At 42.4% G+C, this 111,781-nt stretch overlaps 3 protein-coding genes across 5 annotated transcripts in view; all 3 read left to right on the top strand.

Moving 5' to 3' along the window:
- Positions 1–5,569, top strand: part of LOC139022772 (segment polarity protein dishevelled homolog DVL-3-like) — a 9,939-nt gene extending 4,370 nt beyond the window's left edge. The window contains exons 4-10 of the mRNA XM_070433952.1: positions 588–664; positions 1,434–1,501; positions 1,729–1,869; positions 2,419–2,550; positions 2,660–2,827; positions 3,053–3,268; positions 3,425–5,569. Coding sequence (XP_070290053.1) covers positions 588–664; positions 1,434–1,501; positions 1,729–1,869; positions 2,419–2,550; positions 2,660–2,827; positions 3,053–3,268; positions 3,425–3,840 — 1,218 coding nt within the window. The 3' untranslated portion in view covers positions 3,841–5,569. The remainder of the gene's footprint in view (positions 1–587; positions 665–1,433; positions 1,502–1,728; positions 1,870–2,418; positions 2,551–2,659; positions 2,828–3,052; positions 3,269–3,424) is intronic.
- Positions 5,570–15,643: 10,074 nt separating this feature from the next.
- Positions 15,644–57,038, top strand: ap2m1b (adaptor related protein complex 2 subunit mu 1b). Of its 3 annotated transcripts, none has more exons than XM_023966542.2 (13): positions 15,644–15,753; positions 25,458–25,570; positions 34,017–34,194; positions 34,277–34,364; positions 37,001–37,083; positions 40,288–40,423; positions 47,481–47,628; positions 49,089–49,103; positions 50,020–50,151; positions 50,278–50,413; positions 50,655–50,752; positions 54,882–54,993; positions 55,384–57,038. In XM_023966542.2, exons 2-13 carry the CDS (start codon positions 25,497–25,499, stop codon positions 55,516–55,518), a joined length of 1,335 nt encoding a protein of 444 aa, XP_023822310.1. In that variant the 5' UTR covers positions 15,644–15,753; positions 25,458–25,496; the 3' UTR covers positions 55,519–57,038. The 3 variants fall into 3 exon arrangements, with proteins under 3 accessions (XP_023822310.1, XP_023822312.1, XP_070290045.1); XM_070433944.1 differs by lacking the exon at positions 15,644–15,753 and adding an exon at positions 15,839–15,857; XM_023966544.2 differs by lacking the exon at positions 49,089–49,103.
- Positions 57,039–64,782: 7,744 nt separating this feature from the next.
- Positions 64,783–96,226, top strand: mmp23bb (matrix metallopeptidase 23bb). Its single transcript, XM_070433943.1, is given in 9 exon segments — positions 64,783–65,480; positions 69,962–70,098; positions 85,979–86,118; positions 86,214–86,381; positions 92,654–92,704; positions 92,707–92,817; positions 93,166–93,276; positions 93,894–94,020; positions 94,417–96,226. Coding segments are annotated over 9 exon segments (1,188 nt in total). The 5' UTR covers positions 64,783–65,330; the 3' UTR covers positions 94,610–96,226.
- The last annotated feature ends 15,555 nt before the right edge of the window (positions 96,227–111,781 follow it).

Below are 111,781 nucleotides of genomic sequence, written 5' to 3'. Positions count from 1 at the left end.
GGGTAACACTCCAACACTCAGACATAATTTACAGACTGCCAGGGGAACACTCCAACACTCAGACATAATTTACAAGTCAGCCAGGGGAACACTCCAACCTCAGACATCATTTACAGACAGCCAGGGGAACACTCCAACACTCAGACCATAATTTTACAGACAGCCAGGGGACACTCCAACACTCAGACATAATTTACAGACAGCCAGGGGTACGCTCCAACACTCAGACATCATTTACAGATAGCCAGGGGTACACTCCACACTCAGACATAAATTTACAGACAGCCAGGGGTACACGTCCAACACGGCCACTCAGACATAATTTACAGACAGCCAGGGGAACACTCCAACACTCAGACATAATTTACAGACAGCCAGGGGAACACTCCAGCACTCAGACATAATTTACAGACAGCCAGGGGAACACTCCAACACTCAGACATAATTTACAGACAGCCAGGGGTACACTCCAACACTCAGACATAATTTAGGTTTGAGGTCTTTAATTGGACTTGGTTGGTAGGATTGCCTGCTTTCTTTCTCTCCCTTTTCTACATCCCCCATCTCTCATTCCCTCTCTTCTCCAGGTGAATGACATTAACTTTGAGAACATGAGCAATGATGATGCAGTAAGAGTACTGAGGGAGATTGTGCATAAGCCAGGGTAGGAGCAGTCTCTCACACACTGAAACCTACACGCTGATACGTACTGACGATCACACAGTGATGATGCAGTAAGAGTACTGAGGGAGATTGTGCATAACCCAGGGTAAGGAGCAGTTTCTCACACACTGAAACCTACACGCTGATACGTACTGAGGATCACACAGTGATGATGCAGTAAGAGTACTGAGGGAGATTGTTCATAAGCCAGGGTAAGGCGCATTCTCTCACACACTGAAACCTACACGCTGATACGTACTGAGGATCACACCTTGTTGATGCAGTAAGAGTACTGAGGGAGATTGTTCATAAGCCAGGGTAAGGCGCAGTCTCTCACACACTGAAACCTACACGCTGATACGTACTGAGGATCACACAGTGATGATGCAGTAAGAGTACTGAGGGAGATTGTTCATAAGCCAGGGTAATGAGCAGTCTCTCACACACTGAAACCTACACGCTGATACATACTGAGGATCACACAGTGATGATGCAGTAAGAGTACTGAGGGAGATTGTTCATAGCCAGGGTAAGGCGCAGTCTCTCACACACTGAAACCTACACGCTGATACGTACTGAGGATCACACAGTGATGATGCAGTAAGAGTACTGAGGGAGATTGTTCATAAGCCAGGTAAGGAGCAAGTCTCTCACACACTGAAACCTACACGCTGATACGTACTGAGGATCACACATTGCTTCTGGTATGTTTGTGTGTGTGTTATAAACAGTGTGTTAACTGAGTGTCTGCTGTGTGTAATTGTTGACAGTCCTATTACTCTGACTGTGGCTAAGTGCTGGGATCCTAACCCTCGAGGATGCTTCACACTGCCGAGGAGTGAGTACTCACACACAGCATCATGTAATTAGATTTAATTACTTTTTAAACACTTCCTCAGATGGATATATTTTCCTCTTGGGAAGATCAAATGTCACCTCTAAGATTTGACATTCTTTCATTTGCTTTCATGGGGGGAAAATCGATGTAAATGTGTTTTAGCATTACTTACAGTCTTCAAGCTAGATCATGTTCCACAGAGACGATACACCCCTTTCTCTGTGTAGGTGAGCCGATCCGTCCCATAGACCCTGCTGCCTGGGTGTCCCACACTGCAGCAATGACAGGGGCGTACCCAGTGTACGGTATGAGTCCTTCTATGAGCACCATCAGCTCCTCCATCTCAAGCTCCATCCCTGAGACTGAGCGTAAGTCACCCCTCCCTTTCCCTCTCCACCCTCCCCAGCGGGCAAAAGTTGGCATGGGACAACCTAATCACAAAAGGTCGTGGTTGAAATGTGGTTGTGACGTCAGATAACCAGGTTACAACCAGGAAAAAATGTCATTTTCACAACGACATCGACCCCTGGTGGAAAAAAACTCAATTTTGGTCGTTTTTTGGTCGAAGCAACGTCAAGATTACAATCAGGCAAGATGTATTTTTCTGGTCTCTAAAAGGACATGTAGAAAAACGTGTCCTATTTCAGTCAGTATAACCTGACCGTGATGACATAACAAATCAAATAAATGCCTGCTGGGACGCTGCACGACCGCCATTTCTGCTTACCTCAGTTCCCGCTTGCTGCTGCTGCTGCTGAATGAATGAAAGGCTCCCTTTTTGTTTCCCAGTGGACAAAACTGGTTGAAATAATGTTGTTATGATGTCATTTCAACCAGTTTTGCTCAGTTTTGCCTGCTGGGTTGTTTCACTACTGCAGCTATCTGACTGTTGCTCTCTTTCCTTCTTTCCCTGCCAGGGTTTGATGACTTTCATCTATCCATTCACAGCGACATGGCAACAATTGCCAAAGCGATGGCCAATCTAGCGTCTGGCCTGGAAGTGCGAGACAGGATGTGGCTCAAGATCACAATCCCCTCCGCCTTCATAGGTATTCTTTCTCTCTTAACTCTGCTCTCTTCTGTCTGTATTGTCTCGCTTTCACAGGGACTCTTGTTAAGGTCTCTCTCACCCTCTCCATCTGTCTGTCTCCGTCCCAGGCTCGGATGTGGTGGACTGGCTCTACCATCACATGGAGGGCTTCACTGACCGCCGTGAGGCCAGGAWGTACGCCAGCAACCTGCTGAAGGCCGGCTACATCCGGCACACCGTCAACAAGATCACCTTCTCCGAGCAGTGTTACTACATCTTCGGAGACCTCTGTGGCAGTGAGTCTTACGATCTCTTTCTCTTCCACAAGATGTCTTTCTTTATGACTCTTCACCTCTCCTTTACTCTTTCTTCTTTAACAACATATTTTTATGTTGAAGTTAAGAGTAATGTTTATCCCTTTTTACTCCTTCCGCCGGTCCTACTATCTCTCCTCTCCCTCGTCTTCTCCTCCACTCTCTCCCTTCCCCTCCTCCCATTTTCTTTCCTTCCATCTCTCTCAGATATGGCTAGCCTCTCCCTGGGGGACCACGATGGGTCGAGTGGGGCGTCCGACCAGGACACCCTCGCTCCCCTGCCCCATCCTGGGGCTGCCCCCTGGCCCCTGGCCTTCCCCTACCAGTACCCAATCCCACACCCCTACAACCCACACCCTCTGCACGAGCCACCCCGAAGCCAACCTGGAGGGGGGGGCAGTGCAGGCAGCCAGCACAGCGAAGGTGAGATGCTCCGAGACACACGCGGAAACTAACAGAGAAACACGCGCAGAACTGAAAGCCAAACCAAATGTCTGGACTGACATAGACACATTAATACCCTGTGTAGTCTTTACACCTGTAACTCTCAACCTCTCTCCCTTTCTCTCCCCTTTACAGGGAGTCGTAGCAGCGGGTCCAACCGCAGTGGCAGTAAGAAGGAAGCGGCTGCTGAGGGGGCAGGCGGTGGGGAGTCCAAGTCGACAGGAAGCGGCAGCGAATCAGAGCTGAGGAGGGAGAAGCCCCCCGGCGAGCGCTCAGTGGCGGTGCTCCTTAGCGAGCACAGCATGCGCAGCACACACAGCCCGAACAGCTTGGCCCAAAGTGTCCACAGCACCCACTCCCACAGAGGTAGCCTGGTGTACGGACCCCCCGGACTGCCGGCTCAGCCCCCGCCCTCCCTACCCACCACGGCCCCCCCTGGGTCGCCCCCGGGCCGAGACCTAGCCTCTGTGCCCCCCGAACTCACCGCCTCGCGTCAATCGTTCCGCATGGCCATGGGCAACCCCAGCGAGTTCTTTGTCGATGTCATGTGATGTGTGCGCTAGGTGATCCAGAGGGTGGATCCTCACTGCAGGTGTTCAGAACTTCCTGGTACAGAGAGAAAGGAGGTGGAGGAGGAGGAAAGGATATAGCGGCTAAGAGAAAGACAGGTGGTGCTGAGTGGAATGTGGGTGTAACTGCATAGCTCTWCTTCAGTCTGTCGCCAGTCCTGTGGCACCTGTACTTTCGTCAGTGACGAAAATCGGAGTGGATGCAGCTCTCTCTCCTTTGTCCCCATTAAATAGACAATTTTGTTAATGTTCTTTTCCACATCAGTTTGTGTGTGTGTGTGTATATGAGTGAGTCAATATGTGGTTGGAATTGAATGTTTTCTTTTTGTCATTTTCTCCCGTCCCACTCAACTGTTATTGAATCTCTGTGGACCCTGTGCAACCCCTCTTTAAAAATCAACACAGTSCATTCTAGATGGGAGGAGGCTCAGAGAGAGAGCGAGAGACTGTGGACATCCTATTAAATTAATATTTTAAAATATGATCTATATATATTCTATACTGTGGACAGGGTCGTGTTCATTAGGGCATGCAACGGTTTTAAAACATTTAGCAACAGGAAACTAAAATGAGCATTTCTTTCAAGTAGTTCAAGTAGTCCCTCTGTCTATTTTATTCCGTTTGGTGCCTAATGAACATGACCCAGGTCCCAGGACTGTGTTAAGGATGTTGGTGTTTCTCTCTGTGAGTCTTCTCTGCGCTGCACAGTGGGGCGAAACGGAATGTTCACTCAAATGAACGTCGGGGGAAAAAACGGTTTTATAATCCATCTTTCCATATTGAGTTTCTCAGAAGCTATCAGTATACAAGGAGAGATATGGAGAAAAGTAGAGAGCATATATGAAAAGGAATTAAGAGGGATAGACATATTTCAACATTCATTTGGGAATTGATCACGTTTCTGTCCAAATTCCAATCAAAGCAAATATGTACTGCATATAGATATACATTTGTTAGGTCTATCATATCTAACAGATGTAATGGTACTTCTCATTGCTGTACACTAAGTAGCAGCCATGTTAATTGTGATCGTAATCTCAGATATCGCTCTAACTAATCAGTGCAATCAATATTGGAAGATGAAGAGTATACAAGCTGAACCTTGCGCCAATATATTACACGACACCAGGGTTGGGGTCAATTCCATTTCAATTCGGGAAGTAAACTGAAATGAAAGCTCATCTATGTGGAAAAAAGGGGAATTGGAATTTCAATTTACTTCCTGAATTGAGCATATTTCTGCAATAAGAAATGCTCATTTTAGTTTCCTGTTGCTAAACGTTTTAAAACCGTTGCATGCCCTAATGAACACGACCCTGTCCACAGTATAGAATATATATATATATAAWWWWWWWTTTAATAGTAAGTTAATAGGATCTCTACAGTCTTTTGCTCTCTCTCTGAGTCTCCTCCCATCGAGAATGGACTGTGTTGATTTTTAAAGAGGGGTTGCAATGGAGGGTCCACAGAGTTTCAATGACAGTCACCCCAACACTGCATGACACAGGGCCATTTTAGTAAAGGAAAGTCGAGAAGCGTTATGTTGCTTATGTTTCTCCATATCGCTCAATACATTGCAATTTGTTAGTCTTTTTCTTCATTAACATCAACATTCTGTATCATTTACTGTATTAACGTCTCCTACCTTGTAAACCTTACATTTAAATATGTGAAAAACAAACAACGTTTTTTTATTTATAAACATMGTTTTATTGCCTAAACATTAACATCTTGTGTGGTTTGTCATTTCTGGAGGTAATGTTACTACGCTGCTGGTGTTTTCACGTTTTGTGGTTAACATTCAGGGCGTCCCAAATGGCACCCTATTTGCCCTGGTCGAAAGTAGTGCACTACATAGGGAATAGGGTTCCATTTGGGACACATCTCCATTGTTTAAAGTGGGTCTCTTCTGAGAACTGGCACTTTTCATGCTCTACTGCTTATGACATACTGATTGAGTACTGGCACCTCTTCTACAATACTGGCTATAAAATAGGAAACCTGGCACGGTTAAATTATAGTGAGTAGTACCGGCACCTTTTTAATTCCACTGCAAGCACTGGTAACAATCCAGGTATTTGCCGCATGGAGAAGCATGATTGGTGACCAGTATTCTGAATTCCATTTGGAGCCCTATTCATATCCACTGTGCACACAACTTCATTTCAATGTGGATAATTGGGTAATACAAAACATTAGGAACACCTGCTCTTTCCATGACATAAGCCCTATTCGGACGGGATACGTTTTACTGGGGAGCTCAGGTAATGTAATTATGTGCACAAGCACATATCCCCACATCTGTGATTTTAGTCCTGTCCGAATCTGCCATGTCAGTCATTTTTATTTTATACCCTGACAGCTTGGCTGTTGAAACGTTGGTTATTAAATGATTGAATCCGAGCTGCTAGAGTTTGCAGCTCTCCTTTTTATTTTTCAAGGTTATTATCCCTGGTGAGTCACCCAGTTTGGGTAAGAACATGGGAACAAAGTCATGCCTAAAACAAAGCACGTAGCCTACAGATAGTTTTTCCACGTATCAACTTTCACATATCAACTTTMCTAGTGGACGATATTGTGCCAATGAATAGATAAATTGCCAAATACGTCAGTTAATTAAATGTCTGCATAGGTTACAGTTCATGGTTCTTAAGGATGTGCATGATTATTTTGACTTTTTCCGAACTGAAGGCCTTTCGGGCCAATATTAGGCCATCCCTAGACATTTGAGGCTTTCATCATAATGAGGGGGGAAAAAATTATTACAGGGTCAATTTGGTAAAACTATCCACTGGAAAAACTGACATGTTGGTGAAATAATTACGTAATCGATGTTCTAAAGTAATACTAGTCCCATGCGAATAGGCCTAGACTGACCAGGTAATTCCACTTATAGATGTCACTTTTTAAATCCATTGCCAATCAGAGTAGATGAAGGGGAGGAGACAGGTTAAAGAAGGATTTTTAAGCCTTGAGACAATTGAGACATGGATTTTGTATGTGTGCCATTGAGGATACGATTTAAGTCCCTTTGAACGGGGTATGGTAGTAGCTGCCGGTTTGAGTGTGTCAAGAACTGCAATGCTGCTGACTTTTTCATGCTCAACAGTTTCCTGTGAGTGTCAAGAATGGTCCACCACCCAACGGACATGCAGCCAACTTGACACAACTGTGGAAAGCATTGGAGTCAACATGGGCCAGCATCCCTGTGGAATGCTTTCGACACCTTGTAGAGTCCATGCCCCGACAAATTGAGGCTGTTCTGTGGGTAAAAGGGGGTGCAACTCAATATTAGGATGGTGTTCCTAGTATTTTGTACACTGTATATTCACCCCTCAAAAAGACTACCAAAAGTTAGTTGAATTTCCAATGTGTGATCACTATGCTTTCAACCATCTAAAAAGCACAATCAAATTCCAATGGAAAAACAATGACGTTAAGTTGTCACTCAATTGTCTATCACTGCACTTTCAACCATTTAAAAGTACAGAAAAGTTCCAATGGGAATACAATGTCAGATATTTTTGTTTATTTATACAACAGATTGTGTTATCACTGTGTTTCATCTAATAGCAGAACCAAGTGACCTGCATTGTAGTTGAGATTCCATTCAAAGTACATGGTGCAAGTGATCAATGCCGTTTGAGATTCTGTGCAGATTATTACAGCAATTGTGAAGATCTGCGACGACCTTTGCATATGCTATCTTGAACATGCACACTTTATACGATTACATAAGACATTTATAGTCACAGTAACCTCAATGTGGCCATGGATGTGTTACTAATTTTAAGGTTGAATGTTACATTAGTTTGTTATAAAACTAATTACTGTATTACAAACGTAATATTGAATTGTGTTTGGTTGACAACGCAACCAAATATCAATATTTAAAGGAGATGTATCTACTGCTTGGATATCTGTGCCACTGACTTAATCTGGCTTTAATTCAACTTTGTCTACAGATTAAAAATTGATAGGCTATGTTGGATTCACGACTCAATCTCAACCCCCCAAAATTTGAATGTACTTTTAATAAAGTTTGATTTAATTTAGTCCTATTCTTTAAGTTTGGTGTTTAGTTGATACGGAGACGTGAATCCAACATATGTAGACAAACTGGAATTAAAGCCAGACTAAGTCAGTGGCACAGATGGAACTATCCAATCAGAAGATACATCTCCTTCAAATGTTGATATTTGGTTGCGTTGACAACCAAACACAGTTAGGGCTCTAGCGGTCATAAAATTTTGTCAGCTGGTGATTGTCAAGCAAATAACTGCCGGTCTCATGGTAATTGACCGTTAATTAACATAAACACATTTAGAATCTCCTGGCTTCCACACATATTCTACCATCCACTGATACAGACCTTTGGAAAATCTACATTTTTACAAATCTAATAAATCCATGTAATATATCTTACACCTTCACAATAAATCCATTATTTATATTAGACAGGTCTAAAGAAACATGATATGAAGAAAATGTAGTCTATTTCAGAAGAACAGAATAGCATACTCTGAGTTGTCCTTATGTTAGTCCCTGATCTGGCTATGCCATATGGCTGTGGTCTACACTAGTTCATTTAGAAGTCAAGATTAGCTTAGAATTCTGTGGCATTATTTTATATTATTTTATAGTATGAGGAATACAATTGAACAAAACTGAATAAAATAGAAAGGATATTTTCTCCAAACGATTTGAGGGAGTGCGCACATGCAGCTATTCTGTGTTGAGCAGTTAATAAAGAAACTGGTACTCCTATATGCTTAATTTAGAGTTATTTACGTAACTGCAGTTGTGATACAAACATTGGGCTATATGTTTTGATGTATAATACATTCTAAGGCTGCATGATATGACTCTAATGATGGTTTGAAAAAAGTCACATGAAAGGCATGAGCTCTCCTTTGTTTTTTGTGCAGGCTGTACACTCTTCATCAGTCTCTCATTCACAATTTGACAAGCACTTGATAATGTATCGAATTTCCCGGCTGGCATCCCTATTGTGCGGCCGTAATGCCCCTAAAAAAATCCATACTTTTTGCGGCCAGTGACCGTTGTGCCCTTGGGCTGAATATAATAATTATAATTCCCTTCTCCCGGCTGCGTGCTCGAAGTACCTTCCACTCACATGGCTCTATGTCACGTGATCGGGTCTTTCTCACAGGCTACAAGTGAAGACAAACACATCGGGGACGCAACTGCGCGTGTCCTTATCCAATTCAGAGGCGCATATTGAAGATATAAGAACTGCCCACATTTACTTTTCGCCAGCCAACAAGATGAGTAGGCCTAACGAACAGCAAAAGCACTAGCCTAGGTCAATCTACTATCCCCCATAGTGCAAAAGATTACCTTTTCTATKCTGTGCGAGAAATTAAAATTCCAAACATAGTCTGGGACAGTTGTGGGAGGCGAAAGATCCCAAATTAAAACAACCAGTAGCATCCCCCAAACAATTTTAGTCAATGAGGCTGGGGCAACAGATCAGAACATTTAGCTTAAAAATGTTGAAAACTATTAGGCTATTTCTTCACATAAGCTCAGCAATGCGCACACAGCAGTATGCTATAAGCGCGAATGTTCCATTAGTGGGAAAATAGTATTCTCATAAGTGACCACAAATGCAATTATGCATGTAAAGCTTTAATTATAAAGGTGCATTTTTATGGTGAAAATGATCTTCCCCAAACTTGAAACTCACACGCTGCGTATACTACTGGTCAAAAGTTTTAGAACACCTACTCATTCAAGCGTTTTTCTTTATTTTTACTACTTTCTACATTGTAGAATAATAGCGAAGACATCAAACTATGAAATAACACATATGGAAACATGTAGTAACCAAAAAAGTGTTAAACAAATCAAAATTATATTTTATATTTGAGATTCTTCAAATAGCCACCCTTTGCCTTGATGACAGCTTTGCACACGCTTGGCATTCTCTCAACCAGCTTCACCTGGAATGCTTTTCCAACAGTCTTGAAGGAGGTCCCACAAATGCTGAGCACTTGCTGGCTGCTTTTCCTTCACTCTGCTGTCCGACTCATCCCAAATCATCTCAATTTGGTTGAGGTCAGGGAATTGTGGAGACCAGGTCATCTGATGCAGCACTCCATCACTCTCCTTCTTAAAATAGCCCTTACACAGCCTGGAGGTGTGTTGGGTTATTGTCCTGTTGAAAAAGAAATGATAGTCCCACTAAGCCCAAACCAGATGGGATGGCGTATCGCTGCAGAATGCTGTGATACAGGAGCCATGCTGGTTAAGTGTGCCTTGAACTCTAAATAAATCACAGACAGTGTCACCAGCAAAGCACCCCCACACCATAACACCTCCTCCTCCATGCTTTACAGTGGGAAATACACATGGAGATCATCCGTTCACCCACACCGCGTCTCACAAAGACACGGCAGTTGGAACCAAAAATCTCCAATTTGGACTCCAGACCAAAGGACAAATTTCCACCAGTCTAATGTCCATTTCTCATGTTTCTTGGCCCAAGCAAGTCTCTTTGTCACGGTTTTCTTCCTGGGATGAAGGAGAGGACCAAAATGCAGCGCGGCTAGTGTTCAACATGTTTAATTAGACGAATAAACGGTAACACTAATACAAGTAACAAAATAACAAATGTGAAAACCGAGACASCCCTATCTGGTGCAGACAAAACACAGWGACAGGAAACAATCACCCACAAAATCCCAACACAAAACAAGCCTCCTATATATGATTCTCAATCAGGGACAACGATTGACAGCTGCCTCTGATTGAGAACCATATTAGGCTGGACACAGAAACAGACAAACTAGACACACAACATAGAATTCCTACCCAGCTCACGTCCTGACCAACACTAAACAAGCAAAACACATAAGAACTCTGGTCAGGACGTTACACTCTTCTTATTATTGGTGTCCTTGAGTAGTGGTTTCTTTGCAGCAATTTGACCATGAAGGCCTGATTCACACAGTCTCCTCTGAATAGCTGATGTTGAGATGTGTCTGTTACTTGAACTCTGTGAAGCATTTATTTGGGTTGCAATTTCTAAGGCTGGTAACTCTAATGAACTTATCCTCTGCAGCAGAGATAACTCTGGGACTTTATTTCCTGTGGTCCACATGAGAGCCAGTTTTGTCATAGCACTTCATGGTTTTTGAGACTGCACTTGAAGAAACTTTGAAAGTTCTTGAAATTTTCCGTATTGACTGACTTTCATGTCTGAAAGTAATAATGGACTGTCATTTCTCTTTGCTTATTTGAGCTGTTCTTGCCATAATATGGACTTGAAACAATTCCGTATTTCAGTTTGGGGCATGTTTGTTTACTATTTGGRAAAAAACATCATGAACGAATTTCCAGGCAGTTTCCACATCAGGAATAAGCTCAATCTTGCTCCAATCAAAATAAAACAAATCATGAAAGAAAGCCTGCTCATTAAAACTCGTACAATTTCTCTTATGAATAAAGCGTGGGTTTGTCTTAGGAACCTTAGTATTTCTAACAGCAACAGCACGATGGTCACTTAAATCACTTCTAAAAACACCAACTGCAGAATATTTAAGTGAAACATTTGTCAATATCAAATCAATCAGGGTAGATTACTCTGGATATTTGAGATTTGGGCAGGTGGGTGAGTTAATCAACTGGGTAAGATTCATAGAATTACCAAACATTTAAAATCAGACACTGGCTTTAACCAACACCAGTTGAGATCACCAATCAAGATCATTTCACTGTAAAGAAGTTTAGACATAAGGTGCATCAGAGAAGAAAATGCATCACCGAGAGCAGAGGGGGTCTATAACAGCCAATCACAGTTATAGAGAGACCCTTTGAAACCTCAAGATTCAAAGCAAGAAATTCCAACTGTTTACATATAGTTTCAGACTTTGCCACATTTAAAAGGAATTTAGTCTTTACATATATAGCCACACTCCCCCTTTCTTAACTCGATCAGTGAGATACACATTGTAACCATTTTGTAACGGCAGATTTCCTCTTCGTCTGAAGAGGAGGTGTAGCAGGGATCGGACCAAAGCGCAGCGTGGTTAGTGTTTATCATGTTTTAATAATGACAAAAACGTGAACACTACAAACTACAAAACAATAAATGTGAAAAACCGAAAGAGTCCTATCTGGTGCATAGAACACAAAGACAGAAGACAACCACCCACAAAACCCCAACACAAAACAGGCTACCTAAATATGGTTCCCAATCAGAGACAATGACTAACACCTGCCTCTGATTGAGAACCATATCAGGCCAAACATAGAAACAGGAAAACTAGACACACAATATAGAATGCCCACTCAGCTCACGTCCTGACCAACACTAAAACGAAGAAAACACAAAAGAACTAGGGTCAGAACGTGACACATTTATACAAATATCCTTTTTAAGAACAGACTTGCTGAGCCAGGTTTCAGAAAACACAAATACATCAGCTTCAGTTGATTTAGCCCAAATCCTAACCCCATCAATTTTTGACAACATTTAAATAAAAAATACCAAAACCAGATCTAGATTTAAAATCATCAGAGGGGGTTTGGAGACATTGCATATCAGGGCCAGGGTTAGGTTGCACGTTACCGGATATCAACAAAAGAAGAATAACTAGGCACCTCTGTTTAATAACCTTGCACAGCTTCTCTTTTTTAAGAGACCTACTGCAAGCAAAAACGTAGTTACGTTCTAGCTGCGGGTTCTGACATTATGTGTAGGCCTACAGTATATGGTGACAGCGGACACCCTTGTTCAACTCCTCTTGACAATTCAAAACTCTCTGAGAAGTAGCCGTTATTTACTATTTTACACCTGGGGTTGCTATACATTATTSTTTTACCCATTTTATAAGAGAATTACCGAAAATGAAAAAATTCAGGCATTTATAAATAAAATCCAGGTTTTTATCAAATGCCTTTTCAAAATCCGCTATAAATACCAGGCCTGGCTTCTTAGATGTTTCATGATGTTCTATTATTTCTAGTAGTTGTCGTATATTATCTCCAATGTATCGTCCATGTAAAAAACCTGTCTGATCAGGATGAACAATACCTAGTAAAACCCTTTTAATTCTGAGTGCTATGCATTTTGCTAGTATTTTTGCATCACAGCATTGATGGGTTCCATGTAGAACCATTTCCACAGAGGGTTCTACATGGAACCCAAAAGGATTCTACCTGGAAACAAAAATTGTTCTATCTGAAACCAAAAAGGGTTCCCATATGGGGACAGCCGAAGAACCCTTTCGGACCCCTTTTTGTAAGAGTTTAGTGTAAGTAGATCCAATTGAAATAGCACCGTTTCTAATAATATGTTTGTAAAGCAAATAAAATCCTATTTTAATTCTCCTTTTTTCCCAGGTGCAAAACCCTTGTGTTCTGATTCAACAGACACCTCACTTGGTGATTCATGTAAAGTTTTCTCCCTCATGCTCAGTTGCAGAGAAGAAGAAGAGATTTTCCAATTACACCCATCGGTTGTTGCTTTTGAACAAGATAATATTTTGTTTCTTTATTGCCTCTTCACATATACACTACATGACCAGAAGTATGTGTACACTTTCTCGTTGAACATCTCATTCCAAAATCATGGGCATTAAAATGGGCACTCTTCTGGGAAGGCTTTCCACTATATGTTGTAACACTGCTGCGGGGACTTGCTTCCATTCAGCCACAAGAAAATTAGTGAGGTTGGGCGATTAGGCCTGGCTTGCGGTCGGTGTTCCAATTCATCCCAAAGGTGTTCCATGGGGTTGAGGTCAGGGCTCTGTGCAGGCCAGTTAAGTTCTTCCACACCGATCTTGACAAACCATTTCTGTATGGACCTCGCTTTGTGCACGTGGGCCTTCCCCAAACTGTTGACACAAGGTTGGAAGCACAGAATCCTCTAGAATGTCATTGTATGCTGAAGCGTTAAGATTTCCCTTCACTGGAACTAAGGGGCCTAGCCCGAACAATGAAAAACAGCCTCAGACAATTACTCCTCCTCCACCAACTTTACATTTGGCACTATGCATTCGGGCAGGTAACGTTCTCCTGGGTTCTCCAAACCCAAATTTGTCCGTCAGACTGCCAGATGGTGAAGCGTGATTCATCACTCCAGAGAATGTTTCCACTCCTCCAGAGTTCAATGGCATCGAGCTTTACACCACTCCAGCCGTGCGGCTGCTCGGTCATGGAAACCCATTTCAGGAACTTGGTAGTGAGTGTTGCAACTGAAGACAGACGATTTTTATGTGCTACGCGCTTCAGCACTCGGTGGTCCCATTCTGTAAGCTTGTGTGGCCTACCACTTTGCGGTTGAGCCGTTGTTGCTCTTAGATATTTCCACTTCGCAATAACAGCACTTGTAGTTGACCGGGGCAGCTTTAGCAAGGCAGAAATCTGACGGACTGACTTCTTGGAAAGGTGGCATCCTATGATGGTGCCACGTTGAAAGTCACTGAGCTCTTCAGTAAGGCCATTCTACAGACAATGTTTGTCCATGGAGATTGAATGGCTGTCTGCTCGATTTTATACGTCTGTCAGCAACGGGTGTGCCTGAAATAGCCAAATCCACAAATTTGAAGGTGTGTCCACATACTTTTGTATATATAGTGTACTTTAACTTTTGCATTTAAGACTGCCAAGCTGTCCTCAACTGGGGGAACCTCTGTCCGGGACAACGTCCTCAGGATTATGGAGCGGTGTGTTTATAAAAAGTTGTTTGAATATTACAACATGTATTAGGATAAAGCAAAACTTCCCCATTTAAAAATGGTCATTRTCCAAATACTGTCTAATTTTGATATCCTCTTTCTTTCAGATTGATTACCAATGAATTAATGTCCCACTTCAATATGAAGGGACAGAGAAGCAAACATGTCTTTGCTACCACTTTTAGTAGATTCTGACTGTTGAAGATATTTTACTGTGCGTTACTGTTCTGTCGTGTCCTGCATGCCCACATTATGCCAATCCTTAATTTAATTAGTTATCTTTTTATGCTTACAGTTACTGTCATGAAAAGTCCGAAAATTCAGGAGATTAATGTGTTGCAGGCCTTCTGGAAAGTCCTAAAATATTCCCCTGACTGGCATGGTGGAGATGGACGCAAAGGATGTATATGAGCAAGTTGAAAGCAAATCTAAGAAGCTGTAGATATGTTCTATGTGTGCTTTTTCTATGCTCCCCGTTCTTAAATTTCAGTTTTGTGTCTTTTACTTTCGGTTTTGCACACCAGTTTCAAAAAGCTGAAAATACAATATTTTTGGTTATGGAAAATTTCACAGCGGTTTAAATGGTACAAAGATTCTCTACACAATGACTGATTGTTTTGTCATATAAACTGAAATTAGGCTAACTATTAGAATTTGAACAACCAGGAAATGGCAGAGCAATTTCTGCACATTGCATCTTTAACTATGACCAGTAGGCTTCCTAATATAGCACATAATATAGTGGTCAAAATTATGACCATCTGGTCAGATAGAGGTCACAATTATGACCAACTGGTGGTATGGTGTTCAGGAAAAAAACGTAATATTCCGGTCAGTAAAAATAGGATAAAAAGAACATAAAAATACCTCATACATCTTTTCAAACAGGTTTTGCAAATTGGGCCGGATTAAAAATTGTACATAATACCCTTTTTAAATAGTGTGGTTTATTCCTCCAAACTAAATCTAAAAGTGTAATGTCTACTACTTTTATTGTTGCTTGGGGAACATCCAATGCCATTACAGTACATGCTAGTCTTGATAAAGCAATACGACCGTTGACATATATAAATCCAGCAGGGCTAGTAGTTGTGGGTGCTTTCACTGCCCTATAATCCGCTTCATTGTCAATTGACAGTGAGTCTCTTTGGAGCTAGGAGCGGTCGACATCTTGAATTGGAGTAAGAAAGTGAGTGAAATAAAAACCTTGATCTTAACCATCCTGTTTCAAAATTAGTGCTTTTAGGACACGTAGGTACGGCTTTTCGGGTAAATTGGCCTGTACAGCTTCAGGTGAGTGCGAGGGAGACCGGTGAGAACAGGAGCAATGCAGTAAAAATCGTGACAATGGTAGCTTGCTAGCTAATCAGCCACATTTCGCATGCTAGTGTAACCGGTGCTGTTACACTAGCAAGTTGATTTTAAAAGGCAATTTGGAACCAAGAACTGTGTTGTGTGATGTTGAAAAACGGTATACTTATGGGAATACACAATAGAACAGAATGTATAGCTAGTTCGTTATCGGTGATAGATAACGTTAGCTAGCTACAGTAGCTAGTTTTCCGGTCAGGCAGACATCTAGGAGTACAGTAGTACTAGTAGAGGTTAGCTAGATAGCTAATTTCAAAACCTCTTACGTTAGCTGACATTAGCGAGCTAGGTACCTTGGTTTGCTGCATTCCCATGCGAATCGATGTAATAACGACATTATAACTCGTATTTCATGTATCTGCCCCCTTGCTACTGATGATGTTCACAGGCCATTGCAATCTCAAGTTGTCAAAATAGACACACTACCAAATGCGTTCAGAGTTGTTATGAAGGTTAACTGGCTAATATTAGCTGCTAGACTATTCTAGAACGCTGAAGACATGTTGATGTATGGAATTAGTAATTCAATAGGATCTCAGTGTTGATCCCGCTGGTTCTCCAGTCTTTGAATGGATGGATCCTCAAATAAAATTGTATTTGTCACATGCGCGGAATACAACAGTATACTTACGAGGCCTTTGCCAACAATGCAGTTAAAAGGGAAGAAAATGTGCTAATTATACTGAAAAAATATATAAACGCAACCATTTCAAAGATTTCCCTGTTATAGTTCATATAAGGAAATCAGTCAATTAAAATGAATTCATAAGGCCGTAATGTATAGATTTCACATGACTGGTACCGGAGCTCCAAGTCTAGTAGGTCCAAGAGGCTTCTAAACAGCTTCTACCCCAAACCACAAGACTCCTGAACATCTAATCAAATGGCTACCCAGATTATTTGCAATTTCTACACCCCACCCCCCCCTTTTACGCTGCTGCTACTCTCTGTTATTATGTATGCATAGTCACTTTAATAACTCTACCTACATGTACATATTACTTCAATTACCTTGACCATTGACTCTGTACCGTCACCCACTGTATATAGCCTCGCTATTGTTATTTTACTGTAGCTATACTTTTATTTCTGTTTTTTTCTTCTTAAAACTGCATTGTTGGTTAAGGGCTTGTAAGTAAGCATTTCACTGTAAGGTTGTATTCGGCGCATGTGACAAATACAATTTGATTTGATTTGGGAATACAGATATGCATCTGTTGGTCACAGATACCTTAAAAAGGGTAGGGGCGGACCAAAAAAACAGTCGGTATCTAGTGTKACCAMCATTTGCCTCATGCAGTGCGACTATGGAGCGAGATAGCTGYCAAAAGGTTGAACGTACATATCATTAGGATCGTAAGAAAATCCATACGTAAATTGTTAGGATCGTAAGAAAAGCCATGCTCGAAACTTGAAACGTAAATGTTAAATTAGATCTGTAAACGTACAAACCCTATGTTACGACTATGAATTAACATTTACAAGTTCAATTCTTACTTTACATTTATTTTTATATATATATTTTTTCAATTATTCAACAACAGAACAATACAACACAGCAAGAGTAAATACTACGACAAAAAGTAAATCAATCCTCCCCATYCCCTAAAATAAAATAACTTAAAACAATGAAAAATGACAAAATACAAATAATAAATTAGTTAAATTAGAATAGTAATAATACAAATGACTAAATAAGACAAATGACAAGAGATACCAACATATACACAAAGCAATACAAACAGTACATTACAGAGAGACAATAGTTACATCGATCTACAAGCTCACCTCCACCAACCTCAATGGAAGTGTTTTCATATAGTCCAGGAATGGTTGCCATATTTTCACAAAGTGGTTGAATTTATTTCTTAAAGCATAGGTAATCTCCATAGGAACACACTTATTCATTTCAGAGAGCCATCTTGTAATTGGGAGATGGGAATCCGATTTCCATGTCAATGCAATGCATTTTCTTGCAGTGGCAAGGGCGATTTCTGTAAATTAGATTTTGAAGTTATTCTTCAAATTCACATTTGGGAAGTTACCCAGAAGGCATAATTCAGGGTCAAGTGGCAAGGGAACTCCATAATAAAGGGAGAAGGGAGGTCCCTTCTGGTCCCTTCTGGCATGATGTCACAAACATCATGCCAGAAGGCTTGTAATTTAGTACACTGCCAAGTAGAATGCAAAAATGTGGCTTCTGTTGTTCCACATCTAAAACACATTTCYGATATTTCTGGGTTATATCTATCGAACCTCTGAGCTGTCAGAGTTGGTGGAGGAAGTTGTAATGTATAAGTCTATATCTAGAGTAGAGGTCGACCGATTATGATTTTTCAACGCCGATACCGATTATTGGAGAACCAAAAAAGCCAATACCGATTAATCTGCCGATTTTTWTATATATATTTGTAATAATGACAATTACAACAATACTGAATGAACTCTTTTATTTTAACTTCATTTTATCCATAAATAAAATCAATTTAGTCTCAAATAAATAATGAAACATGTTCAATTTGGTTAAAATAATGCAAAAACACAGTGTTGGAGAAGAAAGTAAAAGTGCAATATATGCCATGTAAAAAAACTAACGTTTAAGTTCCTTGCTCAGAACATGAGAACATATGAAAGCTGGTGGTTCCTTTTAACATGAGTCTTCAATATTCCAAGTTAAGAAGTTTAGGTTGTATATCATATAAAAAACACACAGAAATACGTGCCTTAGGTCATTAATATGGTCATATCCGGAAACTATCATTTCGAAAACAAAACGTTTATTCTTTCAGTGAAATACGGAACCGTTCCGTATTTTATCGAACGGGTGGCAACTATTGCTGTAACATTGCACAACCTTCAATGTTATGTCATAATTATGTAAAATTCTGGCAAATGAATTACTGTCTTTGTTAGCAACAAATGTTCTTCACACAGTTTGCAACGAGCCAGGCGGCCCAAACTGCTGCTTAGACCCTGACACGAATGCGCTTTTGTTAAATCATCACCCGTTTGGTGAAGTAGGCTGTGATTCGATGATAAATTAAGGCACCCCATTGATTATATGAAACGCAGGACAAGCTAGTTAAACTAGTAACATAATCCCTACACATGGTTGAAGATATTAAGATTGATTGTTTTTTATATGATACGTTTAATGCTAGCTAGCAACTTACCTTGGCTCCTTGCTGCACTCGCGTAACAGGGGGTCAGCCTGCCACGCAGTCTCCTCGTGGATTGCAACGTAATCGGCCATAATCGGCATCCAAAAATGCCGATTACCGATTGTTATGAAAACGTGAAAATCAGCCCTAATTAATCGACCCGGCCATGGTCGACCTCTAATCTAGAGTTGATGGTCGCTGACACGCTATCTTGGCATAGGTCCGACCATAGACCCTCATCAATTGTAGTATTCAAATCGGATTCCCATCGTCCTCTCGACTTATTTACATCTGGTTTTGGGCATTGTTGCATTAGCAATGAGTACACTGGATATAAATCTATATGTGTCATTGTTATCATGGAGTAGTTGTTCAATACTTGATAGGTTTGGTCATATCTCCAAAAGTGCATCTGAGAAAGGTTTAACTGTAAATACCAAAATAAATGATAATTGGATAACTGGTATTTTTCTTTTAGTTGCTCAAATGACATAAGTACCCCATCTATATAACAACGTTCTAAATGCGGTATTCCCTTCTCATGCCACTGTTGAAAAATGTTGCTATCCAAGATCATTGGCAGGAGTCTGTTTTGCCACAGGGRTGTTTTGGGTGACAAGTCTTGTTTCAGACCAAATAACTTACGAATTTCATACCAAGATCTTACTAAATTGAYGGTACAGGTATTGCTTGTTTTTGTTGATATAGTCTTGGGGTTCCACTTGTAGATAATATTACTCCCAACCTCTTCATTAAGAGCAAAGATTTCCATCTGAGTCCAAGAAGGGGCTGGTTGAGTTTCAAATACGAATGAAATTAATATTATTTGCGCTGCCCAGTAATACATCTTGAAATTTGGTAGGCAGAGACCTCCTAGACTATAATCCCACGTTAATTTGTCCAGGCTCACCCTTGGCGTTTTACGGTTCCGTACAAATTGTCTTATGGTCTTGTTAAAGGWMTTAAAGAAACTCTCGGGTAGGGTTATTCGTAAAGATAAAAATAGGTATATCATCTTAGGCAGAACGTTCATCTTAATACAGCTAATTCTCCCAAATAATGTGAGAGGCAGATCTATCCATCTATTCAAGTCATTCACCACTTTCTGAACCAAGACAGAGTAGTTAAGTCATTATCAACTGTGATTCCTAGATATTTGAACCCCTGTGGCGACCATCTGAACGGACCCGTTCGTTCACAGCTGCTATAGTCAAAGCGAGTCAGTGGAAGTATTACACTTTTGTCCATGTTGACTTTGTAACCTGATATAGAGCTGTATGTACCCAAAAGCGTCTGTAGTTTTGAGAGAGATCCGGTCGGGTCAGAGAGGAACAAAATAATGTTGTCTGCGAACAATGAGATCTTATGCGTTATTTGGCCCACCAGAAAACCCTTTATGCCAGGATTTGTTCTTATGGCCTCCGCCAGGGGTTCTGTGGCTAGCACAAAAAGGAGTGGGGAAAGTGAACAGCCCTGTCTACTACCTCTAAAGAGTGGGAATGTGGCTGACATCATGCCATTAGTTGTGATCTTGGCTTGCGGTTTATAGTATAACGTTTTAACCCAGTTGACAAACRAAGGACCAAGGTTAAAGTTGAATAGGTATGGCCACTCCAGCCTATCAAAGGCCTTTTCAGCATCTAGAGATACTGCTATACTAGGATCTCTCCTCACACTGGCCATGTGAATTACGTTGAATAACCTGCGCAAATTATTGGTGKAGGATATTTTCTGTATAAAGCCTGTTCGATCGGTGTTAATCAGGTTTGGAAAATATTGTCCTAATCTATTAGCCATCACCTTAGAAATCAATTTATTGTCGGCATTGAGGAGCGAGATCGGCCTATAGGAAGAACATTGTAACTGTTATAATAGTGGAAAAGGAGTCCGGTAGACTCTGCGTCTCAGCAGCTAAATTTAGAACACCCATCAAGAGAGGAATAAGCAAATCCTTAAACTCCTTATAAAACTCTGGGGGAAAGCCATCGTCTCCTGGTGATTWGCTGGATTGTAGAGAGGAAATTGCCTTTTCGATTTCTGTTTTTGTAAAGGGGCGATCTAGTTCTTTTTGGTCTTCCTGTGTGAAGAGCGGTAGTTCAATAGTTGTCAGAAACGTGTCTATCATTGCTGGTTCTGTTCCACCAGAAGTGTATAACTTAGAATAGTATTGTTTAAATGAATCATTAATCTCTTCCGGGTTGTGAGACACTTGACCGTTCTGTGTTTCAATAGAGTTGATGGTTCTCGAATTCTCCACAGCTTTATCTGCCAGGCCAAGACTTTGTGTCTTTCCCAATTCATACTATCTTTGCCTAGTTCTAAGAATAGCCTTTTCAGTTTTGTAAGTAGTTAGGGTATTATATTTTAGTGTTTTATTCACCAACGAGCGGTATGTTTCTTTAGAGCCAGATTTTTTGTGTTCTTTTTGTAGTAATAGGATTTCATTCTCTAATTCATTCAACTCAGTAGTGCATTTTTAAGACCTTTGGTATAAGAAATTATTTGACCCCTAAGAAAGGCCTTTAATGTATCCCAGAGTACAAAACTATTGGGAGAGGACGGACAGTTTGTTTCACAGAAAAACGTAATTTGGTATCTGATAAATTGACAAAATTCTGTCTGTTTCAAAAGAGTTGGATTTAGGCACCATCTATAAGTCCCTTGAACTCCATCTGGCATCCAAACAGAAAGTGTGAGGGGAGAATTATCTGAGATAGTTCTGGATAAATACTCAGTTTCTAGAACTCTATGGGTTACCTGTGCTGATAGGAGAAAATAATCAATCTGGGTAAGAGAGTTATGCGGGCAGGAGTAGAATAAGCAATACCTATTTTATGGGTGGAGCTGTCTCCAAATGTCTTTCAAATGTAAGTCTTTCATAAATGATAGAGTGCATTTGGCTGACTTAGTCATTGCGGTTGCTTTAGTTGAGGATCTATCCAGAATTGTATCCAGACAAAAATTAAATTCGCCCCCAACTAAATGTGTTCCCTGAAATACTGCTACCTTGAGGAATATATACATTTATTTAAATTGACTGATTTCMTTATAAACTGTAACTCAGAAGTCGTTCATGTTTTTGATCAGTATACATTAAACTTGTTGGTGTTTCCTTATTTACAATATTTTAGTTAACTCACTTTATGTGMGGGATTGGTGGATCTCGGCCTAAAGTATCCCCACTTGTGCTGATGAATAGCTAGTTTTTCGGTGGCACAGCTGGGTTAGAAGCTTCAGGAGGGCAGTCACGTGTGTTTGCGAGGCAGAGGTCCTGGGTTCGAACCCTGGTATGAGCTGAATTGAGTGGAAGTGATACTCTAAGCAAGCAGTGTGACATACTGTACATAATGTCATACCAGTCACATGCATACATAGAGTTGATGTTGGAAGTTTACATACACCTTAGCCAAATACATTTTAACTCAGTTATTTACAATTCCTGACATTTAATCCAAGTAAAAATTCCCTGTCTTTGGTCAGTTAGGATCACCACTTTATTTTAAGAATGTGAAATGTCAGAATAATTGTAGAGAGAATTATTTATTTCAGCGTTTATTTATTTCATCACATTCCCAGTGGGTCAGAAGTTTACATACACTCAATTWGTATTTGGTAGCATTGCCTTTAAATTGTTTAACTTGGGTCAAACGTTTCGGGTAGCCTTCCACAAGCTTCACACAATAAGTTGGGGGAATTTTGGCCCATTCCTCCTGACAGAGCTGGTGTAACTGAGTCAGGTTTGTAGGCCTACTTGCTCGCACACACTTTATCAGTTCTGCCCACAAAATTTCTATAGGATTGAGGTCAGGGCTTTGTGATGGCCCACTCCAATACCTTGACTTTGTTGTCCTTAAGCCATTTTGCCAACACTTTGGAAGTATGCTTGGGGTTATTGTCCATTTGGAAGACCCATTTGCGACCAAGCTTTAACTTCCTGACTGATGTCTTGAGATGTTGCTTCAATATATACACATAATTTTCCTACTTCATGATGCCATCTATTTGTTGAAGTGCACCAGTCCCTCCTGCGGCAAAGCACCCCACAACATGATGCTGCCACACCCGTGCTTCACGGTTGGGATGGTGTTCCTCGGCTTGCAAGCTTCCCTTTTTCCTCCAAACATAAAGATGGTCATTATGGCCAAACAGTTATATTTTGTTTCATCAGACCAGAGGACATTTCTCCAAAAAGTACGATCTTTGTCCCCATGTGCAGTTGCAAACCGTAGTCTGGTTTTTTTATGGCGATTTTGGAGCATTGGCTTCTTCCTTGCTGAGCGCCTTTCAGGTTATGTCGATATAGACTCGTTTACTGTGGATATAGATACTTTGTATCTGTTTCCTCCAGCATCTTCACAAGGTCCTTTGCTGTTGTTCTGGGATTGATTTGCACTTTTCGCACCAAAGTACGTTCATCTCCAGGAGACGGAACGCGTCTCCTTCCTGAGCGGTATGATGGCTGCGTGGTCCCATGGTGTTCTTACTGCGTACTATTGTTTGTACAGATGAACGTAGTACCTTCAGGCGTTAGAAATTGCTCCCAAGGATGATCCAGACTTGTGGAGATGTGCAATTTTTTTTTGAAGTATTGGCTGATTTCTTTTGATTTTTCCATGGTGTCAAGCAAAGAGCCACTGAGTTTGAAGGTAGGCCTTGAAATACATCCACAGGTACACCTCCAATTGACTCAAATGATGTAATTTAGCCTACAGAAGCTTCTAAAGCCATGACATATTTTCTGGAATTTTCCAAGCTGTTTAAAGGCACAGTAACTTAGTGTATGTAAACTTCTGACCCACTGGAATTGTGATACAGTGAATTATAAGTGAAATAATCTGTCTGTAAACAATTGTTGGAAAAATTACTTGTGTCAAGCACAAAGTAGATGTCCTAACCAACTTGCCAAAACTATAGTTTGTTTACAAGACATTTGTGGAGTGGTTGAAAAACAAGTTTTAATGACTCCAAACTAAGTGTATGTAAACTTCCGATTTCAACTGTGTGTACCAGCTCTTTACGCAAACKTATCTGTTTGACTGTGCTTGTCTGGCTGGCCACATGCCAACTGTTTCACAATTATTGTTGCCCTTCTCTAGGGAGCAGAAGCGGACGGCCCACCCTGGTTGTCATCCTAAGGTCTTTGCAGACTGTATGTCAGATTCAGGCTTTTATGATTATYACATCACACGCGATGTTACCAAGTATGCATCTTAGAAATAGTTTTCACATATAAACAAACGTTATGCCTGAACTCAGAATCAGATAGGCTTCCCCCTAATAACATGGTCRAATGTTTAGAAAAAAATTATACTCCCATCAGGTAGCCTGATTTCAGGTGTGTCGTGTAAACAACATTATCAGGGACATCGTTCTTCTTGCACAGCATGTAGGCTAAGTGTTTAAATCAAACTTTTATATTCATCTGACTATTCACAATGAACATATTAGTGTGTGCATACTCTGTGCCGGCCATGTTCCTATTGGTTAGTCACCGGGATCTGACACTGCTAGAACTTTGTCATAGCCTACGACCACACGTAGCGGTACTTAATCGGCAGACATTGAACCGGTCACACTGACCTTGGAGTGAGAGAGACATAAGGTCAGATCTTGTGGAACACACACACATTCACACACACTAGGCTATTGCGCTGACTTGCTTATGTCACCTCTATCATTSTGGCTCCATGATGTTTGAATAGATATAAGGGTCAAATTAGTTCTCTGTAAGCGTTTGGATGTGTCCTTCTGGATAGACTGAGAGGTAGAGAGGTGAAGGGAGTGGGGTGGGTCCTTCAATCTGAGCCGAATTTAGTTCAATCATGGCATGAATTGGAAATGTGCTTCCTATGGCACCTGAAAGTCGAATGAAAGGGTAGACATGTTTTTCATCCATTAACAAATTTGCCTAGATGACATCGCTCCTCTAGGGTCGTGTTCATTAGGGCGCGTATTTTCTTATTGGGGGTTTAGGTAGGACCCACCCTGCTTTCTTCATTTTGGGGCCTAATGAACACCTTGATTCCCCTCCTGTTTTCTGTGTGTTAGCTATAGGAGCAGTAATCTGGTCTAGGCCTATTTTATTTGTCTTCCTGAGGAGTGGGAAGGAAGAGGATTAGTTAATCCAGGGCTTTTCTTGTTGTGGATCATGTACTTTTGTTAAACTACTCCTTTCCTGCCTAGTAGTATCTAGAGATGGATGTAGTAGTCTCTCTCTGCCTCTTCAGGCAGATATATGATTTCTTTCTGAATTCCTCCTGACCCAAGAAGACGTTTCTTCAAGAAGCCTTTTTCCCCCTCTGATTTTTTATTGTTGTGCTGACTGCTGATCACTTCCCTACTCTCTCTCTCCCCCATGCAGTCACTCCTCGTGGCCTGTTATGACTGAGAGGCTGCCATCATGATTGGAGGATTGTTCATCTACAACCACAAGGGGGAGGTGCTGATCTCCCGCGTCTACCGTGATGACATAGGGTGAGTCCACAGAGTAGTGTTGCATGGTATACCGAAAAAAAATGAAACGGTTCGGTACTAACATTTTTGTTACGTTCTGTACTTCTGTCAAATGTCTCACGTGATTGAGAGGATCAATTCTGTCGATCAGCGCATCCCCTTTATAGCGTGAAGAGCAAAGTGCATGCTCCACTTAGTCATTCATTGCGAGGTTGTCTGGGCGGCATTGTTAGCTCCCCACTAATGTTGCACAAACACTTGAATAATGCAAAACATGTAGAAATGTTGAGACTGTTAATTACTGTTCGCAAAACAATGTCCATACAGATTATAACAGTAGCTTCCTGCATTAATTGTGGGCTTACTTTCCTTGTTAGCTTACATCTGAATTCACTATCCTAGTACCCAAAAAATACTGATTTCAAAGCTATTTGTCATCAAAAACGTTATAAATGAACTTAGTCTCCCTTGCCACCAAAAACTAATTCATTTCATTGTCTCCCTCACCTCCGTCGGATTTCTACTAGATTCCATAACCACATTCTGCCTTGTGAATGACGTCTTTACTTTCTTAGAGACAGTGCACACTTTTATAAAAGAGATTGCTTCTTCTATGCAAATGTTTTTGATCAGTACAATAAAATAATATGTTCTCCTAGCAGTTGACAATAAAATACGTCCTTAATGGCAGTGATTATTTCTCATCTGTAGCCCCATGAAATCGTCTAAACAACCTCAAGAACTCAATGCATGCACACACTCCTATTGAATAATAAGCATTTACCTGTATTGTGAATAGACCTTGGCAACATCTTGATTTACCCAGTTTATCAATAGATTTATCCTATCACCATTGTTATTTTAGTAGTTTGATTGATCAAAACATATTCAAATTGATTGTATGATTTGTATAATTGATTAATTAATGCATACAGTGACTTCAGAAATTATTCACACCACTTTACTTTTTCCAAATGTTGTTGTGTTACACCGTGAATTTAAAATTTTATGAAATTTAGATTTAGTGTCACTGATTGTGTCATTTTGTGTCACTACACACAATAACCCCATAATGTCAAAGTGAAATGATGTTTTTAGAAATTTGTACAAATTAATAAAAATGAAAAGCTGAAATGTCTTGTCAATAAGTCTTCAACTCCTTTGTTATGGCAAGCCTAAATACGTTCAGGAGTTAAAATGTGCTTAACAAGTCACATAATAAGTTTGCATGGATTTAATAATAGTGTTTAACATAACATTGAATGACTACCTCATCTCTGTAACCCACACATATGTAAGGTCCCTCAGTCTAGCAGTGATTTTCAACCACAAAGACCAGGGAGGTTTTCCAATGCCTCGCAAAGAGGGGGACATATTGGTAGATGGGTAAAAAAAAATCTATGTGTAGTTTACTAAGACAATGGTTTGACGGTGAAGTGGACATAATCGGTCTTCATATCCCGAAGGAAAGAAATGATCTCACTACAATACATTTGAATAGAAAGTTAGCAAAAATAGACAAGATCTTGCTACCATTGACAGGAAAATACCTGCCTATTTGTGGGAAAATCGCCTTTATTAACTCTTTAGCCATATCCCAGTTTACTTATTTGTTTATGGCCCTGCCTAAAGACTTGTTTCTTAAATTATATGAGCAAAAAATATACCATTTTATTTGGAATGGCAAGCCAGACAAAATTAAACGGGCCTATTTATATAATGAATATGAATTCGGAGGGCAGAAATGATTAAATATTAAAGCATTAGACCTCTCACTAAAGGCTTCAGTCATACAAAAGTTATACTTAAATCCGAACTGGTTTTCTAGTAGTTTAGTAAGAAAGGCTCACCCCGTTTTCAAGAATGGCCTTTTCCCCTTTTTTCAGATTACAAACTCTCACTTTCGGTTATTTGAAATGAAGTCATCTCAAAAATATCATTATTTTTAAAATAAGCCATAGAAAGTTGGTTTTAATCTCAGTTAAAATGTACTAATTGATGAAAAAAAAATATATATTTTTTTTTTTGTAGGAGAAAAAAAAAGGGTTAATTTTTGTAAATTATATCATAAATAGGACTGGTGGAGTTGTCACACATGCAGCTAATAAAAATATATGGAAATGTCTGCTCTACCCAAAATTACAACTAACTAATTGCAGCATTACAGCAAAAATGGAAAAGGCAAGTGGAAAGGGGAGAACGTAAGGAACTGTCGGCCCTGCATTAAAGACCAAAATTGGTTAAAGATAATTGTGATAAATAAAAAAGTATACCAGTTTGACAGATGTGCCATACAGATTGCAAAATAGTTGGGAAGAGATTTTCAGGGCACATGGTTTATGAACAACACCTGATTCAGAATCATTAGATCATTTGTTTTGGACGCAGGTTCAAGAATGGCTGAAGGATTGCCACATTTACCCTGAGTTAACTCTGCAAATAGCACTACTGGGTGATCTGAAAAGTCATAGTCAATCAATCATTTGATATGTATAAGCTGGAAGTAGAAGCCTAAGTGGTGTTGTCCATCAGTTTACTCCAATAGGGGAGGGGTGGTATGGTTATGGTAAAATAATAAAGGAAAATACACAACATAACCAAAAGTATGTGGACACCTGCTCGTCAAACATCTCATTCAAAACTCACGTTCATTAATATGAAGTTGGTCCCTCCTTTGCTACTATAACAGCCGGCTTTCCACTAGATGTTGGAACATTGCTGCGGGGACTTGCTTCCATTCAGCCACAAGAGTATTAGTGCGGTTGGGCACTGATGTTGGGCGATTAGGCCTGGCTTGCAGTCGGAATTCCAATTCCTCCCAAAGGTGTTTGATGGAGTTGAGGTCAAGGCTCTGTGCAAGCCAGTCAAGTTCTTCCACACCAATCTCGACAAACCATTTCTTAATGGACCTCGTTTTGTGCACGGGGGGATTGTCATGCTGAAACAGAAAAGGGCCTTTCCCAATCTGTTTCCACAAAGTTGCAAGCACGGAATACTCCAGAATGTCATTGTATGCTGTAGCGTTAAGATTTCCCTTCACTGGAACTAAGGGGCCTAGACCGAACCATGAAAAACAGCTCCAGACCATTATTTCTCCTCCACCAAACTTTACAGTTGGCACTATGCATTCGGGCAGGTACTGTTTTCCTGGCATCCGCCAAACCCAGATTAGTCTGTCGGACTGCCAGGTGGTGAAGCGCGATTCTTCACTCCAGAGAACGTGTTTGCATGTCTTCAGAGTCCAATGGCGGCTAGGTTTACACCACTCCAGCCGACGCTTGGTATTGCGCATGTTGAATGTTTAAAACCATGACTAGAGAGACTCAACGAATACAGCAAAGAGCTGCTGTTCTTGTTTACGTTGTTATTCAGCACTGTCAAGACTTTTTTCATTAACGGCTTGTCTTTTTTTTATATCAAGGAATATTTCACTTTCTCTACTCATAGGAGTAACAACATGAATTGGTGCATGAGGCAGAAATAATGCAGTGTGACTTGAGTTTCACCATCAGCTGAAAGATGGTGTTCCCTTTTCTCAGCGGAGGGAGGGAGAGCGGAGGGACGGTGAGTCGGGTGAGAGGCAGCCTCACCACTGCTCCTTCCTTCCTGACCATCAGATGCAGGCCATCAGTCCAGTAAAAAAAAGCTAATTATTATGCTCACTTAGCTGGGTCTCAGAAAATATACAACAAATTATCTATTACCAGTTTGATTATATACCTATATTTTTTCAATATAATTTCAAAATGGTGTAATCTTTATTGAACTAAGCAAGTCAATTAAGAATAAATTCTTATTTACAATGACGGCTTACCCCAGCCAAACCCGGACGATGTTAGGCCAATTGTGCGCCGCCCTATGGGACTCCCAATCACGGCCGGATGTGGTACAGCCTTTAGTTTTATTAGTTTTTAATTTCCTAAAACAATAATTATCCACCTCACGGTTCAGCTGTCGGAGATTTGAGCACTGAATGCATCCGGGCATTGCATGCATAAGCCTATAGGCTTCTGCGACCACTGTACGATATTATTATATATTTTTTAATATGAAGAGAAGTTTAGGCCTAGCCCCAGAGAGTTAGATATATGCCGGCGGCATGCTACGACACCAACATGCATTTTAATGAGTGAGCTGGACATGAGATGAGTTCAGATTGGTCTGCCAGATTGGTCTGCCATGTAGCATGCTATAACATGGGTCAGTATGTGTAGGTAAAAGATCAAGTAGTAGAACTACATAAGTGTTGCTCTCCACTTTCTGGAGGACCGAGTTTTGAAATCAGTGGAATTAGAGTATGATAGCTAAGGAGATGGAGAAAATTCTGGCGTTTGATTGCAAATATGCAGATGGAGTCGAAAAGAGAACACAGTAGGCTATTGTATGAAACACCTGTCTCCGGATGACATCTTCAAACTAAGGGCAACCATGGCATTCGTGACAGAGAGGGAGAAGCGTCGATCCATGTAAGATAGTCTGGCTGGCTCGCTAGCTAACGTTACGTGTATGATCTGTGTAGTAATATTATTTGTATCTCAAAGCTCTCATCTGAGTGTGCCAGAGCACAGAATAAATGACGATTTTACGAACCCTCAATACCCGTTGAATATGGCCGGTGTAAACGTTGGCAAAAAAGTGTAATTAAATTGTTCCCAGCAGTACAGTTGCAGTCACCAACGTTCTGGATAACATAAAAACAGCCTAACCAGCTCTGCTAGGGTGAGTAATGTTCAGTGAGCTGTTCTCTCATTTGTGTCTGGAAGTAGCCAACGTTAGCCAGTTAGCATGGATGCCTGACTGCTGTTGTTGGGTCAGAACGCTCAGAGTTTACGAACGCCCAGAGGCACACTGGCACTCTAAATTAAATTTACGAACACACCTGTAGTATAAACCAGCCTTTAGTCTTGAAATCTTTGGTTGTTTAGTACATGGCCTCACATGTGAATCCTTAAAGAGATGGTTGGGGCTAAACCTTAAGAGGATGTGAACGATGCTGAATGGGTGTAGACAAAGAAGAGCTCTCCAGTAGGTGTACTAAAACATAAGATTATCAACTTTCAAAGCAGAATTCTTTTCCAATTGTTCCTCAACTGTAGTGTATCATATACCATTTTCTAGCTCTGAGTCTCTACTTTTATCCAATGTAAAGAACGCAATTTCAAATGTTGCTACATATGTCAAATCGAGCCGGTCAGTCAAAATTAAAGGTAAAATACACTGCATGTAACGATACTCTAAATCCTCCTCCTCCTCAGACGAGGAGAGGAGAGAGGGATCTGAAGACCAATGTGCAGCGAGGTATGATGACATGATTTATTTAAGACACGACAAAACAACGAAGACAGAAAACGAACTATACTTGAATAAACTACAAAACAAATAAACGATGAAAACAGACCTGGACACGAACTTACATATAACGTGAAGAACGCACGAACAGGTACACGACTACAAACAAACGCTACAGTCCCGTGTGGCACGAACATACATACAGACACAGGAGACAACCACCCACAACGAACACTGTGAAACAACCTACCTAAATATGACTCTCAATTAGAGGAACGCCAAACACCTGCCTCTAATTGAGAGCCATACCAGGCAACCCTTAAACCAACATAGAAACAGACAACATAGAATGCCCACCCAAACTCACGTCCTGACCAACTAACACATACAACAAACTAACAGAAATAGGTCAGGAACGTGACACTGCATTTCAAACAGTCAGCATCTAATGAATTCAGGGCGTGTGAAGTTATACCTAGGCTAAATATAAGCCTTCCACAACCATAAGACCCAATAATTTAATAATTTATTTTATCAAAATAGTTTTACCTGCTTTTTGTTGTTGTTGCAATAATAATACAAATTTAACTAGAACCATGCATAATGCACATTGCACACAACTTCTTGTAGCATGCAATAGAAAATGAACACAGGTCTCATCAAGCCCGCGTGCTAATGATTAGCCAGCTAATCTTTATATTTCAAGGTTAGCCAACTTGGATCTATTTGCTAGCTAACAAAGTTGAACAGTTGAATTGTTATGAACATACCCTACTGTCTGTCTTCGACTGTTTGAAAAGCATGTTAGCCTGTCCACTTCCTTCAGATGTTGAAATCAAGTGGCCTACCTTATTTCTCAGAATGAGAACGATTTGACAATTTCTTATATAATTGTGTTTTATGCTTATTGCACATTTATAAAACATAGACTACACAGCTAGTTTAACAGTTTTTGGCTAAAATACCAGCTCAATTCCGTGGTTTGCAAACTGTGCAAATTTTCCACAATCAATGTTCATTGATACTCTCGTTTCAGTAGTGTCTCCTCTGTGCTCAATTTGAGTAGTTGAGACATAAAAAAGGTATAGTTAGAAAATAACTTGTCCTCTATTACAGTAAAATAATGTCTCAATGTGTTTTGGTGTCCATATGACCGATTCTGTTCAACCAAACCTCAAATAAAACCCTTGATCTCTCAACTTTGTTGGCATGAGAGGCAAGCGGAGGGGCTTGGTGTGTGTAAACCATAGCGGAAGAGGCGAAGCAAGAGGTTTCACTCTCGTTAAAATCTGTCCAAAATAAGGCCTATGTTTTTTTGGGGACCTAAGGCCTGCCTTCCCGCCCTTCCCGGTCAGTCTTTCTGACAACGACTCCCATTGTTAGTGCAGAGACGTGCATCTCTTCATTATATACAGATCTCTGGATACCTAGTCAGTTGCGCAACTGAATGCATTCAACCGAAATGTGTCTTCCGCATTTAACCCAACCTCTGAATCAGAGAGGTGCAGGGGGTTGTTGTTAGCAACCGCCTTGCTCAATGGCAGAACGGCAGGTTTTCCCATCTTGCCGGCTCGGGGATTTGAACAAGTGACCTTTTAGTTACTGGCCCAACGCTCTTAACCGCTAGTCTATCTGCCGTACCTGGTGCACACAGCACAGAGGAGTGAAAGGGACGGGACCAAAAATACAACACGAGAACAAGCAGACATAAACGTTCATAAAAACGAAAAAATTCCAAAACCTTGATTCTYGCAATACAGGCATTTGGAATAGTGCGCAAAAACATACATTTKAATTAATCAAATTAATTCTATATATCGCCCAGCCCTAGGTGTGTTCAGTAGGATATAGGCCCAAAACACTTATATCGGCTTTGCTTGAATTGCCCTGCCATAGCATGGCTATATGATCCCACTGGTAATAGATCAGTTGTTGTATTACTTGTCAGGCACAGCTGAGTGAGCATACATTTTAATAATYCATTTATTTTTTATTTTACTGGGCTGATGGAGCCTGCATCTGATGGTCAGTCTCAGTGGAGGGAGAGAGCAGCAGACTGAGGTGGCGCCTCTCAACATCCCTCCGCTCTCCCTTTCCTCCGCTGATACTGACCGGAAAGGGACCATCTGGTGACTTGGTGAAACTCAAGTCGCACCRCATTATTTCTATAGTGATTTGCTCTCTGGGCCTGCCGCGCACAGGGCAGCTAAATCGGGATGCACCTACCGCCAACAGTGCGAGATAAAAAAAATAAATAGGAATGCAAGGTTTGTCGTTGTTTTTTTTTACAGAAATGTACGGTGATTGACTAGTAATGCCTTGGAGAGCGACCGGTTGGTGACCACTGATCGGCCACATGCACAGTAGCCTGCATTTGGCCGTGCCAACATTCATCTCATCTTTGTCCACTACAATTAAAAAATTTGTCCACACGGAGGACATTCCAGGCTATAGGCATATTTTTTTCGTATTTTTATTTTGCGCACAAGGAGTAAGAGAATGGTGCTGAAGCACAAAATTGGGATGCCGGCGACAATTGTATTTATTTTTATCGGCCAAAAGCCGGCAGTTGCCAGCTAATGGAAACGCGCCTGCCATTCGTGTGTCTCTCTAACCCTCTGCCCTGATGTCTCTATCCCCATCTTCATTCTCCACCTCCTTTTCCCTCTTCTGCTCCTCCTCCTCCTTGTCTTTTGTGTTTCTGTCCACCCTTTTTGCTGGTGCCATTTCTCTCCTTGTCCATCATCTTGTCCATTGGATACTGTAGGAATAGGTAAGATGATGTGCTTGCTTGGCAACTGATTATCTCCTGACTGAAGTGTCTTGCCGGGATGCAAGCTGCATTGACAACTCCCTATTAAAGCCTGTTTTCTTTTTCTCCAGGTGTAAGCTTGCCGTTTCCTTTCTTCTGTATATCTCTATTAAAGCCTGTTTTCTTTTTCTCCAGGTGTAAGCTTGCCGTTTCCTTTCTTCTGTATATCTCATGGTCTTCTATTTTTCCTCTTTCACTCTCCCCCTCTTTGACTTTCAATTATCTCATATCTTTACTTGCATAATACAGTGAAATGCCTCTAAACACTCTCTGTTCCTCTTCCGTGTGTGTGCGTGCCGCTCACGGTCTAGCTTTCGAACGTTTCTAACGACCCCCTCCTTTTCTTTTCTGTATTTGTGTATCCAGGCGCAACGCGGTGGATGCGTTCCGCGTGAACGTGATCCACGCGCGGCAGCAGGTGCGCTCGCCGGTCACYAACATCGCCCGCACCAGCTTCTTCCACGTCAAGCGCTCCAACATCTGGCTGGCGGCGGTCACCAAGCAGAATGTCAACGCCGCCATGGTGTTCGAGTTCCTCTACAAGGTACACGTATTGGCGTTGTATGTATTGGCCGGAGCAGTCACATTTTCTTAAGTTAACTATCTGATTTGATCTGATCTTTAAGATGTGCGACGTCATGACGGCCTACTTCGGCAAGATCAGCGAGGAGAACATCAAGAACAACTTTGTGCTGATCTACGAGCTGCTGGACGGTAAAGGAAGCCTTTTCTGTTGCCGCTCTTTGAGGCTATCGCTCTCTTTTTCCCCCTCTGGCTCTTTTTCCCTCTGGAAAGAGTCGTCTTGAAAGAGTAGAGCTGATGTATCAGTCGTCTATTGTTGCTAATCTGTGTGTGTGTGTGTGTGTCTGTTAGGGATTTCTGGATAGTCGAAATACATGTTTTAAATATGATATATATATTTTTTTACTTCAATGGGGGCTTGCTCGCGCTCTCAGGAAAGAGCCAGTGCACTCTGCTTGTTGTTTTAACAGAAGGGTGGGGGAGGGTCGGAAGAGGAGCAGGGGCCTGTGTGTGATATGGAGGAAGAACAAAAGAGGAAGTAGCCAAAYCAGCTTGCGCCAAGTTAGACAAAATTATTACTGCGATTATCTATCATCTCATCTGGTAGTGCCTGTCTTCACTGCATCAAATCGATGTAAAGAAGCTAGCTACACTAGCCAGCTAAGTTAGCCAGCTTGCAACTTTTGAATATTCTCACAAGTAATCGAATACTAAATAGTCACAGATATTTGAATAACTGTGCCCATCCCTAGTGTATGTGTGTGTGTGTGCGCTCAATTGCGGCGTGTCATTTTCCCCCTCTGTTTACAACCACCTAACAAACCTTACAGGAATTCCACACAACCGCCATGCCACATGCTGAAGTGGTTCTCTTGTGCCACAGTCAGCCTTTCTGCTGTGCTGTCGTTTTTTTAGGTTTAGACTTTTGTGACTTTTAAGTGAGAAAATCTAAACCTAAAAAAAATATAGCGCCGGCAGATGTCTACGTGTGACGGTGACAGACATTGCGTGCAGACTTGCTAATATCCACTCAAGAAATTGGTGAAATTAATATGATTGCTTTCAAAACATTTATTTTTAAGGGATTTTCCGATTTTTTGTCATTGAACAGATAGTGAGATAGGATGATAGTGGGGAAAGATGGAGGCCAGTAGGCCAGATTATAACCTATGGCCACGCAGTAGACGTGTGCCAGATGCTGCGGCCTTACCTCTAAACCGGCTAGGACACGTTGGTTTTCTTCAGGTGAAGAGCGATATGCAGAACATGTTTTGAAAACATACAAGTACCACTTTCTTCTGACCTATGATGTGATGATGTTTGGGGAAGACCACTATGTGTTTATGAGACTGAAAGAGGGTAACTGTTCTAGGGCTGTCCCCGACCCCAAAAAAATCTTGGTCCACCGAAAGTAGTCTGTTCTTTCGACCAATCGATCTACACCCCATTGTATGCAGTGAGCTTGTCTGATTCTTTAAGCTTACGATTTGATGAAATAAGACAAATGCCTCAATAGGGCGCCAGATATCTAGATAAGCAGAAGAGAAAAACCTGACCCAACTATTCTTCTCCGGCTCCTGCGGGCTTTCACAGATTCTGCCGCTACTCTCCTGAAGTTGCTAGTAAATAGACTACATGGCAACCTACTCGGAAACCTTTCTCATGTGGAATGCCAATTTATTTGACCATTTCTACCGATCTGCGTGCTAGTTGTAGTTTTCATATGTACATTTTCAATTTCATTTAATTTATAATAATGTCTTCATATCTCAAAATAATTTTCGTGTTAATCAAAATTCTATCCAAATCTAAATGAAAATGATACAAATATTGCCATTGCCAACTATGTAAAAATAGCCTACATAAAGCAAACAAATAAAAACATTTCAGCCTGTAGGTAGAAAATATTCGGATAAAAATAAATATCCTATAAATCACATTGGCTACACATGGCCTGTCTGCAACCAACTTGAAACATTGTATAAACTATTAACTTGGGTCAGGCTTCACTAGCGAACTTGCAACATTATATAAAATATTCTGGGTCCTCAGAGTTTTCAGCGCACAGACACAGCTGTAGGCTATTTGCGCAAGGGATAAGAAGCAGGACTTGGGCACTAGCTCACCGGAGCTGAGTACCAGCACCTCAAATGTTCCACTGATTGAGCTCCTGTTCCTCTTATAGAATATTTGCTCAAAAGTATTGTGGAGCTCCTGCACCTAAATATAAACAGTACCAGCACCCMAAATGAGTACCGGAACCTATTTCAGTCCAAGTCAAGCACTGATAAGAAGTAATCAGGTAGGCCTATTTATGACATTTCCACTGGATCAGAGCAAAGCTGTCATCAAGGCAAAAGGTGGCTACTTTGAAGAATCTCAAATATAWAWMWWTTTTTTTATTTGTTTCACACTTTTTTGGTTACTACATGATTCCATATGTGTTGTTTCATAATTTTGATGTCTTCGCTATTATTCTACAATGTAGAAAATAGTAMAAATAAAGAAAAACCCTTGAATGAGTAGGTGTGTCGAAACTTTTGACTGGTACTGTATTTGTTTGTTACTGCTCGACTAAAATAATCTTGTTATTTTTTTTTAACGACCAAACAATCAACCTGTCGAGTATTTGGGCTCAGCCGAATTGTTCGAAACAACCCTCTCCTCCCCTGCAACCCTTTCCCAGATCGTCGCTCATGTTCAATACAGTCTCTGAATTTACCTGGTCAAATAACGGTTACATAAAATAAGGTGGTGTTTCTTTGTGAGCCCATCTGGTGAGCTCATAGCAGAAGTGTGTGGTCTCACAGTCCCCTTGTCCGTTGTAGAGATCCTGGACTTTGGCTACCCCCAGAACTCGGAGACTGGCGCACTGAAGACCTTCATCACTCAAACGGGCATCAAGAGCCAGGTGGGAACTATGACAATTTTTTAAAGATATCTCTCATATCCAGTTTGGACTGCGTGGTAATCACACAGTAGTATACCTTTTCAGCTGTTGGGCATGAGGGATGGCTCCAGTCAGAGCTGATGATATTGTTTAATTGGTTGTAAAGACTTGTGTTATGTTCTTTTCTCTGCTCTCCGCTTGCTCTCTTCGCTCTCTTTTGCTCTTCTCTCTCTCTCTCTCTCTCTCTCTCTCATCTCTCTCCTCTCTCATCTCTTCTCTGCTTCTCTCGTCTCTCTCTCTCTCTTCTCTCTCTCTCTCTCTCTCTCTCTCTCTCTCTCCGTCTCTCTTCGTCTCTCTGCTCTCCTGCTCTGTTCTTCGGTCTCCTTCTCTCTTCCTCTCTCGATGTGCTCCATGGCTGCCGTTTTATCGCCTGGTCATGTCATTCTCCAGCACCATGTGAGTACTCTCCCTTTTGATTGGTTGTTTAAAGGCAGACTCAACTGTTTTACATCTTGCACAGCTTGGTGACTGTCTCCTTACGGATATCAAATCAAATGTTATTTGTCACATGCGCCGAATACAACAGGTGTAGACCTTACAGTGAAATGCTTACTTACAAGCCCTTATTAAAACCTCTCTGGGATAGGGGTCCGGTGAAACTGGAGAGCGTGCAATTCAAATAAATAATCATAAACATTATGAATATTAAACATTTAAGTACATACAAGTGTCTTATATCGGTTGAAAGCTTAAATTCTTGTTAATCTAACTGCACTKTCCAATTTACAGTAGGCTTTACAGTGAAAGCATGCCATGCGATTGTTTGAAGACGGCGCCCCACATCAAAATATTTTCCACCGGCACAGGTTTCATAAATTCACAAATAGCGATTAAATATTCACTTACTTTTTCAAAATCTTCCTCTGATTTGTCATCTAAAGSGTCCCAGCTATAACACGKAGTGTCGTTTTGTTAGATAAAATCCTTATTTTTATCCCAAAAGGTCTGTTTAGTTGGCACCATCGATTTGAGTAATCCACTCGTTCAACATGCCAAGATAAGAATCCGAAAATCTACCCCTAAACTTTGTTTCAACAAGTTAAAATACGTTTCTATTAACTCCTCAGATACCAAATGTAATCAAACTATAATACAGAAAGAATTATGTTCAATAGGAATCCGATTTTAGCAGGTGCGCGTTGTCTTCATGGCGCTCGCACACACAAATTTCCAAGTAGGTGTCCTTGTACTAAAACTCATTATTCTTACTCGTTTTGGAAGAAACAAGCCTGAAACCTTGAACAAAGATTACTGACACCCAGTGGAAGTCATGGGAATTGCATCCTGGGAGGTAGATTTCATTATTTCCCTATACTTTCCATTGTAAGAGCATGGGCTCTCAAAAAAAAAGATATTGTTGGTTTTTCTTTGGATTTTCTCCTACCATATCTATTGTGTTATAGTSTCCTTCATTATTTTAACATTTCTACAAACTTCAAAGTGTTTTCTTTCCAATGGTACCAATTAWATGCATATCCTGGCTTCAGGGCCTGAGTAACAGGCAGTTTACTTTGGGCACGTTAGTCAGGCGGAAATTGAGAAAAATTTACCCTAGCCTGAAGAAGTTTTAACCAACAATGCAGTTTTCAGAAAAATACAAAAAAAAGATAAATAAAAGTAACAAATAATTAAAGAGCAGCAGTAAAATAACAATAGCGAGGCTATATACAGGGGATACTGGTACAGAGTCAGTGTGCGGGGGCACCGGTTAGTCGTGGTAATTGAGGTAATATGTACATGTAGGTAGAGTTATTAAAAGTGACTATGTATACATAATAATAGTAGCAGCAGTGTAAAAGGGGGGGTGGGGCAAAGCAAATAGTCTGGTAAGCCATTTGATTAGATGTTCAGGAGTCTTATGGCTTGGGGGTAGAAGCTGTTTAGAAGCCTCTTGAACCTAGACACTGGTACCGCTTGCCGTGCGGTAGCAGATAGAACAGTCTATGACTAGGGTGGCTGGAGTTTTTGACAATTGCCATACCAGGCAGTGATGCTCTCAACCTGCTCCACTACAGCCCCGTCAATGAGAATGGGGGCGTGCTCGGTCCTCMTTTTTTGGTAGTCCACAATCATCTCCTTTGTCTTGATCACGTTGAGGGAGAGGTTGTTGTCCTGGCACCACACGGCCAGGTCTCTGACCTCCTCCCTATAGGCTGTCTTGTCGTTGTCGGTGCCCCCGCACACTGACTGTTGTGTCATCGGCAAACTTAATGATGGCGTTGGAGTCATAAGTGAACAGGGAGTACARGAGGGGACTGAGGKGCCCCTGTGTTGAGGATCAGCATCCAGAGGGAGGTGTTTAGTCCCAGCGTCCTTAGCTTAGTGATGAGCTTTGAGGGCACTATGGTGTTGAATGCTGAGCTGTTGGATAGCATTCTCACATTTACATTTTTTATTTATTTAACTAGGCAAGTCAGTTAAGAACAAATTCTTATTTATAATGACGGCGTACCGGGGAACAGTGGGTTAACTGCCTTGTTCAGGTGCAGAACAACATATTTGTACGTTGTCAGCTCAGGGATTCGATCCAGCAACCTTTCAGTTACTGGCCCAACACTCTAGCCGCCGCTAGGTGTTACATAGGTGTTCCTTTTGTCCAGGTAAGAAAGGGCAGTGTGGAGTGCAATAGAGATTGCATCATCTGTGGATCTGTTGGGGCGGTATGCAAATTGGAGTGGGTCTAGGGTTTCTGGGATATTAGTGTTGATATATATGTCACCAACATATTGCTAAGTCCAACTTTACATATTGAGTTATCATTTCAAATTATCCTGGTGAAAATGTTTCAGGCATAACAATCTGGCATTCTCTTTTTCTCTCTCTCCTACTGTTCGTTCCTCTCTCTCTCTCCCCTATCTCTGTCCATCCTTCTTTTTTCCCTCACTGTCCTTTTACTTTCTTCTCTTTCTGTCCATCCCTCTTCTCTTTCCTCCTTCTTGTCCTTTTCCTGTATCCTCTTTCTGTCAACCTTTTTTTCTCTACTCCTCTCTATCCTTTTCCTCCTGCTCTCCTCCCTGTCCTTTTCTCCCTCTCCTCATTGTATTTTTCCTTTATCTCTACCTATCTCTACCTCTACCTATGTCAACCACTTGTTTCTCTCCCCTCTCTGTCCCTTTCCTTTTTCTATCTCTGTCCATCCATTTTCTCCCTATCTCTGTCCACCAGTCCAAGGAGGAGCAGTCTCAGATCACCAGTCAGGTGACTGGGCAGATCGGTTGGCGTCGCGAGGGCATCAAGTACCGTCGCAACGAGCTCTTCCTGGATGTGCTGGAGAGCGTCAACCTGYTGATGTCTCCACAAGGTAATACCGATGTGTGTCGAGTTTGTTTTGCAGCAAGGACATTGTAACGCTGCTGTACTGAAACAAATCAACGAAGACAAACGTACACTAGACTCGGGTCTTGGGCCTTGAGTTAATACATTTTATTGGACATGTTTAAAATGCATATAGAGGTGACTCATTCATGTGAGGACAACACTAATTACATGAAAAATTATAGAGAATTTAAAAAAAACAATGAAGTCTATTGACTTATTTCGATTATGGTCCTCGTTATCATGTGGGCAACAAGAATGGACAGTTTGGGCAAGACTGGCTGTGCATTGGGCATTTCAAAGGCACTTCAAATTCAATACAATTGGAAAATACATACAATACAGTGATCTCCAAAAGTATTRGGACAGTGACACACTTTTGTTGTTTTGGCTCTGTACCCCAGCGCTTTGGATATGAAATGGTACAACGACAGACTGGTTGAAGTGCTGACTGTCAGCTTTAATTGGAGGGTATTTTAATCCATATCGGGTAAACATAGTCCACCCAAATTAAAGGGACTGAAASTATTGGGACAAATTCACTTATGTGTATTAAAGAGGTCAAACGTTTCAAGCTTGTGACTACAAACTTGTTTGATGCATTTTCTGTTTGTTTTGGTTGTTTCAGATTATTTTGTGCCCAATAGAATTGAATGGTAAATGTATTGTAAATAAGAATAGAATCTGTTTCTAAACACTTCTACCATTAATGTGGATGCTGCCATGATTACGGATARTCCTGAATGAATGAGAAAGTATCATACCACTAAGACATGCTAACCTCTCACCATTAGAATAGCATGGTAGGTTAGCATTTTTTTGTGGGGGGGRTGATAGTTGTGCGTCTCACTTTCTCACTCATCATTATTCACTATCTGTAAACAGATAGTGTTTAGAAAAATGTAGAAGTGTTTAGAAAARTATTCTATTCTTATTTACAATAAAAGTGACTCTGAAATGACAAAATACATTATTTAACTTTCATTTACATTTGGCATAAAATAATCTGAAACGCAACCAAAACAAACAGMAAATGCAACAAGTTGTAGAGTCACTAGCTTGATGTAATTATTGAATATTAGGAATATGGGACCAAATACTAAACGTTTGCTTACTTTAATAAACATATAAGTGAATTTGTCCCAATACTTTTGGTTCCCTCAAATGGGGGATATGTACAAAAAGGGCTGTAATTTCTAAATGGTTCACCCAATATGGATGAAATTGACTGTCTGCACTTTAACCTCATAGTCATTGTATCGTTTCAAATTCAAAGTGCTAAAGTGCAGAGCCAAATTAACAAAAAATGTGTCACTGTCCCAATACTTTTGGAGCTCACTGTATTTACACACTATACAGTCACCTAGACTAGACAAGGTCAGTGATCTCCAATGATCTATCAAGTTTCTTYAAGTGCAGTCGCCAAACCATGAAGTGCTATGATGAAACTGGTTGTCATGAGGACCGCCACAGCAAAGGAAGACCCAGAGWTACCTCTGCTGCAGAGGATAAGTTCATTAGCGTTACTAGCCTCAGAAATTACAGCCCAAATAAATGCTTCACAGAGTTCAAGTAACACACATCTCAACATCAACTGTTCAGAGGAGACTGCGTGAATCAGGCCTTCATGGTTGAATTGCTGCAAAGAAACCACTACTAAAGGACACCAATAAGAAGAAGAGACTTGCTTGGGCCAAGAAACATGAGCAATGRACATTAGACCGGTGGAAATCTGTCCTTTGGTCTGATGAGTCCAAATTTGAGATATTTGGTTCCAACCGCCGTGTCTTTGTGAGACACAGAGTAGGTGAACGGATGATCTCCACATGTGTGGTTCCCACCGTGAAGCATGGAGGAGGAGGTGTGATGTGTGGGGGTGCTTTGCTGGTGACACTGTCAGTGATTTATTTAGAATTCAAGACACACTCCAGGCTGTGTAAGGGCTATTTGACCAAGAAGGAGAGTGATGGAGTGCTGCATCAAATGACCTGACCTCCACAATCACACGACCTCAACCCAATTCAGATGGTTTGGGATGAGTTGGACCGCAGAGTGAAGGAAAAGCAGCCAACAACTGCTCAGCATATGTGGGAACTCCTTCAAGATTGTTGGAAAATCATTCCCCGTGAAGCTGGTTGAGAGAATGCCAAGAGTGTGCAAACTGTCATCAAGGCAATGGGTAGCTACTTTGAGGAAGCTAAAATRTTAAATATATTTTGATTTTACACTATTTTTGTTTAACTCTTTTTTGGTTACTACATGATTCCATGTGTGTTATTTTATAGTTTTGATGTCTTCACTATTATTCTACAGTGTTGAAAATAGTAAAAATAAAGAAAAACCCTTGAATGAGTAGGTGTGTACAAACTTTTGACTGGTACTGTATATCATTTTTGCATTGTAGTTTCAGAAAATGTCCACAATATATCTGCAGTAATAATGGAATGATAGTGTGTCACAGTATTACTTATCCGACAGAGCGATTTCCACTAGATAACACAGCCAGAAAGTCAGACGGCGGGAGAAATCAATAGGCCAATATCACAGYCAATCATTCCACTATTACTGCAGATTTATACTGAACAAAAATATAAACGCAACATCATGTCCCATGTTTCATGAGCTGAAATAAAAGATCCCAGAAATGTTCCAAATGCACAAAAAGCTTATTTCTCTACATTTTTGTGCAGAAATTTGTTTACACTGTAACTCAGTCAAAAAATCTTTGAAATTGTTGCATGTCGCGTTTCTATTTTTGGTTCAGTATATTATGGAAAGAAGGTGCTCAACCGACGTGAGAAGAGGTGCAACCTACAAATGTGTAGACGTCATTGGGCGGGAGAAGGCTCGCTCGCCATWAAAAATACCTWGTTTTATTAGACAAGTTTAAAAGTTTGACGTTTCGATAAGTTCATATAGGGCAAGGGGGGGAGAATTAGGGAGAAAACTCTTCCGCTGGTGGTGCTAATGAGAGACACAGTGTGGTAGACCATGCAGGTTAGCGCTCAGAGTGTGCTGTGCTGTGGTCAATGTCTCCACCTAGTGATAAAATACAGAAGTGAAACCAGTAAACAACAATTGGAAAACCGGACAATCTTTTTGTCAACTGCAGTAGGTGTAATTGACATATAAGCACTACTATGTAATATATGTTGAATATGTTGGGTATTGAAAAATAAACAACAGGGCTAAGCAAAACTAGGAACAACAGCAGTAAACATCAACAACGTAGGCAAAGAAGTCTAACAGCTGGTTTGGACAACAGTTAGTGAGCTAGTAAGCTCCCTCCATGTGTAAACAAGAAGTACAAATAGGGGGGTTGTCACTGGATCAACAAAGGGACCTTTGATGTTTGTCAAGTGCTGTAGGAAGTTGTGCTCTAGGAACATCCATGAGTTTACTCTCAGCTTGATTTAACCATGTCTGATTGTAGCCCTTTGCTCTGAATCTTTCTTGGAGTTCATTCTTTCTTCTGTTGAATGTGCTTTAACTCATGGATGTTCTTAGAGTACAACTACTGAGAAAGCCCACGAGCCCTAGAGCCAGACCTCCTATCCAACTGGTCACTACCTACACCCCACAAASTCCAGAACTACTAGGCATCATTAAAAAGCAGTTGGCATATTCTACGCTCAGACTCGGCTCTAGGTAATACATTTCAGCCTACCGTAGAGCTAAAAACATTAAAGACAGTGTTGTCCGATCCGACATCAGCCAAGGCGCAAACAAGACCARCCTCCTGCATATTCCCCCCGGCAACTACAAGTGTGCCAGTACACAAAACACATGAAAAGTTTCTCACACCCCAGATCGGGTCGAGACATAAAAATCTAAAGTACCATCAATTGTAATTCTCGCGATGGGATCTATGGGATTCGCTGCCCGTGCAGCTTATTTTACGTAGGAGAAACTTCAAGGGAGTTACACACACCAGCTCTGACACTCATCGAATATGGCAGGGCTTGCAAAACATTACACACCAGAAAGGGAAGCACAGCCGAGAGCTGCCCAGTGACACGAGCCTACCAGACGAGCTAAACTACTTCAATACTCGCTTCGAGGCAAATAACACTGAAACATGCATGAGAGCACCAGCTGTTCCGGGCGACTGTGTGATCGCGCTCTCCACAGCCGATGTGAGTAAGACCTTTAGACAGGTCAACATTCACAAGGCCGCAGTGCCAGACGGATTACCAGGACGTGTACTGCGAGCATGCGCTGACCAACTAGCAAGTGACTTCACTGACATTTTCAAGCTCTCCCTGTCCGAGTCTGTAATACCAACATGTTTTAAGCAGATCACTATAGTGCCTGTGCCCAAGAACACTAAGGTAACCTGCCTAAATGACTACCGACTCGTAGCACTTACGTCTGTAGCCATGAAGTGCTTTGAAAGGCTGGTCATGGCTCACATCAATACTATCATCCCAGAAACCCTAGACCCACTCCAATTTGCATACCGCCCCAACTGTCACGCCCTAACCTTAGAGAGCCTTTTTATGTCTCTATTTGGTTTGGTCAGGGTGTGATTTGGGGTGGGCATTCTATGTTTTATTTTCTATGTTTCTTTAGTTTTATGTTTTGGCCGGGTATGGTTCTCAATCAGGGACAGCTGTCTATCGTTGTCTCTGATTGGGAACCATACTTAGGTAGCCCTTTTCCCTCCTTTCAGTGTGGGAAGTTAACTTTGTTAGTGGCACTTAGCCCTGTAAGCTTCACGGTTGTTTATTTGTTTCTTGTTTTGTTGGCGACATTTTATAATAAAAAGAAAATGTACGCTCACGACGCTGCGCTTTGGTCCACTTCCTTTGACGGCCGTGACACCAACATATCCACAGATGATGCAATCTCTATTGCACTCCACACTGCCCTTTCCCACGTGGACAAAAGGAACACCTATGTGAGCATGTTATTCATTGACTACAGCTCAGCGTTCAACACCATAGTGCCCTCAAAGCTCATCAATAAGCTAAGGACCCTGGGACTAAACACCTCCCTCTGCAACTGGATCCTGGACTTCCTGACGGGCCGCCCCCAGGTGGTAAGGGTAGGTAACAACACATCCGCCACGATGACCCTCAACACTGGGCTCCGTCAGGGGTGCGTGTTCAGCCCCCTCCTGTACTCCCTGTTCACTCATGACTGCACGGCCAGGCACGACTACAACACCATGWTTAAATTTGACGATGACACATTAGTGGTAGGCCTGATCACCGACAACAACAATACAGCCTACAAGGAGGAGGTCAGAGACCTGGCCGTGTGGTGCCAGGACAACAACCTCTCCCTCAATGTGATCAAGACAAAGGAGAGGATTGTGGACTACAGGAAAAAGAGGACCGAGCACGCCCCCATTCTCATCTACATGGTTGCAGTGGAGCAGGTTGAGAGCTTCAAGTTCCTTGGTGTCCACATCACCAACAAACTATCATGGTCCAAGCACACCAAGACAGTCATGAAGCAGGCACGACAAAACCTATTCCCCCTCAAGAGACTGAAAAGATTTGGCATGGGTCCTCAGATCCTCATAAGGTTCTACAGCTGCACCATCGCGAGCATCCTGACTGGTTGCATCACTGCCTGGTATAGCAACTGCTCGGCCCCCGACCGCAAGGCTCTACAGAGGGTAGTGCGAACGGCCCAGTACATCACTGGGGCCAAGCTTCCTGCCATCCAGGACCTCTATACCAGGCGGTGTCAGAGGAAGGCCCTAAACATTGTCAAAGACTCCAGCCACCGTAGTCATAGACTGTTTTCTCTGCTACCGCACTTCAAGCAGAGAGAACAAGTCTAGGTCCAAGAGGCTTCTAAACAACTTCTACCTCCAAGCCATAAGACTCCTGAACATCTAATCAAATGGCTACCCAGACTATTTGCATTGCCCCCCCCCTCTCCACACCACTGCCACTCTGTTGTCATCACTTTAATAACTACCTACATGTACATACTACTTCAACTAACCGGTGCCCCCGCACATTGACTCTGTACCGGCACCCCCCTCTATATATTGTTAATTTTTACTGCTGCTCTTTAATTACTTGAAACTGCACTGTTGGTTAGGGGCTCGTAAGTAAGCATTTTACTGTTGTATTCGGCGCATGTGACTAATACAATTTGATTTGATTTGACACTAGAATGTGTGAGCACCGAAGTGCCATTTGACGTGCTGACCCCAACAGCCCAGTGGCCTTCCATTTCAAAGAGAGGGGACAGTAAAAACAAACGGGGTGGCGATGTTGACAAAATTTCCAGAGAGATATACTGGATCCATTCCTTAGATACTTTAATCCCCAGAGTTCTTAATCTAGAGAAGGACTATAGTATGCTTTTGTGAAGGGCCCCATCCTTTTGTTGGTCCAGTGACACCAACAAAAATCCAGCGTAGCACCTTTTTAAGTTTACAAAATGTTAAAAATCCAATAACAGGGTGTGGATTTTTTTTTTCTTTTTTCAATTACAACTTTTGATCTGGTTAATTCTTTTGTTTGTAAATTAAATTTTAACACCCTTTTTCCCCCAATTTCGTGATTACGATCTTGTCTCATCATTGTAACTCCCCAACGGTCTCGGGAGAGGCCGAGTCATTCGTCCTCCGAAAACATCTGCCAAGTCGCCCTTCTTAACACCCGCTCACTTAACACGGAAGCCAGCTGCACCAATGTGTCGGAGGGAAACACCGTTCAACTGATGACCGAACCCCAGGCTGTAGTGACGGCCCAACCCTGCGATGCAGTGCCTTAGACTGCTGCGCCACTCGGGAGGCCAATTGCAATTGGGAATTATTTAAGAAAAGTGTAAGGGTGTCAATATATTTGGCCGCAACTGTATATATGACTATGTATGCATATTTAGCAGTGTGGTGTAGTGCTGATGTGGCCACTAGAGGCCGCCACCCGCCTGTTTTAATGTTTGAGAAAGCTTCTCTTCTACTATAAATTGTTCTATACCTCATAAAACACTCCCTGACAGCTCTCCTGAACCAGTTACCTGCCTTCCGTGTTGCTCCGTGGTAACCTCGCCCTCTCTCCCTCTTCTCCAATCAGGCCAGGTGCTGAGCGCCCACGTCTCGGGCCGCGTGGTGATGAAGAGCTACCTGAGCGGCATGCCGGAGTGCAAATTTGGAATGAACGACAAGATCGTCATCGACAAACAGGGCAAAGGGGGCGCCACCGAGGAGGCGGCGGGCAAGAGGTAAGGGGGCAACGGGTGTCTCCGACTTTGGACGTTTAGGTTCGTACCACCCTGCATCCCACTGCTGGCTTGCTTCTGAAGCTAAGCAGGGTCGGTCCCTGGATGGGAGACAAGATGCTGCTGGAAGTGGTGTTGGATGGCCAGTAGGAGACATTCTTTCCTCTGGTCTAAAAATATATACATCCCAATGCCCCAGGTCAGTGATTGGGGACATTGCCCTGTGTAGGGTGCCTTCTTTTGCATGGGACGTTAAACGGGTGTTCTGACTCTCTGTGGTCGCTAAATATCCCATGGCACTTATCGTAGGGGTGTTAACTCCAGTGTCCTGGCTAAATTCCCAATCTGGCTCTCATACCATCATTGCCACCTAATCATCCCCAGTTTCCAATTGGCTCCATTAATCCCCCCTCCTCTTCCCTGTAACTATTCCCCAGGTCGTTGCTGTAAATTATGTGTTCTCAGTCAATGATTTTTGCAGATGTCACCGTCCGAGAGTATCAAACAAGATATCACAACAAAAACAGTGGCCCAGAAATATACATATAGAAGTAGATTAGAATATAGATTAGAATAATCTGTAGAATAGAGATAGAAAGGCACCTGATCTGATTCAATTAAGCTGTGCACAGCTCTTGTATTTCCAAGGGGGCAGAGGTGCTTAATGAGCTTTCACAGCCACGCTCCATAGAACTAAGCTGTTGAATTCGCCAATAGGAAATAGCCTAAACTCTAGAGCAAGCTGACTGACGGCCCTTTGCTGGTGCCTGCAGCTATGCCGTGAATTAAGCTAGCCTGAGTGCCAGTCTGTTTGTGCCGTCATGCCTACTCTGGCACTCATTGTCATGCCAAACAGTGTTTGGCTTGCCAATGACATCAATGGAGTTGGCAAGAACACAACAGATCTGGGACCAGGCTAGAGTTAAGCTCCTGTACTGTACATTTGGTTTTAAAAATACTTTTGTACTGCGATGTTTGTTTATGCTCATTGAATGTTTTGTAAAGCCTTGAACATCTTGATTTTTTTGAAGTACCCATAATATTCAAAGCGAAATGGGCCACTGACACTGTCAAGGACTGAATTGCTGCTGAAAAGACTTAAGATAAAACTGTAAAATGGAAAACTTTAAATCATTCTCTAAAGTGTTTTCACATGCTTCTTGTCCAAAACACTGATTGGGAGGTGAATACATTGTTTGTGTTCCAAATTGCACCCTATTCCCTATAAAGTGCACTACTTTTGACCATATTTTTACGCAGCCATCGTAACCAAGTCATCATGCTGCAACTGCATCACATGGCTTGTTACTTTGTTCTTCATTTTCCTTTACCTTTTTTATGACGTTTTTCTTTCCTGGCGTTATGTTTATAGTGCTAAGATTTTACGTGTCAATGTCAAGCGGTGTTTTTTCCCTTCTTGATTCGTGTTTTGATTTTCTCCCTCTCTCTGTGCTGGACCTCAGTGATTTGGGGGGCAGGTAGCGTACATCATTCACTCGGGTCAGACTGCTCTCTCCATCCTCAGTCTGCCTCAGTCTGCCTCTGTGTGTGTCTGTCTTGTCTGTCCATTGTTTTGTCTACACGGGGGTTGCGTTCAGTACAGAGCAATGTTATGTGTCTGATTTTCTGACTTGTAGATCTGGACATGTAGTGTTCATAATCTATCATTCAAATGTTGCATCCTTCTGAACGCAACATGACATGCAAGTCAGACTGACCAGGCAGTTAGTGTCTGGCTGGTATGCCTCTACCGCTTTGTCTATCCGTTGTGTGTGTGTGGATTTCAGTATGTTGGGGCTCAGAGTGTGCATCTTCATTGAAATTCATACTCTTCGTAAATTTCTGTTAATCGTTAATCTCACTGTCATCTAATGTCTGTGTATTATGATTAGGATTGGTTTCTACTCCTTCTGTGTGTGTGTCTATGTGTGGCCCTCTTGTCCCCTCTAAACACCTCGCTCCCGCTCTCCCTCTCTCTCTCCTTTATCTCCCTCTCTCTCTCCCTCTCTTTCTCTCTATCTCTCCTTTATCTCCCTCTCTCTCTTCTTTATCTCCCTCTCGCTCCCTCTCTCTCTCTCTCCTTTATCTCCCTCTCTCTCTCTCTCCTTTATCTCCCCCTCTCTCTCCTTTATCTCCCTCTCTCTCCTTTATCTCCCTCTCTCTCCTTTATCTCCCTCTCTTGCTCCCTCCCTCTCCCTCCTTTTATCTACCTCTCTCTCCCTCTACCCTTTATCTCCCTCTCTCGATCCATCCCTTTCTCCCTTTCTCTCCTTTATCTCCCTCTCTCGATCCATCCCTTTCTCCCTCTCTCTCCTTTATCTCCCTCTCTCTCCTTTATCTCCCTCTCTCGCTCCATCCCTTTCTCCCTCTCTCTCTTTTATTTCCCTCTCTTAGTGGCGGTGGTGGCGGTAAGCAATCCATAGCTATTGACGACTGTACATTCCACCAGTGTGTGCGTCTCAGTAAGTTTGACGCTGAGCGCAGCATCAGCTTCATTCCTCCGGACGGAGAATGTGAACTCATGAGGTAACGACCTTGTGTGATACAGACACACAAACACACGCACACACACATGCACACACACATTCACACAAAGGCTATGTCTTTACGTGTCTGTTTTGTGTGTGTGTGTTTTCCTCTTCTTCTCCACAGGTACCGCACCACCAAGGACATCATCCTACCCTTCCGTGTCATCCCCCTTGTCAGGGAGGTGGGCCGCACCAAGCTTGAAGTCAAGGTGGTCATTAAGTCCAACTTCAAGCCCTCGCTTCTGGCTCAGAAGATTGAGGTATGGCTACAGAGGGATATAGGGGTACCAAGTGAGCATAGAGCTTTGGACACAGTACCTGACCAGGTCGTGGTCATCATGGTCAGGTAAAAGTCCTGAAATTACACACTTTTGTAGTAGTGCTCAACATAGCCATTTGGGATGCACCCTTGGTCTTACCCATAAACTAATGAATGAGTGTTTGTAGATGGGGAATGGGTCCACTGAACTGAATGTCTTTTTCTATGTTTTTACTACCCAGGTGCGCATTCCCACCCCTCTCAACACCAGCGGGGTCCAGGTGATCTGCATGAAGGGCAAGGCCAAGTACAAGGCCAGCGAGAACGCCATCGTCTGGAAGTAAGTTTTCCTCACTGTCGTTCTCAGGTTATCCGTACCAGGGCCCTGTTTATTAGGGCTCACATTGGGAAAACATTACGCAACCGGGGGGAAAAAATGGAAAATAAGTGGTTCTTATTGGACAAGTCCAGGTAGTCCCTCCTTGTTTCAGTCAATTTTTACTGTTTTGTACCTGATGAACTCCACACAGGTTAGGCGYCAGCCTGAGAAATGTGTACGCTTCACAGTCGTCTATAAACTACTGACCGAAAAAAGTTGTTAATTGCGCCACTGGTTAATTGGGGACTTTATTCACAACACCMGGGCCCTCAGAGCTGCAAACTCTTGTTGTTTTTATCAACTAAGCCAGGCTTYGATCTTGGCTTAAACGGATGCTAATTCAGCAGCAACATCAGCCTTCACTAACCACATTGTTGACTTCACCTTAGCCGACGTGAGCTAATTTTTGCCAAGTTGAGCATAACTCAAGTATAACAGCCCAGACATAATGCCCAATTCAAGGGGATTGTTAACCCCACCCACAACGATCCAGAGGAAATCGGTGGRAAAAGTGAAGGTGTCTGAATACTTTCCGAATGCACTGTGTGTGTATATACAGTTGAAGTTGGAAGTTTACATACACTTAGGTTGGAGTCATTATCTACTTTGTGCATGACACAAGTAATTTTTCCAACAATTGTTTACAGACAGATTATTTCACTTATAATTCACTGTATCACAATTCCAGTGGGTCAGAAATGTACATACACTAAGTTGACTGTGCCTTTAAACAGCTTGGAAAATTCCATAAAATGTTTATAGACGACTGTGAAGTATAAACACCATGGGACCACGCAGCCCTCATACCGCTCAGGAAGGAGACACGTTCTGTCTCCTAGAGATGAACGTACTTTGGTGCGAAAAGTGCAAATCAATCCCAGAACAACAGCAAAGGACCTTGTGAAGATGCTGGAGGAAACAGATACAAAAGTATCTATATCCACAGTAAAACGAGTCCTATATCGACATAAACTGAAAGGCCGCTCAGCAAGGAAGAAGCCACTGCTCCAAAACCGTCATAAAAAAAGCCAGATTACGGTTTGCAGCTGCACATGTGGACAAAGTTCGTACTTTTTGGAGAACTGTCCTCTGGTCTGATGAAACAAAAATAAAACTGTTTGGCCATAATGACCATCGTTATGTTTGGAGGAAAAAGGGGGAGACTTGCAAGCCGAAGAACACCGTCCCAACCGTGAAGCACGGGGGTGACAGCATCATGTTGTGGGGGTGCTTTGCTGCAAGAGGGACTGGTGCACTTCACAAAATAGATGGCTTCATGAGGAAGGAAAATTATATGGATATATTGAAGCAACATCTCAAGACATCAGTCAGGAAGTTAAAGCTTGGTCGCAAATGGCTCTTCCAAGTGGACAATGACACCAATCATACTTCCAAAGTTGTGGCAAAATGGCTTAAGGACGACAAAGTCAAGGTATTGGAGTGGCCATCACAAAGCCCTGACCACAATCCTAGAAAATTTGTGGGCAGAACTGAAAAAGTGTGTGCGAGCAAGGAGGCCTACAAACCTGACTCAGTTACATCAGCTCTGTCAGGAGGAATGGGCCAAAATTCACCCAACTTATTGTGGGAAGCTTGTGGAAGGCTACCCGGAACGTTTGACCCAAGTTAAACAATTTTAATTTTCAAATACTAATTGAGTGTATGAAAACTTCTGACCCACTGGGAATGTGATGAAAGAAATAAAAGCTGAAATAAATCATTATCTCTACTATTATTTTGACATTTTACATTCTTAGGATCACCACTTTGTTTTAACTGACCTAAGAGGGAATTTTGACTAGGATTAAATGTCAAGAATTGTGAAAAACTGAGTTTAAATGTATTTGGCTAAGGTGTATGTAAACTTCTGACTTCAACTGTATATATATACAGTACCAGTCAAAAGTTTGGACACACCTACTCATTCAAGGGTTTTTCTTTATTTTTACTATTTTATACTTTGTAGAATAATAGTGAAGACATCAAAACTATGAAATAACACATATGGATTCATATAGTAACCAAAAAAGTGTTAAACAAATTAAAATATATTTTAGATTCTTCAATGTAGCCACCCTTTGCCTTGATGACCGCTTTGCACACTCTTGGCATTCTCTCAACCAGCTTCATGAGGAATGCTTTTCCAACAGTCTTGAAGGAGTTCCCACATATGCTGAGCAGTTTTTGGCTGCTTTTCCTTCACTCTGCAGTCCAACTCATCCCAAACCATCTCAATAAGGTTGAGGTCGGGTGATTGTGAAGGTCAGGTCATCTAATGCAGCACTCCATCACTCTCCTTCTTGGTCAAATAGCCCTTACACAGCCTGGAGGTGTGTTGGGTCATTGTCCTGTTGAAAAACAAAGAGTCCCGCTAAGCGCATACCAGATAGGATGGCGTATTGCTGCAGAATACTGTGGTTGCCATGCTGGTTAAGTGCCTTGAATTCTAAATAAATCACTGACAGTGTCACCAGCAAAGCACCCCCACACCATCACCTCCTCTATGCTTCACGGTGGGAATTACACATGCAGAGATGATCCGTTTACCTACTCTGCGTCTCACGAAGACACGGCGGTTCGAACCAAAAATCCCAAATTTGGACTCATCAGACCAAAAGACAGATTTCCACCGGTCTAATGTCCATTGTTCATGTTTCTTGGCCCAAGCAAGTCTCTTCTTATTGGTGTCCTTTAGTAGTGGTTTCTTTGCAGCAATTCGACCATGAAGGCCTGATTCACGCAATCTTCTCTGAACAGTTGATGTTGAGATGTGTCTGTTACTTGAACTCTGTGAAGCATTTATTTGGGCTGCAATTTCTGAGGCTGGTAACTCTAATGAACTTATCCTCTGCAGCAGAGGTAACTCTGGGTCTTCCTTTCCTGTGGCGGTTCTCATGAGAGCCAGTTTCATCGTAGCGCTTGATGGTTTTTGCAACTGCATTTGAAGAAACTTTCAAAGTTCTTGACATTTTCCAGACTGACTGACCTTCATGTCTTAAAGTAATGATTGTAACGGCAGCCTTCCTCCTCTTCACGAGAAGAGAAGGTGTAGCAGGGATCGGACCAACACRCAGCGTAGCCAGTGCTCAACATGTTTAATAAAACGAAACTGTGAACACTTACAACAATACAAAATAACAAATGTTGCAAACCGATACAGCCCTATCTGGTGCAGAGAAAACACAAAGACAGGAAACAACCACCCACAATCCCCAACACAAAACAAGCCACCTAAATATGATTCCCAATCAGAGACAACACAAAACACCTGCTTCTGATTGGGAACCATATTAGGCCAAACATAGAAACAGACAAACTAGACACACAACATAGAATGCCCACCCAGCTCACGTCCTGACCAACACTAAAACAAGCAAAACACACAAGAACTATGGTCAGAATGTGACAATGATGGACTGTCGTTTCTCTTTGCTTATTTGARCTGTTCTTGCCATAATCAGTCCCTCCAGGATTCCACGATTCTGCGATYGCATAATTCAATGCAAAATCAAACAATCCGTGCATATTATGCGAGAGCTCGCAATTTTGACCAATTCCGCGCTTTTAGCACATAAAAGGGTCCATTCAAAAGCGGGTTCGTAATTTTGACCAATTACCTCACTGTTACCGTGGAAAAATTCAGCTACACGTCAATAAAGTTTCCCCCTGTCAGCGTATTCACGTGCGAAGATGATGGGTGATTGTTGATGCCAACAAAAATAACAGCTAAGGACCGTGCGAAGCAATTTCCAAATGTTTTTGGAAACTAGAGAAAGTCGACAATCAACAGTCACTTCGAAGCACAACTGTTCATTGAAATGCATTCCAGGTGACTACTTCATGAAGCTGGTAGAGAGAATACCAAAAGTGTGCAAAGCTGTCATCAAGGCAAACGGTGGCTACTTTGAAGAATCTCAAATGTAAAATATATTTTAATATGTTTAACACTTTTTTTGGTTACTACAGGATTCCATGTGTGTTATTTCCGGATATTCGATTAACCATGCCCATCCCTAGTGTGTGTGTGCGCACGTGCCTGTGTTTGTGCTGTGGAATGGTCTTAACTGTGTGTGGCTATGTGTGTCTGCAGGATCAAGCGTATGGCAGGGATGAAGGAGTCTCAAATCAGTGCCGAGATCGAGTTGCTGCCCACCAACGACAAGAAGAAGTGGGCGCGCCCTCCCATCTCCATGAACTTTGAGGTGATTAGGTCTTTTATTTCCTTTACACAGTCACCTCTACTGTAGCTGGGTTCCAGATCAGTGTGTGTTGTATTACCAACTCCTATGGTTGAATGACCCAGGTGTGATAATGTTTCTGGCCTGTCAAATGGGCTCCCCAGTGGCACAGCCGAATAAAGCACTGCATCTCCATGCTAGAGGCGTCACTACAGACACCCTGGTTCGAATCCAGGCTGTATCACAACCCGCTGTGATTTGTCCCATAGGGTGGCGCACAATTGGCCCAGTGTTGTCCAGGTTTGGCCGTCATTGTAAATCAGATTTAGTGCTAAACTGACTTGCCTAGTTAAATAAAAAAACAATACTGAACTCTCTCCCAGGTGTAATTATGGTTCTGTTATGGTCTCCCAGGTGCCATTTGCGCCGTCCGGACTCAAGGTGCGCTACCTGAAGGTGTTCGAGCCCAAGCTGAACTACAGTGACCACGACGTCATCAAATGGGTGCGCTATATCGGCCGCAGCGGCATCTACGAGACACGCTGCTAACCGCCACCTCACAATCGGGTGGAAAGAGGGGCGCAACAGGGAAGAGGCTGGAACAAGGGAGGGAGCGAAAGACCACAACATGGGACCGTTTCTTTCAGTCTTTTTTCCCCCTGGGCTGGCTGACAAATGAAAAAAATCTATATATTGAAAATTGTTATATTATTAAACGCGTATATGTATAAATAATGCAAACATCCTGTGAAGTACAAAAAAGACCATCTGCATCTAAAGGGTATTTTCCCCTTTTTAATCTAAACAAAAAATCCATTCCACCCCATGATATGTTGTCTACTATTCCTGTACTACCCATCTATTCCCCATGGCACTGAATTAGTGGACGACTGTACCCCTTGCCCATAACCACAGATCTAGAATCAGATTACGCACCATACCCTCAATCCTAATGTATTAGGAGGATWAAAAAAAGTATCTGACCATGTATCATTGGCTTAGGAGTAACTGCTACCCTCCCTCTCTTGATGCTGGCGTAGGAGTGTGTGTGTCGCTCTTCTGTTCTCCTGTAGCAACTAACGTCTCCTGTCCCACCTCTCTCTCCCCAGCCCTGCCCCTGTATCTGTATATCTAACCGGTGGAGTCACTCTTTAGCCCAGTGTGTAGTTTTCAGCAGTATGTAGTGTAGATGCATCCATTTAGTGTCATGCCATTTCAATACATTTTTATACGTTTTGTTATTTTAACACCCAGCCTTCCCYGAGTATTTTAGTCATGAATCGTCTTGTGTTTTTGTATTTAGTGCTTTGTCGTGCTTCTCTAAAGCTCTCTGGCCACCATTCCATCGCGCTCTCTCACTGTCTTATCCCACACCCTTAGTCCCCCTCTACTATTTCCAATAGCTGGTGGTGTCATTGTTATTATGATTCCTCTTGACACAGATATAACAAGGACGATTTTTTGCTGTAGTTCCTGTCGTTTTCTGTCTTAAGTTCTGCAGAGATTCCTTCTGTGTGACCAAAATTGTCAGTTTTAGGAACAAAAMAAATGTAGCGATGACAATAGACGGGACACATCAGTCTATGAATATRAATATATATAAACACATTTCTATATTGTATGAATGGTAAAAATGTGCTATTGAGCAGAGCCAGTTGTTACGGTCTCAAGAGTCTGCTGTTAGTGTGGGTGTTTGTGTAGGAGACTCAGTTGAGCGGATCTCTCTCTCTCTGTGTGTGTGTGTGTGTGTGTGTGTGTGTGTGTGTGTGTGTGTGTGTGTGTGGTGTGTGTGTGTGTGTGTGGTGTGTGTGTGTGTGTGTGTGTGTGTGTGTGTGTGTGTGTGTGTGTTGTGTGTGGTTGCGTTGCTATTCTTCCCCAGGACCACGATCTGCTCAACATGTCTCAGGAACCTGAAATTATGGCTGCAAATTCCCAGTTCTGATCCCGACTGGAATTCTGACCCTCCCCATACGCTTTACATTAGCATGGGTGTATTTCTTGACCAGTTAAAGGGATAGTTCACCCAAATTACAAATTAGTTTCCTTACCCGTCCAAAGCATCTTGGACAAGGTATGACGCACATGCTTTGGTTTAGTTTCCTCTGGCACATGCAAATATTTAGCATTTGTGGCACAATCCCATTCAAGTCATGGGACCGATATTACATTTGTCCGCGCATCAGTTCAAATCAATCTGACATCCATTTGGACATGATGCATAAAAAATTATAATGTCGGTCCCATGACTTCAATGGGATTCGTGCCACAAATGCTCAATATTTGCATGTGGAAACGGTGCCAAGGAAACTAAACCAAAGCATGGCTTGCTGTCATACCTTGTCCAAAAGACTGCTTACAGGGTAAGGAAACTCATTTGTTAATTTGGGTGAACTATTCCTTTAAGCTTCAATAATCCCCTATATTCCATGTGCACTGATTTCCCCCACCCATACAAAAATAAATATTGTTTACAACTGAATTTTGAAATCAGTTTAATGAAGGGATTTGGATATGGAACAATGGTGTGTGTGTCACCAGAGAGAGAGAAATGGGYTGCGTCCCAAATAGTACATTACTTTTAAAGGTGCAATTTGGGACAGAGACAGTGAGTGAGTGTTCAACTCAACTYGGCCTACTGGACTTGGACTGCCTGCATTTCAAATGAACATTTTAAAATGTTCCACCTTTCTGACAATGAGTGCGGCTTCAGAGAGCGTTCCTCTTCCTCCCATATTCCTTCTAGTTCAATCATGGCTATTGTGTGTATTAAACAAAGGCTATCAGATTGTCTGAGCATTTGCAGTTGCAACAAACACTCAGTGTGACACTACATCAAGTTTCCATTCTTTTTCTCGGGCACTACGTTCTACCAATGAACACTAAAAGCGCTTCTGCTATCTTCTGAAAACCCCTATCTCTCTGGCTGTCTGTAATTGCACACTATTCTCAAAATCCTATGGGCCCTGGCCAAAAGTAGTGCAGTATATAGGCAATAGGTTGCCAATTCAGACCTAGTCTCTCTCTGGTCAATGCCCACTATGTCATGCCACACCCTGAGAGATGGGGGGGGGGGGGTCTTGACCCTCTGCTTCAATGTTTCCATGGGCTCCATTTGGTAACTATGTGACTGTCAAGGTAATCCCAATAAAAAGGTGTAACCAATGGAATTCTGTCTATCAACTTATTTCTGCAGCAGAAGTTAAGTTTCTGTCTTGCAGTTACAGCACTTTCAGAAAGTATTTGCACACCTCGACCTTTTCCACATTTTGTCGTGTTACAGCCTGAATTTAAAATGGAATAAAATGAGATATTTGGTAACTGGCCTACACACAATACCCAGTAATGTCAAAGTGTAATTCTGTATTTTTTTTGTTTTTTTTTTCAAATGAATTTATCAAAAGCTGAAGTATGTTGAGTCAAGTATTCAAACCCATTTGTTATGGCAAGCCTAAATAAGATTAGGAGTAAAAATGTGCTTAACAAGTCACAAGTTGCATGGACTACCTCATCTGTACCACACACATACAATTATCTATAAGGTCCCTCAGTCGAGCAGTGAATTTCAAACACAGATTCAACCACAAAGACCAGGGAGGTTTTCTAATGCCTCGCAAAGAAGGGCACCTATTGGTAGATGGGTAAACATTTAGAAAAAGCAGACAATGAATATCCCTTTGAGCATGGTGAAGTCATTAATTAAACTTTTGATGGTGTATCAATACACCCAGTCTCTACAAAGATACAGGCGTCTTTCCTAACTCAGTTGCCGGAGGAAGGAAACCACCCAGGGATTTCATCATGAGGCCAATAGTGACTTTAAAACAGTTAAAAGTTGAATGGCTGTGAGTAACACTGATAATGTGGCAAAGCCATTCATTAACTTTTTGTCCTGAATATAAAGTGTTATGTTTGGGGAAAATCCAATATAACACATTACTAAGTACCATTCTCCATATGTTCAAGCATAGTGGTGGCTGCATCATGTTATGGATATGCTTGTAATCATTTATTTTTTGAACCTTTATTTTATTTAACTAGGCAAGTCAGTTAAGAACAAATTCCTATGTACAATGACAGCCTACACCGACCAAACCCAGATGACACTGGGCCAATTGTGCGCCACCCTATGGGACCAATCACAGCAAGTTGTGATACAGCCCAGGATCAAACCAGCGTCTGTAGTGACACCTTTAGCACTGAGATGCAGTGCCTTAGACTGCTGCGCCACTCTGGAACCGAAATTCATTAAGGATTGGGGAGTTTTTCAGAATAAAAAAGAAACGGAACGGAATGAAGGAGTGGCCGAGTTCCAGTTTTGGCTTAAATCAGCTTGATTTGACAAGACCTGAAAATGGTTGTATAGCAATGATCAACAACCAATTTGACAGAGTTTGATGAATTTTGAAAGGAATAACGGGCAAATGTTGCACAACCCAGGTGTGTAAAGCTCTTAGAAACTTACCCAGAAAGACTCATAGCTGTAATTTTTTACAAAAGTTAGGAATGTTTCTTCCACTTTGACACTTAGACTGTAAATTGTCCTTCCAGACTCACATTAAGCATCTCTAATCCAAAATTAAATCTAGAATCGGCTTCCTATTTCGGAACAAGCATCCTTCACTCATGCTGCCAAACATACCCTCGTAAAACTGACCATCCTACCGATCCTCGACTTTGGCGATGTCATTTAGAAAATAGCCTCCAACACTCTACTCAACAAATTGGATGCAGTCTATCACAGTGCCATCCGTTTTGTCACCATAGCCCCATATACTACCCACCACTGCGACCTGTATACCCTTGTTGGCTGGCCCTCGCTTCATACTCGCCGCCAAAGCCACTGGCTCCAGGTCATCTAAAAGTCTCTGCTAGGTAAAGCCCCGCCTTATCTCAGCTCACTGGTTACCATAGCAGCACCCACCCGTAGCACGCGCTCCAGCAGGTATATCTCACTGGTCACCCCCAAAGCCAATTCTTCCTTTGGCCGCCTCTCCTTCCAGTTCTCTGCTGCCAATGACTGGAACGAACTGCAAAAATCACTGAAGTTGGAGACTCATATCTCCCTCACTAGCTTTAAGCACCAGCTGTCAGAGCAGCTCACAGATTACGTCACCTGTACATAGCCCATCTGAAAATAGCCCATCCAATCTACCTCATCCCCATACTGTATTTATTTATTTATCTTGCGCCTTTGCACCCCAGTATCTCTACTTGCACATTCATCTTCTGCACATCTACCATTCCAGTGTTTAATTGCTATATTGTAATTACTTATTTATTGCCTTACCTCCCTTATCCTACCTCATTTGCACACACTGTATATATACTTTTTCTACTGTATTATTGACTGTATGTTTATTTATTCCATGTGTAACACTGTGTTGTTGTATGTGTCGAACTGCTTTGCTTTATCTTGGTCAGGTCGCGGTTGTAAATGAGAACTTGTTCTCAACTAACCTACCTGGTTAAATAAAGGTGAAATAAAAATGTAAAATATATTTTTTTAAGTATTGTGTGTAGATTGTTGACAAAAAAAATACAAATCCATTTGAATCCCACATTGTAGCACAACAAAATGTGGAAAATGTCAAGGGTGTAACGACTCTTCGTCTGATGATGAGGAATAGGAATCATCGGACCAACACGCAGCGTGGTATGTGCTCATAGTAAATTGAATTAAATAAACTGAACACTGAATGACAAAAAAAACAACAAAGAGAGTGAACGACACRAAACAGTCCTGTAAGGTGAAAAAACACAAAACAGAAAACAACTACYCACAAACACAGGTGGGAATAGGCTACCTAAGTATGGTTCTCAATCAGAGACARCGATTGACAGCTGCCTCTGATTGGGAACCATACCAGGCCAAACACATAGAAAAGGACAACATAGAACAAAACATAGAATGCCCACCCCAACTCACGCCCTGACCAAACCAAAATAGAGACATAAAAATGATCTCTAAGGTCAGGGCGTGACAAAGGGAATACTTTCTGAAGGCACTGTATATTATTGTTTACACTAATAACTATACAGTGCATTCGGAAAGTAGTCAGATACCTTGACTTTTTCAAAACGTTGTTACGTTATATATAGCCTTATTCTAAAATGTATTAAATAGTTTCCCCCCCTAATCAATCTAGACACAATACCCCATAATGACAAAGAATAACTGTTTTTTAGAAATGTTTGCAAATATATTGAAATTAAAAAAACATAAGTATTCAGGCCCTTTACTCAGTACTTTGTTGAAGGACCTTTGGCAGCAATTACAGCCTTAAGTCTTCTTGGGTATGACGCTACAAGCTTGGCACACCTGTATTTGGGGAGTTTCTCCCATTTGTCTCTGCAGATCCTCTCAAGCTCTGTCAGGTTGGATGGGGAGCGTCTCTGCACGGCTATTTTCAGGTCTCTCCAAAGATGCTTGATCTGGCTCTGGCTGGGCAACTCAAGGACATTCAGAGACTTGTCCCAAAGCCACTCCTGTGTTGTTTTGGCTGTGTGCTTAGTGTCGTTGTCCTGTTGGAAGATAAACCTTCGCCCCAGTCTGAGATCCTGAGCGCTCTGGAGCAGGTTTTCATCAAGGATCGCTCTGTACTTTGCTCCGTTCATCTTTCCCTCGATCTGGACTAGTATCCCAGTCCCTGCCGCTGAAAAACATCCCACGGCATGATGCTGCCACCACCATGCTTTACCGTAGGGATGGTGCCAGGTTTCAAAGAGTTCAATCTTGGTTTCATCAGAACAGATAATCTTGTTTCTCATGGTCTGAGAGTCCTTTAGGTGCCTTTTGGCAAACTCCAAGCGGGCTGTCATGTGCATTTTACTGAGGAGTGGCTTCCATCTGGCCACTCTATCATAAAGGCCTGATTGGTGGAGTGCTGCAGAGATGGTTGTCCTTCTGGAAGGTTGTCCCATCTCCACAGAGGAACTCTGGAGCTCTGTCAGAGTGGCCATCAGGTTCTTGGTCACCTCCCTGACCAAGGCCCTTCTCCCCCAATTACTCAGTTTGGCCGGGTGGCCAGCTCCAGGAAGAGTCTTGGGGGTTCCAAACTTCTTCCATTTAAGAATGATGGAGACCACTGTGTTCTTGGGGACCTTAAACGCTGCAGAAATATTTTAGTACCCTTCCCAAGACATGTGCCTCGACACAATCCTGTCTCAGAGCTCTAAGGACAATTCCTACGACCTCATGACTTGGTTTTTGCTCTGACATGCACTGTCAACTGTGGGACCTTATATAGACAGGTGTGCCTTTCCAAATCATGTCGAATCAATTGAATTTTCCACATGTGGACTCCAATCAAGTTGTATAAACATCTCAAGGATGATCAATGGAAACAGGATGAACCTGAGTTCAATTTCGAGTCTCATTGCAAAGGGTCCGAATACTTATGTAAAGGTATGTCTGTTTTTTATAAATTTGCTAAAATTTCAAAAAATCTGTTTTTGCTTTGTCATTGTGGGGTATTGTGTGTAGATTGATGAGAATTTTAATTTATTTAATCCATTTTAGAATAAGGCTGTAACATAACAAAATGTGGGGAAAATGAAGGGGTCTGAATACTTTCTGAATGCACTGTATAATTAGCCATCAAATGTGTATGAATTGTAATGCTTATATCTCATTTATAAATGGGGGGGTGCGACTCATTAGTACCCACTACTTATGAACAGATAATTAATGCGCATTCATGAAAGTCAATGTGTTGGGAATTCGATTTTTCTGTCAAATTTAAAAGAAACAATTTCAATGTTTAAGCGTGATTGAGCGTTGTGAAGGCTAACTCTAATAGTGGGTTACTGACTTTGAAGGAAAATACTTTGAAGTAAGACTAAGTAAAACAAGCTTTGAATGGGTTTTAAAGTGTTCGTAGGGAGGGGGTTAACTGGAGAAATGTGTGGAAGGTGGCTGTTTTGAAAAGTTAGCTTGTGCAGTGTTGGTGTGGATGGACARATGAATAAAGAGATGCGTAATTAAATTCTCATCTTTCAGGGCCCCATAAAAGATCTCCTTTCCAGCTTTTCTTTTCGACTCCCCCCGTTTCCTCCTTCCTTCCCTATTTTCTCTCCGCTCCTTCCCAGGGTGGGTGACATCGTCGGGTCAGCCCGCCCAGAGTTTCCCTAGTCACCTGGAGTGCAGCCAGACCCTGGGCACAGGGCCAAGTCCAGTGAGGGGCGGAAGTTATGAGACCGCCATTCAGGTGCCCTTTACTAAAAAATCTGTCTCTAGAAAGGATTTTTTTTCTATATATTTTTTTTGTGAACCAAAGTGGAYGTCTTAGGCTACTCTCCTTATGTTTAGGTTTCTTTGAACATCTTGGTGACACGGACAGACACATACAGAAAATGTGATGTCATACAATATATAAACATAAGTAAAAAAATAAAAAAAGATTATGCGCTTATTCTGTAGATGTGTGTTAAAGAGTAATAGTTTTACAACATTTTAAAAAGTGTGATGGTCACTGACGGTTCTTACAGTATCCATCATCTCCGGGCAATTTTGCGATAAGCTACTCGTTAACTTTCTCAGCCACAAAGTGATTCATTCATCCTAATTTATCAGTGGAAGGATGGCACAACAAAAGCATTGTCGTTGGGCCTGATCCGTAAATATCATGCAACATAACCCCCAAATTCTTGCTATATGTTCTTAAGAGTCACAGGGGTCCTCTTCTATTGAAAACCACAGGCTGTCTCGGGGTCTTCCTAAGGTCAGCCCGAGTGATGGGGATAGGGGGAAACTGTGGACCACTTGGCCAGCCAGACCATGGGCAATGCCAAAAAGTTCAATTGACAAACATTTTACCTCATTCTGCACAATGGATTTTTTTACGAGAGCACGCCACTTTCTGAAGGTGAATGAAGGGATGGTGGCTAGAACAAACCCTTGACGCAGTGAGGCAAAGCTTAAAGCCTCTTCCTGAGCCACAGCATTGCAGATGGTGACACATTGCTGTAGCCTAAACAGGATGGGGCATACTGTGGGCTAGTCATGATAGATGACTAAACGCCTTCCTCTTCAATGGATGATCCATAATTAGCCGAGAAGCTAACACACCTAGATGAGGCTCAGAGAGAGTTGAGATAGGCTAGATGTAAAGGCCTAGATTTCAATCATTATTTGAGTTAGTTAACTTTTTTGACATATCCTCTGTTAATCTTTTGAGTTGCCACTTGCTAATTGCCAGGAAGTGGACTAATGGAGCCTGTTTGAACAAAGAGAAATGAGCGCATCTGGAAGGATGTTATTTGCGACAATATTGTCATGGTGCCCACCTTCCTTGCGCGGACAGTTGGGACTGTGCGCCACATGAGTCAACAGGTGAAGAAACAGTCCGTGCAATTTGGAATCCTTGGGACGTCCATACCCATTGGGGACGTCCCTGGTTAGGGTTAGAGTTTATGGACGTCCCAAGGATCCCCCATAGCACTGACCGTGAAGAAACCCCTGGCTCTGCTGCTGTGTTTTTTGGGGGTTGGGTTGCAGACTTGCCGGTGTCGATGTCAAGTTTTGGTGGCTAAATAACACTTACTAATAAATGTGAAGAAAAAAGTTTCCTTAAAATAAATGTGGCTCAAAAAATTCAAAAAAATAAACTATGATTTATTTTCATAATTTGTCTTCTAAGCCATGGCGGATTGAGGCCTCAACCGATGAGAGATACTTTTACACTCCACGAGCGGTTATTTAAGTAAGAGTTTATAGCCCAACAATAGTTTGAAGACTTCAAGGCTGTCTTTGAGGACAGTTGAACATTTTACCCTCTCTATTCGCCTGGTTGAGAACTGTGTGTAGTTTGAGAGAGTTGAGAGAATGAGAGAGCAGAGGCTGTGAGACAAATTGTTGTTTAAGAACTGGGCGGCGCTCTCTCTCTATCCCGCCACTCGACTGAAGTGCCCGAACTTGTACGACCGACACCTGATACGTTCGGTCGCTGCAGACTAGGCACGGAAGTATCAAAGTTACCCAATAAACATACAAATGCGATGCAATTAATGAAGGACTCGGTGGAAAAGTAAGAGCTTACAATTATATCACAGGGGAATAGCGCGGAATGCTGAAAATGATACGAGTTTGATGGGACGGGAGAATTTGGAGCTACATACCCAAATTGCCAATTCTCTGCAGAGCTGTTCAAATGTGGTTTTCACGTTGTGATTACGCACCGCGTTCTGGTTCAGAGGAAGGATAGCCTACTCGTGCTTTCTGCATGAAAACACCTGAATAAGGTAGCCTATCCAAGATGATCAATCTCTTTTATACCAATCATTGCATTTAGCAGAACCATGTGCTCTCAACATTGAGTGTAGGTTACCGTGGACTGTCAACTGTAAAAAGACTACAGGTTCCAATGGAGCACAGGAAGCAGACGTTGAGTTCGCCCAAGGGCTTCGTCCCAGTGTTTGAGATGCGCGGAACTCGTCCGATACTTTTTCTACTAGTGCTGATGTTGGCAGGGTTGGATGAGGTCGGCGGACTCCCTACGTGTAGAAGGAAAACGGTAAGTGGGCTGCTGCACATGGACATTATTCAAAGTAATATTTARACTGTTTGCCTGTGCGAGCAACTCAACAAAACCCAGTATTTTCATKAATTTATTGTGTTTTGTTATCGTTTTTTTACAGACTGAAAAAATACGTGTTTTAAGTAAGCTACACYGACAATCACATTTTTCTGGTTTGATCCTAATTCATTTTTGTGTATGTTTATTTTTTGATCAGTGTTACAATAGCCTAGAATAGGAAAATAAATGGGGGGGAAAGAAGAAAAGAAAGGAAGGAGTGGTTTAGGTGGTGAGGGGAGGGGAGCGCTGGAGGAGAACGCTTCAGCTCACATGTGGGTGACAGATATTTTAGCACAGAGCGATGGATAGATGGAGAGGGACTGTCAAGCGACTAGAGCGGATGAGGAGGGTTCTACATCTGTGTAGGGTTAAGTTGTGATTTCTGTTCCTTTTTGCACTTGTGCCACGTGTGTTTTTTTACATTTTCTTCCTAGAGGAGGCCAGACATACTCCCTTTTGCCAGGAAGCCTGAAAAATGCAATGGCTTAACTTGACTTTAATGTATTCCTTTTAACTCCTAGTGGAAGAAAGGTGGAGAAATAGAATGAACAACTCAAATAACTATTTTGTGTTCGGGTGGAAGTTGTTATCCTCTCCCAGTTGCTGATTCAAAAAAATGTCATCATTGAAGTGGTTTTTGCATGTAAATATTGGTGGGGAAAACTCCACTTGTTTTTTTTATGCATGCCAGCAAAGCCACTACACAACACACACAACACTAAACAATACATTAATTGCACTATAACGGTGACAAACGGTGCCCACAAACTGCTAGGGCCTACATAAAGCTGTCCCAACAGCAGAGCTTTCTTTTCAGCACAGTGGATTGAATACGTACTACTGCTACACCTGGCTATCAGCGGAGCCTTGTCTGGCATCGAAACAGTTAATTCAGCCTCATTTACTGCATAAAAAAAAACACATCTGATATTGCTGACTTGCCTAAACAAAAGTGGTTTCTACTGACAATTGAGATGTACAAACTATGGCATAAGGGGATGACGGGCAGATAATAGGCAATCTGTAATTTCGATTAAGACATTAATGAGCGAGCTAGGACGGACGTAGTCAATATAACTATTTGTTCAGCGACAGAATTCAGAACATGGGCCGTTCTTACAGTGTTCTCTCTGTACACCATGTCAGAACCGTAGGATAAATAAAGGGGGCATATAAAGCAGACAATRAAAGCTCTTACAATATTCAATGATTACATTTCTCTAAAACAGTCTACAGGCTGCACCACCAAGTCAGAACAGTAGGCTAAGTTATGAGGGGGAAAGGGAAATTATTAGGGTGAGGCACATGGGCTACTATGAGCTTACGACACAACATACACTTAGTATTACTTTTTTAGCTACATATCTCCCTAGCATATTACATAATTTATGCAGCAGCATACAATACATTTTTGGACTCAAATTGTTGTGCTGTGCTCACTTGAACAGGAAGGTGGCGCTGCGGTCCTTGTGGGAAAATTTTGTCATCAAACTTTGTCATCAAAGTCTGGCATTCTCTGGATTTATGATGGTTTTAAGACAACTGGGAACTCTTAAGAAASAAAGTCGAATCATGACGTCATTCATCTTCAGATCAGAGCGCTAGAAAGAGCACCGAGTTCCCGACATGGAATTCCGAGTTGGATGACCATTCAAAACCTATTTTCCTAGTCAGAGCAAATTTCTTTTCTCACTTTCCAGTTGTCTTGAACTCACTGAAGTCTGAGATTTCCCAGTTCCGAGTTTCCAGTTGTTTTGAATTGGGCAGAAGACATGTCGGAAAGTATTCAGACCACTTGACTTTTTCCACATTTTGTTACCTTACAGTCGTATTCTAAAAATGATTAAATTCATGTTTTTCATGGCCTCCCGAGTGGCGCAGGCAGTGCTAGCTGCATCACTACAGATCCTGGTTCGATCCCAGGCTGTGATGCAGTTGGCCGTGACTGGGAGACCCATGAGGTGGCGCACAATTGGCCAACACATTGGTGCGGCTGGCTTCCGGATTAAGCGAGAAGCACTGCGGCTTGGCGGGGTCGTGTTTCGGAGGATGCATGGCTCTCGACCTTTGCCTCTCCCGTCTGTACGGGAGTTGCAGCGATGAGATAAGACTCTAACTACCAATTGGATATCACAACATTGGGGAGAAAAAGGGGTAAATATATATATATATATATATATTATCAAAAATGTAATAATGTTTTTCCTCATAATACCAAATAATGACAAATAAAATAATGACAAAGAGAAAACAGGTTTTTAGAAATGTGCTATTTATAAAAAMTAAAAACTGAAATACCATATTTATATAAGTATTGGGAGCCTTTTCTATGAGACACGAAATTGARGTCATATGCATCCTGTTTCCATTGATTATCCTTGAGATGTTTCTACAACTTGATTTGGAGTCCACCTGTTGTAAATGATTCGAAAGGCATTGGACATGATTCGAAAGGCACACACCTGTCTATATATAATCCCACAGTTGACAGTGCATGTCAGAGCAAAAACCAAGCCATGAGGTCGAAGGAATTGTCCACAGAGCTCAGAGACAGGATTATGTCAAGGCACAGATCTAGGGAAGGGTACTAAAACATTTCTGCAGCATTGAATGTCCTCAAGAACACAGTGGCCTCCATCATTCTTAAATGGAAGAAGTTTGGAACCACCAAGACTCTTCCAGCCAAACTGAGTTATCAGGGGAGTAGGGCCTTGGTCAGGGAGATGACCAAGAACCCGATGGTCACTCTGATAGAGCTCCAGAGTTCCTCTGTGGAAATGGGAGAACCTTCCAGAAGGATAACCATCTCTGCAGCACTCCACCAATCAGGCCTTTATGGTAGAGTGGCCAGACGGAAGCCACTCCTCATTAAAAGGCACATGACAGCCTGCTTGGAGTTTGCCAAAAGGCACCTAAAGACTTACAGATCATGAAAAACAAGACTCTCTGGTCTGATGAAACCAAGATTGGACTCTTTGGCCTGAATGCCAAGCGTCACGTCTGGAAGAAACCTGGCACCATCCCTACTGTGAAGCATGGTGGTGGCAGCATCATGCTGTGAGGATGTTTTTCAGTGGCAGGGATTGAGAGACTAGTCAGGATCGAGGGAAAGATGAACGGAGCAAAGTACAGAGAGATCCTTGATGAAAACCTACTCCAGAGCACACAGGACCTCAGATTGGGGCAAATGTTCACCTTCCAACAGAAAAATGACCCTAAGCACACAGCTAAGACAACGCAGGAGTGGCTTTGGGACAAGTCTCTGTATGTCCTTGAGTGGCCCAGCCAGAGCCCTGACTTGAACCCGATCTAACATCTCTGGAGAGACCTGAAAATAGCTGTGCAGCGACACTCCCCATCCAACCTGACAGAGCTTGAGAGGATCCACAGAGAATAATGGGAGAAACTCCCCAAATATAGGTGTGCCAAGCTTGTAGCTTCATACCCAAGAAGACTCAAGGCTGTAATCGCTGCCAAAGGTGCTTCAACAAAGTCCTGAGAAAAGGGCCATATGTATCATGTTAATGTCAAATGTACGTTTTCTTTAATACATTTGCTAAAATATCCTAAAACCTRTTTTTGCTTGGTCATTATGGGATATTGTGTATAGATTGATGAGGGGGAAAAAACGAATGAATCAATTTTAGAATAAGGCTTTAACGTAACAAAATTTGAAAAAAGTCAAGGGGTCTGAATTCTTTCCGAATGCACTGTATTTCAACCTTTTCTGGCCCATGGTGTTGAACGCTTGTCCTTTTAAACTTGGAAAAGAGACCTTTAAACCCAGACTTGGACCACACACCCTCTCCACTGAATAGCAGGCTTTGCAACACTTGCAGTTAGCCGCTGATTCCTTCCAAACCACTGATTGTTGAATTTGCGATTTCGAACTTGTTGTGTAATGTTCATGTYAAATGGCCAATGACCACCGATACGTTTTATCTATAATGTCTCTTCATATGACAAGGCTTGAAAAGGATTTGCCAGTAGATGATGACCGCTTGTCTAGCTTGCTAGCTAAGATTTTGAAAGTGTGATGTTGACATGATCGGTCCAATCAAAGCTACGGCAGATATAAAGTGATTTGATGTCATTTTATCTGTGGCCAATGACCTTGAGCCTTCTTGGATGGGCACTTCTAATGTAACTCTATGGCAGCACCCAAGGGGCTTGAATTTTCGAGCTCGCCCTGAATGACGGGTTGCCACTGGTCCTGTCTTGTTTCACAGGCTACTGATCATTTGTTCTTTGTCTCAGGCGCTGTACCATTCTCTCTACTGCAACATACTGACTGTGCAAAGCTTCTCTCTCACTCTCTCTCCTACACACACACACTGTTTTCACCTCTCCATGGTCATGTCACGCTCCTCTTGTCACCTCTAATGATCTCTCTCTCTCTCCCCCTCCGTCTCTCTCAGGAAGCTGGTGGGCGGTCTGTGGAGTCCCTGCGTTCTGTGAAGCATCATCCTGCGACAGGAGCGGCATCGAGCCGCTCCAAACGCTACGTCATCAACCCACTGGGACACAAGTGGAAGCATTTCAACCTCACCTACAAGTGAGACCCTGAATGCCAAGTCAGACCCTTGTCCCTACCCCCTAGGCACTTTTGAAGATCTGAGAGGATTAGATATGCAGTGCCTTCAGAAAGTATTCACTCTCAATGTTCCTTCAAAAGGGACACTGAGCAAATTTCAGGTGTGCTGACCGCAAACTTGAACGTGGTAAAAARAAATCTGTGCAATGTCCAGCGTGCGTTTACTGTGAACAATAAGGCTGTACCCGATTTAAGCTACAGTTTCAGACAGTGGTCAAGTAGGCTACTGTGGCTATTTGATCATAATGTAGACCTACCTGAGTTTCCTATCATCAAAAACAATGGAGAAAATGCATCCCATAACATTTTAACATGGAAATAGCTGTTCTATCATTCAGCCTACAGTAGCAGCCAACGTGTGGTGTACAATGTAGCCCCACATTCCATGAGACTTTTGAAAAAAACATTCAGGGCTTGACATTAACCTGTTTATCCACTTGCCCTTCAGACAAGGAGGTGACTGAAAATGTTATTGTGTTGTTTGATTCAAAATAAAATGTTTTATTATTCCCATACCGTTATTATAGAGATTCAGACAAATTATGCTACCCTTAACTTATTCAAACCTGTCTCGAAATACAACACTGCCCCTTTAATACAAAAAAATCCTTACCAGACTCGCTTTTCAAAGATGTCTAGAAATGTTCACGTTTTGTGCTCTTGTAGAAAGCAATCACTCCCCCATTGCTGACTACAAATGATCTATACCTGGGCTACTAACTCACTAACTAGCAAAGGATATGAAAACATGTGCAAACGTGGCTACATGCAGCTCTCGCTTTGATCTCAAAACAAGCGCATCTACTCATGACCGCTCATGCTGTAAACACAGTCCAGTTCAAAGTGAATGGCACAGATCCATATACGGCAATGGTCTATTTGCATGTAAGCCTACCGCAGCTCTGATTAGTTATGCCGCTCTGGTCTATGTAGAGTACGGGCTGATTTGTACTCCGATGCGTTCTGCCTACAATAAAATCTCTTCAAATCAAATCTAATGTTATTGGTCACATACACATTGTTAGCAGATGTTATTGTGAGTGTAGCGAAATGCTTGTGCTTCTAGTTCCGACAGTGCAGCAATATCTAACATGTAATCTAATTATTCCACAACAACTACCTAATACACACAAATCTAAGTAAAGGAATGGAATAAGAATATATACATATAAATATATGGATGAGCAATGACAGAGCGGCATAGGCAAGATGCAATAGATGGTATAAAATAGAGGTCGACCAATTATGATTTTTCAACGCCGATACCGATTATTGGATGACCAAAAAAATCGATACCAATTAATCAGCCRATTTCTTTTATTTATTTGTAATAATGACAATTACAACAATACTGAATGAACACTTATTTTAACTTAATATAATACATCGATAAAATCAATTTAGCCTCAAATAAATAATGAAACATGTTCAATTTGGTTTAAATAATGCAAAAACAAAGTGTTGGAGAAGAAAGTAAAAGTGCAATATGTGCCATGTAAGAAAGCTAACGTTTAAGTTCCTTGCTCAGAACATGAGAACATATGAAAACTGGTGCTTCCTTTTAACATGAGTCTTCCAGGTAAGAAGTTTTAGGTTGTAGTTATTATAGGAATTATAGGACTATGTCTCTCTATACGATTTTATTTCATATACCTTTGACTATTGGATGTTCTTATAGGCCCTTTAGTATTGCCAGTGTAACAGTATAGCTTCATCCCTCTCCTCGCCGCTACCTGGGCTCAACCAGGAAAACATCGACAACAGCCACCCTCAAAGCAGCGTTACCCATGCAGAGCAAGGGGTACAACTACTCCAAGTCTCAGAGCGAGTGACGTTTGAAACGCTATTAGCCGCCACCCCCGCTAACTAGCTAGCCATTTCACATTGGTTACACCAGCCTAATCTCGGGAGTTGATGGCTTGAAGTCATAACAGCGCAATGCTTGAAGCATTGCACAGAGCTGCTGGCAAAACGCACGAAAGTGCTGTTTGAATGAATGCTTACGAGCCTGCTGGTGCCTACCATCGCTCAATCAGACTGCTTTATCAAATCATAGACTTAATTATAACATAAGAACACACAGAAATACGAGCCTTATGTCATTAATATGGTCGAATCCGGAAACTATCATCTCGAAAACAAAACGTTTATTCTTTCAGTGAAATACGGACACCATTCCGTATTTATCTAACAGGTGGCATCCATAAGTCTAAATTCCTGTTACATTGCACAACCTTCAATGTTATGTCATATTACGTAAAATTCTGGCAAATTAGTTCGCAATGAGCCAGGCGGCCCAAACTGTTGCATATTGCACTCTCCGTGCAATGAACGCAAGAGAAGTGACACAATTTCAACTGTTTATATTGCTTGCTAACCTGGATTTCTTTTAGCTAAATATGCAGGTTTAAAATATATACTTCTGTGTATTGATTTTAAGAAAGGCATTGATGTTTATGGTTAGGTACACGTTGGAGCAACGACAGTCCTTTTTCGCGAATGCGCACCGCATCGATTATATGCATCGCAGGACACGCTAGATAAACTAGTAATATCATCAACCATGTGTAGTTATAACTAGTGATTATGATTGATTGATTGATTGTTTTTTTATAAGATAAGTTTAATGCTAGCTAGCTACTTACCTTGGCTTCTTACTGTAACAGGCGGGCTCTTCGTGAAGCAGGTGGTTAGAGTGTTAGACTAGTTAACCGTAAGGTTGCAAGATTGAATCCCTGAGCTGACAAGGTTCTGCCCTGAACAAGGCAGTTAACCCACCGTTCCTAGGCCGTCATTGAAAATAAGAATGTGTTCTTAACTGACTTGCCTAGTTAAATAAAGGTGTAAAAAATAATATGCAAATCGGCGTCCAAAATTACCGATTTCCGATTGTTTTGAAAACGTGAAATCGGCCCTAATTAATCGGCCATTCCGATTATCGTCGACCTCTAGTATAAAATATAGTATATACATATGAGATGAGTAATGCAAGATACAGTTGAAGTCGGAAGTTTACATACACTTAGCCAAATACATTTAAACTCAGTTTTTCACAATTCCTGACATTTAATCCTAGTAAAAATTCCTGTCTTAGGTCAGTTATGGTCACCACTTTATTTTAGAATGTGAAATGTCAGAATAATAGTAGAGAGAAAGATTTATTTCAGCTTTTATTTCTTTCATCACATTCCAGTGGGTCAGAAGTTTACGACACTCAATTAGTATTTGGTATAATTGCCTATAAATTGTTTAACTTGGGTCAAACGTTTCGCGTAGCCTTCCACATGCTTCCACAATAATTTGGGTGAATTTTGGCCCATGAGTAACTGAGCTCAGGTTCGTAGGCCTCCTTTCTCGCACACGCTTTTTCAGTTCTGCCCACATATTTTATATAGGATTGTAGTCAGGGATTTGTGATGGCCACTCCAATACCTTGACTTTGTTGTCCTTAAGCCATTTTGCCACAACTTTGGAAGTATGCTTGGGTCATTGTCCATTTGGAAGACCCATTTGCGACAAGCTTTAACTTCCTGACTGATGTCTTGAGATGTTGCTTCAATATATCCATATTTTTCCTACCTCATGATGCCATCTATTTTGTGAAGTGCACCAGTCTCTCCTGCAACAAAGCACCCTACAACATGATGCTGCCACCCCGTGCTTCACGGTTGGAATGGTGTTCTTCGGCTTGCCACGTTGTTTTCTGAGGTCTTGGCTGATTTCTTTTGATTTTCCCTTGATTTCAAGCAAAGCTGAGTTTGAAGGTAGGCCTTGATACATCCACAGGTACACCTCCAATTGACTCAAATTATGTCATATTAGCCTATCAGAAGCTTCTAAAGCCATGACATCATTTCCTGGAATTTTCCAAGCTGTTTAAAGGCACAGTCAACTTAGTGTATGTAAACTTCTGACCCACTGGAATTGTGATACAGTGAATTATAAGTAAAATAATCTGTCTGTAAACAATTGTTGGAAAAATTACTTGTGTCATGCACAAAGTAGATGTCCTAACTGACTTGCCAAAACTGTAATTTGTTAACAAGAAATTTGTGGAGTGTTTGAAAAACGAGTTTAATGACTCCAACCTAAGTGTATGTAAATTTCCGACTTCAACTGTATGTAAACATTATTAAAGCAGACCGCACCACCCTCTGGAGAGCCTTGCGGTTGTGGGTAGTGCAGTTGCCGTACCAGACGGTGATGCAGCCCGACAGGATGCTCTCAATTGTGCATCTGTAAAAGTTTGTGAGGGTTTTAGGTGACAAGACAAATTTCTTCAGCCTCCTGAGATTGAAGAGGTTCTGTTGCGCCTTCTTCATCACACTGTCTGTGTGGGTGGACCATTTCAGTTCGTCCGTGATGTGTACGCCGAGGAACTTAAAACATTCCTCCTTCTCCACTGCTGTCCCGTTGATGTGGATAGGGGAATGCTCCCTCTGCTGTTTCCTGAAGTCCACGATCATCTCCTTTGTTTTGTTGACGTTGAGTGAGAGGTTGTTTTGCTGACACTAGTACCCTCACCTCCTCCCTGTAGGCTGTCTCGTCATTGTTGGTGGTCAAGCCTACTACTTTTGTGTCGTCTGCAAACTTGATGATTGAGTTGGAGGCGTGCATGGCCACGCAGTTATGAGTGAACAGGGAGTACAGGAGGGGACTGAGTACACACCCTTGTGGGGCCCCAATGTTGAGGATCAGTGAAGTGGAGATGTTGTTTCCTACCTTCACAACCTGGAGGTGGCCCGTCAATTAGTCTAGAACCCAATAGCACAGGGTGGGGTTGAGACCCAGGGCCTCTAGCGTAATGATTAGCTTGGAGGGTACTATGGTGTTGAATGCTGAGCTATAGTCAATGAACAGCATTCTTACATAGGTATTCCTCTTGTCCAGATGGGATAGGGCAGTGTGCAGTGTTATGGCGATTGCATTGTCTGTGGACCTATTGGGGCGGTAAGCAAATTGAAGTGGGTCTAGGGTGACAGGTAAGGTGGAGGTGATTTGATCCTTGAATACCCTCTCAAAGCACTTCATAATGACTGGAGTGAGTTCTACGGGGCTATAGTCATTTAGTTCAGTTACATTTGCCTTCTTGGGTACAGGAACAATGGTGGCCATCTTGAAGAATGTGGGGACAGCAGACTGGGTTAGGGAAAGATTGAATATGTCCGTAAACACACCAGCCAGCAGGTCTGCACATACTCTGAGGATGCTGCTAGTGATGCCGTCTTGTGAGGGTTAACACGTTTAAATGTCTTACTCACGTCAGCCACGGAGAAGGAGAGCCCACAGTCCTTGGTAGAGGGCCATGTCGGTGGCACTGTATTATCCTCAAAGCGGGCAAAGAAGGTGTTTAGTTTGTCTGGAAGCAAGACGTCGGGTCCGTGACATGGCTGGTTTTCTTTTTGTAGTCCGTTATTGTCTGTAGACCTTGCCACAATCGTCTCGTGTCTGAGCCGTTGAATTGTGACTCCACTTTGTCTCTATACTGACATTTCGCTTGTTTGATTGCCTTGCGGAGGGAATAACTACACTGTTTATATTCGGCCATAATCCCAGTCACCTTTCCATAGTTAAATGCGGTGGTTCGTGCTTTCAGTTTTGCGCGAATGCCGCCATCTATCCACGATTTCTGGTTAGGGTAGGTTTTAATAGTCACGGTGGGTACAGTAGTTACTCGACAATGCTAACCTAATGACAGAGTGGGAAAAAAGGAAGCTTGTACAGAATACAAATATTCCAAAACCTGCATCTTGTTTGCAATAAGACACTAAAGTAAAACTACAAAAAATGTGCCATTATGTTTGGGGCAAATACAACACAACATACAGTGGGGCAAAAAAGTATTTAGTCAGCCACCAATTGTGCAAGTTCTCCCACCTAAAAAGATGAGAGAGGCCTGTAATTTTCATCATAGTACAGTCAACTATGACAGACAAAATTAGAAAAAAAATCCAGAAAATCACATTGTAGGATTTTTTAAGAATTTATTGCAAATTATGGTGGAAATAAGTATTTGGTCACCTACAACAAGCAAGATTTCTGGCTCTCACAGACCTGTATCTTCTTCTTTAGAGGGCCTCTGTCCTCCACTCGTTACCTGTATTAATGGCAACTGTTTGAACTTGTTATCAGTATAAAAGACACCTGTCCACAACCTCAAACAGTCACACTCCCACTCCACTATGGCCAAGACCAAAGAGCTGTCAAGACACCCAGAAACAAAATTGATAGACCTGCACCAGGCTGGGAAGGACTGAATCTGCAATAGGTAAGCAGCTTGGTTTGAAGAAATCAACTGGGAGCAATTATTAGGAATGAAGACATACAGACCAACTGATAATCTCGCCTCGATCTGGGGCTCCTGACAGCAAGATCTACCCGTGGGGTCAAACATGATCAACAAGAACGGTGAAGCAAAATCCCGAACCACACGGGGGACCTAGGTGGAATGACCTGCAGAGAGCTGGGACCAAAGTAACTAAAGCCTACCATCAAGTAACACACACGCCGCACGGGACTAAATCTCAGTGCCGAGATGTTGTCGCCCTGCTTAAGCTAAGTACATGTCCAGGCCCGGCTGAAAGTTTGCTAGACGAGCATTTGGATGAGTCCAGAAGACAGTCTGGGAGAATGTCCATATGGCAGATGAAACTAAAATAGAACTTTTTGGATAAAAACTCAAACTCCTGTGCCGTGTATTGAGACAGGATGACAAGAGATCTGTGAGTTTGCAGTCCAAAAGGATACGACTCTACCTACTTATGTGAAACATGGGGGTGGAAACATCATGCTTTGGGGCTGTTTTTTGTAAAGGGACCAGGACGACTGATCGTGTAAAGGAAAGAATGAATGGGGCCATGCATCGTGAGATTTGAGTGAAAACTCCTTCCATCAGCAGAAGGCATTGAAGATGAAACGTGCTGGGTCTTTCAGCATGACATGATCCCAAACACACCGCCGGGCAACGAAGGAGTGGCTTCGTAAGAAGCATTTCAAGGTCCTGAGAGTGGCTAGCCAGTCTCCAGATCTCAACCCCATAGAAAATCTTTGGAGGGAGTTGAAAGTCCGTGTTGCCCAGCAACATCACTGCTCTAGAGGAGATCTGCATGGAGGAATGGGCCAAAATACCAGCAACAGTGTGTGAAAACCTTGTGAAGACTTACAGAAAACGTTTGACCTCTGTCATTGCAACAAAAGGGATATAACAAAGTATTGAGATAAACTTTTGTTATTGACCAAATACTATTTTCCACCATAATTTGCAAATAAATTCATTAAAAATCTACAATGTGATTTTGAGGATTTTTTTTTCTATTTTGTCTGTCATAGTTGAAGTGACCTATGATGAAAATTACAGGCCTCTCTCATCTTTTTTAAGTGGGAGAACTTGCACAATTGGTGGCTGACTAAATACTTTTTTGCCCCACTGTATCACTGAGTACTATGGTTCATATTTTCAAGCATTGTGGTGGCTGCATCATGTTATGGGTATTGCTTGTCATTGGCAAGGACTAGGAAGTTTTTTAGGCTAACAATAAATGGAATAGAGCGAAGCACAGACAAAATCCTAGAGGAAAACCTGATTCAGTCTGCTTTCCAACAGACACTGGGAGACAAATTCCCCTTTCAGCAGGACAATAACCTAACACACAAGGCCAAATATACAATGATCAATAACCAACTTGACAGAGCCTGAATTTGTTTGTAAATAATAATGTGCAAATATTGTACAATCCAGGTGTGTAAAGCTCTTAGAGACTTACCCATAAAGACTCACATCTGTAATCGCTGTCAAAGGTGACATAAAACATATCCAATTGGTAGTTAGATTCTTGTCCCATCGCTGCAACTCCCGTACGGATTCGGGAGAGGCGAAGGTCGCGAGCCATGCGTCCTMCGAAAMACTACCCTGCCAAGCCACACTGCTTCTTAACCCGGAAGCCAGCCGAACCAATGTGTCAGAGCAAACACTTTACAACTGGTGACCGTGTCAGCGTGCATGYGCCCAGCCCGCCACAGGAATCAGAAGAGTGCGATGGGACAAGGACATCCCGGCTGACCAAATCCTTCAATAACCCAGACGACGCTGGGCCAATTGTGCACCACATCATGGGTCTCCCGGTCGCGGCACAGCCCGGGATCAAACCAGGATCTGTAGTGACGCCTTAGACCGCTGCGCCACTCGGGAGGCCCAGCCAAAGTGATTCTGACTCAGGGGTGTGAATACTTATGTAAATTAGGTTTTTCTGTTCATTTCATTTTCACAAAATGTGACCTTTGTTTTTTTAAAGCATGTTTTAACTCTGTCATTATGGGGTGTTATGTGAAGATGGGTGTGAACAAAAATCTATTGAATCCATTTGGAATTCAGGCTGTAACACAACAAAAATGTTGAATAAGTCAAGGGGTATGAATACTTTCTGAAGGCACTGTAGATAAAAAATATGGCAGCAATTCCCCCAAGTTTTAGTGGGTAAGATGGAGGTTCCACCATATTGCTGACACCTATCCAATCCTCTCAGATGTAGTGTCGAGGAGAACGGGACTAGGGATTCAGGGAGTGAGAGCGAAAGAGACAAATGGGGAAAGAGAGAGATGGGGATATTTTGAGAATTATGGCTTGGGGCCACTGGCCAGATATATAAATATTCATTGTGAAAGCAAAATTGATAACGTACATTTATGAATATAACTACTTTTCCCTGAAGGAGGAACATACTATGGAGAGTCAACGAACATTCATATTCCCCTGAAAACTGAAATAATGCCCAACTGGCCAATGGATGCCGAGCCTGCCCTCAGAAGCCCCGCCTTCCTGGCTATAATACCCAAAGGCAGCCCATCGCATCGATTTCCTCAATTCAGTACCCCTCTTCAGTGAGCTCAAATCCTCTGACAGCACGAGGCAAAAAATATATTATACCTCATTACCTCTGTCAGGGAACAGTAGTTATTTTCATACATTCTCTTTCAGTCGGTCACTTGCTATAACATACAATGGGGACATACAATCAAGCCCCAAGCCGGCTCATAGCGTACCAAACTAGGAGCCCCACGGCAATCCAAGCACACACAGATTCCACCAGTTCCAAAAAGGGTTTACAGATGCCACCTTTTTCGCTAATACATACCCTAGAAGCCTGAACTGTCAGAGCCTGATGAGGCCTGAACTGTCAGAGCCCCATATAGGGAACCAGAACCTTCTGCAACTTGGCTATGCACACTGTCATGCTGCCACTGCAGCCCAAGTTCATAGACCCCACGGTTCCAAGAACAATACTTACCTTGTGAGGCTGAAATGTCAGAACTCGTACAAGGAACTCCAAGTCCAAAACAACAGAACACCTGTCATGACATGGTAAAGCATAGCATCGACCACGGCAGCCCAATGCTCAAACCCACAGTAAACTGTGGTAACCTTGATAATGTACACTTTACACGCTGCCAGCACCCACTTCTGGACCAAGCCATAAGAACGCTATGAGCTACACCGGGAGCAGTTACATCCACGCAATAAAACCTCTCACTGCAGCACAGATATCACCAACTGTCATAGCTCTGAACAATACCCAAGCAGCCGCCACACTCCTAGTGGAGTGAGCACGCACACCGCTAGGCAACCTTTGTCCTTGTCGAAAGTCATTGACCTCTGTCATATCGTGGATTCAGAGCTATCCATCTAATAGAACTCAAAAGGTTTTCTTTAATGGAAGCTTCTCTAATGTCAAGCATGTAAAGTGTGGTGTACCACATGGCAGCTCTCTAGGCCCTTTACTCTTTTCTATTCTTACCAATGACCTGCCACTGGCATTAAACAAAACATGTGTTTACATGTATACTGATGATTCAACAATATACGCATCAGCAACCACAACTAATGAAGTCACTGAAACCCTTACAAAGAGTTGCAGTATGTTTTGGAATGGGTGGCCAATAATAAACTGGTGCTGAACATCTCTAAAACTAAGAGCATTGTATTTGGTACAAATCATTCCCAATGTTCTAGACCTCAACTGAATCTGGTAATGAATGGTGTGGCCGTTGAACAAGTTGAGGAGACTAAATTACTTGGCATTACCTGAGATTGTAAACTGTCATGGTCAAAACATATAGATTCAATGTTTGTAAAGATGGGGAGAGGTCTGTCCGTAATAGAAAAGCAAGTCCTGCAGGCTCTAGTTTTGTTTTATCTTGATTATTGTCCAGTTGTGTGGTCAAGTGCTGCAAGGAAAGACCTAGTTAAGTTGCAGCTGGCGCAGAACAGAGCAGCACGTCTTGCTCTTCATTGTAATCAGAGGGCTAATATAAATACTATGCATGCCAGTCTCTCTTGGTTAAGAGTTGAGTAGAGACTGACTGCATCTTTTCTTATTTTTATAAAAAAACATTAATGTGTTGAAAATCCGAAATTGTTTGCTTAGTCAACATACACACACAATTATTTCACCAGACATGCCACCAGGGGTCTTTTCACAGTCCCCAAATACAGAACAAATTCAAGAAGGCACTCAGTATTATATAGAGCCATTATTGCATGGAACTCCGTTCCATCTCATATTGCTCAAATAAACAGCAAACCTGGTTTCAAAAAACAGATAAAGCAACACATCACGACACAACGCCTCTCCCCTATTTGACCTAGATAGTTTGTATGTAGGCTACGGGTGTTGCGGTGGGCTGTTGCGGTGACCGTATTACCGCCACACCGGTGGTCACGAGTCATGAAGGCAGTCACATTTCACAATTACATTTCGGTAATTAGGCTTCTCCAAGCTCTGATAATGCTGTTGGTCATTAGTAGCCCACCAAACTTGCTAACTGCACTTTGTTGTCCCTTTGTTGTCCCTCAGCACTTTGTTGTCCCTCTAATCACACTGACATCATTGCAAATGTAATAAAAAATCGAATCAAACACTTCATGAGAGCCCATGAGCTCATGTTGTGCAGCATTTCTATAGGCTATGCAATTGCCCGAGAAAACAGAGTAATGGCCTCTATTAAAAAGAGGAGGATCCCATTAGCTTTCTATATGCTAGGCCTACTATATTTATTTCTCAACTTTTCTAATATTAAGCAAATATTAAGCACATTGCTTATCTTTACAACAGGAGTAATAGCCTACCTGGCTTGCATGAAAATGAACCACAAGAAAAGCATCCTCCATTCGCTATTTAAGTGTATAGATAACATGTATTTTTTTCCCGCTGCCCCTGTTTCGAGACAGGTGCATGATAATGGTCCATTCTAAATCAAAAACGAATATCACACATATATTATTTAGTATATGTAAAGACAAGATTAAATCAAGAATAGTCTGATGGGTGACAATATTAGCCTATCACTTGTGAATGATATATTATCACTTGTGAATAATGCCCAGCATAAGGTTTGTATCACAACTAAAGTGTCCAAATAACTTCTTAAAACAAAGCTCATTAATCCGCTTTACAAAGGGTGTAGAGCTTAACTGGCTTACATAAGCAGTGTGCTTCAAGTTTGGGGAAGATCATTTTCACCATAAAAATGCACCTTTACAATAAAAGCATTATATGCAAATTTGTATTTGCGGGCCCTTTTGATAATGGTGTTTTCCCACTAATGGAACATTCCTGCGTATAGCGCATTGCTGCGCATATCATTTGAAGAAATATCCTAATAGTTTATAAACATTTTAAACTAAAAGCTCTTTCAGAACATCAGCTATCTGTATTTGGGTGAAGGAGAAGTGGGGGAGGCTTGGGCTAGTTGCTGTGGGGGGTGGAGGGCTGTAGATCGGGGTAGGGGTAGCCAGGTGGAAAGCATGGCCAGCCGTAGAAAAATGCTTATTGAAATTCTCAATTATAGTGGATTTATCGGTGGTGACAGTGTTTCCTAGCCTCAGTGCAGTGGGCAGCTGGGAGGAGGTGCTCTTATTCTCCATGGACTTTACAGTGTCCCAGAACTTTTTTGAGTTTGTGCTACAGGATGCAAATTTCTGTTTGAAAAAGCTAGCCTTAGCTTTCCTAACTGCCTGTGTATATTTGTTCCTAACTTCCCTGAAAAGTTGCATATCACAGGGGCTATTTGATGCTCATGCAGAACGCCACAGGATGTTTTTGTGCTGGTCGAGGGCAGTCAGGTCTGGAGAGAAACAAGGGCTATATCTGTTCCTGGTTCTACATTTTTTGAACAGGGCATGCTTATTTAAGATGGTGAGGTTATTATTATTATGTCATGTTTCATGTTTTRTGTGGACCCCAAGCAGAATAGCTGTCGCATTAGTACGTAACATCAATTTGGAGTCGCCTGGCACGGACTCCATACGGGAAGGGTATACTGATATTAACCTTTAATGTGCAAAAAGAAAGGCCCTGCTCAAAAAGCTCCTGCAAGGACATCAAAATGTACACCAAAGACCTCTGAAAAGGAGAAACTCCTTTAACCTGACACCAAATTGTGAATGAGAGACTGACGAACAACCCTCTTGTAAAGGACGCACGCGCCGACTGTATAGTCGTAATCACGTTCGAGGGTAAACTCCTAGCCGTCAAATTCAACCTTTCAGGGGCCAAACCCACAGATCCCATATCTGTGGTCATGGGTGCCAAACTCTCCTGTGCGCCTGGGCCAATAGACCCAATGACACAGAACCCACCACGGGTCCCCGCGGAGTGCACAGATCCCTCATTGAGAAGAACAGATGACAACACGCTGTTTTATTGCTTTTTTAATCAGAACAACAGTTATCAGCTGTGCTAACATAACTGCAAAATGATTTCCTAATGATCAATTAGCCTTTTAAAATTATAAACTTGGATTAGCTAACACAACGTGCCATTGGAACACAGGATTGATGGTTGCTGATAATGGGCCTCTGTACGCCTATGTAGATATTCCATTAAAAATCAGCCGTTTCTAACTACAATAGTCATTTACAACATTAACAATGTCTACACTATTTCGGATGAATTTGATGTTATTTTAAGAGACAAAAACATTTGCCTTTCCTTCAAAAACAAGGACATTTCTAAGTGACCCCAAACTTTTGAATGGTAGTGTATGCTGTCGGACCTTACCAACACATGACCCTCCAACATCGGAAGGAAACACCTCAGCGCCAGCAAAACAGTCCGTAGCATACACTACCATTCAATATGCAGCTCCCTTTACGCTGTTGACCAAATCCCTCTTTCAGAGTAGCACACACACAGCGCTCCCCAACCCAGTAAAGATTCCTCTGCCGTGATCACCAAGAAACAGACGCATCAACAGCGCTGAAAAAGACGTATCAACAAAAGTCCCAGAGGCACCACAGTTATCATAAAGGAACCGTGCCAGACAGAGCCGGAATGCGACCCTCCTTTGTTGGGACAAAAACGCAGTCCAGAAAAGATTTCCGTGGGATAAAGAACCAGTAGAGCTGCGTCCTGTTTTTGTTTCTCTTCAAAACAGGCCTGTAAGGACCATAGTTGAGCCAAACAACCTTGTTGGCGAAACTGGCTCATCCAAATACATCCTCCTGTCCCTGTCAAGAACAACACCATGAGCCTTTTACACTTTGTCCAGCTGATCCGCCGAGAACCGGCACTGTTTATTATTCGAAAGCTAAGTAACTTGGCAGCTTTCCATCCATCGGCGGTGTGCAAACGAGCCCGGCCTCCTTCATACCCTCTACATTCATGAACTCACCATAACCTGGCAGCACCAGCCTGGCTGAATGAGGGGAATCCCAGGTCGTCTTTAGCTCATCTGCAAAATGTTTGAACAGGGCTAAGCAGACGCTTCACTGCTGCAGGGACAGGAGGTAAATACCTTCCCCCAAACCTGGAGGATGTCCACTGAGGGGGATAAGATGGCCAATCCACCCCCAGGTGATCTGCCGCCTTACGACACAGCTCCATCAAAGGCGCATTAACCACCAATAGTTCACTCTCCCCGCCAAATCCAAAGCCGTGGCTTTAGGTTGCCCCAGACTGATGTCATCCGATTAGTTAGCCTTTTTAAACTTACTCTTACCACTGACCATCTTACTCAAGCAAGGAAGCACTGGCTAAACAAGCAGAGCAGAAAGTAGTGGGGTATTAGCAAACACAAATCCTACCGAAGCAAGGAAGCATTAGCTACACAAGTAGAGCAGAAAATAGTTCGCTTTTAGCAAACACAAAAACCGATACCAATACCCCAAACTCTCAACATCTAGGGGGACGAGTACTCCCCACTAACAGACACCTAAGTCAGAGCCAAATCTCGTAGTCTTTGTGTGCTTGAAAAGGCGAGCTGAAGAGAGAAGAATTGAGGAAATGGATGTGAGCCCCAGTATTATAGCCAGGAAGGCAAGACTTTCAAGGGCAGACTCTGTCACATGAATTGACACTGGAGAGACGAAGCAGGTACGGGGAGTCAAGCATTTACTAAGGAACGGACATGGAACGAGACAGGAACAGCGTCAGCACAAGGGTAACAAAGACAAAAACAATTAATGCATCAGCAGGGATTAGAGCAGGGGAACAGACAAATATAGGGGAGGTAATAAACAGGTGATGAGTGAGTCCAGGTGAGTCCAATATCGCTAATGCGCGTGACGAGGGAAGGCAGGTGTGCGTAATTGATGATGGCAGGAGTGCGTGATGCAGGGCAGCCTGGCGCCCTCAAGCGCCAGGGGGGAAGAGTGGGAGCAGGCGTGACAGTACCCCCCCTCTAGGGGCGCCACCTGGCGTCTAACCTGGGCGTAACGGCCCGAGACATGGGCGCTGGGCATGCCGGTTGGGGCGTGGAAGCCCGACGAACCGGCAGGAGTATGGGAGCCGGCTGAGGCATGGGAGTCTGACGATCCGGCTGAGGCAAGGACGCTTGTCGATCCCACTGCAACGAGGGAGACCGATGATCCAGTGGAGCGTGACATGGAATGGAAACCTGCCGAGCCAACCGAGGCAAGGAAACCTCTCGAGCCAGCCAGGGCGTGGAAGCCCGATGGGCTGGCTTAGGCACCCCCGGTTGCATCGGCGGCAGAGTCCACCCCGACGTCACCAACAAAACAAACAAAACAAAARAACTCCTGGGCCGGCTCGGCGAACAAGACCTGACGATCCGGCTGAAGCCCAACGTGGGATGGGCGCCTTCCCGAGCCAACCGGGGCAAGGAAACCTCTCGAGCCAGCTAGATCGTGGAAGCCCGACGAGCTGGCTAGGCACCCCCGGTTCCATCGACGGTGACCCAGAGCTGACGTCACCACCAACCGGAACACCAGTACTCCCCGATGCTTCGTATGTTGGCTGATGCATTCTGTCACATGAATTGACGCTGGAGAGACGAAGCAGGTACAGGGAGTCAAGCATTTACTAAGGAACGGACATGGAACGAGACAGGAACAGCGTCAGCACAAGGGTAACAAAGACAAAAACAATTCATGCATCAGCAGGGATTAGAGCAGGAGAACAGACAAATATAGGGGAGGTAATAAACAGGTGATGAGTGAGTCCAGGTGAGTCCAATATCGCTGATGCGCGTGACGAGGGAAGGCAGGTGTGCGTAATTGATGATGGCAGGAGTGCGTGATGCAGGGCAGCCTGGCGCCCTCAAGTACCAGGGGGGGAAGAGTGGGAGCAGGCGTGACAGACTCGGCATCCGTTGGCCTGTTGGGCGTTTTTCAGGTGAATATGGTTGATCGTTGACTCCCCATAGTATGTTATACTGAATGACCGACTGAAAGGGAACAGCAATATGTTTTTGGGAATCCAAGTTCGTCGCATTGTCTGTCACTTTCCAATCTATACTTGTGTCTGTCTTTCTGTTCACATCTGTCTGTCCGTTCATGTCTGTCTGTCTGTCTCTGTCTGTCTGCGTGTCCGTTCACGTCTGTCAGGATCGTGAAGTTTCCCAACACGCTGAACAAAGACAGCACCCGCAAGGCCATCAGCATTGCGTTCTCCAAGTGGAGCGACGTGTCCCCTCTCTACTTCGCTGAAATCACAAACCCCAACAAGAGTGCTGACATTATCATCGGTAAGACCACATAATTAAACAGAACCGAACAGTATCACTATGGATTAGACATTAATAAGTTAAAGGTGTGTGCGTGTGTGTGCTCATGCTTCCAGGCTTCTACACGTGGAACCACACAGACTGCTGGTGGTCTCCATTGCACCCCTGTTTTGATGGGCTAAACGGGGAGTTGGCCCATGCCTTCCTGCCCCCGCGCGGGGAGATCCACTTTGACAACCACGAGTTCTGGATCCTGGGGAAGTCCCGCTTCAGCTGGAAACAAGGTGCAAAGACACTCCTCCCTGTCTGTCTGTGCTCCGATTCTCTATCCTCCCCCAAAAAGTGTACTCGTTCACTTTCCCCCACCCATGGATTTCAAAGGAATCGATTGACGTCGATGACATCTTTTTAGATGCTTTTATCAGATGTAATCTTGATGTTGTCTTGAAAAAAAAAACTGTTTACCTGGTTGTAACAGAGACCAGTTGGTTATAATCTGGTTGACGTATTCTCAACCAGAAAACCAGTTTACAACCAGAGTTGCACTTGATATTGTGTGTGTTAGATGGGCGCGAAGAGGTTGCACTTTGTGCTGACTGCCCGCCAGACAAGCTACTGTAAATCGAACATACTTCCGTTATCCCCCTTGTCCTTTTTGTGGGCGGAAAATTTTATTTATTGGTTTTCACAACGTTCAATAAGTCATGTGACATTCAGTAATTCCATTTTGTCAGCACAGCATATAACAAAAACAAACAACAAACAAGCAAAAACAAAAAATATACAGCACATAGATACATCACACAAATGTATTGTATCACACAATAACACCTGCATATACAGGTAACTGCCAAAATAAAGGAAACACCAACATAAAGTGTCTCAATAGGGCGTTGAGCAGCTCCAATGCACCTTGGCAGCTTCAATGCACCTTAGCATAGATCAGGGGCATCATGCACCCCAAAAATCTGAGGGGGCACAAAGTATGTGAGGATGTCTGAGGGTGGTACGTAGGGGGGCTAGGCCAATAGGGGGGGCTTGGACAATTTAGAATTTTTCAAACACCTAAAACAGCTTTTTCCTGCAATCGAGAGCCATAATCATTATGATTAATTCTATGTAAAAAAAGTGTTTATTTTTCTGCATACCTCTTGAGCTGTCTGTATCCTCTTGACTGGTGGCTATTTTTTTTAAAGAAACTAAATATGCTTTTCTGCAAAAATCTGGGTAAAAGATTGAAAGGCATGTGAGTCTTACTTAGTACATTTAGTAGTTGTTTGCTTTTCTAAAGTCCTCCAACCTTGCCAGCAGGCATGCCAGCTAAGGTAGTTAGAGAAGCTAGCTACTTYAACTTGATTGATAGCCTGAAATGGTTTCTTGGTAGCTAGTTATGAGTTTGGGAATTTATCTGGGCTAGCTGAAGGCAACTTCATAAAAGTGCTAGGTGGCTAGTAGTATTACAGAGAAACAAACAACAACAACAAAAAATAATATATACAGTATATACATTGCCTTCATAAAGTATTCACACACCTTGACTTTTTCAACGTTTTATTGTGTTACAAAGTGGGATTAAAATGGATTTAATTGTCATTCTTTCTCAACAAAGTGGATTTTTTTTCTCACAAATATATATTTTATTAGTCAATCAATCAAATGTATTTATAAAGCCCCTTTTACATCAGCAGATGTCACAAAGTGCTATACAGAAACCCAGCCTAAAACCCCAAACAGCAAGCAATGCAGATATAGAAGTACAGTGGCTAGGAAGAACTCCCTAGAAAGGCAGGAACCTATGAAGAAACCTAGAGAGGAACCAGGCTCTCAGGGGTAGGCCAGTCCTCTTCTGGCTGTGCCGGATGGAGATTATAAGACTACATGGCCATTAAGGCCAGATTGTTCTTCAAGATGTTCAAATGTTCATAGATGACCAGCAGGGTCAAATAATAATCACAGTGGTTGTAAAGGGTGCAACAGGTTAGTACCTCAGGAGTAAAGGTCAGTTGGCTTTTCATAGCCAAGCATTCAGAGGTTGAGACAGCAGGTGCGGTAGAGAGAGAGAGTTGAAAACAGCAGGTCCGGGACAAGGTAGCACGTCTGGTAAACAGGTCAGGATTCCATAGCCGCAAGTAGAACAGTTGAAACTGGTGCAGCAGCACAACCAGGTGGACTGGGGCCATCCAGGAGTCATCAGGCCAGGTAGTCCTGAGGCATGGTCCTAGGGCTCATGTCCTCCGGGAGGGGAGGGAGAGAGAGAGAATTAAAGGGAGCATACTTACATTCACACAGGACACCAGATAAGACAGGATAATTACACCAGAAATAACAGACTGATTCTATCCTCTGGCACATAGACTATTGCAGCATAGATACTGGAGGCTGAGACGGGGAGGGGGGGACGACGACACTGTGGCCAGGTCCGACGATACCCCCTGACAGGGCCAACCAGGCAGGATATAACACCACCCACTTTGCCAAAGCACAGCTCCCACACCACTAGAGGGATATCAACAGACCACCAACTTACTACCATGAGATAAGGCTTATAGCCCCACGAAGATCTCCTCCACCACACAAGCTCGAAGGGGTGAAAAACCGGACAGGAAGATCACGTCAGTGACTCAACCCACCCAAGTGACGCACCCCTCCTAGGGACGGCATGGAAGAGCACCAGTATGCCAGTGACTCAGCCCCTGAAAAACAGGGTCAGCGGCAGAGAATCCCAGTGGAGAGAGGGGAGCTGGCCAGGCAGAGACAGCAAGGGCGGTTCGTCGCTCCAGTGCCTTGCCGTTCACCTTGCACCCCTGGCCCAGACTACACTCAATCATAGGACCTACTAAAGAGATGAGTCTTCAGTAAAGACTTAAAGGTTGAGACCGAGTCTGCGTCTCTCACATGGATAGGCAGACCATTCCATAAAAATGGAGCTCTATAGGAGAAAGCCCTGCCTCCAGCTGTTTGCTTAGACATTCTAGGGACAATAAGGAGGCCTGCGTCTTGTGACTGCAGCGTACGTACGGCAGGACCAAATCGGAAAGATAGCTAGGAGCAAGCCCGTGCAATGCTTTGTAGGTTATCAGTAAAACCTTGAAATCAGCCCTAGCCTTAACAGGAAGCCAGTGTAGATAGGCTAGTACTACTATTAGCCACATTAATGGAAAATAAAATATCTTGATTAGATATATATACAACGCCCTGGGTCAATAAATGTTAAAATCACCTTTGGCAGCGATTACAGTTGTGAGTCTTTTTGGGTAAGTCTCTAAAAGCCTTGCACAACTGGATTGTACAATATTTGCCYATTATTCTTTAAATAATTATTTAAGCGCTTTCAAGTTGGTTGTTGATCATTGCTAGACAGACATTTTCAAGTCTTGCCATAGATTTTCAAGCCGGTTTAATTAAAAACTGTAACTACGCCACTCAGGAACATTCAACGTCGTCTTGGTAAGCAACTTCAGTGTTTATTTGGCCTTGTGTTTTCGGTAAATGTCTTGCTGAAAGGTGAATTCACCTCCCAGTGTCTATTGGAAAGCAGATTGAACCAGGTTTTCCTCTAGGTTTTTGCCTGTGCTTGGCTCTATTACGTTTATTTTTATCCTAAAACACTCCCTAGTCCTTGCCGATGACAAGCATACCCATAACATGTTTCAGCCACCACCATGCTTAAATATGAAGAGTGGTACTCAGTGATGTGTTGTGTTGGATTTGCCCCGAACATAACGCTTTGTATTCAGGACAAAAAGTTAATTTCTTTGCCACATTTTTTGCAGTATTACTTTAGTACCTTATTACAAACAGGATGCATGTTTTGGAATATTTGTATTCTGAACAGGCTTCATTCTTTTCACTCTGTCATTTATGTTAGTATTGTGGAGTAACTACAATATTGTTAATCCATCCTCAGTTATCTCCTATCACAGCCATTAAACCCAGTAAAAAGTCACATTTAAAGTCACATTGGCCTCATGGTGAAATCTCTGAGCGGTTTCCTTCCTCTCCCACAATTGGGTTAGGAAGGGTGCCTGTATCTTTGTAGTGACTGGGTGTATTGATACACCATCCAAAGTATAATTAATAACTGTATCATGCTCAAAGGGATATTCAATGTTTTTTTTACCCATCTACCAATAGGTGCCCTTCTTTGAGAACCATTGGAAAACCTCTCTGATCTTTGTGGTTGAAATTCTCTGCTCAGCTGCAGGACCTTACAGAAAATGRTATATATACAGTTGAAGTCGGACGTTTACATACACCTTAGCCAAATACATTTAAACTCAGTTTTTCACAATTCCTGACATTTAATCCTAGTAAAAATTCCCTCTCTTAGGTCAGTTAGGATCACCACTTTGTTTTAAGAATGTGAAATGTCAGAATAATAGTAGAGAGAATGATTTATTTCAGCTTTTATTTCTTTCATCACATTCCCAGTGGGTCAGAAGTTTACATACACTCAATTAGTATTTGGTAGCATTGCCTTTAAATTGTTTAACTTGGGTCAAACGTTTCGGATAGCCTTCCACAAGCTTCCCACAATAAGTTGGGTGAATTTTGGCCCCTTCCCCCTGACAGAGCTGGTGTAACTGAGTCAGGTTTGTAGTCCTCCTTGCTCCCACACGCTTTTTCAGTTCTGCCCACAAATGTTCTATAGGGTTGAGGTCAGGGCTTTGTGATGGCCACTCCAATACCTTGACTTTGTTGGCCTTAAGCCATTTTGCGACAACTTTGGATGTATCCATAAATGCAGGCTGTAACACAACCAAATGTGGAAAATGTCAAGGGATGTGAATACTTTCTGAGGACACTATATGCTCCTCATGACAAAAGGTATGTGGACGCCTGCTCGTCGAACATTTCATTCCAAAATCATGGGTATTAATATGGAGTTGGTCCCCCCTTTGCTGCTATAACAGCCTCCACTCTTCTGGGAAGGCTTTCCATGAGATGTTGGAACATTTCTGCGGGGACTTGCTTCCATTCAGCCACAAGAACATGAGGTCCGGCACTGATGTTGTGTGATTAGGCCTGGCTCGCAGTCGGCATTCCAATTTATCCCCAATGTGTTTCGATGAGGTTGAGGTCAGGCCTCTGTGCAGGCCAGTCAAGTTCTACCACAACGATCTCGACAAACCATTTCTGTATGGACCTCACTTTGTATACAGAAGCATTGTCATGCTGAAACAGGAAAAGGCCTTCCCCAAACTGTTGCCACAAAGCTGGAAGCACARAATCCTCTAAAATGTCATTATTCCTCCTCCACCAAACTTTACAGTTGGCACTGTGCATCCGCCAAACCCAGATTCGTCCATCGGACTGCCAGGTGGTGAAGCTAGATTCATCACTCCAGAGAACGCGTTTCCACTGAGTCCAATGGCGGGGAGCTTTACACCTCTCCAGCCGAGACTTGGCATTGTGCATGATGATCTTAGGCTTGTGTGCAGCTGCTCGGCCATGGAAACCCAATTMATGAAGCTCCAGCCAAACAGTTATTGTGCTGACGTTGCTTCCAGAGGCAGTTTGGAACGCGTTAGTCAGTGTTGCAACCGAGGTCAGATAATTTTTACACACTACGTGCTTCAGCACTTGGCGGTTCCGTTCTGTGATCAAGTATGGCCTACCACTTTGCCGCTGAGCCGTTGTTGCTCCAAGATGTTTCCATTTCACATTTTACAGCACTTACAGTTGACCGGGGAAGCTTTAGCAGGGCAGAAATTTTACGAACTGACTTGTTGGAAAGATGGCATTCTATGACGGTGCCACGTTGAAAGTGACTGAGCTCTTCAGTAAGACCATTGTACTGCCAATGTTTGTCTATGGAGATTGCATGGCGGTGTGCTCGATTTTATACACATATAGTGTATATGTATATTTTTTAACAGGACAAATCTGAGGTGGCACGTGCACCTGTGCCGCCTATGGGCATGATGCCTCTGGCATAAGTTCTACAAGTGTCTGGAACTCTATTGGAGAGTTTCGACAACATTCTTCCACGAGAAATACCACACACTATGGGCATGATGCCTCTGGCATAAGTTCTACAAGTGTCTGGAACTCTATTGGAGAGTTTCGACAACATTCTTCCACGAGAAATACCACACACACACACACACACACACACACACACACACACACACACACACACACACACAAACACACACACACACACACACACACCACTCTAAACCCCCTATGCTTCTTTGAGACCCCTCTTCAAATTCTCTGAGATCTCCTGTTCTACCCATGGTACTCATATATATGGGCAACAGGGCATTTTTATACATGACCTAAGCATGATGGGATATGAATAGCTTATTAACTCTGAAACCACACCTGTGTGAAAGCACCTGCTTTCAATATACTTTGTATCTCTCATTTACTCGTGTTTCCTTTTTTTGGGCAGTTACCTGTATATACCAACACACCATTCTAGAATCTTTATGTTTCTCAACAATGATCACGTCTATAATGACTCTACGTATTCTATCCAGGGATCCCAATCCCCTTGTCCTTTGATATAAATTGTGTACCTGCGTAATTCTGTCTACTCCCTTCCCAGGTGTATGGTTGAATGACCTGGTACAGGTGGCGGCTCATGAGATCGGGCACGCCCTGGACTGTGGCACTCCCGTGACCCCCAGGCCCTGATGCACCCCAATGCCACCTACACGGGCCAGAGGAACATTGCCCAGGACGACATCTGGGGAATCCAGCGCCTCTATGGTAAAGGAACACACAGATCAAACATGTTTTTTTTGTTTGTTTATGATGATGAATCAAGACTTTCTATATTTTTTTTTATACATGTATTGTAATGATGTAATTTCTAACATTGTTTTAATATGGTCTAAACATTTTGTATTAACATATTCTCTATTCCACCAATTCCCGCTCAACTCATTGTGCAATTACAACACGATAGCAATACAATTACTACAATACTACAATACTATGTAACATGTTAATACAATGTTATTGCTACACAAGTAAATACAGTTTTATTACACAGGTACAAGACATAACACTAAGAAAACGTTTATACCACAAATGTCTATGTGTGTTGTATTCCAGGATGCACGGACAAGAAGCGCGTGTGTGATCCATGGGCTCGCCTTGGCTTCTGCGAAAGGAGGAAGAGCTTCATGAAGAAACACTGTGCCCGACGATGTGATCTCTGCTATGGTCAGACAGGCATATTGTCCACTCTTGATTGTACATTCATTTAACTACACTGCAGTTCACCAGTTGGATTTCAAATTGAATGTAAAGTTGCATTCTCCATGTATCTACATGGGATCCTATTCTAAGCCAGCAAATGGATCAGGACTCAATAGTTAAATGTGGATCTAGCCTGGTTTTGATAGATTTGATTTTGGACCTGCCTGGATTTGTAAGAAGCTTTGGATGACAACATTTGCGAAACGGATAACTAAAATGCTTAAACCTTGTGTTATGTTGCCAACATTCAGGCTCTCGCTTGCCCAACTCTGTGTTCTGTGTCCTCCCTTGTCCTTGTACTGATATCACTTCTGTGGCATGTGTTTTATCCCCAAATAGACTCATCTTTACACAATTCCTCACATCATATCTTCTCTCCTCTTTTTCAACCATATTGGAGGAGAACGTCCAAGGTCTCTCCCCTCAGACCTTCTTCTCCGGTTTGTTTTGAGAAGGAGGAGAGGAAATAGGATGCAAGGAATTGAGGAAAGATGAACTGAGAAAAACCCACAGAGGAATATTAGGCCTATCTTGTGGGGGAAGTATCATGACTGTCCTGGTATTTCACTCACTTCCTGTAGAGCCTCTTGAGGCCGTTGCCACGCCAACTCCACTGCCTGCCAACGTCAAGGTCAAGATGGTTCCTCGTGGAAAGGTTGTGGGCTTCCGCTGTGGGACGAAGAATCCCAGATCGCCTCCCAAAGTCAGGTGAGAGAATAGTCTAAATACAGTAATGTACAAATCATATTTTGTGTGTTTATTGGACAGGATAGAGAGAGAGAGAGAGAGAGAGAGAGAGAGAAGTAGATATGAGGAGAGAGGGTGCTAGAACAGTGGGTTGGATTCGAACCAATGCACGTAGTGGCAGTACACAATACAAGTGATCCAGAGGCAGGGGCAGATGCCCAAATCTCAGACCACTATATACCATAATTAATGGTCAGATTCTCCCATTGCTCTGTCAGGTCTTTTTATGGGAGTATTTCTTATTTTACTGTGACTATGTTTCTGGCAAAGGTTGTTGGATGTATGTACATAACATTTGAATGATTGATTCCTCTCTCCCCGTGCTCGTCCCTGGTATGACCTTTGACCTTGCTCCAGCTGGTACAAGGATGGAGAACAGCTCCTGATCTCTATCCCCGGCTACATCATCATGAAGGGCCGCGACCTCCGCATCGTCGCCAACGAGTTTAACGAGGGCACTTACACCTGTCGCGTCCATCGTAGTGGCAATGTGGTCTCTGCAAACTCCTGGGCCATMCGGCTGAAGCCTGAACAGCCCTCCAACAGTTGAGCTGAACGGAGTGAGTGAGGGAAGGGAAGAATGAGAGCTGGGAAGGAAAGTATGAGGCATGGAGGAAAAGAGGACGAACCCACAGCTGTGCCACATGTGCCTCTCCGCTAGCCGTAGTGGAATACAGGAGGCAACAATTATAATATTAAAAGTGAACTCAGCAATTTGACATCATCATACACAGCATGACGACTTCCTGCTTACAAATATTAACCTGATAATTCAAATCTGCCAAGACTGCCACATATTGGACCTTATTCACTCAGGGGTTGTGAGCTCTGATTCAGAGGGTGTCAGGCGGTGCGTGTAGCTGGTGCATGAAGTCAGGCGTAGGAGAGCAGAGATGAGTGAACAACTCACTTTACTTGAGAAAATAGCACAAAGTAACAAAACCAATGTGCGAACAATAATGGTTGCCACACAACACGGGTGAACACAGCACCCGGAAAAAAACAGCCGGAAACGTACCGACCTTAACAATAAACAATCACACACAAAGACATGGGGGAAACAGAGGGTTAAATACATGACCAGTAATTGGGAAATGAAAACCAGGTGTGTGGGAAACATAGACAAAACCAATGGAAAATTAAAAGTGGATCGGCGATGGCTAGAAGACCGGCGACRTCGACCGCCGAGCGCCGCCCGAACAAGGAGAGGAACCGACTTCGGCGGAAGTCGTGACAGAGGGGTTGGGTTAAATGTGGAAGACACATTTCAGTTGAAGGCATTCAGTTGTACAACTGACTAGGTATCCTCCTTTCCCTAAAATAAACCCCCCCCACAGAAAACCTTCCTTAAGTTTATCCTTAGAATCAACAGATAATTGACCAATGGAAACAACCCTCTAGTCTAGAGCCAATAGTGTCAGTCTTGGCAGATTGAACCTCTGTTGTTGTTAATGTCTGTAAACAGGAAGTGTCCCCGGTTTGTAGGATGATGTCATATGGCTGAGTCTACCTTTAAGCAGGCTGWACTCTGACAGTACTCCCCAGGTCATAAATGGAATAGACCCCAGCACTCAACCTTAAACTTCATTCATCATCAAGGACATCAGACTTCAAGATCCAGACAGAAAAGACTAGCTTTGCTCACTCTTTAAATGTGATGACTGTCATTTCTATGCAGTTGTTGTGTTGATATATCTCACTTTGTAAAATGTCTAGGACAGAGTTGATATTTCTAGTAATATGTTTTGAGAAAAATGRTGGAMATATGATGCAGCTATCACTGTGTGTACAGTACTTATGGAAAGTATTCTCTCCCTTGCACTGTTTTCTATTACTTGCCTTACATTTAGATGGAAAAATTCATTAAATTGGGATTTTTATTCACAACAACCTTTCAAAAAAAGGTATTTATTCACACCCCAGAGTCAATACTTGGTGGAAGCACCTTTAGCAGCAGTTTACCCACTTTTTGAATGTCTCCACCAAATTTGCTGTCACAGTACTGTCACAGATTTTGATGCAGATTTAAGTCAGAACTGATACTAGGCTAGGGCACTCAAGCCCCGTTTATACCTGGTTCAAACATGCWTCCTGATCTTGTCCACATTCTGATTKTGCCCACATTTTCAGACATGCGTCTATAAACTATTAAACTGTCTTATCCGTTGTTGTGACGTGACTATCATTAATGCGATGACTGTTATCTTATCAAATCAACTAATTATTATTTAATTAGTACGTGATTAAATTACTCATGTAACAATTAACTCAGTAACTTGGGGCACCAGTGTTATGCTGGTGAATGAGGACCCAAAAGCGACGTAATAGTAACAGAGTCTTTATTCCAGTATTAAACAAATAATGATTCTCCTGGATATAATCAATGGTAAATCCAAAACAGGAAACTGAAATCCTCTCGTCAATAGAGAGAACGACTGGAGACGCGACCACAGACTGCAGGTCGCTTCGGGAAGGCACTGGCCGTAGCTGACATAGACACCTGTCACACGCAGCATCTGAAGAAGGCAAAGAACACGACAGGGCGGAACAAGGACACAGGAACAGCAAACATCAAACAAGAATCCGACAAGGACAGAAGCGGAAAACAGAGGGAGAAATAGGGACTCTAATCAGAGGGCAAAATAGGGGACAGGTTGAAAGAGTAAATGAGGTCGTTAGGAGAATGAGAAACAGCTGGAGCAGGAACGGAACGATAGAGAGAGAGAGCGGGAGAGGGAGAGAGGGAGGAGGAGAGAGAGAGAGAAAAAACCTAATAAGACCAGCAGAGGGAAGCACAGGGACAAGACATGATAATCAATGACAAAACATGACAGTACCCCCCACTCACCGAGCGCCTCCTGGCGCACTCGAGGAGGAAACCTCTGGCGGCAACGAAGGAAATCATCAATCAACGAACGGTCCAGCACGTCCGAGATGGAACCCAACTCCTCTCCTCAGGACCGTAACCCTCCCAATCCACTAAGTACTGGTGACACGTCCCGAGAACGCATGTCCATGATCTTCCGTACCTTGTAAATAGGAGCGCCCTCGACAAGGACGGGGGGGGGAGGGAAGACGAACGGGGCGCGAAGAAAAGGCTTGACACAAGAGACATGGAAGACAGGGTGGACGCGACGAAGATGTCGCGGAAGAAGCAGTCGCACAGCGACAGGATTGACGACCTGAGAGACACGGAACGGACCAATGAACCGCGGAGTCAACTTGCGAGAAGCTGTCGTAAGGGGAAGGTTACGAGTGGAAAGCCACACTCTCTGACCGCGACAATACCTAGGACTCTTAATCCTACGTTTATTGGCGCTCTCACAGTCTGCGCCCTGTAACGGCAAAGTGCAGACCTGACCCTCCTCCAGGTGCGCTCACAACGTTGGACAAAAGCCTGAGCGGAGGGAAATGAAATGTGCCGCCTTAGAGAACCTATCGATAACCGTAAGAATCACAGTCTTCCCCGCAGACGAAGGCAGACCGGTAATAAAGTCTAAGGCGATGTGAGACCATGGTCGAGAAGGAATGGAAGCGTCTGAGACGACCGGCAGGAGGAGAGTTACCTGACTTAGTCTGCGCGCAGTCCGAACAAGCAGCCACGAAACGGCGCGTGTCCCGCTCCTGAGTAGGCCACCAAAACCGCTGGCGAATAGAAGCAAGCGTACCCCGAACGCCGGGTGGCCAGCTAACTTGGCAGAGTGAGCCCACTGAAGAACAGCCAGACGAGTAGAGACAGGAACGAACAGGAGGTTACTAGGACAAGCGCGCGGCGACGCAGTGTGAGTGAGTGCTTGCTTTACCTGTCTCTCAATTCCCCAGACAGTCAACCCGACAACACGCCCTTCAGGGAGAATCCCCTCGGGGTCGGTAGAAGCCACAGAAGAACTAAAGAGACGGGATAAGGCATCAGGCTTGGGTTTCTTATTTCCCGGACGATAGGAAATCACGAACTCGAAACGAGCGAAAAACAACGCCCAACGAGCTTGACGTGCATTAAGTCGTTTGGCCGAACGGATGTACTCAAGGTTCTTATGGTCAGTCCAAACGACAAAAGGGACGGTCGCCCCCTCCAACCACTGTCGCCATTCGCCTATGGCTAAGCGGATGGCGAGCAGTTCGCGGTTACCCCACATCATAGTTGCGTTCCGATGGCGACAGGCGATGAGAAAAGTAAGCGCAAGATGGACCTTATCGTCAGACTGGAAGCGCTGAGACAGAATGGCTCCCACGCCCACCTCTGAAGCGTCAACCTCGACAATGAATTGTTTAGTGACGTCAGGAGTAACAAGGATAGGGGCGGATGTAAAACGCTTCTTGAGGAGATCAAAAGCTCCCTGGGCGGAACCGGACCACTTAAAGCAAGTCTTGACAGAAGTCAGAGCTGCTGTAAGAGAGGGGCAGCCACTTGACCGAAATTACGAATGAAACGCGATAGAAATTAGCGAAACCGAGAAAGCGCTGCAACTCGACACGTGACTTAGGAACGGCCAATCGCTGACAGCCTGGACCTTAGCGGGATCCATCTGAATGCCTTCAGCGGAAATACAAACCGAGAAATGTGACAGAGGAGACATGAAAGGCGCACTTCTCAGCCTTCACGTAGAACAATTCTCTAAAAGGCGCTGGAGTACACGTCGAACGTGCTGAACATGAATCTCGAGTGACGGTGAAAAAATCAGGATATCGTCATAAACGAAAACAAAAATGTTCAGCATGTCTCTCAGTACATCATTAACTAATGCCTGAAAGACAGCTGGAGCATTAGCGAGAACGAACGGCAGAACCCGGTATTCAAAATGCCCTAACGGAGTGTAAACGCCGTCTTCCACTCGCCCCCTCTCTGATGCGTACGAGATGGTAAGCGTTACGAAGGTCCAACTTAGTAAAGAACCTGGCTCCCTGCAAAATCTCGAAGGCTGACGACATAAGGGGAAGCGGATAACGATTCTTAACCGTTATGTCATTCAGCCCTCGATAACACGCAGGGGCGCAGAGTACCGTCCTTCTTCTTAACAAAGAAAAATCCCGCTCCGGCGGAGAGGAAGAAGCACCACTGTACCGGCGTCGAGAGAAACAGACAGATAATCGCTCGAGAGCCTTACGTTCGGAGCCGACAGAGGAGTATAGTCTACCCCGAGGGGAGTGGTCCCCGGAAGGAGATCAATACAACAATCATACGGACCGTGAGGAGGAAGGGAGCGGCTCTGGACCGACTTAAGACCGGCGCAGATCATGATATTCCTCCGGCACTCCTGTCAAATCACCAGGTTCCTCCTGAGTAGAGGGACAGAAGACACAGGAGGGGATAGCAGACATTAAACACTTCACATGACAAGAAACGTTCCAGGATAGAATAAATTACTAGACCAATTAATAGAAGGATTATGACATACTAGCCAGGGATGACCCAAAACAACAGGTGTAAAAGGTGAACGAAAAATCAAAAAGGAAATGGTCTCACTGTGGTGACCAGATACAGTGAGGTTAAAGGTAGTGTCTCACTTCTGATACTGGGGAGAAGACTACCATCTAAGGCGAACATGGGCGTGGGCTTCCCTAACTGTCTGAGAGGAATGTCATGCTTCCGAGCCCATGCTTCGTCCATAAAACAAACCCTCAGCCCTGAGTCTTATCAAGGCACTGCAGGAAGCAGCCGAACCGGGCCAGCGTAGATGGACCGACAAGGTAGTACAGGATCTTGATGGAGAGACCTGAGTAGTAGCGCTCACCCAGTAGCCCTCCGCTTACTGATGAGCTCTGGCTTTTACTGGACATGACATGACAAAATGTCCAGCAGAACCGCAATAGAGGCAAAGGCGGTTGGTGATTCTCCGTTCCCTCTCCTTAGTCGAGATGCGAATACCTCCCAGCTGCATGGGCTCAGTCTCTGAGCCGGTGGGAGGAGATGGTTGAGATGCGGAGAGGGAAACACCGTTAACGCGAGCTCTCTTCCACGAGCTCGGTGACGAAGATCTACCCGTCGTTCTATGCGGATCGAGAGCAATCAAAGAGCCACGCTGGAAGGAACCTCCCGGGAGAGAATCTCATCCTTAACCTCAGCGTGGGGAGTCCCTCCAGAAAACGAGCGAGCACGCCGGCTCGTTCCAGTCACTGGATGCAGCAAGAGTGCGAAACTCTATAGAGTAATCCGTTATGGATCGATCACCTTGACAAGGGAAGCCAGGACCCTGGAAGCCTCCTTCCCAAAAACTGAACGATCAAAAACCCGTATCATCTCCTCTTTAAAGTTCTGATAAACGTTAGAACACTCAGCCCTTGCCTCCCAGATAGCTGTGCCCCACTCCCGAGCCCGACCAGTAAGGAGTGATATGACGTAAGCGATCCGACCTCTCTCTCTGAGTATGTGTTGGGCTGGAGAGAGAACACAATATCACACTGGGTGAGAAAGGAGCGACACTCAGTGGGCTGCCCAGAGTAACATGGTGGGTTATAACCCTAGGTTCCGGAGACTCGGAAGACCAGGAAGTAGCTGGTGGCACGAGACGAAGACTCTGAACTGTCCTGAGAGATCGGAGACCTGAGCGACAGGGTCTCAACGGCATTGCGAGCAGCAGACAATTCCTGCTCGTGTCTGCCGAGCATTGCTCCCTGGATCTCGACGGCAGTGTTGCGAGAATCCGTAGTCGCTGGGTCCATTCTTGGTCGGATTCTTCTGTTATGCTGGTGAATGAGACCCAAAAGCGACGTAATAGTAACAGAGTCTTTATTCCAGTATTAAACAAATAATGATTCTCCTGGATATAATCAATGGTAAATCCAAAACAGGAAACTGAAATCCTCTCGTCAATAGAGAGGAACGACTGGAGACGCGACCACAGACTGCAGGTCGCTTCGGAAGGCACTGGCCGTAGCTGACATAGACACCTGCTCACACGCAGCATCTGAAGAAGGCAAAGAACACGACAGGGCGGAACAAGGACACAGGAACAGCAAACATCAAACAAGAATCCGACAAGGACAGACGCGGAAAACAGAGGGAGAAATAGGGACTCTAATCAGAGGGCAAAATAGGGGACAGGTGTGAAAGAGTAAATGAGGTCGTTAGGAGAATGAGAAACAGCTGGAGCAGGAACGGAACGATAGAGAGAGAGAGCGGGGAGAGGGAGAGAGGAGGAGGAGAGAGAGAGAGAAAGAACCTAATAAGACCAGCAGAGGGAAGCACAGGGACAAGACATGATAATCAATGACAAAACATGACACCAGGGGAAAACGTATTTAACGAGTTACTATCTCCCGAATTAAACTCTTATAAGATACAGTTAAAGTCGGAAGTTTACTACACTTAGGTTGGAGTCATTAAAACTCGTTTTTCAACCACTCCACAAATTTCTTGTTAACAAACTATAGTTTTGGCAAGTCGGTTAGGACATCTACTTTGTGCATGACACAAGTAATTTTTCCAACAATTGTTCACAGACAGGTTATTTCAATTATAATTCACTGGTATCACAATTCCAGTGGGTCAGAAGTTTACATACACTAAGTTGACTGTGCCTTTAAACAGCTTGGATAATTCCAGAAAATCATGTCTTTAGAAGCTTCTGATGGGCTAATTGACATAATTTGAGTCAATTGGAGGTGTACCTGTGGATGTATTTCTAGGCCTACCTTCAAACTCAGTGCCTCTTTGCTTGAAATCATGGGAAAATCAAAAGAAATCAGCCAAACCTCAGAAAAGAATTGGAAACCTCCACAAGTCTGGTTCATCCTTGGGAGCAATTTCCAAACGCCTGAAGGTACCATGTTCATCTGTACAAACAATAGTACGCAAGTATAAGCACCATGGGACCACGCACTGTTATACCGCTCAGGAAGGAGACACGTTCTGTCTCCTAGAGATGAACGTACTTTGGTGCGAAAAGTGCAAATCAATCCCAGAACAACAGCAAAGGACCTTGTGAAGATGCTGGAGGAAACAGGTACAAAAGTATCTATATCCACAGTAAAACGAGTCCTATATCGACATAACCTGAAAGCCACTCACAGGAAGAAGCCACTGCTCCAAAACCGCCATAAAAAAAGCCAGACTACGGTTTGCAACTGCACATGGGGACAAAGATCGTACTTTTTGGAGAAATGCTCTGGTCTGATGAAACAAAATAGAACTGTTTGGCCATAATGACCATCGTTATGTTTGAGGAAAAAGGGGAGGCTTGCAAGCCGAAGAACACCACTCCAACCGTGAAGCACGGGGGTGCAGCATCAGTTGTGGGGTGCTTTGCTGCAGGAGGGACTGGTGCACTTCACAAAATAGATGGCATCATGAGGTAGGAAAATTATGTGGATATATTGAAGTAACATCTCAAGACATCAGTCAGGAAGTTAAAGCTTGGTCGCAAATGGGTCTTCCAAATAAACAATGACCCCAAGCATACTTCCAAAGTTGTGGCTAAATGGCTTAAGGACAACAAAGTCAAGGTATTGAGTGGCCATCACAAATCCCTGACCTCAATCCTATAGAAAATTAGTGGGCAGAACTGAAAAAGCTTGTGCGAGCAAGGAGGCCGACAAACTGACTCAGTTACACAGCCTGTCAGGAGAAATGGGCAAAATCACCCCACTTATTGTGGGAAGCTTGTGGAAGGCTACCCGAAACGTTTGATCCAAGTTCAACAATTTAAAGGCAATGTTACCAAATACTAATTGAGTGTATGCAAACTTCTGACCACTGGGAATGTGATGAAAGAAATAAAAGCTGAAATAAATCATTCTCTCTACTATTATTCTGACATTTCACATTCTTAAAATAAAGTGGTGATCCTAACTGACCTAAAACAGGGAATTTTTACTTGGGTTAAATGTCAGGAATTGTGAAAAACTGAGTTTAAATGTATTTGGCTAAGGTGTATGTAAACATTGGTCTAATTCTGGGTTATTGTCCTGGTGAAATATGAAACTCTTATCCAGGCGTTCAACAGACTGAATATGTTTTACCTGGGCTTTGCACCATTTTTCTTTTGACCCTGCTAGTATTGTGGAGTGACTGCAATGTTGTTTATCTTTTTTCCCCCATCTGAGCCAAGGAACTCTAGCTATTTCACAATCACCATGGCCTCGCGGTGACATTGCATTACCTTCCTCTCCGGCAGCTCAGTTAGGATAGATGGACAGATCTTTGTGTCGTACGGGTGATGTGATAAATCATTCACAGCTTAATGATTAACTTGACCCTCTTCTGATCTGTACTTGCCTATACATCTGTTCATGGATGTTCTGAAAGCTCCAGGGTAGCTTCGAGGTTAAATATTTGCTTGAAATCTATTAACCAACTGAGGGACCTTACAAAGATGGGTGTTTATTCTGAAATAACATGAACAAATGTTGTTGCACAAAGAGATGGACTCCATTACATTTATTTTGTGACTTGTTAAAGGACATTTCTGCAATTTTGAATGGATTTAGGTTTGCCACAGCAAAGGGCCAATTGCTGTGTATGCATTCAAGCAGAAATTCATTTTAGAGCATTTCTATATTTTGTCTCTCACTTTRAAGATGTGGTGTAGGATGTGCAGATCAGTGAAAATAAAATGACAATGTTATTCATTTTTATATTTAACGCAACATGYGAAAACTGTGCAATTGAAGTGAATACTATTGCCTATGATGTTTTTGTACCATGTTAAATTGTTTGGTATATATTGTAGAAAAATATGAGGATTCAGATATTTTCACTCCTGTGTAACAAGGAATGGTTGCCAGAAATGTATATGCACCAACACCACTTTARAAATATGCAACAACACATTGCCAAACATAGACCATTGTATATTAAAGTGATTTTACTTCAAAGTTGAGTATTTTTCTTTTAACATTTTAGTCCTGTTACAACTGATTGTAGTCAACAGGTTAACAGTATGACAAGACCGACATTTCCTTTGCCATTGAAATGGTAAAATAAAAACAAGATTTCTATTTGTATTTATTATGGATCACCATTAGCTGCTGCCAAGGCCAAGGCTACTCTTCCTGGGGTCCAGCCAAATTAAGGCAGTTTATACAATTTTAAAAACATTACAATACATTCACAGACTGTGTGCCCTCAGGCCCCTACTCCMYCACTACCACATATATACAGCACAAAATCCATGTGTACAGGTGTATAGTACGTCAAGKATCTCTCTGTACTTTTCTTCGTTCATCTTTCCCTCGATCCTGACTAGTCTCTCAGTCCCTGCCACTGAAAAACATCCCCACAGCATGATACTGCCACCACCATGCTTCACCATAGGGATGGTGCCAGGTTTCCTCCAGACGTRACGCTTGGCATTCAGGCCAAASAGTTCAATCTTGGTTTCATCAGACCAGATAATCTTGTTTCTCATGGTCTGAGAGTCTTTTAGGTGCCTTTTGGCAAACTCCAAGCGGGCTGTCATGTATCTTTTAATGAGGAGTGGTTTCCGTCTGGCCACTCTAACATAAAGGCCTGACTGGTGGAGTGCTGCAGAGATGGTTGTCCTTCTGGAAGGTTCTCCCATCTCCACAGAGGAATTCTAGAGCTTTGTCAGAGTGACCATTGGGTTCTTGGTCACCTCCCTGMCCAAAGCCCTTCTCCACCAATTACTCAGTTTGGCCAGGCGGCCAGCTCTAGGTTCCAAAGTTGATGGTTCCAAACTTCCTCCATTTAAGAATAATGGAGGCCACTGTGTTCTTGGGGACCTTCAGTGCTGCAGAAATGTTTTGGTACCCTTCCCCAGATCTGTGCCTCGACACAATCCTGTCTCGGAGCTCTACAGACAATTCCTTCGACCTCATGGCTTGGTTTTTGCTCTGACATGCGCTGTCAACTGTGGGACCTTATATAGACAGGTGTGTGCCTTTCCAAATCATGTCAAATCAATTGAATTTACCACAGGTGGACTCCAGTCAAGTTGTAGAAACATCTCAAGGATAATCAATGGAAACAGGATGCACCTGARCTCAATTTCGAGTCTCATAGTAAAGGGTCTGAATACTTAATACATTGGCAAACATTTCCAAAAACCTGTTTTCATTTTGTCATTATRGGATATTGTGTGTAGATTGATGAGGGAAAAAAGTAATTTAATACATTTTAGAATAAGKCTGTAAAGTAACAAAATGTGGAAAAAKGGAAGGGGTCTGAATACTTWCCGAATGCACTGTATTAAATAAAGTCAATTACAGATGGATCATGTGATGTGAAAAAAATAAGAGGATAAAACAACTCAACTTGGTGACTAATCAGGTGACCAATGAAGTCAAATGTCCTCTATCACCACAATTACAGCTACAGTGTAGGGAGGTTAAGCGGAACGGAGTATGGTGAAGATGCTCCTAGACGCTGATCTTGGGCCTGTGACATGCATATGACACAACAGTTGTGATAAAACAGGTATTTTTATGCATTTGTCTACACCAAAATATTTACACAACCGCTCCCAAACAACAATACCGTAAACCTTTAAGTTACAAAAATATCCATTGCATCACAACTGTCAACTCAAATGCGTTGTACAACCTTAGTGTATCCTAGGCCTAAATGGCCCGAATAGGTGTATCCAACATGGTGAAAATGCCACCCCGCCAGAACGCAAAACCTATCCCATCCTTTCAGAGCTGCAGGAGTGCCTAGGCCCTAAGGGGTGGTAGGGGGCTAAGGGGGTATTATGAATTCTGCAAGACCTTGATAATGATGATTTGCTTGAGGTTGCTTGAAAGGCTTTGCTTTTTTGCACAGTCTCTCATTSACAATTTGACAAGCACTTGATAATGCCTCAAATTTTACAGCGGCATCCCCTTTGTGTGGTCATAATACACTCTMAAAAAGTCCACACYTCTCACTCATATGGCTCTCCATCACGTGATTGGATCTTTCTGACAGGCTACAAGTGAAGACAGACACATCGGRGACGCGACTGCGTGCGTCCTTATCCAATTCCGAGGTGCATATTGAAGATAATGTACGTAGGAACTGTCCACATTTACTTTTTGTCAGCCAACAAGATGAGTAGGCCWAACGAACAGCAAAAGCACTAGCCTATGTCAATCTACTATCCCCCATAGTACAAAAGTCGACCTATTCTATTCTGTGCGAGAATTAAATATTCCAATCATAGTCTGGGACAGTTGTGAGATGCGATAGATCCCAAATTAAAATGTTGATAAACTATTAGGCTATTTCTTCACATTATAAACTCAGCAATGCGCACACGGCAGTAGGCTACAAGCGCGAATGTTCCATTAGTGGGAAAACACCATTCTCAAAAGTGGCCGCAAATGCGATTATGCATGTAATGCTTTTATTATAACGGTGCATTTTTATGGTGAAAATGATCTTCCACAAACTTGAAGCACACTGCTTATGTATGCCAGTTAGGCTCTACACCCTTTGTAAAGCGGATTAATGTGCTTAATTTTAAGAAGTTATTTGGACACTTTAGTTGTGATACAAACCTTATGCTGGGCATCATTCACAAGTGATAATATATCATTCACAAGTGATAGGCTAATATTGTCACCCATCAGACTATTCTTGATTTAATCTTGTCTTTACATATACTAAATAATATATGTGTGATATTCGTTTTGATTTAAAATTGACCATTATCATGCACCTGTCTCGAAACAGGGACAGCGGGGAAAAATACATCTCATCTATGCACTTAAATAGCGAATGGAGGACGCTTTTCCCGTGGTTCATTTTCATGCAAGCCAGGTAGGCTATACATACTCCTGTTGTATAGATAAGCAATGTGCTTAATATTAGGAAAGTTGAGAAATAAATATAGTAGGCCTAGCCTATAGAAAGCTGATGGGAGCCTCCTTTTTTTTAGTAGAGGCCATCACTATGTTTTTTCACACAATTGCATAGCCTATTGAAATGTTGCGCAACATGGGCTCATGTGCTCTCATGAAGTGTTTGATTCGATTTTCGATTACATTTGCATTGCATTGATGTCAGAGTAATTAGAGGGACAATAGAGTGCTTAGTCCCAGGCAGTTAACAAGTTTGGTAGGCTATTAATGACCATCAGCAGCATCAGAGCTAGGAGAAGCCTAACAGGCTGACTACACCGCTCGCGCACGTTGCAAAATAAATGTAGACATACATGTTATTCAATTATTGCACCCACACTGCTCGTGCGTGCAAACGAGCGTCTGTGTTGCCAATGGGCTAAAATAGAAGTCAGTTCTATTTCTGACAGTTTGATTTGTTTGATCTTAGCTGGCTACATAGCCTAGCTAACCTAACCTAGGATAGGATAAAGTAATCCTTCTAACCCCCCCCCCCCTTAAAAGAGTTAGATGCACTATTGTAAAGTGGTTGTTCCACTGGATATCATAAGGTGAATGCACCAATTTGTAAGTCGCTCTGGATAAGAGCGTCTGCTAAATGACTTAAATGTAAATGTAAATGACACAGATAGCGCTGCAAGTCTTGCCTCTCCCATCTCCTCATCTGTTTATAGAAGCAGCTACCCATGTGCCATCTCCTCATTGGTTATACCCACGTGGGTGACTGAAAGACGAACGAGGTCAGTGCCGGTAATGCACCTAATTTATGAAAGTTGCCAATCGCAATATAAAGTCAAGAGAAGAAAAATCCTGGAAGGAGGAGAGATGACTAGAAATGATTCGGTTGACYGTTTTATGTGTGGATTAATTGGCGGAGTAGAGGACCTTGTGCAATTATGGTAAAATAACAACTCAATGTTTATGTCCCAGGACAAATTAGCTAGCAACAGCAAGCTAGCTAAATAGGACAAATTAGCTAGCGAGTGCAAGCTAGCTAGCTAAATTGACATATGTTTAATGCTTTTCGACCTCTCCCCAAATGAATATAATTGGTTCAGAGTTTGTTTTGATATTTTAACCTGCGTGTCGTGATCGTGTTTGGTGTGGGGGGACAACATGCATTTATACACGATGGTGCACGATGGCGCACGCGCACAGCTAGTTTGGGTTCCCTGTAATTACTRTGACTAAAAGGTCACGTGGAATTTGACTGCCTTCATGACTTGTGACCGCCGGATACACGTCAAACAACACAATTTGATGTGTCAAATAAGCTTGTTGACCAATCAGGACCTAAATGTGACTGCACATCGCATAATAATTTCACGTGTTCATACATTTGACGTAATTATATAGACAGTTTTGGGAGTTACTAGAAGACCTGATTTTTTAATATGTTTCAAGATTGCATCAAAAGTGTGGAAATTGTCTCCACTATGAAACAGGGCCTTATTTCATTGATTCCGAAGACCGATAAAGTGTAACGATCGTCTTGATGAGAATGAGCGGACCAAGGCGCAGCGGGTGATGAATACATAATGAATATTTATTAACAGAACGACGAAACACGAAAACTCTTTAACAAACTACAAAACAAATAAACGACGTAGACTGACCTAAAACATGAGAACTTACAAATACACGAAGAACGCACGAACAGGTACAGACTACAAACAAACGCTACAGTCCCGTGTGGTACGAACATACATACAGACACGGAAGACAACCACCCACAAACAAACAGTGTAAAACAGCCTACCTATATATGATTCTCAATCAGAGGAAATGAATAACACCTGTCCCTGATTGAGAACCATATAAGGCTAACAGACAATGAACCTAAACATAGAAACACATAACATAGAATGCCCACCCCAACTCACGCCCTGACCAACTAAACACATACAAAAACAAGAGAAAACAGGTCAGGAACGTGACATAAAGACCCCTCTCTCATTGACAATTGGAGACCAATTACTTTATTAAATATTGATTACAAATTGATTGCTCGGGTTTATGCCAAAAGATTAAAGAAAGGAATAGCTACCATTATAAATGAGTCTCAAACGGGATTTATGAAGGGCCGTCACATAAGCTCTAACATTCGTTTAATCTTGGACCTTATAGATTATTCAGATGCAATTGACTCAGATGCGGTTGTCTTATTTTTGGACTTCTGTAAAGCCTTTGAATTGAACATGAATTTCTCTGTAGGTCACTTAAACTTTTTGGATTCAGTGAAAGTTTTATCAAAGTCATTCGCATGTTTTACAAAGATATAAATAGTTCTGTGTTACTAAACCTTAATACTTCCAAAAGATTCAGTATCAACAGAAATGTACGACAGTGATGCCCAATTTCGCCATTTTTATTCATTTTGGTTGTGGAACTTCTATCTCTAGATATTCTGAATAATGCAAATTTGTATGGCTTAACCATTTTTAAAGAAATCAACATTTTAAAGAAATCAACATTTCCCAACTGGCTGATGATACTCTTTTCTTAAGAGACAAAGACCAGGTCGCCCATGCTCTTAATACTATAACTGCATTTTCTATTGCATCAGGATTAATGCTGAATGTTTCTAAATGTGAAATCTTATGTTTATTTGACTCTGATGATAAAGAAATAGAAAATATTCCTGTAAAGGACTGTGCTAAATATTTAGGAATACAATCCGTCAAAAAACCACTTAGTCAGACAACATATGATTTTCTCTCCAAAAATTAAGAATTATATTTATATATTTATATATATTTATATTAATATATTTAATAATTGGGTACAAAGAGATCTTTCTATACTTGGGAGAGTACTTCTGTCCAAGGCAGAGGGACTGTCTCGTTTTGTGTACCCCTCATTATCTATATTTGTAAATCCTGCTACTTGTAAAGAGATCAATAAGACCTTTCTTGACTTCATCTGGAAAAAATAAGTCTCACAAACTAAAACAATCTGTCCTTTCTAACAAAAGAGCTGAAGGCGGTCCGGAAGTGTTGGATTTTTTGACATAAATAACACTTTCAAGATCAACTGGTTGAAAAGATGTTTGATCAATACTGRTTCAATATGGTATTTCATTCCAAATAATGTGTTTAATAAGTTGGGAGGTCTTAAATTTTTACTGAAATGTAATTATATTCCTGAAAGATTACCTGCTAAATTGGCTAGGTTTCGCCAACAAGCTTTAATKGCCTAGAAAATATGTTTCCTGCACAATTTTCCCCCACATAAAGCTCTTTTGTGGAATAATTCAGAATGAACTGTAAGGAATAAGTCATTGTTCTACCCCAACTGGCATGAGAGGAATATTGACTTTGTTCTTGAGGTTTTCGACAACAAGGGTAATATTCTCACATATGAACAATTTATAACATTGAAAGAGTTTCCAATACCTTTCAAAGAGTTTATTTCTGTGATCAAAGCCGTTCCCAGTGGTCTAACTACACTAATAAAAACTAATTTTAGCTTTGGTAATGATCACAAAGTTTATCCAGAACTCAGATTGGAAGGCGTGGGCTTACTTGATAAATCTTGTTGTAATAAATATATAAGACAAATTCTTCATTCACAAAACCAACTTACACMGAGAGGAATTTTTTTCTGGAACATCCTTATTCCTGACATTGTCTGGAAGAATGCATGGTTAAGTCCTTACAAATATTGTATACCAAACAAAGTTAAGGAAATGAACTTAAAWTTTTTACATAAGATATATCCATGTAATTCTATGACATTCTAATTTGTGGCTATTGATGATATCTGCGTTTTCTGTGAAAAAGAAGGTGAGAATCTGTCTCACTTGTTCTTTGAATGTAAATGTGTGTCATGAATTTTGGGAAAACCTTGCAAAATACTTATTTAGCATTATGAACACTACCCATGTTTTTGACATGAAGGATATAATAAGTTACTACTGCAATGATAACAAGACCATTGAAATGATTGTGAATTTTTTTTAATTCTTGTGGCCAAATACTTAACACAAACAAAAATTCCGAAATTCTATACCAAAATTACACATTGTTTTGATTGAATTTAACTATTTTATTAAAATATTAACCCTAGTGAATAACAACAAGAATAACATTTTCCTGAATCATTATAATAAGATTTTTTCAGAGTGATTACAATTGCACTAGAATTGTTTACTTTTTTATTACTTGATATTTTTTTTATGTTTTAGTATTTTTTTCGTTAATACCTGCGTTCTGTTTTGTATGATGTAACAATGTCAATTGTCGATCTGTATTTTGAATAAAAACAAATWAAAAAAATTACGTAGTTATTACACTATTACTCGTATTTCATGTCATAACGATTCATCGATACGTATGCTACGACGCTGGTAAAGTTTTGTCTCGCGCAATTTTTTAAAATAATAATAAATAGTTTTGTCTCGCGCACCTGCCCTTCCCCAAACTCTGGACGGTRCTGGTCATAAAAAAAAGCTAGCTAGCTGATGGATGCAAACAATGGCCTTCCCCAAAAACAGCAAAACGATATMTGTTTCAGTAGCTATAGTTAGCTAGCTAACTATCTAGCTAGGTGTCATCATCTAAAATACCCTTAATTTATAAAACAGTTCTTATTTGATTAACGGTGGTCGGATCCATCTGTGTGAAGCTAGCCAGAATAAGGGTTAGAGTGGAATTTGCGGTAAGCCTTCAAAATAAAATAATGTCATTGACAGATGCAAATGAATACAAATAGTGGAATTGTGCCATAATTGAACAGATCATGCTAAAACGAGGTTAGAATATTGTTATATAAAATCAACAAAAGACAATAGCTAGTTAATTAGACAAAAATATGTTGAAATCACACTGAAAGTTTTAGACTTTAGAATAGCATTGGGGTCATACTTATTTCACTGCACATAGGGCCTTACCTATGAATTGTGGATCAATGACATGGGGTATCAGTCTACTCAGTGATACCCAGA

Source organism: Salvelinus sp. IW2-2015, linkage group LG22 (genome assembly GCF_002910315.2).
Source record: "Salvelinus sp. IW2-2015 linkage group LG22, ASM291031v2, whole genome shotgun sequence".
Lineage (NCBI taxonomy): Eukaryota > Metazoa > Chordata > Actinopteri > Salmoniformes > Salmonidae > Salvelinus > Salvelinus sp. IW2-2015.
This window is presented reverse-complemented; position numbering and strand designations above follow the sequence as displayed.